Raw genomic sequence first — 125,744 nt, forward strand, 5'->3', positions numbered from 1 at the left:
AGTCGGCCTAGGGAAAAATGCCCAGGCCAGAGTTGGATACTTGTCCAGGAATTGCACCTGGAAGGGGACGTGTTGCCGATTATCGGATCCAAAAAATTATAAACAGGCCTGGATTGTGAATGATCCAAAAACAAATGTGTTGTTTCGAGTTAATCTGACGGCATGAGGTCACAGGAAAGGACCTCAATTATTTTGCATCACACTGCCATGTGGCATCAAGTAACATCACTTTTGTTTCATTAATGGAAATGATCCGAACATCTGATTTTTTTGTCTTTCGTAATTGTTCTAAAAAGAATATGTAAATAATTGATCCTAATTTGTAACATCTGAATCTCATCTGTAGAATTTGATATTTTCAGGATGACAGTGCAGCTCTCTGACCACACTTAATACTGCCATGAATTGACACACAACAACAACAGCTGCTGTTTGCCACTATATAGTAGTGATGTCACCACAGCGTTTGTGCCAGGCTAGGTGCACTTGAGGCCACGTGAACTGTCGAAGACTCGCTGACGGGAGGTGACGGAACAGACCCAGGTGCCATAGGTCATCTGACTGAGATGACTGGCAGATGCACCATCTGTCCTCTTTACTGTGCCAACTTGCTTAGATTTAGACGCCTGGTGCTTCGCCCGTTTGTAGTGATCATCGCTCATCTGCCCTCCGTTGTTGTTGGAGGGCGACAAAGATCCCCAATAGCCTTACCAGGCTATTGGGGCAGGTGCTGTTAGCGAGCACCTACAGCACACGAAGGGGGGATGGTGGTCAACACACGCACACACATTAATATTCACGTGCACGCAAAAGCCCAAACACCCACAAGCTCAATTAGAGCGTAAACATGTAGGCTGCGTAGTCTTCTGTTGACAGCATCGAGAATAACTCCTGTGCAGGGATGAGTGCGTGACGGTTGGAAAACCTCGTGGATGTGGTGCTGTGTGGGTGGATTGGGGGTGGGATGGTCATCTTGATGACTGATACATTGAGTTTAAAAGCATTGGGTAGATTGTAAACAAGTGCCGTTTAGGGTAACGCGCTCATATGACCGGAAGTCTTCTTATGTTTATGGGGAACAGTCACAAAAGGGCTTTTATAACCCGATATATATATTTATAAAACAATCCACACCAATGTAATGTCACTTGGTTGTGAAATGGCATCTTTGTGAATTATTGTAATCCTCTTTTTGGTTCTTTCGGTAAAGTCACGTAGAAGGGAAATAATAAAATAATAAAAATAAAACATAATAAAATACAATTCTCACGACGTTTCGGCCACAACGCAAGCAGCCGTCCTCAGGTGTCGGAAAGACAGCGTCTGAATTCAGACGCTGTCTTTCCGACAGACCTGTTCTTCACCTGAGGACGGCTGCTTGCGTTGTGGCCGAAACATCGTGAGAATTGTATTTTATTATGTTTTATTTTTATTATTTTATTATTTCCCTTCTACGTGACTTTACCGAAATAACCAAGAAGACGAATCCCTGCAGTCACGAAAGCTTTAAATCGAAATTTAGTGTAATCCTGTTACACTGCAAGAAAAAATGTCCCATGACAGAATAACTTGGAATGGACCCCGATTCGGTCAGATTATCGGCAGTGACCGTAACAAGGGCTGAGCGTGGATAGTGCTTGAACGTGTGTTAGCACCTGGCATGACAAAGGCACCGCAAGCTGCTGCCGGTCTACGCTGTGAGCAGCACGGGGCATTCCAACGACATGCATCGTACTGCGAGCGCTTTGCTCCCCATCTTCACCAAGCCACAAGGACCCGCCTGGCGAAATGTGGTCAGGTAAACCTCACGACCTGCATGGCAGGGAGAAGCCACGATACACTCGTGATGTAGTCCTTAATCTTTGCACCCCTTTGGTTCGCAATCATTACAAAATGTACAATGTGAATAAATACAAAGGGTTTGATGAAACAACGTAGTTGCACTGACGTGCGTGTACTTAATTTGTGTTTCGATTATTTACCTTCTAAAACAGATCTGGTCACGTCTCGCACCCCCAGAAAGGGCACCACGCACCCCCAGCGAGTGCCTGCACCCCAGGCTAAGATCCACTGCTCTAGTGGGTCGCCAAAGGCCTTGACATGTGTTGAGAAGTTGTTGTGGTTGTAGACGGAGGTACTCGGAGACGGAGGTGAGTTAGGGGCTTCCGCCAGGGTTTATTAACACATATCACTATCCCTGGTTCCCTCTTCACCCCTTCTACTATCCCCGTTCCTCCAGTGACCCCGCTTACGTCACGGGGTCTCCCTTAAATACCCTAGGAGGGGTGACGTCACGTGCACTGCCCAGCGCGCGCGACCCCACGTCCCGTGATGTCACCGCACCGGACAGCGCACACGACGCCACCACTCTCCTCTACTTCTCTACACATGGACAAACAGCATTAATAGCGCCACATTTACTCGCGCGGATATCCAAGCCGAGTGAAAGTGTCGCTCCGTGAGGCCCATCACCTTTGGCAGCCCTGAACAAGTTGTCGAAATTCCACATTCATGTGGTGGAGTGGTGCCAGCACCTCCGATGAGCACGTTTGGCTACACACATACAGCCCCTTCTGTAGATGACCACTGTTAATAGTAGCACTGCTGTATATGTTAACATACATGATAATAACATAATATTGATAATGTACTGCCATGTTTCACTTCGCTGCTGGATTGGCGAAGTCGGCGTCTTGAACCAGTTCGGATATCGCTCGCCGCTGCTGCTGGGCGTCGCTCGACATTAAAAGTGAGGTGACCGGTTTCGAAACGCAGTGCGCCGCCGCCGCACACCATGAACCTACACGTGGGCGCTACGTTGGCAAGAAGTCCCATTCCGAGAACGCACGCCAGTGGCGTTGCCCTCTCTACGACGAGCAGGCCAAATGGGAATCACCCACATGCTCTGAGTTCCAACCCGTGTTGCCCACTGTCTTGTCGTGACCCCCTTGATACCGCATGCCGTACACGCAGACCCACGTTATATACCCCTTTGTTCATTCCATTGCTGGCGTTCTCCAGCCGGAGCGTGTGGCGTGCGGCCGGGTGACCTGCGGTTGACCGGCGGTTGGCCTGCGGATGGAAATTGGTGGCCCAAGATGAATCGCTTGCAGTTTGGGTTTTTGCACGCGCGCCAGCGATGACTGGCTGGAGTCCCCGTGCGTGGCCGAGTTTCGCCAAGTTGTTGGTGACTAAGTGATGACGGCTAAGACGTGAGTCACGTCATGCCGTGGCTGTCCAATGCAGAGCCCCCCCCCCCCCCCATTGTGGTATCACCTCACGGGACAGTACTGAAACTTTGTCTGTTCCGCGCAGGGCTGCAAACAGGGCAGTCCAGCGTCCACTACTTCTTTCTGCCCACAATGCTTTGCCAAAAGTGCCTCCTGCCCCACGGAATCAATATTTGGAAGATGTTTGTGAAGAGTCCAATTATTCCGTGCGCATCCTCTTTTTGTAAATTTGTCTCCTGGAGATCCACTTTGTAACTCGTTTGGATTTTTTTTTATCCATTCAGGGTGCACGTCTGCTTGCCACCGTATTCTTCCTCTTGTGGTTACCGCTGGGTCCTCCTCTGTTGTTACTTTTCTAGGACGGTGCTGCCCATGAATGTCGGAGTTTGTTTTACCTTGTTTCCAAATCCACGGCTGTGTCCGCGTAAATATGAGAAAAATAAGCTGCTCCTTCAGCCGGAAAACAAAACGAGACCCAATGTCTCCTGCAAACGATGGGAGAAATTAACAAGCGCTTCTCCCAATTACTGCTCACGGCACTTCAAACAACACACGCCGATTTTAAATATGCCACTTGATTTTGCCAAGATCGTTTAATTGCCCAAGCGAAGCAGCTCCAGAAAGGAGCGGTAGTGTCACGTGTCCAACTGACATTTCCTGTTTGTATCGTCTTTTGAATCAAATTATTTTGGGCAAGCCTTTGAAGGGAGAACATCAAAGCTCATCGCTTCTGAGTTCATAAAAATCCGCCTGTGTGTGTGTGTGCGCACGCACGGACGCGCATTCGCCCCTTACCGCTCGTAGCTCTATCACTGCGTTGGAGCGCCTGGCTCACGCGAATGGAATTTTTGAACTCTGTTCCCACGCCAGCCAATCTGGAGTGAATTTCTGGGGAAGGCGGCACGAAAATTGCTCTTTATTCTTCTTTTATTGAGACAGATTTAACGAGCAAAAAAAAAATCGAAGGAAGCTTGCCTCCGTTATTTTAAGTGCACTATTTTAATGACATTGTGGTTGAACCGTTGAAACAAAAAAAATCCGAAATTTTACGGTGACTCGATGCGATGACGGAGAAACACACCGACCAAAGTCTATTTTGGAATTATTACACGATAGTTTTAGCATTTATTTCAATGCATTTTTATGACGCATTATTAAAAATTGTCAGGATGTTCACTAAGACGGCCACTCACTTTGCCAAGTTCACATCAATGTCGGTGTTAGCAACATGGGACCTTTTTTTCCCATACGAATGTCGGTGTTGCCACACACCCCACGTCACATGGAAGGTGCCTGATCTCATCAGATTTCGGAAGCTAAGCAGGTTTGAGCTTGAGTAGTGCTTGGATGGGTGACCAATGTACATTAGCTCTATTGAAAACGTATTTCTTTAGAACTGCTTTTTGTGCTTAGTTTGTGGGTGGGGGGGTGGGGGGGTGGGGGGTGGATTGACAACAAGGCTGCACGTGCCGTAAATTCATACACCGATAGAAAATATGTTATCTGAAACTAGTTTAATGTTCATGAGGAATTGTGGCTGTTGATGTGCTAAGCTTTGAAGAGGCGTGTACCGGGTCACTCATGTTCTGCTCGGGCTACTTCATTCATTCGGGCTCTCGCTCGCCACGCCAATCTGGCTGTATGCCCATTTCTCCCGTCACTTTAGATATTTAATTTGACAATGTGTTTGCTTGTCAACATGGCCACCCCCGGCTCAGCGTGGCTGAAATGCAATAATTCTTTATGTTAATTAAAGCTGTTAGTGGTCTACACTATGGGAACCTCATTTGCCAGTAAAATATGATAATTGGTTTTTTACCCTTCTATCTGGCAACAAAACTGACACCTTTTTACAAACATGACTCCTTGTAAAAAGGTGTCAGTTTTGTTGCCAGATAGAAGGGTAAAAAACCAATTATCTGTTAGCGGTCGTTTTTTTTCTAATTGTTGTTAATGCTCTGACACGTCACGTACTGTGGACGTAATCGCATGTCTGCGGTATGATTTAGGTGGCGGTGCCAGCAGCGTTAGCAATGCAGCGCTAGAAAATCGGCAACATGAGTTCGATGTCTGAACAAATTCTAGCCCCTCCCTCACCAGACCGCATTAACCGACACGGTGGCGAGATGTTAACCACCTCGCCTGGTATACAGGAGGTTGTCGGTTCGATCCCGACCCCGACGCCTGCTGTATATTTAAAGCTTGCACGTTCTCCCCGTGGTCGCGTGGATTTTTCCCAGGGTCCTCCGGTTTTCCCCTCCACATTGGCCAGGTCGCTTCTTAAAAAAAGCTCTATAGCTCAGTGGGGCCTTATCTAGTAAAATAACAAACAAAAAATTAGTTTAGTTATAGTAACCAGCGTGGTGAAGTCTGAATAAGGATTTAAAATGTATAGGGCACTTAAATGCCTCAGCAACTCAAAGCACCTGACATATGCTGAAAGTTTTGTCAATCCATCCCCGCTGAATTGCACACTTGGGGAGGATCTGAATCCAGCAGTGAATTGGCTCAGGTTGTAGATTAAACAAAGCGATTGAACACAAGTGGGATCCTGTGAGTCTCTTTTCGCAGGAGGATGGAGTGGTGTGGCCATGTGAACAGAGGCACGGGGCCGAGCGACACACAATTTCCGCACGGAACAATTGGAGGAAAAAGGAAGGGGTAATGGCCAGAGATGAAACGCTGCTTATGTAATGTAGTAACTCGGCGGGAGACGACTTCACGGGTAACACACTCTTTATTTTATCAAACTTGGTTACAGGTGACTAACACCTACTTTGTATCTCGGGTGACAAACACCCACTTAGCTACTTGGCGACTAACGCCCACTGAGCTACTCGGATGACCCACATCCACTTAGTACTCGGGTGACAAACACCCACTTGGCTACTTGGCGACTAACGCCCACTGAGCTCCTCGGATGACCAACATCCACTTAGCTACTCGGCGACTAACGCCACTGGGCTACTCGGATGACCAACATCCACTTAGTACTCGGGTGACAACCACCCACTTAGCTACTTGGCGACTAACGCCCACTGAGCTACTCGGATGACCAACATCCACTTAGCTACTCGGCGACTAACGCCACTGAGCTACTCGGATGACCAACATCCACTTAGCTACTCGGCGACTAACGCCACTGAGCTACTCGGATGACCAACATCCACTTAGCTACTCGGCGACTAACGCCACTGAGCTACTCGGATGACTAACATCCACTTAGCTACTCGGCGACTAAGTCTTCAGCTCCGTCTTCGGGTCTTCAACTGGGTAACTCTCCCCGAGTGCTCTCGCGCGTCCCCCTTTATACCCCACCTGCGGACGTCGCTGCGAGCACCCACTTATTCGACCAATCGCCGGGCGCTGGCTACGATCCTCATTTCCCACATCTCATCGTGCCTCACCACTCACTCCGCGCCGCCCCGTCATCTGTCACTCCCGGCGCGCGCGTCCACACCACGCCCACAACGCGTGCCCAACCCCGCACCCCGCGCCGCCCCGTGATCCATCACTGTCACAGTCGGCGCACGTCAATACCACCACTACATCACCCCCTACCACATAGCTCGCAGCCGCCCCGGCTGCTATAAAAATATACAAACCCCCCCTGTGTGCCCCGTAACACAACACAACAACAAGAACAACAACTAAGCTAACAACACAACACGACGCGAACACTACCATCCGCAACCCTCAACCAATGCCACCGCGACAATAGAACAATATATACAAACCGGCGAGTGACAATAGCAATGTGTATGCAAAAAAAAATAAATGGAATTTTTTTTTTTTTTTTCGACTCGTGCAGTGTCCCCTTTTCTTCCGAGCGTCCCTACAACGGGACATTACCCCGGCAGAGGGGAACACCGGGCGAGCTCGGTGTAGAGCAAAAAAAACCCGTCTTCATGAAAATTGTTGAGACCTAGCCCGAGTCCGCCTTGCCGGTCCGTCGTACGGCACCAGACGCGGTTGAACGTCCGGTGGTGCCGGCGGTTCAGGAAGACATCGGCCAGGCATCGAGGACTCGTGCGTGCCCCGGGGTTCAGGCTCTCGACGGTCAGCAGCCGTCAAGCCCGAGGCACCGGGTTTTGTTGGGATGACTTGTGGCCCTGGTCGTCGTCCCGACGTGGTCCTGCGGCGCGCTGACGCGGGGCCCGGCACCCGGCAGCGACGTGACCCCGAAGGCCGCAGTTGTAGCAGACGACGGACGTCGTAGGTTTCGGTTGCTCCAGCTTGCGGGGCGAACGTGTGGGCGAACGACCTCCCGTTCTCCACTCCCCCGGACGCGATGCAGCGAAGGCCTGCTCCTGCACCGCAGCTGGCTGAGGTTCGGCGATCGTGGCGGCCAGTGCCGCGTTCCCCGGCCATTTGCAGACGACCCCCGGCTTGCGTTTGAGGACCTCGTACGCGTGAATGCTCGTGGCGATCGCCAGGGAGCAGATCTCCATCTCGTCTGCCACGTTGATGGGGACCCCCAACTCGTGGGCCAACACCAGCAGCTGCTCCGTCACCATGGCGTCCTTCCCCTCCTTATCCATGCGGGGAAAAGCTGCGTCCGCCAAGGCGAGTAGTGCCGTGCGGTAGGCTAGCGTCGTTTCCCCAGCCACCTTCCGCCGATCGTAGAACTGGTGGCGACACGTGGAGGGCGGCCCGAACACCTTCGCCATCAGGTGTAGTGCGGCCTGGAGCGTAGAGCGGGACGACCTTGCAGCAGATGTGAAGGCTGCAAGCGCGTCGTCGTCAAGCATCGCTGGCAACGCACGCAGGGCAGTGGTGTCGGACCACCCCGACATCTCCTGATGAGCGAGGAACCTTCGTTGGAAGGCTCCCCAGTCGCCCCCATCCGCCTTGAACGCCGACAGCGCGGGCAATCTTTGCTGGAGGACCCGATCGTCGTCGACGTCGGAGAGATTTTCCCGCGCTCCGCTGGAGTTGTGTAAAATGTCGGCTCGGTTGTCAGGCGCAAAATGGAGGGCTCCGGCGCGCGCTGATGACGTGGGCTGCGCTGCGCGGAGGTGTCCGGCCACGTGGCGTCCGTCTTTCCCGCCAATCGGTGGCGGCCCCCCAAAAACGGCGGCAACTTCCAGACTTTTGGCGCGAAGCGCCTTTTGGCGGGAATCCTCCAACGTCGCTTCCTCCACGACCCCCGCAGCCGTTTTTCCGCTCGCCGGAACGGAGATGTCGGCCAAGACAGCGGCGGCGGCGAGTAGCAACTCCGCCAACCGGGAGTGCGCGTCCTGGAGGCTGGTGTCGGAGGCAAGCGGAGCGTCGGCCATCACCGCGAAGTGCTGCATCGGCGGCAACTCCTCGTCCTCTACTCCCGAGGTCGGTGTCCCCGGTACGCCGTCGTCATCCCGACCTCGCTCGTGGGTACGGGTAGTCTTCCTTGGGTCCATACTTCTTGAAGACAGGTTTACTTCTGACGCCAGTTGTAATGTAGTAACTCGGCGGGAGACGACTTCACGGGTAACACACTCTTTATTTTATCAAACTTGGTTACAGGTGACTAACACCTACTTTGTATCTCGGGTGACAAACACCCACTTAGCTACTTGGCGACTAACGCCCACTGAGCTACTCGGATGACCCACATCCACTTAGTACTCGGGTGACAAACACCCACTTGGCTACTTGGCGACTAACGCCCACTGAGCTCCTCGGATGACCAACATCCACTTAGCTACTCGGCGACTAACGCCACTGGGCTACTCGGATGACCAACATCCACTTAGTACTCGGGTGACAACCACCCACTTAGCTACTCGGCGACTAACGCCACTGAGCTACTCGGATGACCAACATCCACTTAGCTACTCGGCGACTAACGCCACTGAGCTACTCGGATGACCAACATCCACTTACTCCCCGAGTGCTCTCGCGCGTCCCCCTTTATACCCCACCTGCGGACGTCGCTGCGAGCACCCACTTATTCGACCAATCGCCGGGCGCTGGCTACGATCCTCTTTTCCCACATCTCATCGTGCCTCACCACTCACTCCGCGCCGCCCCGTCATCTGTCACTCCCGGCGCGCGCGTCCACACCACGCCCACAACGCGTGCCCAACCCCGCACCCCGCGCCGCCCCGTGATCCATCACTGTCACAGTCGGCGCACGTCAATACCACCACTACACTTAGAAGAAAAAAAAGGGCTCTCAACTAGACTGGCAGACCACAGGCACGGGGTTATCCAGCCGACTAAAGCCTGCCTGAAAGTGGAGGAACACCACAGATAAGTGCCTCAATAATTACTCTCCTACGATCATATTGATAAAAGGATACGAGGGAAAAGGAGCAGCCCTGCAATTGCCTGCTCTCATTCCACTGCTGGTAGAGTCATCTATACGAGCGTATTGTGGACGTCTGGACGTGATTGGAGTACCCCCAATTTACCTCACCATACACAACCTGCCGTTTGACTGCTACCCTTTATAATGCTGGGTGAACAGAAGTGGGGGGAGGGTGGTGGGGGGGGGCATTGTTTCAGCTCCATGCCAGGGGATATCATTCAACCCGACGACTCCTGCCTTACAAATAATGTGTACCAACCATTAAACCACGGCAGCATCTGCAAGTAGAGTGTTTTTGTGCTGTTTAATACCGTGAAACGCTACGTACCATGCACATATGGTATGGTTATAGTCTAATGTAACTTTATTTTATGCTTATGCGCTCGTGCGCATTGGTAAGAAGAGTTGGTGGGCTTGGACAGGATGCATTGCTCTCAGGGATGACGGCCAATGGTGAAGTGATGGGAGTGGAGATGTAAGTAAGTGTATTCAACTTCTTTCGCACCGTACGTAGCTAACCATGCTAATCGGAGACGCAAGGGAAGGACAACCGAACACAAAAAAGGTTCTAAAGAAATTCGTTTTCAATGAAGACGATTTAAAAGTGCACAGCTCCGGTGGCTTCTTAATATCGTAAGGAAGAGCGTTCCAGACGGCCGCAGAAGCACATCCGAAAGCGCGCGATCGACGACGAGCCAAAATCCGCCGCTGCGAGGACGAGGGGAGTTCGCGTGATGATGGTTTATGCTCCTTGACGAGATCAGCGAGGTGTGGTGCTTCATTTGTGGTGAGCGCTTTCTGCGTAATGAATTAGACCTTAGAAGAGAGAGTGAAGACCTCGGTCTGCGTGCGGGCGCCAGGTGGATGGTTGCTTGCAGAACCAAGGAGGGGGTGATAGATTGGGGGAGGCCTTCATCTAGCAGTGGATTGATCATTGCATCTCACGCTGGTGTACTCATGCAACCCTCTGATGTGACAGGGCAGTCGAGACATTTCTCATTTGAAACATTCCATTTAAAATATATATATTTTCGGAACAATATTTGATTTATTTCATTTATAAAAGCGCTCAACCCTCTAAATGCCTTCTTTTTCATTATAAATAAATTCCTTTTAAACAAATAATTTTGTAGCCCGTAAAATGTGTGATCCCTAAGTGTGTGTGTGTGTCTTGGGTGAATTACCGTACCGGCCTTCATAGGTGCTGCTCGCTAAAACACTTGCCCTATCAGTCTTTTCCCGGCTATACCAGGGAGAATAATTGTCTTGTTTGCCTTTGAGACGCGTTAGTGCAGTGATGGTGGAAGGAGAGACTGATGGTACGCGTATAGTCAGCAGGTATAGGCAGTCCCATTGTCACAATCCACATCCCTGGCAATTGTACGGATTGTCACAATTAAATATTTTACAAATTTCCTTCTAATCTTTATTTGAAGCTTTTGTGACTGCGGGAATCCATACTCTTTGGTTCTTTACTTCTTTCGGAAAAGTCACGTAGGTAGAAAATTAATAGATCACGACGTTTCGATCGCAACACAAGCAATCGTCATTAGATGAGACAACCACAACAGGAGAACTGCTGACGTAGGATGCATCCTGCTGTGTTTGATTCACCTGATGACGGTTGCTTGTGTTGCGATCGAAACGTCGTGATCTATTCAATTTCCTTCTCTTTTTACCATCTGATTTGTATCGTTGCTTTCCCGGTCTCATTTGCATATTTTTGTTTGCTTCATTAGGGGCCGTCCATAAATGACGTCACGCGATTTTGGACGATTTTTGACCCCCCCCCCCCGCGTCACACGGCGTCATATAAAGTCAGACACCCCCCCCTAAAATATGACGTCAAAAAGCTCTGCCCCCCCCCACTTAAAACAAAACATGCTTCAAATCGCTTTGAACTATTGTCATTGTAGTGCGTATTTAATGTGGCGCTGCACTCTGATGTTGTAGGAGAAAACATTTCTTTAAAAAGTCTATTTAATTAAGTAGAACGTGTTGTCTATATTTATTTAAAGTTGCGCACATTTTGATGTGACGTCACATTTCTCAAACCTCCCCCTCGTCACACATCGTCACAAATGTCTGACCACCCCCTAGGTGCGTTACGTCATTTATGGACAGCCCCTAATGAAGCAACATTATCATTTATCATTTGAACCTCATGGCGGGACCCCGGGGTCCCATAAGCCCCCGGCTCTCGCATAAACTGCGTCGCGACGTCGTTTCACGTCTGTTGAAGGCGAACGACACGGGGATCTGTCCCTCTCGACGAGCTCCACAAGATGCGCTAATCAAAGTTTCGTTTCTTCTGCGCATTCGTCCTCGCTGCAGCTGCTGCTGCCGCTGCGCTTGGACACGACACGACAAAAGAACGATCCGCCCCAAGCGAGTCGCGGCGTTCGTGTGCGCGGTGGGACGGAGTCGCCAATTTTTTTTATTAATTACACTGGTCAACACACTTTTTCTGGCATAAGGTATTCCAACGGGTTTAAGGTCATTTTGGGGTGCTGATTCCAAATCTGGCATCAGTTTTTGTCTATCACATCAGGTTTTTGAGATACCAAATATTTCATTTTCAATAAAAACTGCAGAAGAAAAATATTAAATAAATGTGGATATCTACATAAAATGATATTATAAACACACTATCCTAAAAATACAGCACCATATTTTAACACTAAAGCAGTAACTGACAACTTGCAATCATAAGTGACAGAGTTAATTTCGGGTAAAATCAATGAAAATGGGGTATGCCGATAGCATAAAAATGAGATGTGATAGAGCAAATCTGAGATCAGATTTGGAATCAGCACCCTGAAATTAGCTGCAAAAGTCCAGGCCAGAAAAAAAGTTTTTTTTTGTTGATCATTGTTATGATTTTGACTTCCGTTTATTCTGAACCCCGGGGTCCCGCCATAAGGTTCATTTCACGAGCACACGATTTGCGTTCATGTGAAAAAGTACGTTTCCTACAAGCAACACACGTATTGTGAGCCTTCAGAATCGATATGTATAGATGCTGCATTGATTAATGCCATTGCGCGATCACGCCACACCTGTATAAAGGTGAGACCTGGCCAGGGGTAGTTGGTATTGCACTGCAGACCACATGAATGTCGAATGTAGGTTGGCTGCTGAGTCATAATAAAACATTCTACAATGATAAACATGTTATAATTCCGTGGTGATCCATTTTTAGCTACCACATTAAAATAATATCATTTCTACCACCGTTCTGAATTACCGTGTGTTTGTGTTAAGCTGTTAGCGCTCTCCACGGTGTGAGCTATGGAGCCGTCGCTTTTGCAATCACCAATCAGCTGTTGATACAAAACAAGTGAAAGGACTCACGAGAAATCAGCGGGGAATATCTCGAAGGTAAGAAGATTGTTTCCCTGTCATGCATTTCGCGATGGGGATGTTTGCGTGGTTGGGATGGTTCTCGTTGTTTGGCAACTAACTAGGCTCTGCTGCCCCCTGTGGTACAAAACATAAAACTGCAGGTACCATCATCAATACAGGTCCAACAGTATCATGAGTATTCTTGGTTCTTTCGGTAAAGACAAGTGGATAGAAAACAAACATCGAAATTAAAAGCAAAAAACCCACGACGTTTCGATCGCAAAACAAGCGATCGAAAAGTCGTGGGTTTTTTTCCTTTGCATTTAGATTTTTGTTTTCTATCTACGTGACTTGACCGAACGAACCAAGAATATAAATTCCTGCAGTCACGACAGTTTTAAGTCTGAAAGTATAATGAGTATCCATGAAAGAGATTCGTTGAGGGGTCTAGATCTCGTAAATGTTAAATGTGTCATTAAAAATGTGGTGGGTTTACTCAGCAAACACACCGGTGTGTTGAACTAGTGACGAATCACGAATGTTTTGTTGGCGTGACAACCCTTACTAATTGGTGGGGGCGGGTTCAACATTTGTATTTACACGGTCTAACACCACCCCCTCACCCCCCACCAAAAAATACTTCTATTGTGGAAAAATATTGGTCGCGAAAGCCTACGTGTTGAGCTGAGCACGAACAATAATCTACGCCTCGAGTTCCCTGGCTAGCACGGCCACACTTATACAGTCGAATGAAACCCACCTTGTCTTCGTTGATGTGTTGGCGACATTGGAAGATCCTTCAATCAGTGCTTTCCCATGGAAATATCGTGAAAGTGTATGAGAAGGATTAGGCAGTTGCCCGCAACTTTCAGGTGAAATCTGTTGTCCATGAAAATGCATAAATCATTAAAAAAACATTTTAGTAACAGCCATAACCATGGAAACGCGTAGATAATTTTATGTATTTGCCACGTATGTTCCTCTTATCTGTATAGGAAAAAAACGTGGATAATAATATGAAATTAGTTTACCACGTAGGCTTTTTGCGATCAATATTATCCATAATAGAGATTGTTCTTGGGTTAGATCGTGTGAATATAAATGCGTCGTTAAACCCGCCACCACCAACACAATCAATTAGTAAGGTTTGTCACTTAAACAAATGCCAATTCGTTACTAGTTCAGCACACCAGTGTGTTGGAGAGTAAACCCACAATATTTACAATTCGAGTACGACGTTTCGCCGGTAATTACAACCAGCATCATCAGGCGGCAGCCAGAGTTGTGGAGAAATTTTCCAGTTTCATTGACATGCGAATTTCTCTGCTCCAGCAGCTGCCCCAGCAGACCCACCTCTCCCTCTGCCCCCCCTCTCTCTCTATTTAAGGCCACAACACAGAGGCATTGGGTCTCTGTGTGTTTATGTTGTGTGTCTCTCTCTGTGTGTCTCTGTGTTGTCTCTCTCTGCTTGTGTGTCTGTCTGTGTGTCTCCGTGTCTGTGTTTTAGCTCTCTCTCAAATGTAGTTCTACCTGATGACGGTTGCTTGTATTGCAATCGAAACGTCGTACTCTATTATCTAATTTATTTTCTTTCTACGTGACTTTACCGAAAGAACCAAAGAGTAATATGAAATTAGTTCCGCACTGACCAGACTCAAGTTTGTCTCTTGGAATGGAAAAAAAAAACACAATAGGATGACATTTTTGGGGTTTAAATGGAAAATGTATATAAGAATGTCTAATGGGTGACATGAGGTCAGAATACATCACCATAATTGCATCCGTGTCGCTCTGGATGACTATGATTTCTCTGCACATAGAACGATTGATTGCATTCATCACCACCATATATTTCAATGTTTTCCATTGGAAGTCGATGGACAATTATTCGGCTGTTGAGAAATCTCCCTTTAAACGAATTGGATTTCATGAACTAGGAATACACATCCATTTAAATTGAGAATCCTGCCTTTATGCAAATAGCAGAGAAGTCAATAGATAATCTTGAGATTGGCAAATAATTATCTTAATTTAAGTGGCAAATGCACGAATCTCCATGTTCAATTAATGTAATTATTTGACAGGCTAATGGCTGTATATAGAACCCCCATTCATTTTCGACGAAGATTAAGCATCTCGTCCAATGAATGGGATTCTAGTGGCGATTTGAAGAGTGGCCACGAGATGGCAGGCTGTGGAATTTCCTTTGAAAAGACGTGCACAGCAAGTTCAGTTTCAGTTTTCAGTTTAATTTATTAGGTATAGCCCTGTGAGCCATTCGGCTCTTGAATCGGGTGGAACCACAACAAACAAAAACATGAACAAGAAACATCTTAAAGTGACTACGCGCAACAGAAAAAAATCCGGGAAAAAAGAGCAAAGTCTTCCAGAAAAAAACACCGTATATCAACGCTGTGTGCAAAAACCCCAGTGGGATGCAAGTCAAACAATAACAACCATAAGACAATTTATATTAAAGTTATCAGTCTAATTCTGTACTACAACAAACAAACATGACTAAACCAAAAGTTTTCACAATCACCAAAATAAAGCTATAAAAGCAATGTAACAGTGATCATAGGAACTGTGATTGAAATTTAACAATAAACGATATGCACAACTTTGCAGCCATAGCTGGCTGCATGTAAGTGCCGGCAAGTCCACAATTCCAAAGGCCCCACAATTCTAATTACTAATCACATTGGATTCCACGAATCGCATTGACATTCCGAGCTAAACGTTTGTGGAAATTGCCCAAGCGCCACTGTGAACAGACGGGGATGACATCAGTGGCGAGTAATACCTGAACCATTCTTTGGTTCTTTCGGTAAAGTCACGTATAAAGATAAAATAATAAATTAAATAATAGCATACTACGACGTTTCGATTGCAACACAAGCAATCATCATCAGGTATAAAAGAAATAGCAACAAAAATCTAACCAGAAAACTATAGACAGACATATCTGAACCAGTCCATGGACCGTTCCCTTCAATCCTCCACTGACCAGCGTGGTGAAGTATGGTCAATCAACCCTCATGAATGGTATTCTGAGTGGAAGCCATCATCCATCATTTGATTGAAAATAAACGTTAGTAGTCAATGTGCATCAATGACTACAGCACTTTGAACAATATATTTAATTATTTGCTATCGAAGCCAGACGCTAACGAACAATTATTTGCTACCGAAAGCAGACACGAACACTGCTTTGCACTTATTTATGGCCGAGTTATAGGCTCCATCTTTTTTTTCTTTCACAGTTTCGTGACACAAGTATGAACGGATATCTTCAAAGACACCAAAAACACTTTCCAGAAGGAGTCTTTGATGTGACTGATGGTATGTAGGAGTTTAGCGCCGTCTCTGTAGCTAAACAATAGGCATGAAAATAAAAAAAAACAGTGAATATTTTTGTTTAATCTTAAAATTCAAAGCTTCAGCCATTCATAGTTGTACAATCATGAAGATAATATGGAAAAATACAATGGCAAATATTAATTCATGTTAAACTTAAAGTGTAGAATAATGTTTGGTGAATTTTTATTTTCCATCAATCGTTCAATAATCACGAAATAAATTATTCATAATTAGTTTATTTTGGGCTAGGTAGTGTCAAAATATGTGTCGTAAACCCTCCACCACCAGCCAATAAAAAAGATTGTCACATGAACCAAACGTGCCAAATCCATAACCGCTTCAGAACCACCAAGCGGTGTTGTCATTGGAGAGTAATTTCACAACATGTACACAGCTGCGACGTGTCGCTGGAGATCGCACCCAGCATCACCGTCAGGTTGTGAGCAGGAGCTCCGATCTCACTCGAGTTTACTCGAGGGAAGACGGCTGGCTCGCTGCGCAAGCCAACAGCAAACTGTGCTCACTGCGGACTGCGACCCTCTAGAGCAGGGGTCGGCAACCAAAATAACAAGAAGAGCCATTTCTTTCCAATTCGGTACAAAATTCAGTATTTCAAGAGCCGCAATGCATCTGAGTACATACTGTACATACGTACATATCCTCAAGAAGCAGCCCGTAAAGAGCCGCATGCGGCTCCGGAGCCGTAGGTTGCCGACCCCTGCTCTAGAGGAATGGCGCCGTCTCTCGTAGGACCGTCCCCTCCGTGATCCGCGGATCAAACAAATCCCTCGAGACGCGCCGGCGCATGCCAGCCAAGAGCAGCTCACGTGAACGCCGCCGCACGAGGTCACACGTTTCTCTGACTGTGCGTGATTGATGAGTGGATGCGTCGGGTGGAGGGCGGTTCACGCGCGCGACTTTAACACGACCTAAGCAAAAAATAAATCAATTGTGAATGATGCCATTGGTTGTAAGACATTCTAAGAGGGAATTGTAAGAGACACTTCGAGATACTGGACCATTCCAGTTGCTCCCTGCAATGGTTGTGACATCTGATAAGGGGCCGGCCATAAATGACGTCACGCACCTGAGGGGGGGGGGGTGTCAGACATTTGTGACGATGCGTGACGAAGGGGGGGGGGGGTTGAGAAATGTGACGTCACATCAAAATGCGTAACTTTAAATAAATATAGACAACACGTTCTACTTAATTAAATAGACGTTTTAAATAAATGTTTTCTCCTACAACATCATAGTGCAGCGCCACATAAATACGCACTACAATGACAATAGTTTAAAGCGATTTGAAGCATGTTTTATTTTTTTTAGGGGGGGTCTGACTTTTTGTGACGCCGTGTGACGAAGGGGGTGGGGGTCAAAAATCGTCCAAAATTGCGTGACGTCATTTATGGAGGGCCCCTAAGCGCAGTCTGTTTCGCGAATTAAATTACGATTGATTAAAACAAAACATATAAACTCGGTGACGTAACCCCGTTGTGAGCGGTGCTTAGAACCTCATTGACAGATGGCCACAGGTTTGTTAACAAGCCTCGCACAACAGGCAAACGTATCTCTCCGGTGTGTGTTTTCTGGTTGTGCCACGTGTTATTCGGCGTTTCGCTCCACATGCTGTGGGAGCGTCTTCAGTTCCCGGTGTTTTCCCGAAGAGGCTCCTTGCACGTGGAGTGAACACACGTCGGAGAAGTTTCCAGCACGGCTACGAAAACCTACTCAGCCATTTAAGGTAAAAGTGATTTTCTACTCAAATGAGAATTGAGGTGGTTGCTTACGTCCGGTTCAGCAGCTTTGAGCCGGAGAAGGAAATTCCACGTTCCTATGACTGGAGGCTGAATCTATCCTTAGATGCAGAGGCCAAGGACTGTTGACTGTACCACACAAAGTGGTTGTCATTTTTCCAAACCCAGAGGTACGATGGGCTGAGTCAACCCACAACCAGGATTTGAATCCACAACCAGGATTTGAACCCCATCCAGGATTTGAATCCACAACCAGGATTTGAACCCCCAACCAGGATTTGAACCCCCAATCAAGATTTGAACCCCATCCAGGATTTGAATCCCCAACCAGGATTGAATCCAGAACCAGGATTTGAATCCACAACCAGGATTTGAATCCACAACCTGCTTATTTCCAGCCAAGCCACCCGGCCCGGTAGGTTCAACACCAACAAATTTTTACGATGGTCAAAAATGCAAATATTGACGTTCATCCGGGGAATACCAGGGTGGTACAGCCTTGAGCTGCGAGGTGGTCATGGCTCGTGCGATCGGTGTGGAGCGTTGAGTGTCACCTCGATTGCAAGCCGCTTGCCCCCCAACTTGCTGAGCCCACCCGCTGGGTTACAATGCATGTGTTCATCTCTCGATTTTGTTTTCAACCCGCTATTCGCGCTTTTGTTGTTGTTGTTTTTTGCGCGAACGAGCTCAGCAGTCGCACGATGGGCCCCGAGCGGCCGAAAAGTCAAGCGGCACACATTCCTGCGGGGTAAATCGAGATGGCCCGGGCATTTAGAGCCCACATCGCGAATAACGTTTGGAACATCTCCTCTCCCCCCGTGTCGGATCGTGCTATGCGACCGCCCTACGGCGCACACTCGGCCGTGGCACGAGGCGGACTTCAAAGGGAGCCTGGCAGCGGTACACAACCCCACGATCGCTCTACGTCGGGCAAGGGGCGGCGGGGGGGGGGGAGTGCAGGTGAGGGTGGGAATTTGGCGGAAAATTATCGATTATTCGCTCGGCGGAGCCTGTTGCCCTCGACGGGGGCGGAATGTGGCCGCGCGCCGTTGTGTTTGGAGGGGGGGGGGCGCCGCTGCCGTGTGAACCGCTCCGAACGGGAGCTGCTGCTGCTGCTGCTCCTGCTGCTGCTGCTCCTGCTGCTGCTGCTGCTCCTGCTGCTGCTGCTCCTGCTGCTGCTGCTGCTGCTGCTCCTGCTGCTGCTGCTGCTGCTCCTGCTGCTGCTGCTGCTGCTCCTGCTGCTGCTGCTCCTGCTGCTGCTGCTCCTGCTGCTGCTGCTCCTGCTGCTGCTGCTGCTGCTCCTGCTGCTGCTGCTCCTGCTGCTCCTGCTGCTGCTGCTCCTGCTGCTGCTGCTGCTGCTGCTCCTGCTGCTGCTGCTCCTGCTGCTGCTGCTGCTGCTGCTCCTGCTGCTGCTGCTGCTGCTCCTGCTGCTGCTGCTGCTGCTCCTGCTGCTGCTGCTGCTGCTGCTCCTGCTGCTGCTGCTGCTGCTGCTGCTGCTCCTGCTGCTGCTGCTGCTCCTGCTGCTGCTGCTGCTGCTGCTCCTGCTGCTGCTGCTCCTGCTGCTGCTGGCCCACTGCTGCTGCTCCTCGCAAGTGGCAGTAATTTCCACCAGTGGGTAGGCAAAAACAAATAGAGAAAGATCCCCCCCCTGTATATAGCATGAACGAACTGTTGGGGCAAGTGCTGTTAGCGAGTGGCACCTATGAAGGCCAGCGCAGCACACGAGAGGGTGGGTGGCCGACACCACGCCCGGCTGCCTTTGTCTCCCCAGTGGCGATGTATACTACGCACTGCGCCAGGTACTCATTTGAGGCTGGGATGACGTAGGGAAGGCCCAGGACAGGTTTAGATAATCGTCACCGGTGTTGGCCATGAGCGGGAATCAAACTCGGGTCGCTAAGTTCGAAGCTCAGCGCGCTAACCTCTACACTACCGCTCCCCAAAGACAAAACCTCTACACGACCGCTCCCCACACACACATGCACCGATCGTGGTGTGTGTGTCGATCTTGAGCACCAACGGCTGGGAGACCGGCCAAGGTGGAGGAGGTAAAGGCACAGCCCCAGCAAGTGCCCGCTCAAGCGCCGCTGCCGACAGACGGGCCTCAACATAAAGACCCTCCAGAGAGCCCCTTCTTGAGGGGTATTTTGGCCTCGTCTTTCATTCTGGCCACAGGTCTTAGAAGAGGTGGAGGTATCCACACTTTACCCCACCGCATTCGACCTACCGAGTGGCTAAATCTTTTTTTTTCTCTTAAAAATGTTTGGCTTTGAAAAATCGCCGATTTTTTTTTTTCACGTTGTTGCTTAAGTTTTATGACTTCACGCCTGTAACGTGGGCCAGCTGACGGGGTCAGCATTCCGGCACTCCGATGCGCTTTGAGTTCGTGCCGCGTGTTGCTCGGAACCATGTCCGACGCTTCGCCCCGAGGTGGTTTTCCAGCTCCTCGGAGTCGGACGTCGCCGAAGCAGGCGGCGGATTCGTTCTTCTTGGGTTCCTAAAGAATCCCGGGGTCCGGCACACACAACAGAGTTGCGTGTGCAGCGTAAGCCACAAACACCTGCACAGTGGTACAGCATGTGTAGAATGACCGGGGGGGAAATGTGCAACCGCCTCGGGAAGTTTTCACTTCGTATGCACTTTGAACGACATTTTCTTGAATGTTGCGCCTGGGTAACGAACCAAACCCGTAAGGTACAGCCCCGGCAGATGCTCGATCACGGCACTGCTGATGGAAGGGCTTCCACTGTAGAGGGCTCTGGAGAGCTCCTCTGGATGGTATTTGGCCTACTCTTCCACACTGTTCAGACATCTTGAAAGAGATAACAGTACCCACACTTTATCCCCACCATACGGGCGAAATGCTCATCGACTAGTCGTGGTGAACCTGTTTATACTGCTGGGTGGACAAAGGTGGCGGGGGGGGGGGGGAGTTTAAGAAACTTTCCGAATCATCATTAGACCTCCTTTGCCAGTACCAAAATATAATAATAGGGGTTTTTCGTCTTTTTTCTGGCAACAAAACTGAAACCTTTTTACAATGATTCATGTTACTGCATTAACCACAATACTTGCAGTCAAAATGCAACAAAAACACACTATGATAATATATGCATTGTCCTTGAAACTGATTGGTCCACACCAAGGGACGGCTTTTTGACTGCAAGTATTGTGGTTAATGCAGACATGAATCCTCGTAAAAAGGTTTCAGTCTTGTTGCCAGAAAAAAGGGAAAAACCCTATTATTAAACTTGCCCAATGTTTCGACTGCTGAACCAGTCGATCGAACCGGCGACCCCTGGACTGCAAGTCCAGTGTACTGGCCGTTACACCACTGGGCCATCACCTTGTTAGCCATCAGTGCGCATTCATCGAGCGAAAACATGAAGACGGATACAGGGTGACCGTGAAAGAAGTGAAATTGAAGGTAAATCACCATTAGAACCTCCTTTGCCAGTTGCAAAATATGATAATAAAAATTTGCCTTTTTTCTGGCAACAAAATTGACACCTTTTTTTTACAAGGAGTCATGTTGCCATTGACCACAATACCTGCGGTCGGAATGCAAACAAAAAACACAACTCTAATAATGTATGCACTGTCCTTGAAATTGATTGGTCCACACCCGAGACAGCTTTTCTTAGAGCCTAGTCTCACATGGTGTTGGACCAGATGACGCCAAAAGGCGCACGTAAATCACAGGCAGTGGAGAAACGAGTCCCCACGCTCTCAGTGGCCGATGAGTTTGTTTCTGATTGGGAAGGTCAATAAACAAGTGAAATGATGATATTGATGAATGCTGTTGAGTTTTGTTTAATTTGTGCTGGTGCACCAGTGGCAATGTAGTTCGTGTATCACCAAATAACTCGTTTGAATTACGATAGTCGCTTTACAAGGCAGAGTAAAATTATTGCTCAGTTGAAGCATTGAGGCAGGTCAGTGCTCCTCTCCTGCTTACAGCCCTGAGCCAGCGGTTAAAACTCCACATTCACATGGCGGGGCCAAGTCCATCCATGTGACAACCAATGTTGACTTCCCGACAAAAGTGGTATCTATTTTATGCACCCCAAAAAGGATGATGGGCCGAGTCAACCTCCAACCCGGATTTGAACCTGCAACCTCACTTATTGGCAGTCACTCGGTCAAACGCTGAGCGACCTGGCCAGTCGACTCAACATTAGCACATTTTTTGACCAACGCACGGACGGTCAAAATGCAAATGTTGGTGTTCATCTGGGGGAATACCCCCGGGCGATACGGGCTTGGGCTGTGAGGTGGTCAGGACGCGGGCCGTGCGATCGGAGCGTCGAGCGTTACCACCTTGCGCAAGTGGCTTTTCTCTGGCTGCTCCGGTTTCGTCCCTTGCGACAAACACTCGCTCATGGAATTAGGCCCCAAACATCCCAATGTAGCGTGACCCACCCCCAAGCCCGCACCCCCTCCCAACCCCACCCCCCCCAAAAAAATATTCTTGAGCCTCCGTGAGGTTTTCTTAGGTAAATGAAGGGCATTTTGTATCGTCTTTATCATTACCACGCATTGTCCAGTGTTTTTAACAGTATGAGACGATGGCTATGAATTAGCCAAAGAGGAAATACAACGAAAATAAAGATACCCAAACGCACCCACACACACACACAATCCAATTAGGCAAAGCAAACATCTCCATGTCAGGTCGGATCCACATGTGTGAGGCTAATTGGGAGAATTCCCTTTACCGGCGCTTGCCCCCACAAACCCTACCTGACCATCCCCACGGGAACATCTGGCCAGGGCGGTCAGAAAAACAAAGACGGCATCGACTTTACTTAAACAACAAAGTGGGAAAATGACTCATTAGGGGTTCAGGGTTTCGCTTCTCATCCCATGGGTTGCGTAAACTCGGGCCCTCACCTCCCCCACACACACCTCTGCCTGTCAGGGAGGCCACAGGCTGCGCCCCATGTAGGAGAACATTGTGAATGTTCACGGGCAACGTCAGTGCCACATTGCGACACCGACGCACCACGTGACCTCTGTGTATTGCCGCCTTGGTAATGGGCGAGGTGACCAGTGGTCTTCATTGGGGGGGGGGGGTCCATGCCGTAAAGTTCGTATGAGTACTTATAACTCTAAGAATAGTTGGTTGACATTCAGATGTGCTCTTTTGACACTTGTTTATTTATCGAGACTTATTATTTCAGGGCCTGTCCCATTGGTCATCTCATGTATATGCCAAGCACAAGTCAACATTAGCACATCTGCGTTATAAAAAACTTCATTTTTCGCCGACATCCTACTGCTGTCCCCCACCCCCCATCGCCACCCCACCAGATTCACCAATGGACTGGCCAGCGATGGTGAAGTATGGTCAAACAACCCCGATGACCGACAGTGAGGGGAGACCTTAATTCAGCGGTGCACTGACAAAAGTTTGTCAAATGTTACTCTTGGTAATTCTATTCATTTTTAGAAATGTATAAATTCCCTTATTGATGTCATCCTTTTTTTGTTTACGAATAGTTGTGGATATTTCTGTTAAAACGATACAAATCCAGGCCACGTGGGGAACAATTTTGAATCTTCCGTGGGGGGGGGAGATCTTTAACCGCGAGATGTCTAAAATGCTCTCGATGTTTCGCGCTTCCGAGTGTATCACAGTTGGCTGCTTACGGTGCAAAAAGAAGCTCAACATACTCTTAGGCATTGTTCGGGAAAGTCACGTAGGTAAAAAATAGAAGTAATATTTTTTATTTTTACCTACGTGACATTACCGAAAATAGCCTAAGAGCATGAATCCTTGCAGTCACGAAAGCTTCAAATCTAGAAAGAAGCTCAACACACGCGCACCTACATACACCCGTAGGCAAGTGACCACATTCCCCCGCGCTCTTTTAGTTTTGCAGTTGTTGGTAACCTACGAGACGTGCAGAGGACCACGAGAGAGACAACATCCCGAGTTGCGGGATGCACCAGAACCAGAACTTGGTGCTCTTGTCCCCTTGTTGTGTCCGGTCTGGGTCGGTGTGGTCCGGGGCGCGTTGATTGATGGCCACTGAAGTTTACCGATGCAGCAGCCGCAGCAGCCGCTGCTGGGCAAGCCACGCATTGGCCGTGCCGGTCCATCTTAAACATCAGCAGCCGCCTGATTTTATCAGCCGCAGGAGACACAGGCCAGAAGGGGCTGTCACGGTGAGCGAACGGCTCTTGAGGAATGCCGCATTTGCAAAGCTCAAGGTTTACATTTGGGAGCCACGGTTGGCTTTCAATCATTTCACGCCATGGTGCGTGGCACGGCCATCCTCGCCCAAACCGACGAAGCACGTCACTACACGTGTGTGTGTATATATGCACGCACACACACACACACGTGTGCGGTGGGAGCGGTAGTGTAGCGGTCAGCGCGCTGCGCTAGGAACCTGGCGACTCCGGGTTCGATTCCCGCTCACGGCCAACACCGATGACAATTATCTGAATCAGCCTCAAATGCGTACCTGGTGCGATGTGTGAGCATCGCCACTAGGGAGACAAAGGCGGCCGGGCATGGTGTTGGCCACCTACCCCCTCGTGTGGCGTTCTGGCCTTCATAGGTGCTCGCGAACAGCACTTGCCCCAACAGTCTGTTGAGGCTATACAGGAGATCTTGTGTTGGGACTTTAAAAAAAAAAACGTTGTTCGCAGAGACACAAAACGGAGTTCCGCTTATACACAAACACACAATTAAAAGTGGCATGTGGATCGATCAATATAATCATCTTCATGGGCATCGGCAAGGGCTTCTTCCACGCGCGCACACTTGTAGCAATGCGCGTGTGGATTGTCCGGCTTTCCGTGGAGTCGAGGGCCCTTTGTGACAAGCACCATGTCAAGCCCCGGATTTTTAGTGTTGAATGTTAACCACCTTGCCTGGTATGCCGGAGGTCGTGGGTTCGATCCCGACCCTGACACATACTTTATATTTGTAGTTTGCACGTTCTCCCTGCGGTCGTGTGGATTTTTCTCCGGATCCTTCGTTTTTTTTTTCTTACACATTTAGCAACGTGTTTAGAGTCTTTGGCTGTTTACATTTCCACATCATAAGCCGCCACTTCTTGAGCTATCATTTGTGGCCAGGTCGCTTCTGAAAAACAGAGTTACACAGCTCAGTGGGTCTTACCTGGTAAGCCTGGTAGTCAGTGTCTCCTCTGGTAGTCAGTGTCTCCCTCTCGCACACGCCGGGTTTCTCTGGACACTGTGGTTTGCTCCCACGTGTAAACACTCGTGAATCGGCCGATCATATGTAGAGGACTGCAGAGCTTCGACAAGTGTTGGCGCTGGCTCGCCACCAGGGTGTCTGCCCTTCCCACTCGTCAGTGGTCCCCGTCTCGCGCCTCTGAGTCATGCTTTTTCTCTCTGTTGGAGTGAGCGAAGATTGTGCGGCAAACCGCTTGCGTGCTAAAACTTATCGTCTTTGCGGGTGAGCAACTTAAATGATGCAATTTATGTAATTTGGACAAACACTTGAATACATTTTTTTCTGTTCAAGGTCAAAAAACAATGTCACGAACAGTATTCTTTAACAAATTAAACGCACTGCGATTTGGTTGCGCGTTCAAGAATACATGATGTACTAATAACAATAATGCCCTTTATTTACCCATGACTACCTCTCTGAGTGTCGTTAGTGATTCAGGAGCGTCCTGCATTTAGATATTTGGGCACTGTCTGAGGACACTGGAGACTCTCCACGCGTACGCCCGGGTAATACTCAAAAGTTCCACAGACATCCAAACATTCCACTGCTCTACTGACATTGCTGTAGCCTATGACATCTGGTATTCGCAGGCAACCTCCCATCCAAGTCCTAAGCAGGCTCAACCCAACTTAGCTTCTGAGATCGAGTGAAATCGTGTGCATTCAGGGTGATATATTCATTGGAAAGTCTTGATGATAATTGCTGCTTGCTGTCACGTGGCAATCTGTGACTTCATACCCTCGTATACGCGATTACATCGTTGAATTTTGCTTTGTGAAATAATCTTCAACATTGGCACACACCACGGCAACTGTAAAGCATCAAGCTGCATGCCAAGAGGCGCACCATTTAGAGTTCAGTGCAAATGTATTAATGGATGAATATGTAAATACATGAATGACTATTTAAGTACATTAATGAATGGATATAAACCAAAACGTACCAAAAACTAATTTCAACCCCAAGAGATTGGAAAAGAAGAAAAAAAACTACCGGCACTTTGTCCATTGTTTCATCAAGTGGATCCAACCCGTTCATAATCCTGCAATGTGTGGCCAATTGATGAAACGTGTGTTGCGAGTTATTAAATATCATTCCGTTGGTTCCGAGGTGCCATAGTAACACTGTGGGCAGCCTTACTCTGCCATGTGCACACTTTAAGAAGTTCTTTCTCAAATGATGCCATGGTGGAATGGCGTAGTGCAGTGCACTTGCAATCCAGAGGATGCGAGATCAATTCTATCGCCTGGCACGGCAATTGAAGCATTGATGCAAGCTTCTTAATCTCCCATGACCACCTCTGTCCACCCAGCGGAATAGCCATCGAACAAAGACGGTCACTGCGTCACACGCTTTCCGACGCGCTTCTGCGACCGTCTGGAACGCTCTTCCTTCCGTAATTAGGAAGTCACTGGAGCTGTGAACTTTTAAATCTAAATTAAAAACTCATTTCCTTAGAACTGCTTCTTGTGTTTAGTTAGTTGTCCTTCCCACTGTTGGCTACGTAGGTTGCGGAAGAAGTTCAACATACATACACCACGCTAGCATTTCCCAAACAAAAGAAATTCAGCATCGTACATTTGATATTTTGTGTGTAAACAAGGCACACGAGGAGGTATCTTCCCGATTGGGATAAACAGAAAAAAGAACTGTTGAACTTGACTCCACATATTTAAACACACAGCCTCGTCATTATTCGATCGCTGGGATGAACAAGTGTTGCGAGTGGTGGGGTATAAAGTACGATGACTCCCACTCCTTCTGAGATGCCGCAACAGCGCGGTTGAGTTTAGAGGGACTCTCTCTCCTCTCATCCGCCAGCAGTTGTGTGGGCAAACAGTGGCACGAGCATGTGACGGACAAAATGATCTCGCCACAAGAGGCGGAACGTGCCTTTGACCATTGCATAAAGTGCACAATTGAGCAAAAAAAAACCAGCACAAATTTCTCAGAAATCAGATAACAAAGTTCAAGAGCGCCACAACAAAAGTTTATCTCTGTGTCTGTCTGTGTGTCTCTGTGTTGTCTCTCCCTGTGTGTCTCTGTTGTGTGTCTCTCTCTCTGTGTGTTTCTCTCTGTGTGTATGTGTTGTGTGTCTCTCTCTGTGTGTCTCTGTGTTGTCTCTATCTGCGTGTATGTCTCTCTCTGTGTGTCTCTGTGTTGTCTCTCTGTGTGTCTATGTTGTGTCTCTCTCTGTATGTCTCTGTGTTGTCTCTCTCTCTCTCTCTCTGTGTGTCTCTGTTGTGTGTCTCTCTCTCTCTCTGTGTCTCTGTTGTGTGTCTCTCTGTGTTGTCTCTATCTGCTTGTGTGTCTGTCTGTGTGTAACCGTGTCTGTGTTTTGTTTCTCTCTCTGTGACTATGTTGTGTGTCTCTCTCTTTCTGTCTCTGTGTTGTCTCTCTCTATATGTCTGTCTGTGTGTCTATGTGTGTGTCTCTCTCTCTCGCTGTGTGTCTCTGTATTGCTTCTGTCTGTGTGTCTAGGTTGTGTTTCTCTCTCTGTGTGTCTCTGTGTTGTCTCTCTCTGCTTGTGTGTCTGTCTGTGTGTCTCCGTGTCTATGTTGTGTGTCTCTCTCTGTGTGTCTCTGTGGTGTCTCTCTCTGCTTGTGTGTCTGTCTGTGTGTCTGCGTGTCTGTGTTTTCTCTCTCTCTCAAATTTAGTTCTACCTGATGACGACTGCTTGTGTTGCAATCGAAACGTCGTTTTCTATTATTTAATTTATTTTCTCTCTACGTGACTTCACCGAAAGAACAAACGAGTAATTCCTGCAGTCACGAAAGCTTCAAATCAAGTTTCGCCTTGCCACCAACACCAACCCGCACCTACGATTAGCACGGTCGCCTAACGTACGGTGCGAAAGAAGTTCTCCATACATACGCGCGTGCGACCGTCACTTGCTGACCATTATTGCGACGAATCATGACACGCGATCCCCTTTTAGTCACAGTTACAGTGGAGCCTCAGCACATACAGCGAGCCAAGAACATGCCGTTTAGTTTTTTTTAAAGTCACCGATTCATTACATATTCGTTACGGGGCCGTCCATAAATGACGTCACGCACCTAGGTGGAGGGGGGGGGGTCAGATATTTGCGACAATGTGTGACGAGAGAGGGGGGGTTTGAGAAATGTGACGTCACATAAAAATGCGCAACTTTAAATAAATATAGACAACACGTTCTACTGAATTAAACCGACTTTTTTTCATTAATGTTTTCTCCTACAACATCAGAGTGCAGCGCCACATTAAATACGCACTACAATGCCAATAGTTTAAAGCGATTTGAAGCATGTTTCATTTTCAAAATGAGGGGGGGGGTCTGACTTTTTTTTTATGTGACGAAGGGGGGGGGGGGGGCAAAAAATCGTCCAAAATCGCGTGACGTCATTTATGGACGACCCCTACAGTAAAAATGCAAAGTGAGAGTGCTTGTGACGGCTTGCTCACTCCACTGCTGGCGGAAGGGCCTACGCTGGAGGGAGCTCTGGAGAGCCCCCGTCTCCTCGTTCACGCTGAGCAGACTTATCGGGAGACGAATGAGTCGACACACACCTTGCCATCTTTACACGGGAGTCACTCATCGACGAACTGTCGTTGCGCCCGTTTATTATCTCCCAAAAAAAAACGATTGAAACTATGAAACATCTTCTTGGTTCTTTCGGCAAAGTCACGTAGACTGGAAATAATAAAATAATAAAAATAAAATATAATAAAATAAATAATTTTGCTTTCTTTTTATTATTTATACAAATAATAAAAATAAAACATAATAAAATAAATAAGTATGTTTTACTTTTATTATTTTTTTTATTTCCATTCTACGTGACTTTACCGAAAGAACCAAGAAGATGAATCCCTGCAGTCACGAAAGCTTCAAATCGAAACTATGAAACATGTTTACGAGGTAAGGCCCACTGAGCTGTAACAGCTCTTTTTCAGAGGCGACCTGCCCACAAATGACAGCTCAACGAAGTGGCTTATCATCGTGTGTGGACATTAACAGCGGTCAAATAATCTAAACGCGTGCTTTTCAAAAATGTTGAGGGGGGGAAAAACCGGAGGACCCAGATAGAAACAAAAATCCACGCGGCCACGGAGAGAGAGACACGCAAACCCCAAACATACAGCAGGCGTCAAGATCGGGATCGAACCCACGACGCCCTGTATACCGGGCGAGGTAGTTAACATCTCACAGCCACCGTGGCACTGGGTGGACAGTGGCGTTGAAGGGGGGGTGGGGATTCAAGCAACGTGCACCATTGTTTCAACTGCCACACCGGGAGAGATGACCTCTGGATTGCGAGCTGAGTGTTGCGAACCATTGCGACAAAGTGTTCGGGGGTCAATTCCTCCTCGCTGTCTTTGCCGTGGGCATGGAGCTGGCAGCAAGTCTTTGCCGCCACCTAAACCCCCCCCCCCTCTCTCTCCTCTCCTCTCCACCCGTCGGTAATCCCGCCGAGTTTGGAGATTGCTCCGTCCGTCCGTACTCCATGGATGCGCCGTGCCAATCAGACGGGCCTAACGCAACGCGAATCGGGTTTGTTTAATTGTCGCCCGCTTTGGTGGCCCAGTTGGGCTGAAGCGAAATCTGCGTCGTGTTTTCCCCACTGGCTTTGTTCGTTAATAGATTGTTCACATTGAGGGGGCTGGGTTGGGAGACTGTGGGTGGTGGGGGGGGGAGAAAGAGGCTTGTGAGGATTGAGGGTAGGCTAGTTGAGGGGGGTGGTGAGAGCTGGGGAGTGGAGTGGAGACTTCGAATTGACAGCGGGCGGAGGGGAGGGGGAAGAGGCTGGTGAGAGTGGAGGAGGGTGTAGGCAAGACTTGTGAGGTACCCATTCTGTTACAGCCATTAAGGCGGGCAGTGTGAGTGTGGGTGGGTGAGTGTGGGAGCGGACACAGAAAGCCGGGAAAGAAAGGAGGCCAGGAGTTTGTAAGAACTTAAGGGAGGTTAGCCCCGTGTGTGTGTGTAATGCTGCTGGTGCAACACATTTAATCGCATTCACTTGCCCGCCTCACACAACCCAGACTAGCGTTGCAGCTCTGCCCAGCCAGGTTCTGACCACCAAACAATTATTCCATCGCCTCTTGCCATGGATTTATGTCGGCCTATTCAAGCGAAAGTCCCGCTGTCTGGTGCTGCATCTTTCTTGCGGCCGCTGCTGTTCCTGCTTCTGTCATCCACGATCCAAAGTAAGAAACTTTCAACGTTTCACGTTCACTTAAGTTGGCTGTATCTTGTTTTGTGCGTGTGTGTGTTTGTTTAATTGCTTTTTCGGCTGGCGGTGAAAGTTGCGTGCACCATAAATGTGTGTTCAGACTCGCGAAGCGCGTGGTGACCGGATCAAGTTTCCCGTCTGTCGCATAAAATAAGTTAATAACGGATTAAGTGATTTCAACACAAAAAGAGAAATCAACAGCGACATTGCAGGTGTGCAATTCAAGCTCGGTCCTTGCTCGTCAACAACCTTTCGATCGGCAGAACGTTTCAATGCGCGCGCCCGTGACAAGAGACGTTTAAAGTTTTGCTAGGGGTTCTTTTTGTTGTGTTTCCCCCCCCCCCCTGTTCCCGGGCTGACGCGTGCATTTTACGTGCCCTGAATACGCGAAACGCCACCCAGTCGCCAAAAGCCTCCATTCTGATGCCGCAATGCGTTCGGAGCATCCAGTGAGTGTTGTTGAACTCCTCCAGCCTTCAGCTTGAGGATGACAGCTGTTTTTGAAATGCAGCGCGTAGTGTCGTTGACAACACATCGATTATATTTCACAGTGTCCCACTGATTGCCAGTGCAGTCCCCCCCCCCTCCACACCGCCAGTGCCATATGCATTAAGAGCATAATATTGATGGGATTTATAATAGCTCTGCTTTGCCGGATCAATGATACGTACACGTGTAAAACGTGGTTGTTCTACGATTAGCACGGTTGGCTACATACGGTGCGAAAGAAGTCGAACATACATACATGCAGGACACACTGGAATTCATCAAAATGTGATGTTGCGTAATAATAGTAGGATTGTATGTAATTTACACGGATAAAACATGTATGTACTGTTATTGTAAAGTGTATGTCATCGTACGACTTGACCAGAAAGCCATTGTTGGTTTCGTATAAAATGAACTGATAGCTGAGTAGTGCAAGGATATGTGGTGACTAAATATAAAACATCGTAACAAATCTCTGCCATAATATTTATCTGGGCTCTCCACCATTGGCTCAAGACCTCTAATAGAGATGAAGGCGCATTATCTTATCGTGAGCCTTGAAGGGCAATACATAAATATGTAAATAATGTATCAACTGGGAAAAGACGCGTGCGTTGTGTGCCTCTCGATCAGCATCTGCTTAACCAAGCAAATGTGGCTGGTGAAACATTCTGGGTCACATCAGCAGAGCAAGGCTGATAAAATACATAACTTTGGTTTATCGGATGTCATTGGCAAGAGCACTCAGAAATCACTGTGGGGAAGCCCTTTTCAACGCAAAAAAACCCCCCACAAATATTGTATACCAACTGAGGAGCTGTTGCGGACAGATGTGTTTCAGTGTAAGAGCACACTTTGACCTTTGACTCATCTGAAAAAAACATTCTCAAAAATATCTTTACCAAAATACACTTGAAGCCAAAGGATGGAACACCTCCATCAGGTCATCTGCGGATGAGATTTGAGTTATACAATCAGTAGTAGTGTGCGTGTGCTGGGTGGATTTCTCCACTATTGGATCACGAGAGATGGCAGTCACTTGGAAAGCCCTTCCTTCATTCAGCAATCAATTGCGCAAGGCTGACCAATATATGTTGATGATACTTCATGCACCACAACACACTCGTTGCATGGAGGTGCAAATGATTTATGGATTTAATTTGAACCCCAACTTATCGCACACAATCAAACACTTTTGTGCATACTCTTTGGTTCTTTCGGTAAAGTCACGTACGTATAAAATAAAATAAAATGTTTGCTTCTGTGCAAACTACACAAACCTAATTAGCGAAGTGGTTAATTGTATCAGAGATGATTTAAAGGTTGCTCGTACTTGCTTGGCTTTGGGAGGTGTCCTGGCACCGATAGTCCAGCAGATGGAAGTTGTGTTGACTGTCCCTTCCCACCCCCTGTTGAGTTTATCTGCTGAAACAATCAGAGGGGGAGGCAAGCCGTAGGAAAGGGGCGCGTAATTACCAAGTGCTGTCGTTTGACTGATACACGACGATAGCTGTCGGAAACATAATGGCAGCTCAAGAGATGTGAAAGTGGTGGAACTGAGTGAGTCATCTTTGAGTTGACCGTTGAAAAAATATTTTCTGCAATCGAACACCATAGTTTCTTGGTAAAACAAAAACTGAAAGATAAAGGTGCAGCCCTGCAATTGCTTGTTCGTGCCACTGCTGACAGAAGGGCCTCCACTAGAGGGAGCTCTGGCCAGCCCCTCTACAGCGCATTTTGGCCAACTCTTCAATCATTTTCCATCCTGTCCAGACGTCTTGAAAGAGTCACGTGTGGTCAATCTGAGTTTCAAATTGTATGGCCTCAAAAGCCATTCTGTGGGATGTTAATGCAGCTTAAACCTTTAAAATATATATATTTTGAGTATTACTTTATCCATGTTCTGTTCATATTCGTTATGCAATGAAGGGTGTTCTTACCCACAACAACTCACTGTCCATACAGTTGGCTCTGGTTGAGAGCAGTCAGATTAAGTCAGAAAATAACGAATGTAAATGTTCATTTTGTAGTCATATGGAGGGAATTTAGAAAACAACTACTTTAAAAAGTGTTTTTTTAAGTGCTTTAATGACATTGGAAAAGTTTATCTATACGTGTGGATTGTGACGTTTTGTTTTTCTGTCACACCCCTCAAATTACGTTTTTCATTTGTTTCAAACAAGCCGAGCAGTGGAATTGATAAGGTTTTAAAATTTCTACCTTAACACTTTAATTGTTTTTTTATTGAAACGGAGGCTGTAGAGTGGTTTGCATTTTGAAACTTCTGAAATGTTTTGACGTTACATTTAATCTGCCGTCATGCTAATGTGCTTATCCAATTAGCACTTTTTGGCAGAGCATTAAACTCAGAACCGTAAGGTTGTGAGTTCAACTTCTGGTTGCGGGTAACTCAGAAAGTAATTTTTGCTCGTTTATAAATTAGCACCACTTTTGGGAATTCAATGGTGGATATACTTGTATGGGAAAGACTGGTCCCCACCATAGGAACGTGGAATGTCCTCATCTTTCTCAGGACCACCAGGGGAGATAATTATACAATAAGTACAAAATATGCACGTAAATAATCGTAATAATTTAGAGTTTTTTTTGTTGTCATTCCACTGTTGGATGAAGGCCTTCCAACACCTGCAAAAGAAGTTCTATATACATATTGTGCTTATCATGGAAATGGGTTGAACATACTTCACCACACTGGTCAGTGCAAGTTGGTGAAAGGAGAGGGCTCAATGATTAGTTCAGATGTCACTCACCACAACCACCGTGCCACCACTACCCACAGAAGCAGGTGCAAACTAAAGAGTAAACAAAGCGACCGTGAATGATAATAATACTGACGTAATAAATGTAACCTGTAGATGAATATACATTACACAACCGTGCACATATCCTCTTGAATAATTATTCGTAGCACATAGCCTTCCTAGGCAATGAACACATACAGTCAGTGCTCTAAAAGTGCAAGTTATGACCTGCAGGTACACAAAAGACAAAGGTCCCCCGTGTAGCCTTAACAGTTTTTGGACAGCACTACGCCCGGCCGCACCAGGGACTCATTTGAGGCTGAGCTGACCTTGGGGAGGCCCAGGACCGGTTCAGATAATCCTCGATGGTGTTGGCGATCGAGCGAGAATCGAACTCGGGTCGCCAGGTTCGCTGCGCTAACCACTACGCTACCGCTGCTGCACCACCGCATCACTCACAAGCCACCAGGTTCAGTGTTTGGCACGTGGCTTGTGTTAGAGCTACAAGGAGGGCACCGAACTCCCACAAACATTCAGCCACATCAGAGACGATCCTCCTGGCAGGCGTTATTGTTGCCCTGGAAGATATCCATGTGTCCTTGTTTTACAAATGCTGTGAGAAGGAGAAAACTGCACCTGTAACTCTGTCGTGTGTAAGTGCACGGTGGTGGGATTGCATCTGGCTTTGTAAGCAGTTGGGTGTCCATTTATGAAGTTACAATAATTATACTTTATGGCCCTGTGTCATTCCGCTGCTAGATTAAGACATTCCCGTGCAATATCGGTCGTGGGGTTTTGTTTGACCACGCGTCACCACGCTGGTCAGTGCAGGCTGGTGAAGACTTTCTTCCCACCGATCTTAGCCATTTGGGAATTGAACTCAGGTGTCTGGGCTCATAGCGCAGCGTGCTAACCACTGTGCCACTGCTCCCACATTTTCATTTTAAAAAAGAGAATGGGTGAGCAATGGCTTTCAACAAACCTGCACAGCACATGGCATCTATTTGTAAATTAATTGTGGACTAGAATAGCTTCATAATGTTGAACGTTTCCAAATGTTTTTGTTTTAATGCTACGTAATATATGTTTTGGTTCAAAATTAGCATCGCTATCAGCACTTCCTCTTCCGTTTTCTATCATCAAACTGTTATCTCTCAGGCAAGCATTGATTATTATCAAATGCTGATCACCACTATGATCCTATGTCCTTACCGCTGCTAGGCGTGCCTTGCACTCATGGGCAGGGAGATGTGTTGGTCGGGGACATCCATGCATGGGTCCCTTCACGCGGGGATATCTTTTGGCTGTCACTGAAGTATGAATATATCTTATCCAGCCTGTCCAGACTTGAGAGCACAAGCCTGCTCTTTATAATGCAGCTGTTATCATTGGCGATAACTCACTGACACTCCGCAGGTCACATGCCGGCACTGAGGTTAAAGTCCACTTACGTCCCATAGACGTGCCTCTGCAGTAACCTGTCAGTGTAGTTTTTTTTCATTCTTATTCTTCTGTTACTTACTCACATGTGGGCGCGTAGGGGTGGCGCGCATACGCATGAGTGTACGCTGATTCATGAGCGTGTTTTCTGAGCAAGCACACTCGAGGCCGCGTGTGTATGTGTTTTAATAGGGGGGTGGAGACACCTTGTGAAAGACCCAACGCAGAAGATCCCTGGTTTTGATCTCCCACGAAGCTCATGGTCCTCCCTAAACCGCAACCGGGCAAACCATGGCAGATGCGCGGATACCTGATGCACAAATGGAAAATTAAAAACTCTCCAGTACTGTGCGGCTGTGGTCATCCATAAGGGGACCGTAACAACGTATGTCCCGATCCATGAATACGACGGAAACATCGCAGCAATGCACTACTCCGCTATTCCTGACGCGGTCGTCTGACTTGACCACCTGGATGTGAAATTGTAGCTGTAGCTCTGCGTCTTCATCAGCCGGACGAAAGACGAATGGGGAAAAGAGGATAGGAGCTGTGGCATTGTGGTGAGCGCACTGTGACATGGACCCAGCAATCTGTGCTCGATTTGCGGCCGTGGCCAACATCAGTGGCGAATATCTGAAAAAGTTACGAGCCTCCCCTAGGTTGACTTAACCTCAAATGAGTAACTGTGGTGGCGGGTAAAACATTACCAATGGGGAGACAAAGGTGGTCGGGCATGGGCCTGGTCACACCACCTATAGTGCAATGTCCCCAGCCTTAATAGGAGCTTGCTTTTAGCAATTGCTCCAAAGTCTACACTTCTATAATGCCTATACTATTCGTTTATCGGGGCAAATGGCATAGAGTGGATACAGCACTGGCTTTCCCAGCGCTAATATAAATAGTGGCTGTGTGTGGGGAGCGGTAGTGTAGTGGTTAGCACACTGCGCTATGAACTCCATTGACCCTGGTTCGATTCCCGCTCACTGCCAACACCAGTGACGATTATCTGAACCTGTGCTGGGCATCCCCTAGGTCGACTCAGCCTCAAAATAATACCTGGTGCAGTATGCAAATATTGCTACCAGGGAGAGAAAAGCGGCCGGGCGTTGTGGCTGGCTACCCACCCCCTCGTGTGCCATTCCGGCCTTCATAGGTGCTCGCTAACAGCACTTGCCCCAACAGTCTGTGCGTGCGTGTGTGTATTTTCTTCTCACCTTGGTCCCGTGAGGTCAGCGTTGTTTTCTAAACCGCCCCACTCTTTGCTTCAAGAAGGTCCAGATGGTTCAGCTCATTGTGGCCACAAAGCGTGCGGTATCCAGATCTGTGCCGCACTGCTCGCCCTCTTGATGTGCCACACGTGGAGCGAGGCGTCACTGCTGTTAAGCGTAACCCACACGTGCCCACGACAGACTACATTCCCATTGCCCGCTTTACAGAGTGTGACCAATAGACCGCAGCGATAGACCACCGTGTGATTTTTTTTTGCGTCTGCGTTTATAGTTAATGTATCCACGTAATAGGGAAAATGTCGTTTTGTTCGTCCATGAATCAGTACGTTTGTCACAATGCATGATTGAGCAATTGCCATTGTACGGCGTTGAGAAAAGGCTCATTCTGATCAGATTGAACCAGATGCCAGTGGTATTGACAGAGAGCTATGTACTACGTGTTACGGTTGACCTAGGTAAAAACAAAACTTAACCGAAAAGAGATTCACTCCATCCATGGGATGGGCTGTGACTGGGTAGATAGAGTTATACTGTATACTGCACAATAGCTGCATAAACTAAAAGCAAAACTGAAATAATAAACAAATACACTTGGAGCCACGTTAGCAAGATGTTCACGACTCGCCTGATATACAGGAGGTCGTGGGTTCGATCCTGACTCTGACACCTCCATATTTGGAGTTTGCATGTTCTCCCCGTGGTCACGTGTATTTTTCTCCGGGTCCTCCGGTTTTTCCCTCCACAATTATAAACATGCGTTTAGAGTATTTGGCTGCTATGCATTTCCACGTGATAAGCCACTTCGTTGAGTTCCTCTCCATTGGTGGTCAGGTCATTTCTGAGAAAGCAACATATCGCTCAGTGGGCCTTCGCTTTAAATATTAATAGTTTTTTAATCGCTGATTTTTTTAAACCAAGGAACTGCACGCTGTTTTATTGCCTCCTTTTTGCTTTGGCAAAAATGTGATCGAGACGGGGAGTGATATCCAAATGGGTGGGCAAAGGGAGAGAGAGAGGGAACGAGCATTGGTCCGTCGCAGAAGTGCGTACGTGGATGGAGAAGTGAGCACGGGTGAGATTGTGGGGGAGCCGTCGTGAGTCGGGGCGGTGGCTGTTGATGAGACGCGGAGTTGCGATGCACGTGTGGACAGTGTGGGATGGCGGTGGTGGTGGTGCCATTGTGGGAAGAGCGGTAGCGCAGCGGTGACCTCGCTGCTGTGCTACACACCCGGGGGCCCAGAGTTCGATTCCCGATCACCGCCAACACAAGTGACGATTATCTGCACCGGTCATGAGCCTCCCCTAGGTCGACTCAGCCTCCAATGAGTACCTGAGCATGTGGAGCGCTCTTGCTTCCCATATTAGGAAGCCACTGGAGATGTCCACTTTAAAATCCAGATTGAAAACTCATTTGTTTAGAACTCATATTATTGTTTAGTTTATTGTCCTTCTCCGATTAGCAGGATTGGCTACGTACGGTGCCAAAGAAGTTCAACATGCATACAAACATACATCACCACTGGGGAGACAAAGGCGGCCGGGCGTGGTGCTGCCCACCCACCCCCTCTTGTGCCGTGCCGGCCTTCATAGGTGCTACTCGCTAACGGCACTTGCCCCAACAGTCTGTTGCAAGCTACACGGGGGATCTTTGGCTTTGGCTGCGGCAGTGTTGAGCGTACTGGAATCCCCCTGCAATCTCAGCCAGAGCCCGGGCGACACAATGGGACTATCCGAGCGAGGCGCTGCTCACTAGCCGTGCGGCATGAATGCTTCGGCCCAACGGGAGGAGGGCGGAGGGGTGGGATGTTGGGGAGAGTGGGCTGGGGTGGTGGTGGTGGTGGGGGAGAGGGTTTGAGAACACGAACGAAACAATGAATAAAGAATTTGTCGGAGATTCCACGATTGGTGGCGGAGGTGCAATGGGGCCCACGGGTGTACGTCAATGGGACCGCGGTTTGGAGATCAGGGAAATAAACAAATAAATATATCCCCTTGTGCTTTCCCGGGCCAAACTCATTCCCTTGCTCTCACACGGAAGGGTTGTGAGAGTCGGCACAAGCGACCCGGAATAAATCCGGGCTTTGTCAGCGACCCTAACGGTCTTGCCGCATGCGTGACGGCCCCCTCTGCCCCGCAAACCCTCTCCTCTGACAACCTGTGCGCAAGCCCCGTTACGGTGGCTTAATGAGAAGGCAAGAAAAGTGTCCGCGCCGATGTGTCCACGCGTCAACAAGACGCGTCCGCGTTGTCGACGTGCCATTTACCTTCTAGTTTCTGTAGCTGCGAGACACTTTTGCAGGAGTAACGCGCGCGCGCGTGTGTGTGTGTGGGGAGCGGTGGTGTAGTGGTTAGCGCGCTGCGCAATGAACCTGACGACCCGGGTTCAATTCACGCTCACTGCCAACACCAGGGACGTTTTTCTCAACCGGTCCTGGGCCTCCCCTAGGTTGACTCAGCCTCAAATGAGCACCTGGTGTGATCTGTAAACATCGCACCGATGCATAAACATCGCCACGAGGGAGACAAAGGTGGCTAGGCCGTGGTGTTGGCCACCAACCCCCTCGTGTGCTGTGCCGGCCTTCATAGGTGCTCGCTAACAGCACATAGCTTGCCACGTTGTTTGGCATAATCACGAAAACACGTTGGGGAGCTATTGTTTAAAGAGATGGACCCAATTTGAAATCGCTAAATCTCTGCAACCACGAACCGCCCATTAATGAAACTCTTACCACTTGAAAGGGCGGGGCATAGAGAGGGCGGGGCATAGAGAGGGCGGGGCATAGAGTTTCAAATGACTACCGCTAGATGCCTCTCCCAGCGCACAAACAGCCCCTAGCCTCAGTCATTCGCGAGACGCGCTGCCTCAACGTTGGATAGGTCGCACGGGACCCCAAGACTTGGCGCTACACTCTTGGCCCCCAAGATCCCCAGACATCATCACACCCTGCCACTTTCTATTGTGGGGATACATCAAAGACGGTGTTTTTGTGCCACCAGTAGCGACTAATCTGGATGACCTCAAAAACAGAATCACGGTAGCGGTGACTTCAGTGGAAGAAGACACTTTGAGAGGCGTTTGGGATGAATTCAATTATCGTCTCGATGTTGTCCGTACAGCAGGTGGAGGGCATATTAAGCATTTATGAAATGGTTAGTGAAACTTGATAACTCGTTAAACCGTTCGTAACTTTTGGTGTAATTGCAACATGTTGCCATCGTGAAACATACTGCTTTGAAATTGGGTCCATTTATTTTAAACACCCTGTTTATGGATATCTGTATCCTGAGCATTTTACAAAAGCGTGATTTAAAACATTCCACGTTTTAAACGGTAAGGGGGAAGAGTTTGCCGCATGACAGCCACGTGACAGAGACATAACCCGCACCTCCGATTAGCACGGTTGGCTACGTACGGTGCAAAAGAAATTCAACACGCAAACATACACACGCGAGTGGTGACATGCGGCAAGCGGTTAGGGCCAGACGTGCATGCATCCGCGGCACAAGCACTCGAATATAACAACAATACTACCGACAACAATCAGTTCTTAGAACGCAAATATATAAATGCCTTCGCGAGCCGTGTATTTAAAAACTCCAGGGGTTGCAGACCAGAACACGTTTAGCGTTCGTAAGATTCGGTGTAAATGCCAAAAAGATATGAAGAGTCAAACTCAAGCAACAGGACCCCAAGAGGAGTGGGAGAAACGTCCCAGGGCGCTCTGTGTGGGCTGCCTTGTTTTTATTATCTGCAAGCCATTTGTATTTGCAAAGAGCAGCAGCTGTGACATCAGTGTTTATATTGGGTGTCGGTGCAGTATTTGCAACGCATTTTTTTTGCAATGAACCGCTACAAGACGACACACCGAGCCACGTTGCCCGTTACCCCGAGTTACATGAAGATTCGTGCATTTATAAAATGAAACGGGGCACCACGTTGGTACGCTGTAACTTTTGGAACAGTTATGAAGGCACGCGTGTTTGTGCGCCTAAAAGAACAATCAAGAAAAAAGTCATAATTTTTCTGCTCAACTAAGCATGGGGACTTTCCGTCTCTCTGTATGACCCTGAGCCAATTCTGGGGCAGGGGTCAGTCTGTTCAACTAAACTAAAAACTAGATTTGAAGCTTTCGTGACTGCAAGGATTCATATTCTTAGGTTTTTTCGGTAAAGTCACGTAGGTAAAACATCAAAATTAATAAAAATAAAATAAAACGTCGTGATTTTTGTTTTATTTTATTTTTATTAATTTTGATGTTTTACCTACGTGACTTTACCGAAAAAACCTAAGAATATAAACTAAAAACTGTCTTTTTTATTTTATTTTTGCGGTTAAGTCCCACTGAGCTACATGGCTCTTTTTCAGAAGCGACCTGGCCACAAATGATAGCTCAACGTGGAAATGTATAGCAGCCAAATACTCTAAACGCGTGTTTCTAAATGTGGATGGAAAACCCGGAGAAAAATCAATGCGACCACGGGGAGAAGGTGAAAACTCCAAATATATACAGGCGTCGGGGTTGGGATCGAACTCAAGACCTCCTGTATGCCAGGCGAGGGAGATAACATCTCGCCACCATGGTAGGCAGCCAGTTCTATGGATAGGTTGATGTGACACTTCCGTGACATTCACCACTCACCTGACTTGCCCACTCAACATGCAGTATAATGCGGTGGGAATTCCGTTGAGATTCAACGTCTGCCACCATTGACGCATGTTTATCAGTTGTAAGATTTATTTTTAGCATGGCAGGGTCACGTGCCAGGCTATTGGAAATGGTAGATAAGCGAGGATGGAACCGTTCAGTGGAATTTTAGGAGATTAGTGGATTTTTGTTGTTGGAAGTTTGACCTTGTTCACATTAAATATATATAGTGTACGCTTTGAAATGATGGATCATTAATTGAAATTCGCACAGCGGCTAAGTAGGATTTCTCCCAACAAACATACAAAGCCACATTGCAAACTTTTTACTTCCCAGATATTCAGACTTATTTATTGACCATGGAGGGATGATGGGCTGAATCAACCAATATATTACATTGAATACTTCACATCCGCAGTGCTATACCACACTATACCTGCAGCCTTAATTGATTACAGAGCAGCAATAGCTTTCGTAAATGAATAAATAAAGATTTGTTTCAGTACAGTGGCCTTTTGGAGTTTTAGACCAATTTTATCCGGCAGTGTATCTTCTCTGGAGAAAACTATGAAGTGATTTCGACCTTCTGGGTCTCATCAGCAGTGAGGCTATCAGAAGTTAAGTGACAAGAGCATTTGATACGAATCAGCCATACTCAGCTGATGAAACCCAGAAGGTAAAAAACGGTAAATAGTTGTTTTTATAAACAAAGACTGCTGGAAGATACTGGTCTGGAAAGCCAATATGTTTATGGACTAAACAATATCTGAACTCATTTTTAGAGACACATCATGTATTTTTGTTTAAATATGATTTTACCCATAATGCTCCAGAATCAGTTTTTTTTCATAGCAGAATTTAGACTGGAGGCATCCGATGAGCTATGAAACTTTTGTTTCAAAGATGTCCAGTAGAGATAGTTCAGCAAGCCCCACAGCAACACACAATGCAGTTATGTAAGCCATGGGGCACTTATCATGCCTTCACCTGGCATTACAGTCATCCACAGTGTGCGGAATAATCTTTCTCGCGCGCCTTGAAAGTGAGAGCTATTTCATCACAGCCCCTCAGCAGTTTTATCCACCCGCCCCTCCAAAGGCCGCAAGCTTTGCGTGCGCAGTGATGTTCAGGGTTCGCCAGGACGTGCTGGCAGGTGACCTAAACGGGCGGAGAAGCGCAGAGCCGTGGCCTGTAATCGGATTAGCGTGTCAAAACTCACACTTCACGTTTCAGCCCTAATCCGTTCAACGTGCGTGCGTGTGGAACCGCGTCTTTGTTCGGGGAGGGGGGGTGGGGCAGCACCGCGATGCGACGTGGGGCAAAAAAAAAACCTCCGGGCCACATACAGTCGGTGATCCCACATGTGCTGGGCAACCGGTGGCACAGAGGTGGTGACCTTTACGGCTAAAGTTGTTAAAAAAAAACATTTGCGCGCAAGATGGCAATGTTGTTGAATGAATGTGTAAAACACCTGCGGACGGCGTGGTTATTTTACTCCACTTTAAATGTACATGTCAAGGGTTGTTTTATTGCCTCTAAGGAGTTCAGCATGTGTGCATGCTGACAGGTGTACTTTTGCACGTTTTTAAGAAATATTCAACATTTCCAGAACACTCTGCGCCTGGCTCAGGGCGATGAAGAGAGATGCCGGCTGTCTCGTTAAATCGACAAAGAGCAACACGACAGTTGAGTTTTGTGAAAAAGAGCTTCATAGCTCATCGGATTCCTCCAGTCGAAATGAGTTTCTAGTTCAATGCAGTCTTCTTATAATGTTAAAATAGTGTAGTGTAATTGTCCATGTATAAATAACATCGCTATGTTCATCGACTGCTTGTTGAAGGCCTTCCCAAGCCATGTTTGTCATTGAACTTGTTTGACCATACTTCACCACGCTGTTCAATCTGCTGGGTTAGTGAAGAGCTCTGGTGTGCTCAGGACAGATTCGGACGTAACCTATCACTAATGTTAGCTGTGGTCAGGAAAAAAATCATGGTCGCTGGGTTCATAGTGCAATTATCTTGCCAACGTGCCTCTACGCTACCCTCCAATATCAGAATGTGAATCATCTATCCAGCAAAGCCTCACTGAGTCTCAAAGCATTTAGTTTTTCTCTCTCGAGGGTCCTATCACATCATTATCAGCTATGGCCAATCTACTGTTGGTCAGAGGTCGCAACCGGGTACCCGATACCCGTACCCTACCCGATACCCGGCTACCCGTACTCGGCCGGGTACGGGTACGGGTACCCGTTTGCGACCCTGATGCGGCCGGGTACGGGTAGACCGTGAGTCACTGGTGAGTAACTGTTTGTCACTCATTTCCCAACGTCTTGTCTCTTCTCACAATTTAAGTTCCTAGAATCAACCCACCCACGCCTGCAACATGGCTTCATCCCAGAGGTCGCAATCAGGTACCTGATACCCGTACCCTACCCGTACCCAGCCAGGTACGGGTAGGGTACGGGTACGGCCGGGTACGGGCACGGGTACCCGTTTGCGACCCTGGTGCGGCCGGGTACGGGTAAGGAATCAGAACCCGTTTGCGACCTCTGCTGTTGGTTGACATCGTCTCCAAGCCACTGCGTCTCACGATCCTGCGATAGTCCATCTAGCACCCGATTGTCTCCTCGGTGGGCATCACAGCGGATGCCATGGGCGGAGTTTGCGGGGCGGCATGGGGGAGGGCGACGCCCCGCCCAAACTGTAAACCTTCATCTATTTATTTTCAGTAGTTTACAATTTAGATTAAAAATAAATTAATGATATGCACCTGCGATTTATAATGTGAGGGACAAAGCAAAACCCTGCCAAACCCCCCCCTCCCCCAAATATAGAAGTCAAACTCCGCCTATGTTGGATGCGTTTCAATTCCGTGGCTGCTAATCCGTTATTCACTTTGACCGTCACCCATGGTCCCCTCTGGCCGTGACGTGTCCTGCCCAAGTCCACTTTCCTCAGCAGTTGAATGTCGTTAAAACTACGAATATCTTCAATCGAGATTTGAAGCTCCCGTGACTGCAGGAATCCACACTCTTTGGTTCTTTCGGTAAAGTCACGTAGGTAGAAATAAATAAAAATAAATCACGACGTTTCGATCGCAATACAAGGGATCTTCATCAGGTGGAACAACCACAGCAAGAAAGAATGATCCATCTGATGAAGATTGCTTGTGTTGCGATCGAAACGTCGTGATTTGTTTTATTTTATTTTATTTCTACCTACGTGAGTTTAACGAAAGAACCAATATCTTCTCAAACACGTGTGTTCCTCCTTCTGCCCGTCGGTGTAAATTCCGCTTAGGAATCGATGCACACTTCTTTGCACACTTTTCAATGTTTTGTTCAATTATTTTTTTTCGCACCTCCGATTAGCACTGTTGGCTACGTACGGTGCGAAAGAAGTTTAGCACACGTACACACATAACGACCACGTGTTTCTGAACCCCTTGCGGTGTCCAGTGTGTATCTTTTGGGGGGGGAACAATTTTGTAGATTCAGTCGTTAATTTTCAACCAGGTGGTGGCAAGACGTTTGCTTTAAAACTCAATTAAAGTCACAGGAGCTCCATCGCCAGTTAAGCTGAAATAATAACCCCCCAATGGAGGCGTTATCGCAGTGACCCGAGGGTTGCGTTTATTTAAGAGACGGCGGTCAATGAAGATTGTTTGTAAGAAGGAGCCACACAGAGCGGTTGGCCAGAGAGGCCCTCTGTCGACCTTCCGTGACCTTTCCTGCCTCCCGGGAGTGCTCATTGTTTGCGCCACTGGTTATGAATTTACCGAGCTGCCAGCGAGCGGTGGTTCTGCCTTCCGCTGTGCGTGGAGGGCTTCATTCCCTTCAATCGGTGAAGGGCGCATGGATATTTCACTTGCTGACAAAGTCATCAAAGAGCCAGGCGTTTCTAGGGGTGTTTAATTGGTCAAGTTAAGGTACGTTATTCGTTGTGCTCTTGGCACACCTAACTCAGTGGGGACTGAGGTAAGGGTGGATATTTGCGAACGTCAGATATGTGAACATCTATAGATACTATTGTTATTTTTTTTGTTTACCAAGTAAGGCCAACTGAGCTATACAGCTCTTTTTCAGAAGCGACCTGGCCACAAATGATAGCCCAACGAAGTGGCTTTTCTTAAGGAAATTGATCGGTGCCAAATACTCTAATCGCATGTTTCTAAATGTGGACAGAAAGAACCAGAGGACCTAGACAAAAATCCACGCGACCATGGGGGAGAACATGCAAACTCCAAATATCCACGAGTCAGGGTCGCTATTAGGATCGAACCCATAACCTCCTGTATATCAGGCGAGGTAGCTAACACCACGCCACCATGGCACCCCTCATCTTGTGCAAATAGATTACTGGGCAAGGATTAAGTGCTAACTACATTAAACAGCGGGAACATACATTGTTATACTTCAGAAGAGCCAATGAATGTGAAATGAACAATCGATTATTGGCGCGTGAAAAGGTGGGATTCGTGAACATCTCACACCGTGTGGCACCATGTTACACCACGCAGAGATTTTGCCCTGATTGTGGGCTGTTAATGATTCAGGCGCGACATGCGATGGACATGCAACATTGTGCACGTGTGAACATTTCTATGCGCTGTATTTGTCAACTCACTTTAAGCACAAAGTTGTTTGGATCTTATTTTTTTTCTCTGGCCCAGAGAAATATAACTTATATTTGCTTTTTGTCCACGTAATCAGCAGCAGTAGCAGCAGCAGCAGCCATGATGAAGCACTCAATATTTGCTTAAGGAGTTTTATGCAACCAACGATTGTGTTTAGTTTGTTGCCCCCCCACCTCCGATTGCAGGGCTGTGCCTCGATGTCCGAAACATGTGATGGGTAAAAAATAAACTCACCTCAAGAGGCATAACGTGCCTTTGAGCATTGCGTAAAGTTGCTTGATTAAAACAAATGACACAAACACCCCTGAAACCAAATGGCAACGTTCAAGAGCCCCACAACAAGCTTTGCCTTGCCACCTCACCAGCCCGCACCTACAATTAGCTCGGTCGGCTACTTGCGATACGAAAGGAATTGAATGTTCGTGCATAAAATCCACTGCTGGCTGAAGGCCTCCGATCCATCTGAAGGCCGAGCGGCGTTACGGAAACACGAGGAGCTGATTTCACCGCTGCGTCTCCGCGCTTGACGTCCTCCGCCCCTTGGCTGCCACTCAGACGTTGGTCTTGACCCCAGATTATTCACATTGAACAATCATAATTGTATCACGATTTGAAGCTTTCGTGACTGCAGGAATCCATACTCTTTGGTCCTTTCGGTAAAGTCACGTAGTTAGAAATAAAATAAAACAAATCACGACGTTTCGATCGGTAACACGAGCCTGATGACGACTGCTTGTGTTGCGATCGAAACGTCGTGATTTGTTTGAAATTATTTTATTTCTCACTACGTGACTATATATAATTATACCAGGTTATAGAAATTGACTGCGAGCAAATGCTTGTGAAACACAACGGTGTGAAATATACATTGCTTCCCAAATTAAGAGTCCAGGGGGTTTTATACATATTTTTTTAATATTAATGACTTCAATTAATTTACGATAATGTGCAGCCATTTGGCAATGAGTTGATGGATGAAGGCTTCCCGCTGCCATAGCAGTCATGGGGGTCGTTTGACAATAGTGTTCAACACCATTGGAACCTCCTTTGCCAGTATCAAAATATGATAATTGTTTTTTTACCCTTTTATCTGGCAACAAAACTGACACATTCTTTACTGTTCAATGCAGATTTGTAAAGGGGGGGGGCAGATCCAGGACCAGTTCAGATATCACTCACCACCGGTATTAGCCGTGACTGGCAAGCGAACTCGGGTCATGAGGTTCATGGCACAGCGCATGAACCGTCGGTTTACCGCTTTCATCTCAAAACATATTCTGCAACTCTCAACGACCAGCAAAGGGACTTACGTTCCATTTTTTTTTGTATCCACCGACATTTGCACCCTTTAAGAATGCACAGACGAGCACGATAATTGATACAGATGCAAACATTCTTCAGCAACTCTTTTGTTCGCAAAATGCTTCGCAACATATTTTTTTGCAAGTTAATGCCTAAGCCTTGCAAGATATCATTGATAAATGTTGCCGACGCACATTCCGGTGCATCACGTGACACCGAAAGCTGAAGCAATCTCTCCAAATGTCAAGCAAATCGCATTTGGGGACGTGCTGATAGATAAAGGGGAAAATAAAGAATTAATTCAGGAGAAAAGCCCTTTTTATGTCCATTCACACCACCAAAGGAAAGCTATGCGGCAAAAAAATGCATCAATGGCGCAATGCCCTCTTACAACCTGCTTTCTATGGATGACTCAACATCCAGCATTTTTTTTTTAACTGCTTTTTATTCGTGACCAGACTACGTTGAGTCAAGCTTCATGTCCACCAGCTTTTGTGCTCCGTTTGTGAAATGTAGAATGTTACTCGCAGCAATCAGAGGGAGATTTCAAAAATAACTTGTGCATGCATAACGGGTAACGTTGGCTCTAACGCAGCATTGCGTTGTTTCATGCAGAACAGGTTTCATAATTAGCTTGAAACATCACGTTTTCTGTCTGCTGCTTGCTCCGAGAATAATCAGATACTTATTAACCCGGTTCTTTTTTTACCAGTTAAAGCCCACTGAGCTATTAGCCCTTCATTCAGAAGCAACCTGGCCACAAATGGCAGCTCAACGAAAGTGGTTTATCACGTGGAAATGTACAGCAGCCAAAAACTCTAAACGCATGTTTTTAAATGTGGAGGGAAAACCCGGAGGACCTGGAGAAAAATCCACGTGACCCTTGGGGAGAACGTGCAAACTCCAAATACACAACAGGCGTCAGGATCGCGATCGAACCCACGACCTCCTGCATACTAGGGCAAGGGAGAAAATCAAACGGGCTTTCGAATGATTTTCTCAAGGAACACAAGTGAACGATTGTGATTGTTAGGCCACAAACACGCTACGACTGGAGGTGACACGAGGTTCGGCGCACTGTGCACTCAACGTTCCCCGCGGCCTCCTGGTGAACGGCCAAACGATTGAACGCGCTTCGTGTGGAAGTGATGCCTTATTACACTAATTCTCTTCAGCAGCGTCCACGCCGGTTGTCGTCCCACTGCTGCGCCCGCCGTGCAGAGCAAGGAACCATCGCTCAGCCACGGTGCCTAATGACGACGCTTCAGAGGGCTCTTGGCAGTAATGCGACCGAACGCTCTTTCCGAAAGTGCACTTCCTTCATGCGAACTTTGTTCGCGCGAACCTTGTTCGCGCGAACTTTGTTCGCGCGAACTTTGTTCGTGCGAACTTTGTTCGTGCGAACGGTTGTTCGCGTCCGGGTTGTTTCACCGGCTGAGAACTCAAGAGGCCCGGATAGGAGTCTCAATTTGCGAGAGTGACCCGGGTGACCAAAACTACAAAAGCGAAACATGTAAAAATATAAAGCACGGTACAGCAATGAAACAAATATTATTAAGGGCAAGAACAACTGTTTCACATGAGAAATATGCTTTTTGTAATCTTGATTTGAAGCTTTCGTGACTGCAGGAATACATAAAGAACCAAAGAGTATGCTTTTTGTAAGTTTAAAAGAAAAACAAGTTTACGAGGGGCAGACCTACCATTGCTTATCCCAATGTCATTGCGGCAGAAGGACCTTTAACTCAAGGGATGTCTGGAGAGCCCCTCCCGTAATTATTTAGCGTTCTCTTCCATGCTGCCCAGACATCTTGGAAGAGGTCAGGATACCCATAATTTTACTCCTGTAGATACGCGTGTTGAACTTCTTTCGCACCGGACGTAGCCATCCCGTGCTAATCGGAGGTGCAGGGGAAAAACGGCAAACCAAACCTGCCGATCGACTCGCTTCGTTGTACCATTTTGATGTTGCTGGGTGGACGAAGGCGGGGAGCTATTAATAAAATACCAGTTTGGATACTCAATTGCCATTGATGTTAGCTCTGACTTCGTGAACTGGTCTTATTTCCACCACTTCCCATACCATGTGTAGCTCTCAAACTGTGAATAAAAGTGTACAAAGAGATGAAAGCTTTGCCTTAGTAGTGCCTGCCTACATCAAGCAGGACTAAGGGCAATAACTCGTAACATTTTGGCACCAATGTTTGTTTAACATAGAGTTCACAACTGTTATGCAAAATCTCAGCGATGTTGCGGCAAAGTTAGAGTTTGCACACTGGACTTGCGAACCAGAGGTCTCCCAACTTGACAGCTAAAGCAATGGTGCGTGCTTTTGCTTTGTTGTTATCCCTCTGCCTCTTGTCTGTACAGAAGTATAAATGGGTACATCAGGTCAATCGGCAGGTTGTATGTCGTGGGGTAAAGTGTGGGTACTTACACCTCTTTCAAGATGTCTGTCCAGCAAGGTAGAGTGGGCCAAACACCCTCTAGGCAGTCTTCTTAGTGGAAGCCCTTCTACCAGGAGCTGCATGAGCAAGCAATTTCAGGGTTGCACCTTTCTCATGATTTGCTATCTTCATTGAAAATGTAGTTTATTTCTCTTTTCACGTGGTCTTTTTTTAATGTTCTAGTGATACAAACTCATTCGTTGCAGTAATTTACGTACCCCCCTCTCTCACTGACTCAAGTTTGGGACGTGTCTGCATCGCGCCGCGCCTCTGATCGTGCGTTTGCGTGGGCGGCAGAGATCACAGCTGCCATCGGCGTAGGACGTTACCTTTTGGAATTTCCAAAAAAGAGGCTCCCTGCCAAAGGGGGGAGTCACAGCTCGTTCCAGAAAGTGATCGCTGCGAATGTTTCTCTTTAATATCACCAAAATGAAATGTAAGCCAGAGCAACGGGGTGTGTGTGTGGGAGTTGAAGACACGAGTCGCAATTTTCTCGATGCAATGTTTATTGTTCCGGAATGCATCCTGAACGACTCCCACCGTGGCGAGCGAAAAGCAAACCCCAAGTTGCGGTCGCGAAGGAAGGAACGGCGGCAACTCGGAGGAATGGGTCATGCCACGGCCAGGGGATGTCATCGCATTCGTGCGTTAGTGTCTGCGTGTGTGTGTGCGTTTGGGTGCGTTAGTGTCTGTGTGTGTGTGTGCGTTAGTGTCTGTGTGTGTGTGTTAGTGTCTGTGTGTGTTAGTGTCTGTGTGTGTGTGTGTGTTAGTGTCTGTGTGTGTGTTAGTGTCTGTGTGCGTTTGGGTGCGTTAGTGTCTGTGTGTGCGTTTGGGTGCGTTAGTGTGTGTGTGTGCGTTTGGGTGCGTTAGTGGATGTGTGTGTGTGTGTGTGCGTTAGTGTCTGTGTGTGTGTTAGTGTGTGTTAGTGTCTGTGTGTGTGTGTTAGTGTCTGTGTGTGTGTTAGTGTCTGTGTGCGTTTGGGTGCGTTAGTGTGTGTGTGTGTGCGTTTGGGTGCGTTAGTGTGTGTGTGTGTGTGCGTTTGGGTGCGTTAGTGTGTGTGTGTGCGTTTGGGTGTGTTAGTGTGTGTGTGTGTTTGGGTGCGTTAGTGTGTGTGTGTGTGCGTTTGGGTGTGTTAGTGTGTGTGTGTGTTTGGGTGCGTTAGTGTGTGTGTGTGTGCGTTTGGCCTTCGCTCACCAAACGTCAACGCAACGTTCTGTCGCCCCGACCGTCCCTACGCTTCAACGCGATTTTCAAATGAATGGGCTCGTGATTCACTTCCGACCCGCCCCAACAATTTGGTGTCGTTGCGATTCAAGAATGGAGTCTCCTTAGGTCTCGGTATCATTCATATCGCCTTGTGTTTTAGTTTTGTTGTGACATTTAGTTTGCTCTATTAATACAAATGTCGTGCGTATTTTAATTACGTACACATAGAAAGTGATTTCCTGTTCTAAACGAGCTTATGTGACAGTGGTCATTTCCCGTTCACAGCCCTGAGCCAGTGTTGGCAAATTATATATTCCTATGGTGGGGAATGTACAGCTTTTTTGTCAATCCACTGCTGGATGAGGGCATCCCCATGCCGTGCAGGTCATGGATGTGATCTGACCAAACTTCGCCACGCTGGTCAGCGCGGACTAGGTGAAGGCGCGGAGCGTATACGTGGAAGCATTTAAGTGCAGCACAATGTAGGGCTTTGCTGGACACTGCTGTCTGCTGTCCACCACATAGTCTTTGTTGTGTGCATACGAAGCTTTATCCTATATTCACGCTTTATGGTATATCCCACGGAATGCAGTGAAACGCTCATGCATTGTAATTTATATACAAATATTAACCACCCCCCTCGCTTTCAAACCTGATTGGCTCACAAGTGACGACATCAATTGTGTATCCCTCTGTTTAAGACCAAAACAGGAGGATTTCTCCACAAATATGGCTATCGCCTGATGATGCTGGTTGTAATTACTTCTGAAACACGGTACTCGAATTGTAAATGTTGTGGTTTTACTCTGCAACACACCGGTGTGCTGAACTAGTAACGATTTGGCACGTTCTGTTTACGTGACAAACCTTACTAATTGGCTGTGCAGGTTTAACGACACATTTATATTTACACGATATAACCCAAAACCCTCTATTATGGACTCACGCAGTAAATAGTTAAATGTATTCATCTTGATTATTTGAATACAGTACACAATGAATTGAAAACGTGTATTCAGTTACAGAGTAATACTGCATTTCATTACCACAATTAAGTTATCTTGAATTCAGTTCCGAAACATTTTCCCCAAAAACACAATAATTCCCGTCGGTACACCGACGTTTCCAACTGTGCGTGACAGGTGTTCTTCTCATGATGAGCACAGGTGCTGTACAAGGACTTTTGTTTTGCTCAGGTTCGGCTCTTCGGCCTTTGTGGACTTTTCCAATCATTCCCTGCAATTAATTTCAAAACGGTTGTTTCGATGCCTATCCATCTGTACGTGTGTAGGACTATTGCACACGCGATGCCTTCCAACCAATTAGACTTTCCTTTTAAATAAAGTATCGAAACGGTATGGAGAAAATGCACTTTTAAAACTCGTGAAAGATTTTAACAGCTTGTTTTAATGTCCGTCCAGAGTGCTGAATGTGCAGACCTGTAAAAATGGGTAAATAAATAAATAAACACTCCGGCACACACAATGGGTGGTCTTGACCTTTTGACATTTGCAAGTGCAGTCACTTCAATGTGCACCCATTTATCATGCGGTGACAACCTTATTTCTTCTTAAACAATAAGACTTAAACAAAAATAAATGCACGCGACAGCTACTATTGAACGTATGCATACTTATATTTTCATGAGTTAGATTTTATGAAAAATTACATTGACATGACTGATATTAACGCATTCTAAACTAAAAACTATTTAAATTTTACCAGCTAAGGCCCACTGAGCTATATAGCTCTTTTTCATAAGCGACCTGGTCACATGATAATTGTTTTTTACCCTTTTATCTGGCAACAAAACTGACACCTTTTCTTACAAGGAGTCATGTTTGCATTGACCACAATACCTGCGATCGGAATGCTAACAAAAACACAACTCTGATAATGTATGCACTGTCCTTGGAATTGATTGGTCCACACCCGAGACAGCTTTTCTTAGAGCCTGTTAGCGTGACACCCAAACTATGGAACAACTTGCCACTTAAAATCAGACAATCGGAGTCGGTAGATATATTTAAGTCTGCTTTGAAAACCCATCTCTTTAAACTGGACGTCTTTCTTTAGTTTGGTCGGTTGCCCTGGTTTAGTTTTTATTTCCTGATTTTCATGTATTGCGCATGAGGATGGAATGTGCGTTATAAATTTGAATTATTAAATGATACCTTAACGAAGTGGCTTGTCATATGGAAATTTATAGCAGCAAAATAATCTAAATGCATATTTTTATTTAAAATCTCATCATTGCTCTCTCTCTGGTTTGATTTTGTGATTTTAATTCGTCAATCATGAACAGTGAATTTGCCACTTGTTAAATGTTCATGTATTTGTTTGTATATAATTGTGACAAAAGTGTGGCTAAAATATACATCTTTCATGATAGCCTTGCTGCAAGATTGTTTTTGCCATACTTGTAAGAAATACAATTCCCAAAAACCCCAGAAAGTAGCTGAATTTAAATATTTCTGAAAAGAACGTTTCCTCTAATCCAGATCAAAAGGTATGCAACATCTGCACAAAATTCCAATATTATTTCCTACCAGGTCATATTCCTATTTAGAAATGTATCCAAGCCTACCGTAAAATTCCCAGCATACCTCTGGAGTATATTACTATTGTTCAAACAAAGAAATCTAATGATTCATTTTAAATTGTGTCATTAATGCAAATTGCATCTTACATTCACTGAGGAACCACAGACAAGCTGGACGACTGCCAGGCAGTAGGCGGGTGCAAACAATTGCTCTACAGTACTCTACACGTGAAGATGTTTTGAGCCAATTAGTGAGTCTTTATACACGTAGGAAGAAACCGGAGCGCCTGGAAGAAACCGACGCATGCGAGGGGGCAACACTCTATCCCATACAGAAGAGACAGATGATATCAGTCCACACTTTGTTCTGCATTCCGCTCGCAAGCTGGGGTATGGTACCCTCGCTACCATGAGTCCTGGATTACAGGCCAAAAGCATAGCCACCACCGCCCAACTTTTTTTCTGTTGAATATTTTAAGCTCCTGCGCTCTGGCCCAGATAATGAGACAATTATCTGGCTCGCACAGTATCCCATCACTAACATTCAAAATATAAATGCCATGTCACATCGTTCATATATGGAATATACAGTGGTCTCTTCATCTCCAATCTAGAAATTGAATCAAATCGCGTTACCTTCCATTTGTGCCAAGTTTCTCCGTCACGTTTAAATTCGAAAAACTAAAGTTTAAAACATTTAAATTAGACCGTGGCAGGAACACATTATCGTCAGAATAAAGAAGAGGCGGTTGTGATTGATTGGACATGTGTGATGGAGGAGGGCAAGTAATCCAGATAGGACTTAGAGGCACCCAGGGGCTGGTGTGCCAAACAAAATAGTTAAAGGCGGTGGTGAGACTGTGATCATGGAATTGGGGGGTCAGGTGTTGACTGCAGATGTGAGGGTAACATATAATGACTTCGGTGACAGATATATCTTTATTAGACTCCCTCTTGCATGAATTAGTAAACACAAAACCAATATCGATGTAAAGCTTTCGTGACTGCAGGGATTCATCTTCTTGGTTCTTTCGGTAAAGTCACGTAGAAGGGAAGTAATAAAATAATAAAAATAAAACATAATAAAATCATTCTCACGACGTTTCGGCCACAACGCAAGCAGCCGTCCTCTTCACCTGAGGACGGCTGCCGTCCTCTTCACCTGAGGACGGCTGCTTGCGTTGTGGCCGAAACGTCGTGAGAATTATTTTATTATGTTTTATTTTTATTATTTTATTACTTCCCTTCTACGTGACTTTACCGAAAGAACCAAGAAGACAAAACCAATATTTCTGGTATAATCCGATTTTAGGAGTTGAAGCAATCCATTGAAAATGTTCATAGAATTTCATAGCAGTCGTATATTCCCAGCGTCGAAGAGTATGCAAAAATACCTGCTGTTACAAATGTCCACGTGATAAGCCACTTTGTTGAGCTATCATTTGTGGCCAGGCCGCTTCTGAAAAACAACTTCATAGCTCAGTGGGCCTTACCTGGTAAAATAAAAAAAAGATATTTATTATTTAAATAGTTTTCAGTTTATAAATAGGCACACTACAGTTAGTCCATCAGTAGGTCACGTATAAAAATGATAAGGTGTGTGTACTCCTACCTCTTCCAATAGCGTGAACGTGTAGGCTGAATATCCTCCACCGTGGCTCCCGACAGCTCCTTTTAGTTGAGGCCCTTCTGCCAGCAGTTGCTTGAGCAAGAAATTGCAGGGCTGCACCTTCACCATATATTGCATCACAGTCCACCAGAGGGAAGGCGATGCACAAGCAGAGTTAAAACCACTCAAGGCTCAGTGACATTGACCTCAACGACCTCCTGATCTTGATCTTCTGTCAATAGTGGTCCAAATGCTTGACCATACCGCAGGACGAAACACTTCCCATCCTGCTAATGTCCTCGCACTACGGCTCAGTAACTTTCATCGTCTCCACAAGTTTGCTCAATTCAAGAGAAGCGCCGACTCATTTATTTCCCCTTCAGTGATGCCACGCTATTTGTTGCTGACCACTCAGCAATCGTCCACTGGACATATGTGAAAAAGAGCTTCTTAGATCATCATATTTCTCGAGGATAAATACATATTTAGATGAAGATTCTGAATGGTGATTTAAAAGTAAAAACCCACACAATTCTACAAATATTTACAAGTGGGAGTTTGCACTCTCTCTCTCCATCTGTGGCCCAAATTGTCTGAAACTCCCTTCCCCCCACCCGCCTGCCCGTGCTATCCACTCCCTTTCCCCTGCCACTTTTAAATCTAGATCGAAAACTTCTTTAGAACTGCTTTTTGTGTTTAGTTTGTTGTCCTTCCCCTGCACCTCCGATTGGCACGGTTGGCTACGTACGGTACGAAAGAAGTTCAACATGCATACATTATGATGATGTGCAACAAAAAGCACGTGCAATTTTTACAATGATATTTCTCTGAGCCAGCACAAGTTGGTTCATGCTAGAGAAAAAATCAAAGCAGCTTTGTACTTAATGTGAGTTGGCAATACAGCGTGTCAAAATGTACATTTATGCAGTACACTACAACGTTGCATAGCCATCGTGTTATCGATCCTGAATAATTAACCCTTTCCCATTCCAACTCCATTCCGATGATATACCTGTACGTCAACATCAACGGAACCGGAATGAAAACTAAAAACAGGACCCTGCGGGGTGGGCTGGTAGGAATAATACTAATACCGGTACAGGGATATCGACCGCACACACACGCGCACACATACGCGCACACATACGCGCACACACACACGCACATACACGTGCACACGCACACACACACACACGTACACACACATGCACGCACGCACACGCACACACACACGTAATGAAGTTGTGTTGCTACGCTTCCAGTTCGCCGTGAATAACGATCCGAAGCCCAATAGCGCCCATTCATCACGCCGCTCGAGTGGGCCGGACACGCACGCACGCACACACGCACACAGTCACACATATACACGCACGCACACACGCACACACAGACACGCACACACACGCGCATACACACGCACACACACGCACGCACGCAAACACACACGCACACGCGCATACACACGCACACACACACGCACACACATACACACACACACGCACGCTCACACACGCACCTCTCACCTGCAAGGCAGCGGTCGCCGCTTCTCCTCCCACATCTCTCGTCGCGGCAGCTGTAACGATGGTGCAAGTTTGTTTTTATCATCAATTCCTCCTCCACCCCTCCCCGCCACTGTTCACCCACCATCAAATAGTTTCGCCGTGAGGCGCCGGAAGCGACGGCCATCTTGTTTAATTCACAGATCGCAGGGGGAGCGGGCGGCCATCTTGTCGGGCAGGGTCATGCCAAGTGTTTGCAGTAGGGGGCGATGTTGATACACGGACGGACGGACGGACGGACGGTATAATCTATTGGTGGTCTGGTCCACTTCGTTCCTACCAGTATAAACGAACTTTATTGATACCGGGGCTCCCACGAGGCCTTGCGGGAGGGCGTGTGGCACGGTTTGGCGCCGCCTAGTGCGGTCGTGCAGCTACGGTTCTCTGCGGTGAGTACAATGTTTTCATAAAACATTGTACTCACCGCCTCTCGAAATAAAATCGACACTGGATCTCTTGCGCATTCCGAGATTCAGCGGTGAGCGGGATCGCCCTCCCCCCACCCTGCAAACTTGCAGATGTCTGGAAAGCAAGAAAAGTGGTTAACGGCCCACAATCGGCGTCACAAAAAACATTTCGCGTGACCAAAAAAACCTTGTGCCGCCCGAAGTCCGGCTCGCTAACCCCACGTGATTTCCCCCGTGCCGCGGGCCCAGGCGCGACGGGCCAGACGGCGGTCCCAGGCGCCGACGCGTGCGCCTCTGAGCCGTGCCAGCACGGCGGGTCGTGCATGCCCGGCGACGACGGCGGCTTCTCGTGCCGGTGCGCGCCGGGCTACTCCGGAGACAACTGCGAGGCGAGCGTGGGCGGGTGCTCCAGCAGCCCCTGCCTCAACAACGCGGTGTGCGTCGACGAGCCGAGCGGCTACAAGTGCTACTGCGTGCCGGGCTTCCAGGGCATGCACTGCGAGATCGACATCAACGAGTGCGCGTCGGAGCCGTGCCTCCACGGGGGCACGTGCACCAACGGACGCGACCGCTACTCGTGCGCCTGCCCCGACGGATTCACAGGTTCTGTGCGGCGGGGGGCGGCTTCCGCGCAAACTTGTCACTTTGCATGCAATCTCGATTTGTTGCATTTGACACGGCTATTCTTGTCTTGGTTTTTTTTATGTTGTAGTAGTGCAAATCAGCTGATGTGTAACCTAGGTCCGCCCCCTTTGCAAAAGGGACAATATCACGTGTCGCGATGGGCCTATATTTAATCTCCTGATGAAATAAAGAATACTACTACTACTGCTATGTAATGCCTTTAGGTCATGGGAATTGTTTGACCATATTTCACTCTGCTGTGCTGCCCAAAATGTGGTTGGCGCTCGCTCATCCAAGCACTCTCCAGGCTCAAACCGGCTTAGCTGTTTCAGGACCTGATGAGATCAGGTGCATTCTGGGTGATTTGGTTACCGTCTATTGCGGTGGTTCTTCACCTGGGGTGCACGCTGCACCCCCTGGGGGTGCGAGATGCCCTTCCTGGGGGTGCGAGACATGGCCAGATTTTTTTTAGAAGGAAAATCATCAAAACACAAATTAAGCACAGGCATGTAAGTACAACTACTTTGTTTCATCAAAACTACGTATTCATTTACATTATGAAAAAATATATAACAATTGAGAACCACAGGGGTGCAAGGCTGCAGTAAAGGTTAAGAACCACTGGTCTATTATCATCACCATTGCGGATTAAAAGGCCCACGCTATTATCATTATCATCATCCCAATCGCCATCATTCTCACCACCGATGTAAAATACGAACACCCCCCCCCCCCACCCCCGCGAGTGCCTCCATTAAAACCCGTGCATCTCCCCCCCCCCCACACCAGGCGAGATGTGCCAGCACGACACGAACGAGTGTGCGTCCCAACCGTGCCACAACGGGGCCACGTGCGTCGATCTGGACGGCAAGTTCGAGTGCGTGTGTCCGCGCGGCTACACGGGAGCCGTGTGCGAGACGGAGGTGGACGAATGTGAGAGCGGGCCGTGCCAGAATGGTGGCGTCTGCCTCGACCTCGTTGACAGGTGAGAGGCTCATGCAAGCAGCAGCGCAGTCACGGCTGTGGCGAGATGTTAACTACCTCGCCTGGTATACAGGAGGTCGTGGGCTCGATCCCGACCTTGACGCCTGTATACTCGGAGTCTGCATGTTCTCCCCATGGTCGCGTGTATTTTTCTCCGGGTCCTCTGGTTTTTTCTCTCTACATTTAGAAACATGCGTTTATATTTGGCTGCGATAAATTTCCCCAAGAAAAGCCACTTCGTTGGGCTATCATTTGTGGCCAGGTCACTTCTGAATAAGAACTATGTAACTCAGTGGGCCTTGCCTGGTAAAATAAAAAATTGTTTAGTTTTATGGTGCCACGGGCTATAAGTTGTCAACGACTCATTTATATGTAAAAATCACAATTCACTCAAATGTATCAAAGCGTTTAAACACAAATAACTGTGGTAAGAGTGCCATGGATAAGTGAGGTTCTACTGAACTATACTTATACAACTATAATGATATCTTATATAAACTGCACACAACTTATTCTTGGTTCTTTCGGTAAAGTCACGTAGAAGGGAAACAATAAAATAACAAAAATATGAAACAATAAAATTATCACGACGTTTCGACTGCAACACAAGCAATCATCATATATACTGAGCCTTCCGTTTGTACGCTGCTGTCTATTTGAAGTTAACTTCATTGGCCAAATTGGGATTCAGGTCACCCTTTTTGCAGAGAGAAAAAACACGGACTCAAAAATGTGATGATTTTGTCCAATATGTTGTTGGTGTCTCACAGCCATATCTAGAATACTGGGGTGTCCAAACACCCGTGACACCAACAGTGGATGTGCCCATGCATAGCGGGCATCGCCACACTGAGAGCTTCACTTTGAATTTGGGTTTAAGCCGATTTAATTAGTTCTCAAGCGGAGTGAGATTGTGTTGTTAGTCCCTTGATCAGTAAGGACTGCACTTTACAAACACTATTCTTGGTCACGTGTCCAAAAGTGCAGTTTGCTGTACTTGACCTGACTTAATAACTATGATTATTTTCCGAAAGAAAAACATTTAGGATGTCGGGGTCCATAATTGTCTAACATTGCTATTACTAAAACATAAAAAGAGGCACAGTATTGAAATGAAAAGAGCAATCTTGTCAATGTGGTCGTCTTGCTTCCAGTTACACGTGCTACTGTTTGGGAACCGGATACGAGGGGAAGGACTGTGAGCTGGAGATTTTGGAGTGTGCCTCCAACCCGTGCCGCCACAACTCCACATGCATCGAGGGCATTCTCAATTTCACCTGCATCTGCTGGCCAGGTGGGTGTCATGGCGCCGAGGCTGTATGCTGTCTGCGCAAGCGTGCGCTGTTCCGCTAGCGACAGTGCCAGGCGGCAGTCTGTGGCATTTTTTTACGCGCGAAGGGCTTTCGTGGGTAATGTTGGGGATGTTTGTTTGAGTTTGTTGTCCTTCCCCTGCACCTCCGGTGCAAAAGAAGCTCAACGTACATATATACACATGCACACATTCATAATTTATTTTTAGGTCAAATCGCCTATGTATGTTTAACGCGTAGGCTTTCGCGACCAATATTATTCATAAAAAGTTTTTTTTGGGTTAGATCGCGTAAATATTAATGTTCTGTTAAACCCGCCACCATCTGACACAGCTAATTGATAAAGTTGTCACGTGATGAACAAACATGCCAATATATTGCTACTTCGGCAGCAGCACCTCCACCGTCGCTGTCGCAGAGCAATCCACAACATTTCAACGCCGGGGTGCGGGCGTTTCATTCGTAGGTGCAACCAGTGGCACATGAGGCAGTTGCCAGAAATCTGAACATGTCCTCCAGTCCCGGACCTTAAATAGGTGATGTGACGTCGTGCGGATGGTTACATTTCATGATTAGGAGTGTGAAGGCAATGCTCAGCGGGAAATGAACCAATGCCGGGCATCAACCAGACAAACGTCGCCCTCATGCCACTGACGCACGTGTGTCCGTCCGACCGAGAACGTGTTAATTGAAACCACCGCCCATTTGTCGTACATCACCTTCACACAGCAGCCCGTTTTTGTCAATCCACTGCTTGGGTGAGGGCCTCTGTGCACACCAGTTGAACCATCGTGGTTATTCGACGAGTGGTGGACCATACTTCACCATGCTCCGACGTTATGCATTCGCGTTATTTTTCGCATTCTTGGTTATTCAATGCTTCGCCCGAGGCTGACAAATGGGAGTAGGCGTTTGTTGCCTCCTCAACCGAGTTATGAGCCACTGCTGATCACTCGAGGTCGTGCACAAAATATTAAGATATTTTTGGCAAGCGTTCGAACATAATTGTGATGGTGATGATGCTTGTTCTGTCATTTCATTTTGCCGCCGTAGGTTTAGTCGTAACGCTTGCAAGTCAAGTCAACATGGCTGCTCGCTCGGACGGGCTTTGTGCAACTCCACATTACTATGGCAGGGACCAGTGTTTGCATTGAGCAACCAAATTTGCCTTTCCTCAAAGTGGCACTTATTTTGTTGACACGAGATGGTGAATATGACCAATTGATATTTACATTCCTTGGTCAATCTACTGCTGAATGAAGGCCATGGGGATCGTTTGACCATACTTCTCCACGCTGGTTACTGCCGGGCTGGTAAAGGTGTTGCCCAGGGCCAATTTAGATACCACTCACTTCTGATGTTTGCCCGTGCCGAGGAATCAACCAGTTAACATTAAGCACGAGCTTTCTGCAAACCCAGGATGACCGTCACTCCGAGGGGAAAACAAGATTGATAAACTCGGGCATAGAATTTTCGTGATTTTATTTTCGGTTTTGTTTCGTGAAATTATTGGTTACATTGTGTGCCGCAGTGGCGAGATGTTAAATCCCTCACCTGGTATACAGGAGATCGTGGGTTCGATTCCGACCCCGACACCGGTATATATGGAGTTTGCGTGTTCTCCACGAAGTTGTGTGGATATTTCTCCGGGTCCTCCGGTTTTTCCCCGCACATTTAGAATCAACCGGCGTTTAGAGTATTTGGCTGCTTTCTATTTCCACGTGATAAGCCACTTCGTTTAATTATTATGTGTGGCCAGGTTGCTTCTGAAAACGAGCTATATAACTCAGCGGGCCTTACCTGGTAAAATAAAACAATTTGTTGAGTATCGTTTTTTTTTATTCCCCCTCTCTTCCCTCCCTCATTTCCCCCTCCCCTGAAAATCTGGTGCTCCTGATCGTTGCTTCTATGGTGGTAGGAGGGCAGTGAGCCCCAAGTGCTTCCAATAGGTCCCCTAATTGAGGGCGTACAACTCCGAACTGTTACGCGATCGTGAGCTGTGTTTTCCTCTCGGAAATATATATATATAAAAAACACATTTAGCATGAGCACGTAGCAAATAACACAGGTTATGTAACATCACTAAATGGGAGAGGCGGGTGCTTTCTTTCTGCAGAAACGTCAGGTTGACTCTCAGTTATAATTAAATTTCTGCTTTGCACAGCACGAGGAAGGGGCATGCTGCGACTCATCGTGGCGAGCAAGAACCCATATATTTTTCTTGGCACATGCAAACTGATTTTTCATTAATTTCATTAGCTTTTACATGTTGGACAATGTTATGCTTCCGTGGTTTTAATATCATAACCGAGTCTCAGAGCCACGTTCCAAGATGCAAGGAAATAAATCAAACTAATTAACCACAATTATGTTCCTGATTTTACACTATCCATGTGTGTAATATCTCTGGGTATTCGTACTTGCATAAAAACAATTTGCTTTTTTCTCTCTTCTACATTGATGATGAAATGCTATGATTCAGGTTCGCACTTTGATTCGAGATTCAATTCTTAAATATATATAGAAAAAAAACACTTACGTCAATGTTAGTGGCCACGAGTAGCTGCACAGATCCCGTGAACCCTTTTACACGCGACAAGATGAGAACTGAAGAATATTGATTCTTACACAGGCGAATCAATGCTGTATCCATTTAACACGTAGTAGACTTACGCGACCAATATCATCCATAATCGGGGTTTTTGGGTTAGATCACATAAATATAAAATGTTAATGTTATGGGTTTACTCCCCAACACACCGGTGTGCTGTACTAATAACGAATTGCCATGTTTTGTTTACGTGACAAACCTTACTAATTGGCCGTGCCGGGTGGTGGTGGGTTAACGACACATTTATATTTACGCGATCTACCCCAAAATACTTTATTATGAAATTATGATATTCGTCACGAAAGCCTACGGCGTTAAACTGGCTTTGGCATTGATGACATCGTGATCTTGATCGTTCCAGACAGACGGACGTAATGATAATCGGACAAACGCAGCGCTAGTGCATAAACCTTATCAACCTCACTTAAAACTCCTACGACTCGTAATAAACACCAATCAAACTCCCCAGGCTTTGCGGGCGACGCGTGCGAGGAGGACGTGAACGAGTGTGGAGATGAGCCCTGCATGAACGGAGGGCAGTGCATCGAACTCTCCAAGCCAGACTTCTACGGGAAACTCTCCGAGCTTCCTGGGACTTTCCACTACTCCAATGCCTCCGGGTTCACCTGCCGTTGTCTGCCAGGCACCACAGGTGAGGGCCCAGACGACAAACCTCGCTCGCCATCGGTCAACCGCCGTAATCGATATTTCCGACCCGGTGCCGTGCCGGCGTTGGGTTGATCTTCGTCGGATTTGGCCGTCGGCTTTCACGCATTGGACGGCTGCCGCAGGATCCATGGGCAACTTCCAAAAGGCGCAGGCCTGCGTACGCGTTTTGTACGTGACTGTTCAATCCCTGGAACAATTGGCTGTCTCGCTCACCATACAGTACATACTTAATAAGCACGGAAGAATAATAGTTTACGGTCCTTAGTCAATATACTTTTGGATGGACACTTACGAGCTATCTGCCCATGGATCTTGATGAAGAAGTGATGATGATGATGATAATTAATTCAATTCCCTGCTAAAACGAGCGTGCCTGCTGCATGTCCGGCAGGAGAGAACTGTTCGGTGAACTTGGACGAATGTGAGTCTCAGCCGTGCCTGAATGGGGGCTCCTGCATCGACAACATCGGCTCCTTCTCCTGCGAGTGTGCCCCGGGGTTCACAGGTTTGTACGCATGCTCCGCGCAAACCGGATTCCACCCGGGGTTTGATTTCAGCCTGGTCTGTCTGGGTCAGCGAGCAAGAAAATACCGAACTAAACTAAAAACTAAATTTTTTTTTTACCAGGCAAGGCCTGCTGAGTTATATAGCTCGTTTTCAGAAGCAACCTGGCCACACATAATAGTTCAACAAAGTGGCTTATCATGTGGAAATGTACAGCAGCTAAATACTCTAAACGTGTAATGTTAATTCTAAATGTGTAGGGGGGGAAACCGGAGGACCCTGAGAAAAATACACATGACCACAGGGAAACCATGCAAACTCCAAATATACAGGTGTCAGGATTGGGATCGAACCCATGACCTCCTGTGTACCAGGCGAGGTCGTCAACATCTGCCACTGGAACACAATGTCCACAACACCTCTCGCGGTGGCTGTAGCTATGAGTTACTTGCCTCCTTCAGTCTCCCAGTGACCCAGGACATATCCAGTGACAAAGTAAAAACCCAACACTGCCCTAAATATTGTAATACCTACTATAATCACCCAGGAATATCTGTCCTTAACGCTCGTGACGACACTCCACGTCGACCAGCCCCCCTCATTAATATTCATGTGCAGGTGACATCCTCCAAATGGACACCCCCCCACCCCTCCTCATTTCGATTCATGATCATGAGCGGGTGACGTCACTCAACATGGAGTGGCCCCCCCCTCACAAATAATCATGAGCAAGTGACGTCACTTCACATCGAACAGCCCCCCTCAATAATAATCATCAGCAGATGACGTCCTCCAAATAACCCCGCCATTATTACTACCTAATATACTGAGCCAAGAATGTCTGTGTGCAACGTTCGTGACGTCACTCCACGTCGACCAGCCCCCCTCATTAATAATCATGAACAGGTTACGTCCTCCACATGGACCCCCCCCCCTCATTAATAATCATGAGCATGTGACGTCACTCCACATGGAGCACCCTCCCCCCTAATTAATAATAATGAGCAGGTGACGTAACTCCATATCGAACAGCCCCCGTCATTAATAATCATTAACTGGTGACGTACTCCAAATGGACACCCCCCCATTCATAATAATTAGCGACTGACGTCACTCCACGTGGGGGGCCGAGGCGTCTCCTCCCCCCTTCTCGGCGTCAACTTACAACCCTCAATATAAAGGCAGAACCCTCACGTCACAGGATCTCCGTAACGTGATTGATACATCTGAGTAAAAAGGACGTCATGATGAACAAGGAATTATAGCCTTGAAATGAAATAGGTCTGTGTCACCGCGCCCTTACAAATTGCACGCGCATTAATGCAATGAATATCATGTCACGGTCTGCTTTTCGCTGCAAGTTTCAGATTTACTGCAATACACCCGTCCTTGGACGGGCAAAAGGCTAGTTTATCTATAATTAGTGACATTCCACACAATGGCCGTCGTTTATAGCAGAGAAGAAGGGCCATTTCCATAACCCCAATAAGCATGGTTGGCTATGTGTGGTTCAAAAAAATGTCAACATATATACATGTACATACATTGCTTGAAGCGTCCTCTCTTCCATATGTGCCTCTTTAGGTCAGTGTCATTGACATTTGATGTTATCTGGGCTCATGCACCACTGTCAATGCCGTGTGACAATTTGTTTTGTTGAGGTGACAACTTAAGCCCCGTGTGTGCACCCATGTGCAGCAGAGGGTTGGTTTTTAATTCTCTAGCAAAAGCTTGACCTCATTGCACCCTTGAGCATGCGAGGGTTTAAGCACTCATGAACTCATGGACTCAAACTGATGCGCGGAACACCACCCATGCATGCAGTTTTTCCGCGTAGAGACCTTACAAAACCGACTTAGCGATAGGCAAACGGAGCGCGTGGTCTCCCACTGCCCAGGCTGGTGCTAATTATACCTTGCAAAATTACAGTGCCTTAGATTCTGGCCCTTGCATGGTTAAGGGTCATTGCTAAATCTGCCCAGCTCGTGTTCTTGTTTTGATTTAGTTTCATTGCTCGGCGTCGAAATGTGCCCTCTATGTTTACGTGTTTACATGCTTGCTCTGTACTCGTTATGTTCTACCCTGGGCACCTCGTGTCTGCTGAAGTTATTCAGATGCTCGGGAGAAATTCACTGCCATAATTGGTTTCCTTTGGGTTAGGTCGTGTAAATAAAGTGTCGTAAAAGCCTCCTCCTCCCGACGCAGCCGATTCAAAGAAGTGTCACGTGATTGAAATGTGGTGAGATTCCTCTCCGACAACACCAGTGGACGTGCTGAAGCAGTAATATATTGGGCACATTTTATTCACGTAACACTTTTATTAGTTGGCTGCGTCAAGTGGAGGTAGGTTTACAACACACACGGTTTACATGACCTCACCCAAAATAAAACCAATTAAGATTTTTAATATCGCTCGTGAAAGCCTACTTAGAAAACTAAATTAACCATTATTATTCGTTGGCCCCAGTGATATAGGGCGTGAGCCCGTGTGTGAGTTAAACTCATGACATCCTCAATCCAGGTCTGCCAGTGACACTCGCAGTAAACTCTGCGTGACCTGCCCTTAAAACAAAATAACGCGCACTTACTACAAGTGGGCTCCGAATACAAAAGCGATGGGCCACAAAAGCCAGACAGCCCCGACTTGCCGCCTGGCACAGCGCAGGAGGTCTCCTGGCCCTTAACTGTTGCTGAAAAAGCGAAACAAAGAGACCTCCCAGATTTAAAGCGCCCCAGTGACGTCACACTCGAGGCCTCGTGCGCGCAGCGACGTCACGGGCTTGCCCAATGGGACGCGCCAAACGTATTGGGAGAGTTGAGATCAATCTTGATTTGTTTTATTTTAGTTATACCTACGTGACTTTAACGAAATAACCAAAGAGTATGAGTAGAGTTGGCTCCGTCTGGAGTTTTACACTCCGCGCAGAGCTCTGCCTGCGTAACTCAGCGGTCGGTGACTCTGACTCGGGGTTCGCATTGCTGCTGCAGCTGCTGTTGTTGCAGCCATCGGACCGTTTCACCGATAAATAACAAATAGGCCGAACGCCATTTGTGCCATTGCAAGGCTGTTGGGTGACTGGACAATGCCATTAAGCACAGATGCAGCTATGATAAACACGGTACGTCTGCGGTGGCATATACAACTTTCGGGAGCTATTTCAAATTTTTGCCCATTTTTAAAAGAGTCTGCTGTACATTTGGTTATACAAGTAGGAATATTTAAAAATATATTTTTTTTTAAGTGAGAGGGCAGCATGGTTCAGTTCGTAGTGTAAATGTGCTATAGACCTGGAGGCCTGAGTTCTACCCCGAGCCGCAGCTAACATTAGTGCCAAGTGATGTCTGAACTGGTGACATATATAACGAATTATGGTTGTTGGCCATAATCTTGATTTGAAGCTTTCGTGACTGCAGGAATCCATACTCTTTGGTTCTTTCGGTGAAGTCAGGTAGGTATAAAATAAAATAAATATTGTATTTGTTGGACATACTTCACCAAGCTGGTTGATGCGGGTTGAAGAAACTGCAGATTAGAACCCGGTTCCTATACATCTGAACCATTGATGTCAGCCTTGGCAGGGAACTCAACTCAGCTTGGCAAGTTGATAGCGCAGCGTGCTGACCATTGCACCACCCCACAACAAGCTGGTGTGTCATGCAACATCAACACTCCACTGCTGGATGAAGGCCGTCGCCGTCTCACGATTCTGGGATGTAACAATGCAACGTAAGATAACGCAAGCCTCCGTAATAGAGTTTTTTTGGGGGTTAGATCGCGTAAATATATAAATGTGTCGTTAACACCCACCACCACCCGACACAGCCAACTAGTAAGGGTTGTCACGTAAACAGAACGTGGCCAATTCGTCACTAGTACAGCACTAGTGTGTAGTGTATAGTGTAGTGTACTATACTAGTACAGCACTAGTGTGTAGTGTATAGTGTAGTGTATAGTGTTCTATACTAGTACAGCACACCGGTGTGTTGGAGAGCCAAGCCACAACATTTACAATCTGAGCACGACGTTTCGCCAGTAATTACAACCAGCTTCATCAGGCGACAGCCAGCCTATTTAGCAAAGACAAAGATCCGCCGTCTAGCCTTAGCATACTATTTGGTCAAGTGCTGTGTATAGCCAGCACTAACGAAGGCCGGCATGGCACACGAGGGCGGTGGGTGGCCAACACCGCACGCGGTCGCCTTTGTCTCCCCCAGTGGCGATGTTCACGTCGCATCAAGGAACCAATTTGAGGCTGAGTCGACCTAGGGGAGTCCCAGGACCGGTTCAGATAATCATCGGCGTCGTCGGTGGCCACGAGCGGGATTGCGAACCCGCGACGCGAACCGCTCCAGACTACAGCATTCAAACATTGAGGGGGTGTGGGACCGGTGGTCGCTCCCTCATCATCATCACAACAATCCCCATTCACTCGCGGCCCGTCGCAAGGAGGCTGCGCTCAGCACGACCAGCGAGTGAGAGGAGCCCCCCCCCTCCACGCCCCGCCCACACGCCCCGCCCCCTCTACGCCCCCCCCCACGCGCCCCCCCCACGCCCCGCCGTCTCAATAGCCTCGCGAACGCGCGGGCGGCGAGTATCCGTCGCCATGGAGACCGCTGGGGGCCCACCGCTATCCTATTAGCGCGCGCTTGTGTAAGTGTGTGTGCGTGTGTGTGCGTGCGTGTGTGTGCGTGTGTGTGCGTGTGTGTGCGTGCGTGTGTGTGCGTGTGTGGGTGTGTGTGCGTGTGTGGGGGTGTGTGTGCGTGCGTGTGTGTGCGTGTGTGGGTGTGTGTGCGTGTGTGTGCGTGTGTGTGCGTGTGTGTGCGTGCGTGTGTGTGCGTGTGTGGGTGTGTGTGCGTGTGTGTGCGTGTGTGTGCGTGCGTGTGTGTGCGTGTGTGTGCGTGTGTGTGCGTGCGTGTGTGTGCGTGTGTGGGTGTGTGTGCGTGTGTGTGCGTGTGTGTGCGTGCGTGTGTGTGCGTGTGTGGGTGTGTGTGCGTGTGTGGGGGTGTGTGTGCGTGCGTGTGTGTGCGTGTGTGTGTGCGTGTGTGTGCCCGCGTGTGTGCATTTGTGCCCTTGTGTGTTTGTGCGTGTGTAAACATCGCCACTGGGGAGACAAAGGCGGTCGGGCGTGGTGTTGGCCACCCACCCCTTCGTGTGCCGTGCCGGCCTTCATAGGTGCTCGCTAACAGCACTTGCCCCTACAGTCTGTTAAGGCTACACGGGGGATCTTTGTGGGTGTGCGTGTGTGTCTGTATGTGTGTCTGGGTGTGTGTCCGTGTCTGGGTGTGTGTCTGTGTGTGTGTCTGGGTGTGTCTGGGTGTGTGTCTGTGTGTGTCAGGGTGTGTCTGTGTGTGTGTCTGGGTGTGTGTCTGGGTGTGTGTGTGTGTGTCTGGGTGTGTGTGTGTGTCAGGGTGTGTCTGGGTGTGTGTCTGGGTGTGTGTCTGTGTGTGCCAGGGTGTGTCTGTGTGTGTGTCTGGGTGTGTGTGTCTGGGTGTGTGTCTGTGTGTGTGTCTGTGTGTGTGTCTGTGTGTGTGTCTGTGTGTGCGTGCATGGGCAGTAGAGTAATTGGGGGCGCTCAGCTTGTGCGATTCACGTGGGCGCACAGCGGTGCAGCGCCACTTGGAGTTGGAGGCTTAAGGGGCACGAGGAAGTTGTGAAGCCAACAGCTTTTGTGTTTGTTGTGTGTGCGTGTGCTTGTTTGTTTGTGCTACTTGTTGCCGCTTAATTCGGTCAGTGTTGCCCGATGAGCTGTGTGAGTCGGTCGAGGCCGAGTTGGAATGATTCTGGCAGCGGACTTTTGTGTGACCCAGTTAGAATTAAGCTTTGAATGAAGTTTACAATGAAGTTTAGAATGCAGTTTACAATGAAGTTTTGAATTAAGCTTATAATGAAGTTTTGAATGAAGCTTACAATGAAGATTTGAATTAAGTTTACAACGAAGTTTACAATGAAGTTTTGAATTAAGTTTACAACGAAGTTTACAATTAAGTTTTGAATTACGTTTACAATGAATTTTTTAATGAAGTTGTTTAGAATTAAATTTACAATGAAATTTCCGCTGGTCGCCTCGGGGAGTTCGGATTAATCCTGGCGGATCAAAGCGGACTTCAACGTCGTCTGCTTAATAACAAAACGCAACTCACCGTGAGGATTAAACGCAATTAATTGCGTTTATACGTCGTGTGCAGAAAAGTTCAATGCGTTCATTTTAAGTGTTTGTGTCGTGAAGTTAGTTACAATCACAATCAAGCTTCGAATCCAGTTTTAATCATAATAAAGCTCCATACCACTTTAAAATTTTAGAAACTGCAGTTTCTGCATATCCGCACAGGGCCCATGATTATCAATAATCTTGGTCACCCCCATACAACTAATAATGTTTAGTTCACACAGCAAAAAATGTGATACAGAAAACAATCGTTTTCTCAGGTCTCAAAAATGACCACTGAACAATACCCATGTGCACACTTGCCGGTGCTGGTTTCAGTCTGGTCACACAATTCCCATGACTGTAATGGCATAGGGGAATGGGGAGGCCTTCATCCAGCAGTGGATTAACAATTGTTCTAAATTATTTACGAAAATAAACTCGGCATCATCGTCGGAGATTGATGATGATGATGCTTCTAGATTTGAAGCTTTCGTGACTGCAAGGATTCATACTCTTAGGTTTTTTCGGTAAAGTCACGTAGGTAAAACATAAAATTTACTAAAAGTAATAATAGAAATAAAATAATAAATCACGACGTTTCGGAGGCAACACAAGTCTCCGTCATCAGGTGGGACCGTCACAGCTAGATCTATTATTTTAGTAATTTTTAATTTTGTTTTTTCCTACGTGACTTTACCGGAAAAAAAACCCCAAGAGGATGATGATGATGCTGCCGACGAATAAATAAGAGGGAAGGATACGTCCTCGTTTGGATATGACGTTCGCCGCCCACAAGCCGTGCACACCTATTCGTTCTCGGGAAAAGCTTCTTAAACCGTTAATAAGCTTCGCAAAGCGCATTAGCGCGTTCGCGTTCGTCACCACCACCGAGACGCGGCCGTGCTGCCTCGGCGCGGACCCTGTCGGTGCGTCGACGCGCGCCTGCGACACAGAACCCTCGACCCGTGCGCAGCGGTCGCGGTGCGGATGAAGGAACGGTGCGGATGAAGGAACGGCGCCGATATCCACGCAGCCGATCGCAACGCGTGCGCCGCTTTATCCAACTGCGCGCGCGCGGCGAGGACGCTGCTGCTGCTACGACGAGACTACTGCTCCTGCTGCTGCTGCTGCGATGGCGCTAACGGGACGGACGTCGTTGCTACTCTTGCGTCTCGCTGCTCTCGTCGTCGGTAACAAACGAACGCGTTTTGTGAGAGATCTGCTAACCAGGCGGAGGTTTGCGCTGTCGGGTCGTGCCGCGCGTCGTTTGGGCACGATGTCCGGCGTTTCGCTCCACGTGCCGGGCATCGCGACCAACAACACGCGGTACACCCGGATAAACACAAAGGGCAGCAGATTCTTAATAACATCGTGCCGTTACTATTTTTTTCGCCGATTAAGTAAACTGTTTTCGAAATTCTTAGATCGGGGGTGGGGTCGGTAACCCAAACAACAAGAAGAGCCACTTTGTTCAAATTCGGTATAAAAAAAACCGCACGCAATGTTGCCAGAGCCGCAATGCACGCGCAGAACGCTCATTAAGCGGCGGCCCTTTCAAGAGCCGCATTGGCTTGCCGACCCCTACCCCCCCCCCCCTTGGCTGAGATGAACATCCCTCAGTCGTCACCTCACTTAAGTCGTCGTTGGTGAAACAAATAGAATAATAACAGTTGTTTTCATAGCACAGACTAGGGTGGTATTGCGATGTTTATTTAAATTCACGAATGTACCATTGTCGCGATTTAACGACGATTTAGATCCATTTGTCAATCGTGGCGGGGGTGGAAGGTGTTTGACCATACCCCACCACACCGGTGCTGATCAGTACTTCAGCTTGGCAACACAGCCCGGAATCGAACTCAGGTCGCGAGGTTAGTTAATAAAGCTAAACTATTATTTTTTATTTAATCAGGTAAGGCCCATTGGCCTTTTTTTAGAAGCGACAGGGCCCCAAATGATAGCCTGACGGAGTGGCTTATCACGTGATCATTATGAGCAGCCAAACACTGCTAAACGCGTGTTTATAAATGTGGAGGGAAAAACTGGAGGACCCAGAGAAAAATCCACGCGGCCACGTGGAGAACATGCAGGCGTCAGGATCGGGATCGAACCCACGACCTCCTGTATACCAGGCGAGGTCGTTAACATCTCCTAGCCACCGTGGCACCCACACCGCTCTACCCTTTCTCTTGCTTCTCGAAACCAAAGTGCCCTGTTGAGGATCTCGCATGAGAAATACTGTAATTGGAACTCCATTCGCAGAAGGAAACAGATGTAGCGCGTTTAACGCTGGCCTGGGAGTTTATGCACGGTGGCTAACACTGGCAGTGTTTGAGGGAGCCTGCCAATGGCAGATTGGCCCCGCTTACAGCTTGAGAGAGAGAGAGACTGTACACCCAGCCAGAGCAGCTTAAACGAACAGCAGCAACAGCGTGGGCGGACGAGTGATCATCTGTACAAACTAGTCTCGTGATAAGCCAGTCTCAGACCGTAACAATTAAACAAAGGTCACATTATCCAGGTGGCCTGGCACCTCCGATTAGCACGGTTTGCAAAATATGAACCTTATGGCGGGACCTCGGGTTCCCGAATAAACGGAAGTAAAAATCGTAATTAATACATTTATTTTTTGGCGACTCCGTCCCACCGCGCACACAAATGCCGCGACCCGCCTGGCGCAGATCATTCTGTTGTCGTGTTATGTCCAAGCGCAACAGCGAGGACAAATGCGCAGAAGAGCTGAACAAGCGAATGCACTCCATGCTCGGGTATGGGCAGGATCATAAGTCTTATCCAAAGCTGCTCGAACTGCGTACACAACTTAAGTCCTTTATTTGTCATAACGGTATGCATAATACAGTGAAACTGCCCTCTTATCGTCATTATTATGTGTGACCTACCAATGTCTGCAGCCAGGATCAATCGATGACAATCCCATTACTTGCAGATAGTTAACAGATGAGGTGCGTACTCTTTGGTTATTTCGGTAAAGTCACGTAGGTATAAAATAAAATAGATCACGACATTTCGGGCGCAACAGAAGCGTCCATCATCAGGTGGGAAAGCATGGTCTGCTGCTGATGCAGACCTTTAAAAACAGACCTTTTTAAACAGTCTGCATTAGCAGCAGACCATGCTTTCCCACCTGATGACGTACGCTTGTGTTGCGCCCGAAACGTCGTGATCTATTTTATTTTATACCTACGTGACTTTACCGAAAGAACCAAAGAGTATGGATTCCTGCAGTCACGAAAGCTTCAAATCAAGATTAGATGCGTTGTACCGTTAATTCCTCCTGTTTGATAATACTTATCTTGTCCGTATGCATCTGTGCAGATAGTTTTTTTTCTGTGGTTAAGCCATAGTCCCCACATACTGCTCGTATCAATGCGGATAAGAGGAGCGGCGACCCACTACTTAGTGGAGTAACATTGGTATAAGCGCTTGTTACAATATGAACAGCGCATTGCAAACGCGTACAATTTTATTTACTGTTTACAAAGTGTGTTCACAAATCCACACTGAGAAACACGATGATTGACAGAGGGGTGTCAATTATTTTTTCGATAGTGTATTTAAATAGAGGTACTGCAGGTAAGTAGTTTTCAGTTTTAAAGGCATAGTTTAACAAGACAACACTTGCCACCATCCTTCAAACCCATTGGTAAAAAAGAGCAAAGTTTTTGTTTACATTATAATTTCATGTTTATGCGAGAGCCGGGTGCTTATGGGACCCCGGGGTCCCGCCATAAGGTTCACATGGTGTGAAAGAACTTCAACATACATACATACATTGGTCAGAGTTCAAGCGCATAGCTTTGAATCGAATTTCTTCAGCCTCCCATTATTAAACTGGGCTCCCAATTGGATCGATTGGATGGGCCCACTCCAGGTGCCAATGATTGTAGATTTAAAAAATCACGATAAATTATGTATTTCACATGAGTTGGCTAAATTATAGCTCTAACGATAAAAATATTGCTTTCACTGCCATGCAATTAACAACTCTGTATGAGAAAAGTGTATTTTAAAAATGCACTTCCACCTAGCATGAGGATAGTGAGGTTAATTGAAGGGATCTCAGAAGTAGTTCTCTGAAGTCATCTTCCATGGACCGTTTTCTAACACTAGGTGATACACACTCCTGCGGGAGTTCTGACATTACGTCAATTGCACAATCGGAATAACATTGGGGGTGGAAAAAAAGCTAAATAAAAAAAGTAAAATTGGCTCACCCAAAATCAGAAGGTTGCAAGTAAAAATCCTGGTTTATTGGATACCTTAAGCCATCATTCCTCTGGAATAAGTAAATAAGTAACACTTTATATTGTACGATCTAAATACTGGTCTTTTGCTATGATCATTGGGATTGTACACTGCTGGCTCAAGACAATCAGTGGAGATCGGGAGTTCCCAGTGCTGATTGCGCTAGAGCAGTGGTTGTCAGAGCATGGTCCCCGCTACCACCAGGAGGCCCCCGGTTCTACCAGGTGGTCTCCAGTATTACCAGGTGGTTCATGGCACCACCAAGTGGTCTCCGGTACCACCAGGTGGTTCATGGCACCACCAGGAAGCCCTCGGTACCACCAGGTCCCCGGGACCACCATAGGTCCTCGGGAAACCACCAGGTTGTCCACGACGCTCCTCCAGGTGGTCCGCGGTGGCTGTGATGGAAAAGCGCAGGTTGATCCGGAAATCATGATGTTTTATATCATTTGTTTTGGGACGTTAATTCATATTTAACTTATATTTAATTTACAAATGAAATTAGACAAACTACTTAAAAAAACGTAATGCTAATTTACAAATGAAATTAGACAAACTACTTAAAAAAAAACGTAATGCTATGTTAATATTTTTTTTTTTATCTTGAACTAATATAAGTAATTTAGTAGGAGTGATATTTAGCGAGAGAGGTGAATGCGTTTTGTCACCAGGGGTGTGGGGGCTGAATGGTCTGCTGGAAATGTTTGCATCGGCTGAGCGGTCCGTGGAAGAACAAAGTTTGAGAATCACTGCGGTAGAGGAATAGGTACACGAATACACACACACACACAATGGAGATGCTGCTGCTGTGCCAAGATTCGCACACTGAACTTGCAATCCCGAGGTTGCCATTTCGGTCTCCCAGGGCGGCAGTTGAAACAATGGGTCAAACTTCTTAAATCCCCCCTCACCGCCCGTCCGCCTCTGTCCACCCAACAGTGTAATTGTGTGCACCACAGTTGATCTATCGGCAGGTCGCGTGCCGGGAGGGGTAAAGTGTGGGCACACCCATGTCTGAAGCAGCGTGAAATACAGAACGCCCTCGAGAGGGGCACTGGGCTTTTGCCTTCGAATTGAAGCCTGCGTCGCCCACGCACGCGGGGGTTGGCGTGACGCTCTCGCTGGCCCGTCACCGTTGACGATCGCCCCCAGGGAGCCTTTGCCGGGAGGACGTCGACGAATGCCTCTCGAGCCCCTGCCTCAACGGCGGGACCTGCGTGGACCAGATCAACGGATTCCGCTGCCTCTGCCCCGACGCCGACCACTTCGACTCCTACTCCGGCTCAGACCCGGACGCCGGGCGGTGGACGACCACGCCGGCTCCGGGCCTCGCGTTTGCCGGCACGCTCTGCGAGACGCCCCTCACCGGGTGCCTGGGCGGCGGCGGCGGGCAGGCGTGCCGGAACGGGGCGACGTGCGTGCCGACGCTTGAAGGAGGCGCGCACGGCCACGTGTGCCTCTGCGGGCAAGGTTTCACGGGCGACGACTGCGCCATCTCCACGACGATCGGCTTCAACGGCAGCGGCTTCGTCACGCTCTCCATCCAGCCGGCAGGTGAGATGGCCGGGGGGCTGCGTTTGCTTTCCAGGTTACCGAACGAATAGGTGGTGAGTTCGCGGTCATTACACACACAAAGTGTCTCTCACTAATGTCACGCGAACTCCAGTTATCCTGGCTAGCCGTCAAACAAAGACGTTCACCACATCGCGCCGCGTTTTCAGATGTGCTTCTGCGGCCGTCTGGAAGGCTTTTCCAATAATAGGAAGCCATTGGAGCTTTTATATCTAAATTGAAAACTCATTTCTTTAGAACCGCTTTTTGTGTTTAGTTTGTTGTCCTTCCACCTCACCAACCTGCACCTCCAAATTAGCGCGGTTGGCGACGTACGGTGCGAAAGAAGTTCAACATACATACAAAGGGTGTTGTGGCCTTGTTGTCAATCCACTGCTAGATGAGGGCCTCCCTTCTGCCGTGTGGTTTGTGGAGGGGGTGCATAGGACCGGTTCTCGCCACTGACTTTCGCTGGATGAATAAACATTGCAATTCTGAGGTGGTCCCTTTACCTAGCCTGCAGCAGATCCGTTGGAATAGAATAATCGAGATGAAATCCCAGTTACGGCGCTTTGAATCATTTTACGCATCCCCTAAAATGTCCAAATCCATGTCGTCACTCGAACATTCAGACGACATCGAGGCGCTGAATTTCACGGGCGTCTACACCTCCACCTCCGGGGTCACGCTGTCCCTGCGTTTCCGCACCACCCTGCCGGACATGATGATCGCCCACCTGGGCAACTCGGGCAGCCTCCTGCTGGTGGAGCTGCGCGGAGGCTCCGTGCACGCCTCCCTGCTCAACTGGGGCACCGTGACGGCGTCGCTCCACATTGAGGAGGCGGTCGCAGACGGCACGTGGTGGCAGCTGTGGGTGGCCGCCATAGACCACCTCTCCATGAGCGTGGTGGGCCAGGGTTGCCCCGTGGGGAGATGCGAACAGCACCGGCCGATCGAGCCGGGCACTGCCGACGTGGCCAGCCTGCTGTCCGACGTGCACATCGGCGGCCTGGCGTGGGGCGAGGCAACGCCGGCGGGGAGCGTGCCGCCCAACTTCACCGGCTGCATGCAGGACGTGCACTTGAACTCGCGCCAGCTGGTGCCCGGCCTGATGCCCGCCGGCTCGGCGGTGGCCACCACGGAGGACTGCCCCGAGGCACGCCAGTGCTCACCGGACCCGTGCGGGGGCCGCGGGCAGTGCCGCGACCTGTGGACGCACTTTGCCTGCGATTGCCGCTCGCCGTACACGGGCCCCACCTGCTCAGAAGGTGAGCGAGCGTTCACGGTGATCCCAGTGTTGTTGTGATGTTAATCATAGACTTCCGGTGACCTCACGGCCGCTCTGAAACGGAACGTTCCAACCCCGACTAGAATAAGCAACCCTTTTTGCCATTTGCAAAGGTTGTTTTATTTTAATAATAATTAATTATTATTTCATTTTGTGCAGCGTCGTTCGTGCGAAGTGCATCCCACAACGCTGTACATTCATTGTGTATATATATGTGTGATCTATTAAACTATTTAGTATTTTTTCTCTTAGGTTTTTTCGGTAAAGTCACGTAGGTAAAAATAATAATAAATGAAAATGTCCTAAATTAAATCACGACGTTTCGGAGGCAACACAAGTCTCCGTCTTCAGGTGGGACCGTCACAGCTAAATTTACTGTATCAAGTGAAGAGAAATCCAAGAGACAAGATCTTAAATACTGGTTAAAGGGAGGGGGGAGGAGCTTATCTAAATGTGGCAGTCAAGGACTAGGAGGGTGGGGGGGCTAGAAGGGGAGGTCCAAGTGAAGCACCTCCACAGGGATTACGGCCGATGTTGGCTTCCAAAACCAAACAATAGCAGCACTGTTAAACGCCGTGGATGTCAACAACTCGGTAAAATAGACTAGTACCTGTCAAATAAGATGGTACAAATATGCGTAGTTAAATCTTTTTTTTACATGGTTAATAACATCTTTCCAATGATTGCTCAATTTGTACCCATCATCACGGTTGAAGTTATGTCTATGTTTGTATATCTGGATGGCTTCATGCACAAACCTTTGATGGTAGCCAGAAAGTTTGCAGGGCACCTTGGTCTCGGAAAAGACAATATCATGATCAGCAATGGTGGAAGAATCAGTTTTGCCGTGTTTCAGATCTGACTTGTGCTCGCGGACCCGATCAGAGACATGACCTTTCGTTTCCCCAATGTAACAATCACCACAGATGCAACTTAGTTTATAGACTCCAGGGTATTGCAAGTCAGGAATTACATTTTTCACAGATGGGATTAGATCACGGATTTTATGTACTGTACTGAATTGGACCTGGGTCTTATGTTTGTTTAGAATTTTGGAGATCTTTTTGGTCACGCCTGCTATGTACGCATTTTATTGACCCCACAGGGATGATGGAATGAGTCAACCCCCCTATTAGCATTTTAACTCGCAGCCTTTCGGTTGCGAGCTGCTCATCCTACCACTGAGCTTCCCACTGCTACTGCTATGCAAAGCACATCGGGTGTGGAGCACCCAGTTTCCCGCCTCACTGTAATTGACAGAATTCAATGTAAAGCAGTCGGGTCCATCGATGATCTGGCACCCGGCACACTCCAGGCACCCGCTGGAGTGTATCGGATGCGCGACGACCACGGTCGCCGGTTCCGTAACGCTCCCCGTTGATTCCTGCGCCCGTGTTGAGGAGTCGATCGACCAGGCGATGACCGTCTCCTCTCGGCCCCCCACCGTGCTCAACCATCGCGCTGCAAGTCACAGCACGCTCCACTCCCTTCGCGCTCGAGGGCCTTAAACCCCTCGCGTTTCGCTTCCTTCGTCTTCTCCCGCGCGCGCACAGAGTACGAGATGGCGACCTTCTCCCACGAGGGCGTGAACAGCTACGCGCAGTTTGAGCTGAACAACCTCGTCGGCGGCGACGCCAATGCATCCTCCTCCTCCTCGCCCACCTCCTCGTCGTCCGTCGTCATCTCCGCGTTCGTGCGCACGCGCCGGCCCGACGGCCTCCTCCTCGCGCTGCGCAACTCCTCGTCCCCGTCGTCCGCGCTCTCCGCGAGCGTGTGGCTCGAGGCCGGGCTCGTGAGCGTGCGCACCGACAGCCGCCGCAAGCTCAGCACCACGGCGACCACCAGCACCAGCACCACCGCCTCGTCCGGCGCCATGCCGGACCTGGGCGACGGCGAGTGGCGCCTCGTCGAGGTCCGCGTCTCTCCGCTCGGGCGCACCACGATCGCCATCTCGGGGGAGACGGTGGCGGTGGGCGACCTGACGCCCGTGTCGCTGTCGGCGGGCGACCGGGTTTTCGTCGGGGGGCTGCCCGCCGACGCCGCTTTCCCCGGCGCTCCCGGACAGTTCAAGGGCTGCCTGCAGGACGTGCGCGTCAACGGGCTCACGCTCGAGTTTTTCCCGCTGGAGGTCGAGGGCCGGGAAGCGATGTCGGCGTCCCGGGGCAACGCGACGCTGCACAACGTGTGGTACGGCTGCGGCAGCGACGACGCGTGCCGGGTGAGATCACGAACGCGTGAGGGTTTTTTTTATTTCGCGGTTGCACGCTTGGCTCGTTAGGTTCGGACTGCGCCGCATTAACCGCTGGGCGATTCCCCTTAACAGATGTAAGATAAAGATCCCACCCGTATCGCCTCAATGGACTTTTGGGGCAAGTGCTGTTTGTGAGCACCCACGAAGGCGGGCACGGCACACGACGGGGTTGGCGGGCAGCAGCACGCCCGGCCGCCTGTCTCCCCAGTGGCGACGTTTACACAGCACGTCAGGTACTCATTTGCGGCTGAGTAAACCTAGGAGAGGCACGGGACCGGTCAAGATTATTCGTCACGTGCGGTGGCCGTGAGCGGGAATTGAACTCGCGTCGTCAGGTCCGTAGCGTAGCAGCGCGCTAACCGCTGCACTCCCACTCCCCAAAGGTATAAGCGCAGGAGCGCAGGGACACCACAACTCAAGGGGTGCCGATGAGAGCAGCTTCCTGGAATAAGACGAGAGCGGGAAAAGGAGAAACAGAGTGATTGCGAATAAAGGTGGCAAAGGCTTCGGCGACGATTACTCGTCTTTAGGGTAACGCCACGTGAGCGCGTTTGTGGAACTCCACAGGTGTCTCTTTGGGGGTTGTACCACGCATCGTTGTGGCGCGATGTCCCACGTTTGGCTCCGTGGGCCGGGAGCTTCGTGCGGAAAATCAGCTGACGAACAAACACCGCCGGAGGGGATGAGATTACCGCTCGGCAGCTGCGGCGTCCACCACAGTTGCGGCGACGGAGTCAACTCTGGAGTCGGGATCTCCCCCTCCATATTCCCGTGGCAGGAGCCAGGTTCTCCATACGATGGCCACCGTTGACTTCACACAACGTGCTCCTCGTATAATTGACGCTGGAGGGATAAGAGGCTCAGTTGAGCTTAGATTTAACCTTGAAACCTTCCTATCGTCAGTCAGATGCTACAACCCACAGTGCCATCTGGCCGACTGGTCGGACGCAGCTAATAGGAAAGTGTCACCCGGTGTCTAATACGGGCTGCCGTCTAGTTTTGTATCGTGGAATCTGGATTAAAGCACACCCCTTGGAGTGAGGCCAGCTGTGCTTATATCCAAGATGTGCTCATATCCCGGCTTCTACTGTGAAGGTTGATCGAGTGGAGCGCTGGCCAGAGCCCAGTAATGCGTGCGTCCAGGCCTGTGGCTTAGCTTCTTCCTGCTTCTCGGACAAACTCTACTTTTCATACTCTTAGGTTTTTTCGGAAAAGGCACGTAGGTAAAAAAACAATATTAAAATTAATAAAAGTAATAATAGAAATTATTATTTTTATTTCTATTATTACTTTTATTAATTTTAATTATATTTATTTATATTATTACTTTTATTAATTTTTATGATGTTTCTTTACCTACGTGACTTTACCGAAAAAAACCTAAGAGTATGAATCCTTGCAGTCACGAAAGCTTCAAATCTAGAATCTACTTTTCATAATAAAGATTTCATTTTTTTGGGTGTAGATCGCGTAAATGTGAACATGTCGTTAAACCACCACCACCCCGACACAGCCAATTAGTAAGGTTGTGTGACGTAAACACAACGTGCTACAGGAAGACCTCACACTTTCGTCTGGTTAGGGACCAGAGCATGGACGAATGTCAAATAAATAAGTAATATTTAAAACAACTTTTTTTAAACACGCTTTATAGAAATGTACTAGTAATGGAAGACCTCCACGACTCCAGGAAGTGGCCCTGAAGCTTGCCATAACGTAAGGGACTATGGCCAATTACAGCCAACGTCAGTTTACCGTGGAGAATTAGACCCAAGTCAAAACATAACATAAAAAATATGTATTTTTTATGATAGAATATAGTATTGTCATCAGTATGGCTTAAATATTCCAAGTTATCAGTCGATACCACATTGGGAAGTGGGTTAAAATTGAGTTACAGGATTTGAGGATACAACAACAACAGACAGAGTGAGTTAAATGATAGCGTGTAAAATGGACGAATGTCAAAGCCTTGCGAATTTATTTTGGCCGGCGAAAAACGTGCATGCAAATAACTACAGTAAATATAAAAAACGTACGTGCAAATAACTACGGTAACTATATAACACTTCAGATTTATTCTTAAGATTTGTACTAACTGTTGTGCGAGATACGCCTAGCTTGCGACTTATATCAGCATGGGATATGCCTTGCCCATTAAGTTTGACTAGGTCAAACTCTTCTTGCAAATTGAGAACCTCATGGGTTATTTTAGCTTTACTATTACCACACTTAGGACCCATATGAATATATGAAAGCACAAATATAAGTATTTAACAGTAATCACAAAAATAAGCACAGTATGAATACTGTACACGTGTTTTATAATCACGAAAATAACTATGAACACTGTAGTATTACTTTTATCACAAAAACAACTATGAATCGTTGACAGTATAATCACAGAAATAAGTACAGTATTAATACTATGTGAATAAACACAAATATAACAGATGCTCACTGAACGGCTTCTATTCAAAGACTGAACTAAAAAGACGGCGCGTGGCGCGAACGTCGTGGAAGGTTTGGGGATGAAATCGGACGAAAGAGGAATTTTGTGGTGATAATTGAAAACGGCCGAAAGAGCAAAGCGACGAAAGTCAAGTGGACGAATGTCAAGATGTCGCTGTAATTAGTTACTAGTTCAGCACCCCGATCTGTTGGGGAGTAAACCCACTACATTTCATTTGCCTTCCATCTTTCTTGACAGATGAGATCCTCACGTGTATCAGTGCTCTACACGACAATACACAGTTTTCATAATTGTTTTGCGTTATTTTGACAGTTCTGAATCTGTGCCTGGTGGATTTTTGTTTGTTTATTTAGGTTCCGGTGCTGGCCACAACACCCCCGCCCCCCCCATGCGCCGTGCTCGCTTGCAAACCAACACCGACACAGAATCCTCCTTCTCGCCCTGCGCGTTTTCCTTTTTTTTGGCCTTAACAGACGCTCGGGATGACATCTAGCAACGCCTCGCGGGTGTGCTGCATCCGTACGAGCGATCGATCCGTCCGTTGTGTTTCCCCCTCTCCCTCTCCCGTTCACCGCAGTCCTCCCCGTGCATGCACGATGGCACGTGCACCGTGACGTGGAATGACTTCACGTGCGAGTGTCCGCACGACTACGCGGGGAAGTCGTGCGAGCGGCCGCTGTGGTGCGCCCTGTCGCCCTGCCCGGCCTCCAGCCTCTGCCACGATGTGCACAACGGTTTTGAATGTGAGGCATCGCCACCCCCCCCCCATTCCTCCCCAATCCCCCCACCGCTCCTCTATCTTTATCTACAGTGGTATCTCGGTATACGTCGTTAATTCGTTCCAGAAGGTAGGACTTATACCGAAAATGACGTGTACCAAACGAATTTTTCCCATAAGAAATAAAGGGAAAGGAAATAATCCGTTCCAGAGTATGAGAAATTATATTTTATATGGCATATTATACATTAATGGGGTTGTATCAAATAATTTAGACACTACTTATTACTAAAATGCATACGTAAATTTAAATAGATGCATAAATAAGTAAAAATAAATTGAAATAAAACAAAAATGTAACATCACTTTACCTTGCTGAGAGGAGTTGAATGAATTCGCAAAAAAATCACGTTAAAATTAAAAAAACACGTGAAAATTCACAGAGAGTTATAGCAAGGGTTGTGCACTGAATGACATCTACCGTACAGGCAGACTGAGGAGCGGCGCTTTGTTTCAGTCATGAGCGATGTCTACGCGGGTACGCGGTGACTCATCATGACCCATACAAGTTCTAGCAAGTGCCTCGTATCCCAAGCAAGACGTCGTATCCCAAGACATGTTTTTCTCGTCAAAACACGATGTATATCAAATTCGACGTATTCCAAAGCGGTCGTATACCGAGGTATGACCGTATATCTATGGAACAAAGATGGTTACTGCATCGCACATTTTCAGGTGCGCTTCTGCGGCCGTCTGGAACGCTCTTCCTTCCGATATTAGGAAGCCACTGGAGCTGTGCATTTTTGCATCAAGATGGAAAAAAACTAAATTCTTTAAAACTGATTTTTGTGTTTAGTTTGTTGTCCTTCCCCCGCACCTCCAATTAGCACGGTTGGCTACCTATGGTGTGAAACAAGTTCAACATGCGTACATCTTCTTCCAGCGGCTTCTTGAGCCACTGGCTTCACGGCGGTGGTGATAATGTTCCTGTGACAGCCCTTTGCCAATCCACAAGATTCGGTGCAAATTAGTCAATACAGGCTGCACTGATATGGACACACAGAAGTACAGTACAGCGTAGGTTTTTCTGCACTGCCCTCGAGCCACATGATAACAAGCAAAAATACAATCCGTAATATTATTTTTCATTTTTTAAAAAGCTCTAAAATGGGTGTTGCTCAGTTAACTCGGTTGCCCTGAACTAGTGTTGGAAACTCCACATTCTCATAGCGAGAGCCAGTCTATCCATAGCACAACCCCTGATGACAGCGATTGCATGTATGTATGTTGAATTTATTTCCCACCGTATGTAGCCAACCCGGATGGCGGGTCAAGTACGAAAATTAATCTCGCAACCTGAAGCCACAGCAGTGATGTAATAGACGCTGGAGGGACGACTAACCGAGCCGACACACAACCGGACACAAACTCACGAAGCCTCCGACCGTCGGCCGTGCTGTCGAACCACAGTGCCACACCGTGGCTTCGGTGCTTGAGCCCACCTAACACCGCGTCGCTCTCTTTCTCTCTCGTCCGCCGGCCACCACAGGCATCAGCAACGCGACGTTCGGCCCGGCGACCGTCATCGAGCTCAGCTACACGAGCGACGGCGGCAGCAGCAACGGCCCGCTGCACGACCTCACCAACGTCACGCTGTACGTGCGCACGCGCACCGCCAACGCCGCGCTGCTGCAGGCCTCCAGCCCGCCCGACGCCATGCGACTCCACATCGCCGGCTCCGTGCCGCGCTTCTGGCTGCGCAGCGGCGACCGCGTCGCCGAGACGGTGGGCGCCACCGCCGTGACCGACGGTCACTGGCACAGCATCGTGCTATCCATGAGCGACCCGGGCGCACGCTTCTCGCGCTGGATCATGACGGTGGACAAGGCGCCGCCGCCGGCGAACAACGGCGGCGAGGGCGGCAGCATCGCCATCAGCCGGAGCGTGGCGGGCAGCCTCAACTTCCTGCGGAGGGACGGCGCGGCGGTGCGCGTCGGGGGGGCCCCGCTCGCACAGAACGAAGACGGCGGCGCCGGCGGGGGACGGGCCGGCCGCTTCCGGGGCTGCGTGGGGCACGCGGAGATCGGCGGGCTGCACCTCCCGTTTCTCCCCGACTCGGAGCTGCGGCTGCGGCGGCCACAGCCCGAGCGGTTCGAGCTGGCCGACCGAGACGGGCGCGCCCGCCCGCCGGCGCGGGGCTGCGTCGGCAATGACGTGTGCGCCGCGACGCCCTGCGTCCACGGGGCGACGTGCGTGGACGGGTTCGACTTTTTCCACTGCGAGTGCGCGCCGGGCTGGCGCGGCGACACGTGCGAGGTGGAGGTGGACGAGTGCGCGTCGCGGCCGTGCGCCAACGGGGCCACGTGCCGGGACCTGCCGGGGGCCTACGCGTGCGAGTGCCTCCCCGCCTACGAGGGGGAGAACTGCGAGCGCGAGCGGGACGAGTGCAGGGAGGGGGGCGCGAGGCTCTGCGTCAACGGCGCGACGTGCGTGGACGGCATCGGAGCTTTCGTGTGCGCGTGCCCGCTGGGCTTCACGGGCACCTACTGCGAGTGAGTGCACGCAATAGGCGGGCGGGCGGACACATGGACAGACAGACAGACAAAGGGTCAGACACACGGAGAGATGGATGGACAGACAGACAGACGACAGCCTCGTGCTGTCACACATCAATCAATCCAGTTACATGCGCCGCATGGTCATTCATCGTTGCGCGTCAAATTAATGAATTCATGGTTCCGAAAACACCTCCAGAGATGGGTTTTTAGCTTCCTCGTTCTGTAGCCAGTGCTGCCACTGGGCAAAATGATATGGCTCCCGTCAAACGATTAAATGTTGAAACATTCTGTGATAAATAGCAATTACTCGATTGGCACAGGGTTGAGTCAACAACTTTATTGCCACCACACCGGTACTTCCACGTTACCGTATTCCAAGTGGCCACTATAAAATTCCGTGAGTTTATATTTTATTACCTAATTTCCCAATTGCCCGAAGTCGTGTTTTATAACAGCAACAAACGTAGTTTTTTTGCCTTCTTGTAAATTGGAAAATACGGTGCGCTTATTTGGAACCTTAACATAAATACTTTTTAAGTCACCGTTCATTTAAAAAGTTATTATTTTTTTGTTGGCGTTTGGTGGTTTTAAATCTCATAACAACGCATAAGAGTTGCCCAATGTGCCTTTGCTGCACTTTGCCAGCCAAGTTCATTACGTTTGGCAATGTGAAATGTTGTTCTGTGCTAACTGGAACACTTGTTCACAACTCTTAAAAAGTGGAGGTGGGGGTGAGGTTTGATAACATGTGGCGCAGCAACATTTCGCAATGTTCAGTTTCTGTTCTGGATTTGGTGCCTGTGATGTCACTCTCTGGTCGACAGTCTGAACTTGGCTCAATCTGCTAAGTTTATCATCTTTCTGACATTCGTTATTCCACATTCTGATCATCTCTTCTTTTTTCTATCCGCTGTGGGCTTGTACAAACGTCTCCGTGGGAAAACTTTAAATGTGAAATCACCCTTAGTGACGCAAGTGAAGTACTGCCAAAAAAACCTTTTGTCCACGGCTAAGATTTTCACGAACAGAAACGATGTCCCACCTAAATTTCACTATTTTCTTGAAGAAAAATAAGCCTATTTTTATTTGTAGAAAGAGACCCAGTACGGAATTTTTTAAAAGGAAATTAAGGAAGCACCCAATGCAATGTGCTTCCACAGCAATCAAAATATGTCACGGCCTTTTTCAAATTCACCATTTCCATGACCACCGAGGTCCTCTGTGCCAAAATCGTTGCCTTTCCTTCGTCGCTTTCATTCACTCTTCTGTTTCCTTCCTCCTGCTCTCGCGTCATTCAAGAAATCTGGTGCTCACACCGGCCGCTGACATCGCAGCGGCGGCGGCATTAACCACCCCGTGAGTTCTCGTGTCCCTGCTGTTGTGTGCACGCGTGTGGAGCGCCTGGGTCTGTTTCGTGACTTTGTGCCAGCGAGCGTTCGGCAATTTACGTGGCCTTAAAGTGCACATAGCCTGGCACAAGCGCTGTGGTGACGTCAACGTTACTTAGCGGCGAACGGCGGGTGTTGTTGTTGTAGTGGTTAGCGTGCTGCGCTATTAACCCGGCAACCCAAATTCAATTCCTGCTCATGACCAATAACTGACGAATATTTTAACCAGTCCCGGTCCTCCCCTAAATCGACTTAGCCTCAACTCAGTACCTGATGCGATGCGTAAACATAGCCACTGGGGAGACAAAGGCGACTTGGTGTAGTGCTGGCAAGCCTTCATAGGTGCTTGCTAACGGAACTTGCTCCAGCAGCCTGTTAAGCCTATACGGGGGAGATAATTTGTCTGTGTGTTTGTTGAGAAGTGAGTGGCTCACTCGTTAGTGTGCTACACTGCAAAGCCAGATCACATATGTTTGATTCCTGGCCACGGCAGTCTTAAGTGACAAGCGATATTTGCTCATAGGTTGTGTGGGCGAACCGGACTTAGCCGTGCCATTCACCAGCGATCTGTTGGCCGTGTCAGCCTTATCACGAGATCTGATCCTGGAAATCTTGCAATCCCTTATTTTTGCACATAAATAAAAAAAGTTTGTTCATTAAAAATATATATTTACTTTCAATTATAGTTAGCGAATGGAAAAAAATCACTTAATTGGAATAAATTCCATCTCTGAGAATTTCAACATCAGTTTGGCTTTCCGTGTGATAGTAGCAAGGCGTGCGTGGAAGTGGAACCCCGAAGTGCGTGGATAACAAAAATGTTACTTTAAGGAATCTCGTCATTACATTATTTCTGTCATATCTCCTTCCACAAACTCAACACAAAAGGCGCTTTTAAAGAAATACGTTTTTAATCTAGATTTAAAAGTGCACAGCTCCATTGGCTTCCTAATATCGGGTGGAAAAGTGGTCCAGATGGCGGTGACCGTTTTTGTTCGATGGATGTATCTATGTATGTTGAACTTCTTTCGCACTGTACGTAGCCAACAATGCTAATTGGAGGTGCGGGAGAAGGACAAGAAACCAAACACAAAAGCCGTTTAAAAAAACTTTCAAATCCAGATTTAAAAGTACACAGCTCCAATGGCCTCCTAATATCGGAAGGAAGAGCGTTCCAGACGGCCGCAGTGAATGTCGTGTGTTGACGAGACTGCCTGGTGGCTCTGTGGTCGGGCAGGTGGAGATTCCCACCGGTGATGTGCGGCCCCAACGTCACGTGCGAGAACGGAGCCAACTGCACCAACACGGAGATGGGAGGGAAGTGCAACTGCCTCCCCGGCTACCGCGGCTACAGGTGCGGCCCAGCGCAGGCTCACGCGCTCTCGCGACACGACGCCTTCGCTTTGCCCCGCTAAAAGTTAAAAGCCGCAGCTCTGCAGTTGCTTTGCTCACACCACTGCCGGAAGGATTGTCCTGTCCACCCGTTTTATTTTTTACTGACGCTGGCTTGTTTGCGTTGAAGTGTGGGATGCTCCAACCTCATTGAAGGCATCTGGCCAGTGTGGAATTGTAGACCAAGATATAAACACCCTCTTTTAAAGGGGCCCTTCGGAGCTTCCTCGAGTGGATGCCCTTCTGTCCGCAGTGGCGTGAGCAAGACATTTCAGGGCTTGACCTTCGCCTTAACATATGACCTTGTTTACGTATGATACACCAATTGTTGACATCACATCAGCGTCGTTGATTAACGCGGGAGTTCTCATTTCATCACTTGTGTGTGTGTCCATTTGCACACGTATACTAACCCACTCCTAAAGAGGTCGAGATAAGTGAATAATGCACTATTTGTGTGGCTGTTTGCTTACCTTATTGTTCTTTGTTTCTGTCTGGTTGTTTGTCTGTTCATATTCACAATCATTATCTGTCTTCCTGTCTATGTATCAATCCATCTATCTGTGTCCATTTATCCATGTCTTGGTTGAACCATTTATCTGTATCTATCCACCATCTGTTGTCTGTCCATCTGTATATATGTCCATTTATCTCTCTCTATATCTGCCTGTCTGTCCATCCATCTGTCTATCTATCCACCAGTTTCTTTCGATGTTTTTCCACATTGTTCATCTGTCTGCCTTCATATCTGTCCTCTTATCCATCCATCTGTCTGTCCATGTATCCATCTATTCATCCGTCAACTTCTTGCTCTGTCAATGTGTCCATTCATTCGTCCGTCCGTCTGTCCGTCCGTCCGCCCGCCCGCCTCTTTCTCTCTATGTTTTGCCCACGTGTTCATCCATCTCTACATCTCTCCTTTTATCCATCTCTCCGTCCATCCGTCCACGTCTTTGTCTATCCGTCCATGTGCCCCGTCTCTCCATCTGCCCGCACTGCCGACCACACGAACCCCCCCACTCCCCCCACAGCTGCGAGGAGGACATCGACGAATGCGCGTCGGGGCCTTGCGAGAACGGTGGCCATTGCATCGACCACGCGGGCGCCTTCGAGTGCATATGCTACGCGGACTTCGCCGGAGTGCGCTGCGAAGTTGACGTAAGCGACATCACCTTCCTCTTCTCCATGCTCATGTGGCAGAATCTGTGTCAGCTGCTCTCCTACCTCATCATCCACATGGACACGGACAATCCCGCGGTAGAGCTCGGATGAACCGGTGCTCGATTAGCTGAGATGTAGATTGAAAACTCGTTTCTTTAGAAGTGCTTTTTGTGTTTAGTCTGTTGTCCTTCCCCCGCACCTCCGATTAGCGTGGTTTACTACGTACGGTGTGAGAGTTCATCATGTATACATACGCACGTACGTACGGGGCTGTCATGCTTTTGAGGGAGCCCTCTCTGTGTATATTAATTTTTGTTTTCCCTGGTACTGTTTTTTTTTGGGATGCTACCATGATCTTATCGTTCGCAATCCAGAGGTCACCACTTCGATCAGTTGACACAGCCTTCCCCATCTCTCCTCCGATTAGCACGGTTGGCTACGTACGGTGCGAAATACCTTCAACGCACATACATACATCTCTCCACTCAGCAGTATAAATGGACTTGCTCCTCCCTACAATTATATTCCATCAAGGTCACTAAGATCTTCAGATTGTGCATTGCTCACCGTCCCACGGTCCAGGCTTCACACGTGGGGTGATGATTGTTGCCTTTGCAATTGCTGCACCTGAACTCTGGAACTCGTTGCCCTTCAAGGTCACGGCTTACGAGGCAGACTACAAATCTTCAAATATCGACTAAAAACGTGTACGTTTCAAATGGAATTCTCTCTCTCTCTCTTTCAAACGTCTTTCTCACCTCTTCATTTCCTTGTGTTGACGTTAAACTGTTTCCGCCTTCCCATGCACAGCAACCCTGAGAACGATTGTTTAAGGTCGCTTTAACACATTCCTGCGGAGGGAGCTGGTAGGAACGTTGGGTTGCTCGGTCAATGGCCAGGGTCAACGGCGGCGTGGTGTATTCCGCAAATATTCCCGACTGTGAGGGCAGGCACAAGCCGGCGTGAGTAGGTTAAACGTTGAGTTTTATAAGGGTACCACGGGGTGACCAGCCCCTCCCCACCCAGCCCCACCCCTCCCACCCCCCACCCAGCCCCACCCTCCCCACCCAGCCCCTCCCCACCCTCCCCACCCAGCCCCTCCCCACCCTCCCCACCCAGCCCCACCCTCCCCACCCAGCCCCCCCCTGTACGACGGACGGACGGACACAATAATCCCCTGTGGGCTGGTGTAACCAGGAGATTCCTACCAGAATAATCTCATGATTATTAAGTGGGCACAATCACACAGTTGATCGGCATGTGACAGGTGGTGGTGTGAAGGGTGGCTACTTCCACATCTTCCAGGATGTCTGGCCAGCGTGAAAGAGTAGGCCAAATACTCTCTCCAGAGCTCCCTCGAGTAAAGCGCCCGCGGTACTATTTTTACACCGCTCGTGTTCAATGCCAAACACTACATTTTTCATTTCCTCGGGCTATTTATTTCGCTTCTGGTTTTTAAAAAACGATGTACAAATCGTAACAAATCACCCAGAGGATTTATGGCAGTACCACAGAATCGCGTTTTATCGATTATAATAGCAGTAAGCATTTTTGGGGAGGCCCCATCAAAATCCGAGGCCCCAGGCTGCAGCCCCTAACCCCCCCCCCCACCTCCCCCGCCCCTCCGCTCGGTGGATGATTCTGAATTATGGGTGATTGGCTCTGCGTTCACGTGATCCCTTGTGGGAACTTTGGAATCGCACGCTTAATCCGTTGTTGGGCCCTATTCGTTTTCACGTGCGATGCAAAGCTCCATATTACACGGTGCACTTTGATGTTTGTTTTTTTCCAAATTGTATTACAATTGTTCTATCGGCTTCACGACACGAGAAGGAGGAGCGTACATTTGGAACAAACACAGAGCAGTGCATCACCCCATGTGGAAGGAGATGTCACAGAACTAATTCCGAGATCTGAGATTCCTTAAAACGACTTTTATCGAACCACACACGCTAGAGTTTGACTTCCACACGCGCTCTGCAACTGTCACATGGCAGTCCGTCAAACAGATGTGTTTCTATCTCAAAGTTGGAGTTTAGCCAAATTGAGTATAAAACATGTTTTCACATGATTTATATATATCGTGCAATTATTCAAGACTAGGCCGATACCATTAACTTACTTCACCGGAGGACCCAGTTTACTCACGGAGCGGCTGCCTGGATTCGAACCCAGGTTCTTAACGGTGCTGGCTTTGTGCTCTGACTCCTGAGCCACCCGGTCACTTCGATATTCCTAAAACAATTTAATTCAAGATCAAAGGAAAACTCTCCCCTGCCCAAAACAGCAATAGAGAGAGAGAGGCGCTAATCTCCTATTGACAAATCCGTTGCCAGAGCTGGGAATTCCACGTTCACATGGTGGGGGTGAATGTATCTGTGAGAGACAGCGCTGTTCGCCTTCTTCATAAGTGGCTCCGATTTTATTTAACACAGAGGGATGACAAAGCGAATAAATCCCACACTCCCGCACCTCCGATTAGCACGGTTGGCGACGTATGGTGCGAAATAAGTTCAACATACACACGTGCACTTTGGATGTTAACTCACAGCCTTCTTGCGTGAGTCATGGCATGTAAGCATTGCGTCATCCATCTAAATGTATCGTAAACAACTGCACACGTGCATGGATTGGTGAGAATGTTTCGACATCAAGCTATGGAAAAATGTCTAAAATCTGTTTCTTAATCTTACAATTCACGATGTCAGTGTTGGATAGAGAGAGAAAAGTAAGAATTGTGAGTTTTTTTTTTATAATCTTACATCTCATTTCCAAAACTATTTCAGCAGCACTTTGTACATATCTTTACATAAAACATTACACAATTGTCTACGAATTGGGCGGTAAAGCTTTGTTTTCTGCACCCATTGAATGGCAACAAAACATGGACAAGAAAATGTACGCGCTCACGAATTTCTGCCGCGTTTAATGCAGCTCTTAGACTCAAGCACAATAGCATTCGCATGAGTCACAAGTTCTCACTGTCAAGGGTAGCGTTACGCTGTGTCACCACGGTGATGAGATGTTAACTACCTCGCCTGGTATACAGGAGGTCGTGGGTTCGTGGGTTCGATCGCAACCCTGATGCCTGTATATTTGGAGTTTGCATGTTTTCCCCATGGTCACGTGAATTTTTCTCTGGGTCCTCTGCTTTTTCTCTCTACATTTAAAAACACGCAAGGGTTTGGCTGCTATACATTTTCAGATGATTAGCAACTTCACTGGGCTATAATTTGTGGCCAGATCGCTTCTGAAAAAGACATATGTATGTCAGTGGGCCTTACATGGTAAGATAAAAAAGTTTACTTTAGTAATGGTAATATTGTGTGGCCACGAATTGCAACGCCTTCCTAAGACAATCCTGGGACTGCCCAGACGGCAAACTGGTTTTCGTATCGCTTCCTCGTAAGTTAATACGACACTTTGTGGGACGCTGCTGTGGGGGTAATGGTTCGTACACTGGACTGTCCGTCCAGAGGTCGACAGTTAGATTCGATCTCATTGCGTGGCAGTTGAAATAGGGTTTCTAAATTTCTCCTCGTCCTTGTCCACCCAGCAGCATGAGTGGGTTACGTCACGGCCGGTGGGCTTTGTTCGGCTCACAACGGGCAGATGTTGTAACGTGGTTTTAACCAAATGAAAATTAATATGGCGGGGACTTTTTGGATAATTTTGACCATGACCATAGTTTGTCGTCCTTCCCCTGCACCTCCAATTAGCACGGTTGGCTACATACGGTGCGAAAGAAGTTCAACATACGTACATGTCCGCCTCTCTTTAAAAAAATATATAAAACGTCGTGGGAACTTTAAACATGAAAAAGCATACGGTGCACAGTACGGTACGGTAAGTACTCGCTTAACGCGTGTTCACACGACGCGTTTTCGCTATAACGCGGTTCAGTTTCGCACAACACGGAACGTGCACCGCCGTTAAAACGCGGTTTCGGAGCGGTCGACAGCGAACTACTTTCGTGAGCTGCGTGACTGAGTGGTACGGTGATACGGTATCCGGAACTATACGGTCATGCGGCGGTTTACCCTCAGCTATTTGTTCTGCCATTTCACTGCGCGTGCGTACATCGTTTCTCGCCAAACTTTTCATTATTTATGGGGGGATTCTTTTTGCGTAACGCTTTTGAAACCGCTTCACGTGACACTTTTCGGGAACGCGTCCAACGCGTCAAACGAGGACTTGCGGTATTTGCGATGAATGCATCCGCAGCGTTAACCAGGGTGGCTGCAGAAACCCGCGAATCTCTGAAGCGAGCCGCAAACCTGCTACCACTCGAGACATTTCACGGGCGTTGCACGGCTGTTTGATGGATCTCTCGCACGCGTTTTCGCAGCAGGGCCGTTTTCTGCTCAACACTGCCCTCCTGTGCGCGCTAGCCTCACTTTTAAAAACATGTTGTAAAAGGCATGGTGGATAACTTGAAGAATAAAAATAACTATGAGCTATATATATTTGTTTTACCAGGTAAGGCCCGCTGAGCTATATAGTTATTTTTTTCAGAAGCGACTGGGCTATCACAAATGACAGCTCAACGAAGTGGCTTATCACGTGGAAATTTATAGCAGCCAAATACTCAAAACGCACGTTTCTGAATGTGGAGGGACAAACCGGAGGACCCGGAAAAAAAATCCACGCGACCACGTGGAGAACTTGCAAATTCCAAATATACAGACATCAGGGTCGACCTCACGGCCTCCTGTACACCAGGCGAGGTGATTACAACTCGCCACCGTGGCGCCAAATGCCGTCGTAAAAAAAAAAATTCCACTGCCCATTAGAATAATATATTCGTATTATGACCTTCAATAGTAAAACATAAAACACATTCAGAATTGCTTCCATGTTATTTATTTACTTCATTTCATAAGCAACTCTCAGCGATTGTTTATAAATTGGACATTTGCTTATGAGGTCATCTCAGTGCTCTGAGAATGATTGTCTTATGGACAGTTTGAAATATATACATTGCGTACGTGGCTTTTCAAATGCATCTCCATAATTCCTAAAAGCATTATGCTCTTTCTTTATTGATTCTGGGTAATACATTAACATGGAAACGAACAGTGCAATATGTTATTTCTTGAGGTGGCCTGGTGTCTCAGATCTGTTACCGCTGAGTCCCTGTGTTCAAATCCAGGCAGCCAAAGCATGATAAGCCGGGTTTTAAAGTAGAGTGAGTTGATAGCTCGCGTTATTTATAAATGTGTCGTAACCCTCCACCACCCGACACGGCCAATCAGCAAAAACAAGTGTCACGTTGACAAAAGACAAATAGTTCACTGCTTTAGCCCACCGGTGTGTTGAAGAGTGAATCCACAACATTTACAATTTTTGTTTAGTTTTTGCTGATCGGCCGTGTCGGGTGGTGGAGGGTTACAACACATTTATAGATAACGCGATCTAACACAAAAACGTTTATTATGAATAATATTGGTCGCGAAAGCCCTACGTGTTAAACTGAGTTGATAGCCTCAGTCGGGTCACTAATGGCAGTACCAAAACAAAAAAAGTCACGTTAATTTTGCTTCTGCAATTAATTTTGATAAATTCCACCTCTGAGAATTGAAATATTGGTCCGGCTGTCATGCAACAAACACCACTTTCAGTGGCAGATCGGGATGGAAGGGGCTGCCTCCTTCTGCGTGGGCCAGAGGCCACTTGGAAAGGATCTCCGAAAGTAGCTCTGTGATGTCCACTTCTGTGGGACGTTTCGTAACGTGAACGGTTGCATTGATCTGCATCATACTGAGAGCACAACCAAGATATACAATTGAGACAAAAAGATTAGAGAAATTATACATGCTTTGGTCTAGAGGCCACACATGTAATTTTTGGTTATAAAACTCTAGTTACGACCCACAATCCACCAAGTTGCACATAAATTGTGTGTAAACATGTGCCGCGCTTCACTACACCAGGCAAGTCGTTTGTTTAATGGGCCACACACTGCTAATGAGACTCGGAGAAATTAAAAACCTGCGGAGGTTTCTTTTCTTCCCATTTAAACAAATTTCCGCTGGAAAACATTAGCGCAGAAGGCCCAATGACTGATGGACTTAATGTTATTATTGTATCTTGTTCCTTTGGTGACGAAGTAGACATTTGATAGTTGACTCATATGTATATTATTAATACATAAATGTATATTATGAACACACATGTATATTTATTACATATTTATTTTACATGGGATACTGCCGTAGTGTTACGGTCACGGGTTCGATTCGATCTCCCTGCTATGGCGGCGGTTGAAACGGCGGTGCAAGTTTCTTAAATCTCCGACGCCTCTGTAAAGTGAAGGTTTGCCCACCTCTTTCGAGACGTCTGGTCGGCGTGGAAGAGTAGACCAAAATACCGTCGAGCGGAGCTCTCTTAGAGTGGAGCTCTCTTATAGCTCACTCTCCTGGGGTCCCTTCCGCCAGCAGCGGCGTGAGCGAGCAATGCAGGGCTGCACCTTGACCGTTGTTTATTTAAAAGTGTCCTTATTTATTTATCTCTGAAGCTGTTCTCTTTTCTCCCCGCTCGCTTGCTCCATGGACATTTCACCGAACGATTCATGGCCACGTTCGTCAACGTCTCATCTTTTATGTTTTACTTTTCGAATGTTTATGAGCGACATCCGTTAAGCGCACCAATGGAGAATGTGTACCCTGTGAAAATAAGCCGACCTGAATAATACTGTGAACTTTATACATATTGAATGGATTATTTTAATTCATACAATTAACATACGAGGATATGCAAAGCACAGTCATAATGTTTAAAAAAAATAGCGCATAAGGGAAACATAATTAAGTTAAAATGTTTTCTTAATATCCATTTCTCAGTTTTAATCATCGTGAATTGTCTACATCTGCTTATGTTTGCTTTGTTAAGAAGCGTATATTAGGGAATGTTACGTATTGTATGAAGGAATGGCATTTAAATCCCAGTGTGCACTTTGAAAAGTGTGGTGCAAAGTGTGGTGCAAATGAAAGTTATTGCCAAAGTTGATACCTCTATTAATTGAATATACTATTCTCTTTTTTATATACATTAACAAATCTAAACAGTCGTTTGTAACGCACTTTGCAACAATACCGATGTGAACTTTAAATTATCCCCCCCCCCCATATTCCTTTCCACAATGGAATGTGTAGTTTAGACAAACGTAATGAAAGCGGACGCGTAGAAGCTCTGAAACCTGATGCGTGGTTTAGGATATTTAAAACACTCGCATGGCTAACTGCATGATTTATGGTGACACAAACAATACTAATGTATCCTAAGTGTGCGGAAAACTCCTGTACTGTATTGTTCGCGTACCTCACTCGTATATAAATGTTAACAACCCGCACACACACGCACGCGCGTGCAACGTTTTACAAAATAATTGTAAAGAATCCTTTGCGCTACGATACAAGAACGATGTTGGGCATTTAATGAGGTTCCGATTCATGCGGACACATTGCAGGATTTAAGACAATTCATCTGTGGTATGCAATTGCGTGTGATAATTTTTTCATTATTTTATTTATTTAACACCACCTTAGTTCGTCTGCATCTCAGAAAGCTGTAGAGTATGTAGGACTTATTTCGCACCGTACGTAACCAAGCGTGCTAATTGGAGGTGTGGAGGAATGGGCAACAAACTGAACACAAAAAGTTGAAAAAGAAGGCGTATTTAACACATTCCTGCGGAGGGAGCTGGTAGGAACGTTGGGTTGCTTGGTCAATGGCCAGGGTCAACGGCGGCGTGGTGGATTCCGAAAATATGCCCGACTGTGAGGGCGGGCACAAGCCGGCGTGAGTAGGTTAAACGTTTAGTTTTATCAGGGCGCCACGGGGTGACCAGCCCCTCCCCACCCAGCCCCACCCCTCCCACCCCCCACCCAGCCCCACCGTCCCCACCCAGCCCCTCCCCTCCCACCCCCCACCCAGCCCCACCCTCCCCATCCAGCCCCTCCCCACCCTCCCCGCCCAGCCCCTCCCCACCCTACCCACCCGGCCCCTCCCCACCCTTCCCTCCCCACCCAGCCCCTCCCTCCCCACCCAGCCCCTCCCTGCACGACGGACACAATCCCCTGTGGACTGGTGTAACCAGGAGGTTCCTTCCAGTATTACCTTGATATCATGAATGAGTCATCCTTAACAGGTTTTTCGGGTTAAACCCGCCACCACACGACACAGGCAATTGGTAAGGTTTGTCACGTGAACAAAACATGTCAATTCGTGAATGAGTCAATGAATGAGTCGGTCATGGGCAGAGAAAAAAGGGGAAGGTTTTGAGCCTGGATTTAAGCAGGGGGAAGCAGTCCAATAAAACAGGGAGTAGGGGGGAGGGAGTCAGAGACTATGGGTGCAGTGAAGGAGAAAGAAGAGACTCCCCGATCAAACATTTTTCCTAAGCCGATTCTTTTAACAGAGATGCGAAGCGAAGGTTAAAAGGGCATGGGGAACAAAGACGATGGGCATGAGGGAATTCCAGAGTGGAGCAGCAGCGAAAGAAAGAAGCAGAAAACGGGGAAGTGTTTGTGTGACCTGGCAATGCGGTGGATGAATGACGGCGTGGATGAGACGACCCAGTCAGTCGGGGTAGAACGAGGCCCTCGTGGGCAGAGCAATCGAGGAGCGAAGTTGGTGGGAACACACTAATAGGGGTTTTCCCCTTTTTTCTGGCAACAAAACTGACACCTTTTGCAAGGAATCATGCTTACATTAACCACAATACTTGCAGTCAAATGCAAACAAAAAACAATACTCTGATAATTATCAAGAGTATTCCTTGCAAAAGGTGTCAGTTTTGTTGCCAGAAAAAAGGGGAAAAACCCTATTAGTATATTTTGGTACTGGCAAAGGAGGTCCCATGATGTTGGTGGGAACAGTTAACCATGGTCCTGCCGTAGCTATGAAGGTGTGATTAGGAGGCGCCAATGTTGAGTTAGGAACTGGAAGATAACAGGAGGGAATATTTGGAGTACTGTTTGGAATGTTAGAGTATTTGGTAAGCACTTGCATGTGAGTAGTTTTACTCACACGAACATAATCCCTGGAATTCCTTATGCGACTGTGGACAATTGTGAGTAATAAAATATATTCACCTTCATTTGTCTCTGCATGTAAAATATCTATATTTTAACCCATCAGCCTCTGTAGGCCTTCTAGGCGAATGGCATCTGGGTCTCTTGAGAGTCCAGAATTTAAGTGCTGTGCATTAGAAGATAATTAACAGAATGTTGAATAAGAAGCAAGTAAACGTTGACCTATTAGTTCCATGCTTAATTGCTGATAAAAGTATCCAAAAGTGCCTTCCCAAAAGTTTACTGAAGCTCCAATGTGAGTGTGTGTGCACGTACACACATGATCGTGAATGTAGAGGCGTTTCAAGTCTAACGCAGCTGAACGGTGGTTAAAGCGCCACATTCTCTTTTTTTCATCGTGACATGAGTTCGGTGATGGTAAGTCTTGTCATGAGCTGGCCAGCGCAAACCAGAGCAAGCCCAGCCGAGAAACCAGCATAACTACCAGCATAACTAGCACCATAACTAGCAGTTTGCGAGACGAGCTGGAAAATAAGAAGCAACCCCCCAATGGTTGGAGGAAAAGACATCAACATCAACAACAAAAACATTCACATGGGCACATGCAACACGAGTAAAGTGTCCAATGACATTACACCTACTGTGAGAATTACATTACCCAGTAGAAGCATATCCAGTAGAAGCAAAACCCCACACTGTTGTCCCCACAAGTATATATACAGACCGGGCGGCACCATTAATTGAGTGGCATGTAAATCGAGTGGCACCAAAGACCGAGTGGCACCATAGACCAGTGGCTGAATTTAGGTTGGACACTGAGCACAATTGTAACTTGATTGACAAGGGCGCACTGGTGTATAAGACACATCCTCCAACTTTAAAATGATTATTTTTCAAAAGGTCTTATTATTCAGAGAATACGGTACTGCCTAATAAAACATGTCAATGTAACTTTGGTTTTTGAACTCATAGTTGCAACGACAACACGCGTTGAGATTAGCCGCTGATGTGTATCAAAAACACATTGTACCTGAACATAGCAGTGTGAGTCAGGTTAACATACGCGTGCACGGTGTGTACACTGCACATGCCTGTGCGCATTATACATGCCTGCGCGATGCGCCCATACTGGCACATTCTTGCGCAATGTGGAGTGGCCGATGAACACGTTTACTGTGATGATAATAATAATGTGGCCTTGTATTTACATGTTTTGCATTGAGACGTTTGGCAATTCCCATTCGTGAGTGTTTGTCATGAGGGAGGAAGCTGGGGCACTCGGAGAAAGACCCACGCACGCGAGTGGATATCACTCAGAGCTCCGCACAGATAGATCCACTCCATGGAAATGAAGTGCATTTGGATGACAGTGGTAACACTGACACTGCACAGCAAGAAGGCCCTGGGTTCGATTCCCGACTCGGGCACCTTGCTGTTTGGAGTATGTGTGTTCTTTCCGCTGCTCCGCTTGGGTTCCCTCTGGGTTCTCCGGTTTCCGCCCATAGTATACAATGTAAATGATATTGGCCAAACATCCTAATTCTGAAAATGCACCTGCAAATTACTCAATTAGGATTAAACATAGCAGCAGCAACATCGCCCCTGACGTTGAAAATGTGGCAGGATCCTCCTGAAAAAGAGTCCTTGAGACTCATTGAGGCTTTCCTGGGTGAAAGAAAAACCACAATTGAAGCAAATAGTGATTTCCACGAATACAAAGTGCACAGTTTCTAAGTTCACTCAGACACCATTTCCAGTGTGTAGCCCTTGCACGTGTTTCTGGGTTACACCACGTGTTGTTAGACACGATTTCCGACGTTTTGCTCCACATTTCGTTTTGCCTGTTAATGTGAAAACAAACAAAAATACGCCCGGTACGGTCATCGTCATTGGCAACCACCTTAATCGTTATCGTCGGTTTAAAAGCCTCGCTGCTGTTTAAATATTGTTATCCAATCCCTCGCGCGACCTGCGTCTCCATCCAAAACGACCTTCTGAGGTCAGGGGGCCTTGCCCAAAATACACAGACTGACTGGCTGGCAGTGGCGCAGTGACCCCTGCACTGCGTTATGAACTCGGCCACGTGGGTTTGATTCCCGGTCCAGGCTAACACCAGTGGCGAGTGTTCTCTCAAAATGTTTTTTGGGTCGAAGTTCCCACCCTGCCCCCACTTTCACCAATCCACACTGGCCAGGCATGGCGCCACGGTGACTAGGAGATGTTAACTACCTCGCCGAGTATACAGGAGGTCGTGGATTCGATCCCTATCCTGACGGCTGTTGTATATTTGCAGTTTGCATGTTCTCTCCCCGTAGCCGTGCCTAGAAACACGCGTTTTAGAGGAGTTGGCCGCTATATATTTACACACTACAAGCCACTTCGTTGGGCTATCATTTGTGATAGCCAGGTCGCATATGGAAAATAGAAATAGGCTATGGTCAAACAACCCCCATGACCAACACAGAATTGGGAAACCTTCATCAAGCAGTGGATTGACCAAAGGGCTGTGATTGGTCTCATCTAATTGTATGCAATGCAGAGGAAGCCATTACCGCTACATAGGCCAGTTGTATTCCCCCTGTTGTTGTGAGCCAGAGAGGTTACGGCTGCTTCTACATCCTCACAGCGGCGAACATTCGTAAACATATAAAAAAAACAGTCTAAAAACATTTGCGTGAGTTCAGTAAATCAGCATTTATGTGTGGGCTCGCGTAGCTCGTCTTTGGCCTTCGTTTAACATTAACTGTGTCATGCCCATCCCCTAACCCACCTTCCCCCCACTGAAGTTTATAGATACCACCTCTTTAAACAAAGATCATACTTACAGGGGTTGGACACCACTGGCTGAATGATGGATAAACTAGTGTACAGAAACTTCATGCAACATCAATCGTAATGGCTCATTGAGGATAGCTTTCAAATGATATGCTGCCAAATGCAACATGGATGGGGGTTTTATTCTTCCACAAGAGTCTACTCAGCTTTAAATGCAAGCTGCATTTGCCAAAGATTAATACCGTCATGGCAACAGCCTCGCCGTTGCAGTCACGTGGTCGGATTTCAGGTTGGATAATTAAAAGCAGCTTTGCAAGCTAATCAACAAATGAGTTCATTCGATTCAAAACAAACATTCCTCTCAAAGGGGTTGCTATTTACTGGTTTTGCAGCATGCTAATTCCAGTGAGTGTTGTGCATCGCGCTGCATATTTACTGGTAGAATGCAGCAGAGAAACAATGGTTTGGCTGCAAATGCAGACGGTTTGCATCATAATGTTCTTAAGCTTGCAACGTATGCTGAATAACAGCTCCTTGACAAGAGGAAGAAAGGCAGCAAACATAATTCCACTATTGATGCTGCTCTTTAATACTTAATCACTGGCTGATGAGTCAAGTTACTCCGGTTCTAGTAAACCTCATTGTGGATAACCCCCCAATGACACACGACACACACAATGAGTGATCATTTAGCTATTGTGCATCGAGAATGGGCACAGGTGACACATTTTATGCTCTGGTTTTCAAAATGCCTCCAGTTCCTCTTTTTCAAAGGCAACAGGACGAAGTGAGTCAGATGAATAATTACACCCCTCCCACCCCCCATGAGAAAAAAGAATAATTAACCAACCACAATAACCTTTGTATAAAATGGACTTGCATACCAATGTGGCCCAATGGATAGCACATTGGACTTGCAATCCAGAGGAACACCGGTTCGACCTCTGCCCCCCCCGTGGAAGTGTGCACGCTGTTGTTCGTCGGCTGCCAGGTCTCACTTGGTGAGGAAAAGTCTGGCTGCTCCCACCTCTGGCAAGATGTCTGGCCCGTGTGGAAGAAAGGCAAAGGGGCCGTCCATAAATGACGTCACGCACTTGGGGGGGGGGGTCAGACGAAGGGGGTGGGGGGTTTGATAAATGTGACGTCACATCAAAATGCGCAACTTTCAATATAGACAACACGTTCTATTTAATTAAATAGACTTTTTAATACATGTTTTCTCCTACAACATCAGAGTGCAGCGCCACATGTTTTATATATTTTTGGGGGGGGGGGGGGGGGCAGAGCTTTGTGACGTCATATTTGAGGGGGGGCCTGACTTTTTGTGACGTCGTGTGACGAGGGGGGGGGGGTAAAAAATCGTCCAAAATAGCGTGACGTCATTTATGGACGGCCCCAAAGCCAAAATACCACCGATAGAGGCTATCTTGTGCTCCCTCAAGATAGCGGAAGGCCATTCCACTAACAGCGACGTGGGCAAGCGATAGCGGGCTTGCACATTCAGCAGCTTTACCTCGAATGAGCGTATCGCAGATTAAACACGCGCAATTATCAATCAGCTGGCTTGCGTTGAAGCAGAGAGCAATTGTTCATCTGTGCTGGGCGGGTGAACGGCTAAGCTGAGGATAATTATCCTCAAGGACAGAGATTGTCCCTGCCACTGAAATAGCTTCTGTGAGCGAGCAAAACGAAAATGAAGCCTAGATTTGAAGCTTTCGTGACTGCAAGGATTCATATTCTTAGGTTTTTTCGGTAAAGTCACGTAGGTAAAACATTAAAATTAATAAAATTAATAAAAGTTAAATAAAATAAAAATCACGACGTTTCGGAGGCAACACAAGCTTCCGTCTTCAGGTGAAACCGTCACAGCCACGACAGCTGTATCAAGTAAATGAGTACATATTTTACTTTTATAAATTTTAATGTTTTACCTACGTGACTTTACCGAAAAAACCTAAGAATATGAAAATGAAGCCATCTATGATGACACCAAGCCGTGGCATCGCATCGCTGTGGGAGATGGTGATGCCTTGGAGAGGCTTTCATCCGTCAGTGGTTTGCCCAGAGCCAATGGTGGTGAGGATGGTTGAGGATGGCGACTGCACCGAGTGGACGATTCAACTGCACAGGAGATCCACGGCAACGGCTTAAAGGGTTCCCAAGCGATCGTCCCCTATAAACCACGGGACGGAATGTAACGCCACTCGTAGCCTCATTTAACCAGCATCCAGAGCAGGGCTGAACGATTTGAGGAAAATCATCTAATTGCGAGTTTTCTGACATATTGCGATTTGATTTGCTATTACATTTTTTAAAAGTCAAGCTTCAGTTCAATATTCACTGTGTAATAGATTTAAAACATGTGATGGAGCATTACCACATGATACCATCAAAATATGAACTGCTCTATATAGAATGAGAACCTAAAAGATATTAATTGCTTCCAACATGTATTTATTAAAAAATTTTAATTGAAATAGAACAATCAAACATAGAACAATTGTTAAGTTAAATAAATAAAGTTATTTTAATAAATAATACAACTATTCCAATTAGAAAGTAATGGGACTCTCAAATCGCACAAAATCGCAGCCTTTGCGATTTGCTAATCGCATTGTTTCAAATTGCGATTTCGATTTCAAATCGATTCATCGTTCAGCCCTAATCCAGAGCAGAATGTCTCGTGTGTCCAGTATTGGGGTTCAGATCTGTGTGTGTGTGTACGTGTGTGGTAGTGCAACAGTGAGCAGCCTGCGCTACGAACACGGCGACCCGAGTTTGATTCCCGCTCGCGGCCAACACCAGTGACGATTATCTGAATCGGTCCTGGGTCTTCCCTAGGTCGACTCAGCCTCAAATGAGTACCTGGTGGGATGTGTAAACATTACCACTAGGGAGACAAAGGCGCCCAAGCGTGTTCTTGCCGGCCTCTGTAGGGTACAAATGCAATAGTTTAATGTGTGTGTGTGTTAATGTGCATCTCTGTAATGTGTTGATAACAAAAGCAACATTTCCAAGGGCAGCTGAAATACTACAAAAAAGCCAAGAGCTGGCATTTTTTACGTATCTATACTAAACAAATTACTTAGTGATACTTTGTTGCCGTTGGTTGTACAAGCACACATAATCAAAAACGCAACGCATCCGTCAATAACACCGTGGCCTTAAAATGATAAATGGCCTTTGCCATTTATCTATGGCAGTATATAGTACGGTATATGCTTGTGTGATGTAAGAGAATAAAGTTTAGATGGAAGCATATTATATAATTTTTACGACGTAAAATTGTAATGTATTACTTGCTGTTAGTAACTCAGCTTATTGTAGAGTATAGTAAGTATACTGATGGTGCTATGCAGTTTATACTTTAGTTTTTTATGTAGTTTTTACTTTAGTTTTCTACGTGGTTGTTTAGTAACTGCAGCTACATATCATTAACATTCCTTTCCTTTGTTAATGCTACTCCCTGCACCCCCCCTTTGTGCTGCTGATCCTGCATAATGCATGGGCATAATATGACTTTGAAACCCCCCCCCCGCCCACCTCCTACGCATTTCCCATGAATATGCTAAATTCCTCTTCATATGCACATTCTTTTTGTTAAGGCGCTCTTCCACCTCCAACCCAGCTTATATATAAGCTCCTAGCTTGGTAGTGTCTCATTCTTCACCTGAAGACGGCTGCTTGCGTTGTAGCCGGAACGTCGTGAGAATTATTTTATTTTATTATGTTTTATTTTTATTATTTTATTACTTCCCTTCTACGTGACTTTACCGAAAGAACCAAAAACAAAGGATATTTCAATTTGATGCACGGAGTTTTTTTTTCGTTCGCCAAGTTAGTGGTTACTCATTAACCGTGCGGGGAAATAAATAAGTCACGCCGTTATAATTCAAGGGCATCGACGGATTGCCCGAACAGTGTTGTTGCACTTTTGAAATTCTAGCCAGAGCTCAGAGCCAAGGATGTGCAAGGTGCATTAAGGTGGAGGCTCGAACGTAAATGGTGAAGGCGGCAGCCCTGGCGAATGCTCGCTCACACCGCTGCTGGTGGAAGGGCCTCCCCTAGGGGGAGCGCCACAGAGAGAGAGAGAGCCACCGGATCGAGTACTTGGCCTGCTCTTTCATTCTGACCAGACATCTCGGAAGAGGTGGTAGTGGTGGTAGCCTCCACGTCTAATCCCACCACACGTGGCCTGCCGATCAACTGTGGGGTGACCAGTTATTTATTTATTGTTGGGGTGGGGGGGCAGAGGTGGGGTAGGGGTGGATTTATAACTTTCTGACCCGCCCTTACTGGACAAAAGAGCTTCATAGCTCATCGGATTCCACCAGAATAAATATTCTGATTCTGAAACTTTCCCATTTCAATGTCCGTGCCGGTAGATTGAACCTGGCGACCTTCTGGGTTGCAAGTCCAGCGTGCAAACCATTACATCACAACTGTATCCCAGAGGTGATAAATAGGAGCTGCGGGTATCATCACAAAACACAAAATTAGCCCAGCCGCTTCGGGGTGGATTTCCACACAACTCTCTCATTGACATGCTAATTTCTCTGCTCTCTCTATTTAAGGCCACGACACAGAGGCATTGGGTATATGTGTGTCTATGTTGTGTGTCTCTCCCTGCTTGTGTGTCTGGCTGTGTGTCTATGTTGTGTCTCTCTCTGTGTGTCTCTGTGTTGTCTCTCCCTGCTTGTGTGTCTGGCTGTGTGTCTATGTTGTGTGTCTCTCTCTGTGTCTCTGTGTTGTCTCTCTCTGCTCGTGTGTCTGTCTGTGTGCCTCCGTGTCTGTGTTTTGTCTCTCTCTCAAATTTAGTTCTACCTGATGACGCCTGCTTGTGTTGCAATCGAAACGTCGTACTCTATTATTTAATTTATTTTCTTTCTTCGTGACTTCACCGAAAGAACCAAAGAGCAGCTTTACAATCCTTCTGTAAAGTTCCAATCTGCCCGGTGTTGTATTGCCATTTCACTTCCTTCAGTGTGTTTCAATAACAGGGTGGGGTGGTTTACGAGTCCAGAGACCTCTGGGTAATTCAAAGCCATGGCTGACATCAATGGCCATTGACTCCCCTTCAACTCACATGGACCAGCTTGGTGAAGTATGGTCAAACAGTCCCCCATCACCAAGCCATGGAGAGGCCTTTATTCAGGACGTACTGGATTAACAAAGGGACTGAAAGATATATAATACGTATTACACAATGTTTACAATCAGGTGTTTTAAATACAGTCTATAGAACAGTGTGTGTGTATATGTCACGGTTGGCTACGTACGGTGCGAAAGAAGTTCAACATGGTTATCTTGTGGATAGACTGCCAACCATAGGAATGTGGAATTTACACCACTTTCTTTGGGTCCTTAATTGAGATGAGGACCACACGCCACTCATTTAAGCAGCGATACACTTTGACCTGGTTCACTGTATATTGCACTTAAAAAATATAGAAATAGCCATGTCATATACTCTTTTATATGTGTCCTGCTGTACTGTAATGTAATATAGCAAATGTACAGAGTGGTCCAGATGTCTTGCGACCTGCAATTAATTGACCCCTATCATGTTTTCCTTCGCATATTTATTTCTGTTTTAAATGAACCTTACTTAAAATAAAAAAAAAAATTTTAAGATTTAAATAGGGGTCACAAGACACACATGGACATGCCGTTGTCAGTCTACTCCTGGACGAATGTCTCCCCTCACCATGTGGGCCACGAGGGTGATTTGATCACCACTTTGTACTTCACCGGTCAGTGCAGGTCGGTAAAGACGGGGAGCAGAGATGAGGCAACATCGGCATACATACAATACGACACTGGATTTTACTGCAATGCCCTATTTTGTTTTACACCCCGCAGCACCGCGGCCTATAACAAACAACATGTTCGTGCATCGTGGTCACCGATCCAAGCACTATCCAGGCTCAAGCCTGCTTTGCTTCTGAAATCCAATGATCGTATTATTACCTGCGTTGACTCCCTGAATAATCTGGTTCGTCCGGCTTAGATTTTAAATCGAAGATCATCATTGCGGGCACAGTTTTGTTGTCCATTTAAAAATATATATGAACTTGAGATCCAGAGGTCACCGGGTTGTATGTCTGTATGTTGAACTTCTTTCGCACCGTACATAGCTAACCTTGCTCATCGGAAGTGCGCGTTTGATATCCCGTTGCGGTGATTGAAACAACGGGGCAAGTTTCTTGAATTCACCCCGCCACAGTTCACCTAGCCGCGGAAAAATAGGTTTCTCCAAAGTTCGCCGATGGTCAGGTCACGTGTGGTGTGGTGAAGTGCAGGGACTCCCACCTTTTCCGAGATGTCTGGCCCGCATGGAAGAGTAGGCCAATACAACATCTAGGGCCCTGACGAGAGTTACGTTATTGGAGGCCCTTCTGCCAGCAGTGGCGCGAGCGGGCAGTTGCAGGGCTGCACCTTTACCTTTTACAGCTAATGAGTGACGGCTCACTCATGCCTTTGAAGTGTCGCAGACTCATCACGAGCGCCCATAATAATTGTTGAGCAACATTGAGCAACGCCTCCGGCTGAGGTAATGAGTTTACTGTCCTCTTACGGCAATGTTTGAGCTGCTGCTGACGCTGTGGGTTCGGTGTATCCCTGCCTCAGCGTGTTTCTAAAGCTGTTCTGCCTTTTGAAATGGAGCAGGCTTCTCTTGTAGAGCTCTCTACATTGGTGCCTGCTGATGATGCCGAAGGTGTAACAATTATACTGGTAGTAACCTCCTGGTTACACCAGCCCACAGGGGATTATTTTGTCCGTCGTGGAGGGAGGGGCTGGGTGGGGAGTGTGTGGCTGGGTGGGTGGGGAGGGTGGGGTCGGGTGGGGTGTGGGAGGGGTGGGGCTGGGTGGGGAGTGTGTGGCTGGGTGGGTGGGGAGGGTGGGGTCGGGTGGGGTGTGGGTGGGGAGGGGCTGGGTGGGGAGGGGCTGCTCACCCTGTGGTGCCCTTATAAAACTCAACGTTTAACCTACTCACGCCGGCTTGTGCCCGCACTCACATTTGGGCATATTTGCGGAATACACCACGCGGCCGTTGACCCTGGCCATTGACCGAGCAACCCAACGTTACTACCAGCTCCCTCCGCAGGAATGTATTTCAATTAATACAGGATTATGCCTGTGAATGATATTAATTCGTAAGGCTATGCTGCATGCAACAGATTGCACGTGTAAAATCATGTTTTAAACAATGCTAATTATATGCAAATTATCTACTAGTGCTATTTTAAGAGTAATGGAGCGAATTCAATGTACACAAGTTCTTGCACCAACGGTCTGTCAATGTTGGGGGATCTTTGATGTCGATAAAAGAGGGCTCGACTTGTCATTTGGAAGTTGTGAATTGAAACCCTGATTGGAGTGCAAATCAACCGTTGATTCATCCAGGCTTGATCACATGAATACTGAATTGTGTTGGCAGTGGTTGGTTCCGAGGTCACCCCTGGCGTAGAAATGTGGAATTTACACCATCGGCTCATTGTTCTGACCTGAAAATGAACACCATTCCTTGCTTGTTTGGATAACATGAAATGATAACATTTACATGGATAAGTATATACAAGCATGACCTGTGGTGCCTACAGTGTGAACTACAAATCAGGTTTTGACTTTTTACATAAACTAGAATGTCGGCGGTCTGCGGAGGGCATCTCGGTGTTTTGCGCCTTGCCAAGTCACCCCCACTGATGTCCTCTTCTTCCCCACCACCCCAATTACGTGCAGATACCACTGAGTCTATTGTATATAGGGTGTGTAGGTATATATGTCTACAAAATACTTTTTTTTTGGGAGGGGGGCGGGGGTCCACTTTCTAACTTATTGATTGAGGTCTTCTCAGAGGCTCTTAGGATTTAGTTGATGGGCAAATGGACAAACCTAACACCGGGCTTTTATAATAGAAGATATATAAGGTACGACTGAGAAGACAAGATTAAGTTAGCCTCCGATATATTATCCTATACTGTTGTATTATTAAGCTGTGTGATTGTATTTTGCTTTGAATAGCTATTGCATGGACTTGCCGTGTAAAACTGTACATCCTCAGAAAACTTGCAAGACATTTAAAATCATCTTCATGTAAAGTCACTGGAATGACCAACATACTTCATTGGCGTAAATCAGCTGTTTTGCCCGCATTTGGAAATACTGTCCTCTGGTTAATTTCCCCAGTGTGCTAGATTGGCAGTTAATTACACAAAATGTTAACATGCTTACAATAATGCGATTTCTGTTTGCATTTTTAAAATTTTCTTTTGAAAAGCATTAAGTTAGCTGTGGGGTGAAATGTGGGCACTCCCACTTATTTAAAGAAAGTATGGCCAGTGTGTGGAGGAGTCGGCCAACTGCCCTCAAGTGAGCAAGAGATTACAGAAGGCTGCAACGTTTACCCTTTCCCCCCATTATGAGCAGACTCAGCTATCAACCCAGCCACAGCTCAGATCAGTGGCCAGTGACGGCTGACCCGGTATTGTGTCCTGCTTGACTGAACTTCATTGACCAGTGCGGTGAAGTATGACCCGAGAACAACCATAGTGGGGGGAGACCTTCGTCCACCAGTGGATTGACAAAGTGGGCTGTACATTGTCTCTTGTCGCATTGTTAAGCTGAGGATATGGTGGTGTGCAGGAACTTTGTGTGTCTAAGCTGATTAATGTTGCAATACTATGTTTACTGGAACTTATGTATTAATGATGGAATATAATATGTAGAGAATCGTGTACCCACGCATAACACATGCATATACAGCATGGATGCACACCGCACGTCCATAACATCTAAAACAACAGGACATGTACACACTTGCGAACCCTTGACATTCCAAAGTCATGATATACAAAAACCACGCTTGTGCCTCCGTAATGTATTTGCTGGCCTGTGTAAACACATCCATTGTGGGCCTGATAGTGCAGTGCTTGCACGGAGGTGTTCAAAGACACACACACGCAGCGCTATCACATCGGTCAGCACACTGCCATACGAACCATGTCCTCTATGTTGAACTTTCACTGACAGCTAATAACAGTGACGACTATACTATCAGCAGCAGTGAACTCAACCTTAGATGAGTACCTGGTGTGTGTGTGTAAACATCGGAATTGGGGAGACAAAGGCGGGCGGGCGTGGCGCTAGCCACAGCACCCACTGGTGCATCGTGCTGGATTATAATGTCCTCGCTGAGATCATTCGCCGCAACCGCCAGTGTGTCGCTTACACGGGGAGATCTTTGTCTTTGACACGCGCGTGGGAGTAGTACGCGCTTCAATGAGTGAATGACTCGGATCCGCGTTCGTGTTCTGATGCCACTCAAGACGAACGCAGTGGCCACCAGCTGCTGCCTCCTTGTTGTTGTGCGTTAGACCGTACCACCGAAGGAATGAGGAATGGGTGGTTGACGTTGAGGCTTCACGTTTCACCATTGGAACCTCATTTGCCGGCAGAAAAATATGCGAATTGGTTGTTTTACCATTTTATCTGGCAACAAACTGACACCTTTTTTACAAGGAGTCATGTTTGCATAGACCACAATACCTGCAGTCGGAATGCAAAAAAACATAACTTTGATAATGTATGCACTGTCCTTGAAGTTGATTGGCCACACCCGAGACAGCTTTCCTTAGAACCTAGTCTCACATGGTGTTGGACCAGATGACGCCAAAAGTCTCACATGGTGTTGGCCCAGATGACGCCACTGGTCCAACACCAAAGACTAGGCTCTAAGGAAAGCTTCACGTTTCACCAACAACAACAAAAACCCAGACGCAATGGACACGCATCAACTCTGAACATCACCATTGTAGTTGTTGTTGGCATGGAGTTGTCGGTCCCATTGGAAGAAGACTAACCGTGTGTACGAATGAACGAACAGTTGTTGTTGGTTGTGGAGGATAACAAACAGGAATACGTCTCCACAGCACGACCCGTGGCGCCTCCACTGTTACTACGCAGCGTAGCGCAATGCCCAACGCTGCTTAGGCCGTGGAATGTGAAACGTGGTATCTGCAACCAGCACCGCCTGACACCTAACTTTGGAATGTGGGCTGTGCAAAGATTAGCATACCTACAAACATTAGCATACTTATACACATGCGCGGCACGAAGCAGCAAAGCAATGAACGCGTATGGCTTCGTAGCTCTATCGCCAGACTACTCGAGACCACTCGAAAGCCTTCCCATGTCGCCGTTGCGTCAACGCGTCCTGGGCGGCTTGAGAAAGGGGGCACACACAACACACACACCACACGCGCACACCAATTACACACACAACACACCACACACACAACACACACACCACACACACAACACACACAACTCACACAACACCACACACACCACACGCAACACACAAACAAAACACACCACACGCAACACACATACAAAACACACCAGACGCAACACACACAACACACACACACACCACACACACACGGATTCCAGGCACTAACCTGGCCACCCATAATCCGGGGACCCCACCCCGCGTGCGCCACAGGTTGAAGGACACCTGCACGCCCCTTTACCTGTGGGGGCGGGGCTACCTTCGGTGTAGTCACGTGCTATTGGTGGGGGGGGGGGTAGCCAACACCTTGTTGCCGGGGTTACCAGGTGACGTCACAGAGGCAGGAAGAGGGCCCTGTGGGTGTGTGTGGGGGTGATTCGACTCTCATCTGCTGTTGCCTACAACGTGCTGTGGGCTGATTCGCGTCTCGTCAGCTGTTGCCTACAACGTGCTGTGGGGTGATCCGCGTCTCGTCAGCTGTTGCCCACAACGAGGGTGTTTCTCGCGCATGCGGCACGCCTGAGACCTCATAGACGCGGAGAAAGCGAGGTCGTCAGCTCGTCACCTGGCGTGTGACCGTCGGGAACAATTTTTTTTTGCGTGAAAGCTGCGCGCGATCTCTCTCGTGGAGCAAAGATGTTGTGAAGAAGGGGGTGTTGGTGGGGGAGTAAAAACAGCAATTGTCAAATTTTTTGTGGGGGGCCACTCCACCCGCTGTTGCGTTCCTCTCTGCGTGACGAGCTGCTGCTGTTGTTGCTGCTGCTGCTTGGACGCAGTTGGCCCCACGAGGGTCGGGCACTTGTGAGACTGTGACCACAAAGGCAGTCGAGGAGGCCATCGACATCATCAACAAGGCGTTTAAACAAAAAAATCCTCCACTCGTCATCGTCGTTGTTTGAATCACAAGATGGCCGTGTGTGCTTTGGCTTGGCTGTAGGTCAACTTATTTCGTTTAACATACAGCTCAGGTTGAACACACGAAAGAAGTGGAAGTAATCTTGGTCAAAGTAACTTCTGATTTGAACGTTTACCTTGCAAGCAGTCCCCCGGACGAGGTGGCCAAAGGAGGGTGTGTCTGCTTCTCTGGATAAGAGTGAAGAAACAAGAAGATTTGCGGCTTGTTCTCTGTCGTAATTTTTATTTATATTCGATACATTAGCCTCTTCATACTCCGAAAGGAGACCATTCAATCGCTAGACTTGCAGCTTCAGCAGACTGGCATGGCCAGGTTGCCAATCTCTTCTTGGGCCATATGGCTCTCCGTGGTCCTGCTTGCTCTGATATCCATGGAGGCATTTGCTCAGGACTGCGGTTCTTTAAACAGCAATGGTGAGTTGTGTGGTTTATTTTGAAGTAAATGTGTGTGTTTATAAAAATATATAGTTTTAAGTTGGATGGATTGCTACTTTTATAACGGGTGGTTAAAGATATGGGAATATAACATTTCTGCCACCGTATATAGAAATATGAGACGCACCGTTATAGAAGTAGATTGTGTGTTAAGGACTTTTGGGAAAATGTGTTAGTAAGTCGCATTTAAGAATCTCCTACTGTATGCTTGGGTGCCACAGAGTTAAGTGATGTGTGCACGTGGGCAGTTCTACGATTTAAAAATGTACATCTCAAGTACTTTATACAGAGGCCGGTTATAACTATTGCAAAGGACTTTCTGGTCTTTGTTGAGCTATCATCCTGGTTAGACATGACTAACCTGAACTTACACCTCGTATTGAATAATCATAAGGTGGCCTCTTTTTTTACCTAGACATCGTGTGCTAACCAGTTAGGATTGTAATGCCGTGTAAACAATGATACGCTCTTGTGATGTGAAGTATACGCGCTTGTAAATTACCGCAACGTTTGGACAAACTCGGGACGAATTGGCTTTTACATCCACACCGAGAAAGCCATGTGCGTTCAGTTTGGTGTGTTTGTGTCGGAAACCATTGGCACGGGCCACATTTTCATTGGGATTACTTGGTAGAGGTCACCCAATTTTTGGAACTGCCCGTGTGTGTTTGTGTGTGTGCCCGTTCTTATCGGTTAGCAATATCCTTTGTAAAGTCGTACGCAGCATAACAACAGTGGAATTATAATGAATGCTAATATGTAGGTGTTGTTGATCTTTAGGTACAAAGCAATATTAAATGTGTGCCACGGTGTTTTAGTGCATTGTGCTTCAGAATGTATCAGTAGTGCGACTAGAATTGGAGACGGTATTTGCCTCCTTACCTGTTTTGTTGTGTTTAGTTTGTTCGCCTTCCTCCCCGTAACCTCCGATTAGCACGGTTAGCTACGTACGGCGCGAAAGAAGTTCAGCATACATACACGTGTGTCAAATTAGGACCTGCGTATGCAAAACCGCCGCCTAAGAGTTACTCGTAACACAAATGCGTGTGCAGCTGAATAAGCGTCTCTAACATTGAGGCATTGCATATTATTTGCGGTGTGATTTCAGCTGAAGGATATACAGTGTTATCAGTAGAGCAGTTACAAATTGTTTCTGCCTACGCATTTTACAGCCTTCTTGGTGCGAGAAGGTATACTTTTTTGTACCACTTGTGCAGCAATGGTTACGATGATCGCGAAGGCGCAAGTAACTGTGTGATTAGCGTGTGTAGCTCTGCGCGATAATAAGTCGGGGCTAATACATTTTGATCCGTACAGGCACCTGTCCAGAACATCAATCTGTCGTCAATAACGCCAGCGGAGATCCATGCTGTGTAAGTGGAATGACATTGGAGCGCACGTATTTTTTTGTTGCATATCGGACAACTACAATCGAAATACTGTAAATGCATACACGGATATGATTCAGTGTTGCCATTCCTCAATGGCCAATTGTGTTGATTTGTTTTTAATGATGCTTGTTTATCCAGAAAGCCTCAACGAGTCTCAATACTCTTTTCTTTTTCAGGAGGGACCTAACCAAGGTTGTTGTGTAGTGGTCGATGTTGCTCTGCGTATGATCCCAATTTAGTAATCTGCAGTGTAATTCTCTCCAAATTGGGATGTTTTGGCCAATGCCAGTTTTTTTTTACTTTGTATGAGAGTTGTTGTGTGTTTAGCTATGGGTAGAAACTGGAAAAGCCGGTAGAAACCCATGCGGAACAGGGGGAAAATGTACAGACGACGCACAGAAAGCGCTCGAGTCGGGAATCATACACAATAGTTTCTCGCTGCGAAACGTTCCACCCCACCGCCGACCTCAAATCAGAAATGCAGATTTATTATATGCGGACATTATAGTCTGTGTGTTTTTTGTGTGACTGTCTGTGGAGGTCTCTGTGCATGTTTTATGTCGCATGCTAGTGAACTGAATCCTGCTGCTGATAAGAACTCTTAAAAGTGCTCTGGAAGTTGAAACGTTATGGCTGCAAAAAAAAACCCACAATGGTCACCAAATACTTAGTGGCTGTGACGTGTCAAGGGCACTTGACAGGAAAACAAAATAGTGAAGGAATTTGCCAAACACCACACGCAGGACCTTGCTATAAGACAATCTTCAGACTCCACGACACGCAACACAATGCATGTTGATTTATAATCTCAGCGTAAATATCAACTGAAGGTAAATTATCTTCCAGCAGTTTCTTACGGATTTATTTCCTCTCTTATAAACGCCTGCCCGCACTGTGTCAGTCATGCGAGTTGTTTCACCATACTTCACCGTGCTGGTCAGTGTGGATTGATGTATACTCTTAGTTCTTTCGGTAACGTCACGTAGGTAAAAAATGCAATTAAAATTAATAAAATAATAAAATCACGACGTTTCGGAGGCCACACAAGTCTCTGCCATCAGGTGGGACCGTCACAGCCAGATTTGCTGCAAGAGCTTGCATCTTGAATCCCTGCCTCACTTGATGCAGCAAATCTGGCTGTGACGGTCCCACCTGATGACGGAGACTTGTGTTGCCTCCGAAACGTCGTGATTTTATTATTTTATTTTTTATTAATTTTAATTTCATTTTTTACCTACGTGACTTTACCGAAAGAACTAAGAGTATGAATCCTTGCAGTCACGAAAGCTTTCAAATCTAGAATGGATTGATGTAGTTATGATGTAGTATTCTTCCCATGCTATGTTCAAGACGCATTTATACCTCGGTGGTGGCAACCCTTTTTTATATTTTACATGACATAAATGTGACTCGAGTCTTATCGACGTTGCTTTTTTCCTAGCTGCAGAAGACGCAGAACAGCACTTCAATCGTGGCAATCGTAGTGCCCGTTGTGGTGGGCGGCCTGGCGCTGCTGGTGGCGCTGCCCATTGCCATCTACTGCTTCATTAAAGTGCGGAACAAGCGGAGGGACGAGGGGACCTACAACCCCAACATGCAGGAGAAGTCCAGCGTGACGCAGACAGGCCCGCCGGGAGGCCTGCAGAGGCCACCTGAAGAGCGTCTCATATGACGGCCTTTATTTCGGCTCGGGACTATCTTTTTCCCCAAAGGCGGAGACTGTTGAGCCCCAGGAAAATCAATTGCGATAAAGAGAGAAACAAATCTGAAATGTCACGGATGAAGATGACCACTGGGACTCAGAATGTACTGTAATGCCTCTTTTCCACTGACACATCCGAGCCGAGCCGGTGCGGGGCCCTTGCGTTACGAATGGTTTTCCACCGGCTATTTGGCGAGCCGAACCAGAACAAAACCGTGATGCGCTGGCACCACAAGAAGACATTTGAATCTGGCTCGAGGGGGCCAACATAAGCCAGGGCTAGGGTTCATCTTTATTGTCGTAACATCATGTTGGTCGGGCGTCGCGTTAGTTGGCACGGTTGAACCCTTGCGCAATGAACGTGTAATGTCGGCGGCACGGCCCAGGTTCGGCAGGTGGAAAAAAACCTGGCACCTCCTGATCTGTGCCGGGCTTGGCTCGAAATGGCGTGCTTGTACAGTGGAAAAGAGGTATTTTCAGGCGTGGTGAGCACTGAAATAGAACATGTGTCGGCTTTGGACATGAGCACACACCCACTGTTCTACAGCCGAGTCATTTGATTCCTTGGTTTATGCAATAATCTTTTGTCAGCTGACCTGCCAAACTTGACTAACATTACAGTCTGCATGTTGCTTCAACTTGCCTATTATTGATTATCCTTGATTTGCTTCGGGTGGTTTATAAATGGTTAGGAAGAGGCTGCTGCTGGGCACATTCTGGGAACAAAGTGACTGAAATTCTGCTGTGGGTGCAAGGAAGCTGTTGATCTGGTTATGTGGGTTTGAACTTTTATTTGGCATATTCATGGTATAATTTGCATTTTACTACCATACCACCACCACGCAATTGTAAACAAAAGTCCCCCACTTATTTTCATTGCAGTAATTTCATTCCATCTGCAGTCATGGCCAGTGGCCATATTATACGACTGAAATTAAACCCCTTTTTACGCAAATTTGAGCAAACAGGTTTTGCTTCCTAAGTGGGTGACGAATGTCTGCGTGCATCACACGGCATTCTCATCCGCTGCCTACAACACACGTTGGCTCGTAACACAATAATCGATGTATTGAATTACACGGCTGCTCTGGCGAGCGGCACCATGAAGCTATGCTGGCTTGCGCCCGACGTTTCGGAGGCCCGTGCAGAAGGGCTCTCATTGTCACGGCGGGCAATGCGAGATCTGTGTCCTCTTGAGCTGCGACGCGACGGCCGCTAACTCGACGCTTACCAACTTCGCCCTCGCGCGTCTGATGCCCACCAGAGAGAAAAGGTGGCGGTGGTGGGGTTGGGAGCAAAGTCCAGTGGTGCGTTCCTTGTTGCGAGTCTTTCTGCTGTACCAGTGGGTATAATCGTTGCTGCCAGTTAACAATCGCATGTTGAGAGGGCTGGGGGAGGGTTATTCCAGCACTCGGGCGTACGGACGTCACTTGCCCGTGAGCTACGGTGCGTGCTGATGGGTGCCGCGTACCAGGCCGTGTCTGTGCGGGAGCCGCCGTGTCACGGTGTGCAGATCATACACCCACGCTTCCAGCAGCGTTAAGTCAACAGCAGTAAAGAGGTTTTTTTGTATTATTGAAGCCGAGCAAACTGTGTGTGTGCTGTAGTGCGTACGATTCCCGGTCTGGTCCACTCCCTAATTATTTCAAAAAAACTGTAAATGTTGGAAAAATGTGAATGTTGCAAATATAGTTAGGGTTGCGAAGGTGCGGAGTGCTTGTTTTTAGAGTTGCATGCGTTTGCATCAGAGCTGGCCTTTTGAAAGTGGAAGGCTTGAACAGCGTACAGTTGCGCGATTTGAGATCCCCCCCGTGTGCAAATTGACTGCCTAATTGTATTTTACTTTTTTTAAGTTCGGTGCAATTTTAGCATTTAGGTTTCGCGAGCGAACACAGCAGGCTTGTGACGCAGTGGCGTCGATAACAGAAGCTACGTAGAACGAGGGGAAACCTTAATGTCCTTCAGTAATGACGAAGCATTTTAGTTTTCATAAAGTTTTCCGACGTAGAACGAAAGTTAATAAGCAATGTCCTTCAAGTCTACTTCGTATGTTATTGCTTTGATCACTTTAATTGTGATGTTATGTCCATGACATGTCTGGTGAAGTTCCACATTTTTACCAGACCTTTTACTATAGTAAATATATTTTTGTTATAAATCTAGCTATTTGAATGATAACATGCATAGAATTGCTTGCTACCTATAGTCTGTAATACTTTTAATTGTTATCTGTGTGAGGTTGGAACCACGTCAAGCGTTTGAAAATTTTATGGTTGATCCTTTATAAATAAATGGTAAAACACTGGAAACTGTGCTCCTGCGTAGGTTTCTTTAAGGTTGTGCTGACCAGCTCTCAGATATGTTTTAGGGCCAGACCGCGCGTTTTGTTTGGCATGATGTCCGACGTTTTGCTCCACGTGCCAAAAGCTTTTGAAGGAACGATTCGGTTATGTTCAGCTCCTGAAGGAGCTACCAACACATGGGAGCAAAACGTGAGACATCATGCTAAACAAACATGCGTTCCAACGCGGTAAGACATCGGAGAGCGTCCATTGACCAATGTTAATTGTTGAGTAAACTTAAATGTGTATTTTCAATTTCTTTGAATTCCTGACATTTTTGTATCACCCATTTTTCACTTCAGCTAGTTCAAGCACTGCCCATTTGTTTGGGGTAATGGCTGTGGCACTGCAATACACTTTTTCACATTGTTTACATCTTTTCAAAGCAGATTTCCAGCTTTGCTCATGCAAATGTTGCACGCACATGTGTGTTCAATCCCGTCAAGATGCACGGTCAGACTGTGACCTGTTTGGTGGTGCGTGTTAAACCCCTTCAACCTGTGACCTGTTTGGATCTGAGAATCTTTCACAGACTGAAAAATCATTAAGGGCTCACGAATTTCAGCGCTTTAACTTCGCCTTTATAACATAAACTCAACACATTCAATCAATAACATTTTGCGACAGGTGAAAATAAATATACATATGAATGGTGACATTTTGAGCAATGGATTTTTATTTATTTTTGTCCAAGCGAAAAGGGGTAATTGCCTGAAATGTCACTAGCTTAAATAAATATAGGTTAAATGTTGGGTAATGTTCCTTCATCATAGCAATGAATGTCATAGCAATACCTTCCATAACGATGACGTGCATTGCCTCTTCGTGCCAGTGTTGTTGCTGAATGAGTTGAGGCTTTTGTTATGTTGTGCTTGTGCACTCCTGCTACAGCAATTTCCCAACGTCTGCATTTTAATGTCGCCTCTGCCTGAATGAAAATTTACGTATGCATGTTGAACTTCTTTTGCGACGCACGTAACCAACCGTGCTAATTGGAGGTGTGGGGAAAGGAGAACAAACTAAACACAAAATATGAAACTATCCGCGTCAATCATTGCCCACTCACCATCACTGGCCATCCTTTCATTCTTTCCTCATTCGGTCGCTCAAGCATTCTAACCGCGTGTTTTTGAAATGCCACGTTCTGGGTCATTCGCGTGTTCCCCGAACGACGTGTCCCCCCCCTCCTCCTCTAGGCCTCCTGGTGGACATCGTGGTCACGCTCGCCGCAGCTGGGCCTGGTCCTAGGCGCGTCGTCGGGCGGTCTGGCGTTGCTCCTCGCCATCGCTGCGGCGACCTGCGTCGTCATGGCCCGCAGCAAGAGGGCGACTCAGGGCGTGTACGAGCCGAGCCGGCAGGAGAAGGAGGGCACCCGCCTCGAGATGTGGAACGTGGTCAAGCCGCCGCCCACCGAAAGGCTGATTTGACCGATGATCGAGCGATGATCGGCCGGGCCCGATGGTGGAAATGTTTCGCACGCTGCTCCTCGGAGCTGCTTCGCTTTAACCCCGTTGCTGTGCCAGTGTTGCCAGATCTGGAAATTAAAGGCTCTGGGATAGTGGACATCTAGATTTGCGTTATGCATAATGATCATCTCGCAGTCAGACAGCGCAGCAACAAGGCTTTGGTTCAATATTAGCTTCCAGCTGGTTCAAAACTAAAATGAAAACTGAAGTTGGCTTGTTGAAAACCCCCGATGTGACCTTTGTAAAAAAAATGGTCATCTTATGTGAAGCCCCAATATCGGCTCCTGTTACTGCCTGTGCCCACAGGCGTATGCCTAGAACAGCACATTGTCCGTGGATGGAATGTCGATATTAATATTTGTTACACAAGTCACTCAAATGGCAGAAATATATCCTCATTTGCATTTATCAATAGTGGCATTCGAAACAATGCTCAAGTATCTTAAATACCCACCACCTCTGTCCACAAAGCGGATAATGAAATACACCATTAGCGCCCCGACATCACCACAGGGAAGGAGTATGCCACGATACTAAACTTCCCTAAATGCAACCAGAGGCGAGAGCCTGAAATCTGTAAACACTGCCGATGCTCTGAGAGCTTTAGTGGATTTGTTTCAAGTCTTGCAGTCGGGGTTCATCAAGGGAGGGACCAGGCAGGGGGTTTGGGCATCGCACTGTCAAGGCCGAGCCTGGCAATGGCTGTGAAAAATATTTATATTCAGTTTTACGCATTTCTGCTTGTAACATATGAAGCAAGGACATACCACTCGTCTTACGCGTACAGGTATTTACTATACACACACATTGTGCAGGCGTGTGTGTGTTGCTTGCTACGTAACATTGGTTGACGACTACAAACCTGTAATAATATTAACTGCCCAAGTTGCATCCGAGTGAGACACTTTATTGTGGGTTTACAAATTGAACCGCACAGAGCATTGGCGCGAGTGGTTCGTGCACTGCGCTTTGAAGACGGCAAAACCCGAGTTCGATTCCCGGCCATGGCTAATATCAGTGGCGAGTAACATTTTAACCGCTCAGGGGATTCCCCTTGCTTCACCGTTCCCCACTGACCAACGTGGTGAAAACGAAGTGACCACCGGCATAGCGTGAGGAGGCCTTCATCCAGCAGCGGATTAAACAAAAAGCACATTTATTTATTTCATTATAAAATATCAGCTCGATGCGATCTTCACCACCGTGGTCTCAAGGCTTAGTTTTGTTGTGTATTTTGTCATGGGTTTATTGTTACCACACATCACTAGCATTCCACTGTGACATTTTTGCAAGAAGAAAGGGGAAGGCATGTCCCCATATTAAACATGAAGCAGAGTTTTATAAGTCTTATTTTAATGCCATTTATTTCATATACTGCACTCAAAAATAATATTTCAAAAAAGAAGGCTAAAATTGCCTATTGTGTAAGTCCATATACAACTCATCCCAAAAAATAAACAATTCGTATAGTTTGCCCATCACTATCGATGTAGATTTTATCATTGTGTATGTTCGTATTTGACCATGCTCGGTGTACTTTACTGTATTTTTAGCATGCCTTTGGCTCCATGAGCCTTAAGTATTTCTTTAAAATCGAATTACTTTAATTCGTTAAAACAGTTGACACTGGAAATGGTCGCATTGACGAGTCTGTTGGTGCGACGTGTGGGTCTGTGTGTTTCCATACCATCCAAAAAAATCACACGCTGGTGTATCGAATCTTTTGAGTGTTCCATTGTTAATGCATCACAATATGATTGTATTTTCCCCCTATTGTTGCCCTTAAAGTATTCACCTAGTGTTCGCTTGAGTGTTGCTCTTTACGTATTGGGGGCCGTCCATACATGACGTCACGCACCTGGGGGGGGGGTGGGGTCAGACATTTGTGACGTGTGACGAAGGGGGGGGGGGGTTAAGAAATGTGACGTCACATCAAAATGCGCAACTTTAAATAAATATAAACAACACGTTCTACTTAATTAAATAGACTTTTTACTAAATGTTTTCTCCTATAACATCGGAGTGCAGCGTCACATCAAATACGCACTACAATGACAATAGTTTAAAGCGATTTGAAGCATGTTAACAAAAAATTGGGGGGGGGGGGCAGAGCTTTGTGACGTCATATTTAAGGGGGGGTCTGACTTTTTGTGACGCCGTGTGACGAGGGGGGGGGGGGTCAAAAATCGTCCAAAATCGCGTGACGTCATTTATGGACGGCCCCTTAGATGTCGGGATGTTTTTGTTGTTGTAATTTTTTAGCTTGTATGAAATGTCATAACTTATTGGCGTCTGGCCCAAAAACAAGACACAGCTCAGATGGAGTATATTTTAGCCACAAGTTTCAGTAATATTTTTTTTTTAACCTGTCTTATTTTAAACCTGGGAGTTTACATGTTTGTAAAGAAAAAATAGTAGTGCTCTACGGTTTTTTTAGTCACGTACACTGTTTGCTGCAGTGGTGAGCACAATTCACCATGAACCCGGCCACCTGAGTTCGATTTCCTGACCACGGCTAACAGCGGCTTGTGACATGTGGACAGGAACTTGGCCTCTGTCCTTCACCAACCTGCACTGACCACACTGTTGAAGTCTAGTTCTCAAGGCTCCCGATAACTGATCCATCATGGTACGACCTTAATCCAAAGGTGGATTACAAAGGGCTAGACAATTGGTGTTCGTCGCGTGGTTAGACTTGCGACTAATGTGTGCAGGAATTATTGTGTCTTGCGTGATGACCGAGGGTTAAATGTGTACAACGCACATCTTAATCTTCTGAAGAAAAAACATGAAAGAATGTACGTACTGTATGTTTTCTTTATTTTATATTTGATTTTGGGGAAACTGACTGTCGGAGTCTAGTAACAACTACTCTGGACATCAATGGGTTTTGTACCACAACTGCATTTACCGACTCCGATTACATGCGTTTATTACCACTATACGACTATGTTAAATGCAAGTTGTTTAGCCAATGAAGCTTCGCTTAGCCGAAAGACACTTTGTCAGAAGGGCCCTTCATTGGCATGTTTGACCAATTCACTAAGGACGAAACCGGAGCAATCCGGAGGAAAAGAAATCCGACGCATATAAAGGGTTGATGTGCAAAGCTCTGCACGGACGGATTCAAGGATCCGTTGTTGCACTGCAGTCTTCTGGCCGCAGTGCAGCGCACAACTACTGAAGTATACTTGTTGCCTGTTACACAGCACAGTGCTTTGTTGACATTTTATATGCTGTATGTACATAAACTAGGGCGCACGTCTTTTTGTTTTTGTAAAAAGGGGTTAAAGAAACGTAGTTGATGACAGACAGTTTTTGAATTGGGACAATCCGGCACGTGGTCTGTTTTCATGTGTGATTTGAAATGTGTCTTACAATTGCAATGCTGAAAAGTTGTAACGTTATTATTAGTAAGTTGGCAATAAAAGTTGTCATTGCTATTGTCGATGCTGTCCAAGTATCCGCAGGTGCGAGAGCATCCGCCCCCCCCCCGTGTTGAAAACAGTTGCGGTGTGCACGGGCGTTCGTTGAGGATACTCGCTCGCAGGCGTGTGCGCTGCGTTGGCGTGCCTCGCTGCCCGCTGCGTCGGCCGTGGTGTGCGTCCTGGTGGCTCACCACGTGCGTGGTGAGCCGCCAGTACAGCTGTCACTCACAGAGGGCGCTCGAGCCGGGGGGCCCGACCAATCGGTCGGCTGGGGGCTCGGAGGGAGCCGAAGGGGTGGAAGTCGGTCCCCAGACTCTCGCAGTGCAGTACTTTGTGCAGTGCTGATTTATCATGGGCAAAACGCAATATTGTTGCACTATAATACTGTGCATTTCATTTGTGTTTTGGCGATTGAAGCTATCGCTTAACCATTGATATTACTGCCAGTTATATGCCAACATTTTAATCGTATTATTCGTTTTAACTTTGACTTCGCTTTACAGCTGGTAATAACACTTAAAAAAAAACCAAGAAATTACGTAACCAAGGTAAATGACAACAGTGTTGGTATTGGCCATGGGTGGAAGTAAAACAGTAAAGACAAGAAATGTAAATTGCTAGAGAGGGCCTCCCAAAGCTATGGACTACTCTTTATTTTACCAGGTAAGGCCAACTGAGCAATATAGCCATTTTTTTCAGAAGTGAGCTGGCTATCACCAAATAGCTCAAATGAAGCGTTTCTAATTGTGGAGGGGGAAAAACCGGAGGGACCCGGAGAATAATCCACGCGACCGCAGGGAGAGAGGCATGCGAACTCCAAATATCCAGCAGGCGTCAGGGTCGGGATCCTGTCTGCCAAGTGCGGTAGTTCAATCTCGCCACCGTGGCGCCCTATACCAACCACGGTCTCCCATCTATTCTAATCCAGTGCCAGTTGAGATAATCGGAAAATTACCGGTACTAGTTAACGTCCATGGATGGTGGTTAACTTAGCCCATCAGGAAACTGAAATAAGCACTGCCTTGGCGCCGCCACAGGAATGTGGAACTTCCCCCACTGGCTTAGGGCTGCAAGCAGACGATGAGAAATCACTTCACTCAATTTACTCATACAAGGATTGTGGTGAGCTGTATGTGGTGAGCTGTGTGTGGTGAGCTGTATGTGGTGAGCTGTGGAGTGTGGTGAGCTGTATGTGGTGAACTGTGAAGTGTGGTGAGCTGTTGTGGTGAGCTGAGTGTGGTGAGCTGTGTGTGGTAAGCTGTGGAGTGTGGTGAGCTGTATGTGGTAAGCTGTGGTGTGGTGAGCTGTATGTGGTGAGCTGTGGAGTGTGGTGAGCTGTATGTGGTGAGTTGTGAGGTGTGGTGAGCTGTATGTGGTGAGCTGTGGTGTGGTGAGCTGTATGTGGTGAGCTGTGGAGTGTGGTGAGCTGTATGTGGTGAACTGTGAAGTGTGGTGAGCTGTTGTGGTGAGCTGAGTGTGGTGAGCTGTGTGTGGTAAGCTGTGGAGTGTGGTGAGCTGTATGTGGTAAGCTGTGGTGTGGTGAGCTGTATGTGGTGAGCTGTGGAGTGTGGTGAGCTGTATGTGGTGAGCTGTGAGGTGTGGTGAGCTGTATGTGGTGAGCTGTGGTGTGGTGAGCTGTATGTGGTGAGCTGTGGAGTGTGGTGAGCTGTATGTGGTGAGCTGTGGTGTGGTGAGCTGTATGTGGTGAGCTGTGGTGTGGTGAGCTGTGTGTGGTGAGCTGTGGAGTGTGGTGAGCTGTATGTGGTGAGCTGTGGAGTGTGGTGAGCTGTATGTGGTGAGCTGTGGAGTGTGGTGAGCTGTATGTGGTGAGCTGTATGTGGTGAGCTGTGGAGTGTGGTGAGCTGTATGTGGTGAGCTGTGGAGTGTGGTGAGCTGTATGTGGTGAGCTGTGGTGTGGTGAGCTGTATGTGGTGAGCTGTATGTGGTGAGCTGTGGAGTGTGGTGAGTTGTATGTGGTGAGCTGTGGAGTGTGGTGAGCTGAGTGTGTCAAGGCTCTAGCGATAGCGTGGGGAGTGTGGTGAGCTTTGGAGTCTGGGGAGCTGTGGAGTGTGGTGAGTTGAGTGTGGTGAGTTGTGTGGTGAGCTGTGGATTGTGGTGAGCGGAGTGTGGTGAGCTGTGAAGTCTCGTGAGTTGTGTTGTGAGCTTTGGAGTGTGGTGAGCTGTGGAGTCTGGTGAGCTGTGGAGTGTGGTGAGCTGTATGTGGTGAGCTGTGGAGTGTGGTGAGCTGTATGTGGTGAGTTGTGTGGTGAGCTGTGGAGTGTGGTGAGCTGTGGAGTCTCGTGAGCTGTGGAGTGTGGTATCTGTGCCTCTGTATCGCTCTTTAACTGTGTCTGTAACACGTCGTATATCTGTGTCTGTGTGTATCTGCACAGACCAATTGCTCGTGGTTGCCAGGGCTCCTATTTACTGATAGTCCAACTTCGAGGGCGCCTGATTGAATATTTCTGCAGTCGTGTCCAGGTTATGGCGGACTTAAAATTCACAATTCATGCGATGACCGTGGCCTTTGTGACAAACCCATAGCCTTAATTATGAGTATTATTTCTGAAGTATTGTAAACCATAGGATTTTAACACAGGTGTGTAAATAAAGTAATGAACAACCAAGAAAAAATATCACAAGTGATTTTCTTTGGAAATAAATATTTATTGTAACCGATACATTTTTACATGTTTTAGTTTTTTTTCCCCAAGTTGTATCCCGATTTCACTATTGCCACCGAATCCAGCTTGGCAGGCTGGGAAGACCCCAACGGCTCGTTTTCTTCGCTGAGCCACAGTCTTTAATCTTGCGGGGCCTCCCAGCGTCCTCCTTGCTGACGAGAAACGTGCGGATAACCATCACCTGGGTTTGCACACGGGACAAAATCGCGTTCTTTCAGTGCTGCAATCATACAGAGTTAAGCACAAACGTGTGTATATTTCTACTACAGAAATGTGATCAGAATCATTGTCAGCTTCCCAATGCCAACTGTAACAATAGGCTCACGTGAATCCAGAACCATTTAGGGATAGGGGAGGATTCCGGGGATGGAATTGACAGATATGTACACAGCTCAATTTGACAATCCATCCCAAAATTTCTACGCATGGCATCTGATTAGCATTTTTCAGTTTCAGATCGCGATAATCGAACTTGTATCTTCAAGTACGTGTTACATCTAATGTACGATGCAGAAATTTACAATGCAATACCCAGTAAAACAATATTTGTTTCAATCTTGATTTGAAGCTTTCGTGACTGCAGGAATCCATATTCTTTAGTTCTTTCGGTAAAGTCACGTAGGTAGAAAAATAATAGATCACGACGTTTTGATCGCAACACAAGCAATCGTCATCAGGTGGGACAACCATTTTTTTT

The 125,744-nt window shown here is 47.3% G+C and overlaps 1 protein-coding gene across 5 annotated transcripts; it reads left to right on the plus strand.

Annotated features, from left to right (window-relative positions):
- The first annotated feature begins 29,976 nt into the window (after window positions 1-29,976).
- Window positions 29,977-120,785, plus strand: LOC144948505 (protein crumbs homolog 2-like). 5 transcript variants are annotated; one of them, XM_078878041.1, is made up of 16 exons: window positions 29,977-30,384; window positions 56,933-57,286; window positions 58,097-58,292; window positions 59,446-59,585; window positions 62,682-62,864; window positions 63,273-63,386; window positions 74,953-75,354; window positions 75,984-76,619; window positions 78,193-78,857; window positions 81,941-82,106; window positions 83,631-84,633; window positions 85,939-85,995; window positions 87,265-87,381; window positions 88,451-88,577; window positions 113,352-113,407; window positions 114,867-115,047. In XM_078878041.1, the coding sequence occupies exons 1-16, from the start codon at window positions 30,285-30,287 to the stop codon at window positions 114,907-114,909; spliced, it is 4,359 nt and encodes a 1,452-aa protein (XP_078734167.1). In that variant the 5' UTR covers window positions 29,977-30,284; the 3' UTR covers window positions 114,910-115,047. The 5 variants fall into 5 exon arrangements, with proteins under 5 accessions (XP_078734167.1, XP_078734162.1, XP_078734163.1 ...); XM_078878036.1 differs by lacking the exons at window positions 113,352-113,407; window positions 114,867-115,047 and adding an exon at window positions 118,666-120,785; XM_078878037.1 differs by lacking the exon at window positions 113,352-113,407 and having other exon boundaries at window positions 114,867-117,526.
- Window positions 120,786-125,744: the final 4,959 nt, after the last annotated feature.

This window comes from Lampetra fluviatilis, chromosome 49 (genome assembly GCF_964198595.1).
Source record: "Lampetra fluviatilis chromosome 49, kcLamFluv1.1, whole genome shotgun sequence".
Classification (NCBI taxonomy): domain Eukaryota; kingdom Metazoa; phylum Chordata; class Hyperoartia; order Petromyzontiformes; family Petromyzontidae; genus Lampetra; species Lampetra fluviatilis.

Coding starts and splice junctions, on each gene's coding strand:
- LOC144948505 (XM_078878036.1), top strand. CDS start 30,285: ATGGATTTATGTCGGCCTATTCAAGCGAAAGTCCCGCTGTCTGGTGCT. Junction 62,865..63,272: donor TTGTCTGCCAGGCACCACAG/GTGAGGGCCCAG, acceptor CATGTCCGGCAG/GAGAGAACTGTTCGGTGAAC. Junction 88,578..118,665: donor GAGTGCGCTGCGAAGTTGAC/GTAAGCGACATC, acceptor CTCCTCCTCTAG/GCCTCCTGGTGGACATCGTG.